Source organism: Camelus dromedarius, chromosome 7 (genome assembly GCF_036321535.1).
Source record: "Camelus dromedarius isolate mCamDro1 chromosome 7, mCamDro1.pat, whole genome shotgun sequence".
NCBI classification, from domain to species: domain Eukaryota; kingdom Metazoa; phylum Chordata; class Mammalia; order Artiodactyla; family Camelidae; genus Camelus; species Camelus dromedarius.
This window is the reverse complement of record NC_087442.1, coordinates 29945443-30089621: the sequence shown is the minus strand read 5'-3', so window position 1 is coordinate 30089621 and position 144179 is coordinate 29945443. Positions and strand designations below refer to the sequence as shown.

The 144179-nt window shown below is 36.2% G+C and overlaps 1 protein-coding gene and 1 long non-coding RNA gene across 2 annotated transcripts; both read left to right on the top strand.

The window, feature by feature from the left end:
* Positions 1 to 28095: 28095 nt before the first annotated feature.
* LOC135321739 (uncharacterized) lies at positions 28096 to 42231 on the top strand. The gene is made up of 3 exons (XR_010381772.1): positions 28096 to 28346; positions 36811 to 36925; positions 42073 to 42231. It is a non-coding gene; the product is annotated as an uncharacterized LOC135321739 (long non-coding RNA).
* Positions 42232 to 64982: 22751 nt separating this feature from the next.
* TES (testin LIM domain protein) lies at positions 64983 to 110586 on the top strand. The gene is made up of 7 exons (XM_010975565.3): positions 64983 to 65181; positions 90136 to 90221; positions 101022 to 101274; positions 102141 to 102476; positions 103412 to 103627; positions 104029 to 104187; positions 109353 to 110586. Exons 1-7 carry the CDS (start codon positions 65155 to 65157, stop codon positions 109539 to 109541), a joined length of 1266 nt encoding a protein of 421 aa, XP_010973867.1. The 5' UTR covers positions 64983 to 65154; the 3' UTR covers positions 109542 to 110586.
* The last annotated feature ends 33593 nt before the right edge of the window (positions 110587 to 144179 follow it).

The window sequence follows — 144179 nt, the reverse complement described above, 5'->3', positions numbered from 1 at the left end:
CAAAATGTGTTTTACACATACAATTGAATATTATTCAGCCATAAAAGGGAATGACGTACTGATATATGTTACAACATGGATGAACTTTGAAGTATTATGTCAAGTGAAAGAAGCCAGACACAAAAAAGACACATATTGCTTGATTCCATTTGTATGAAATGTCCAAAACAGGCCAATCCATAGGGAGAAAAAGCAGATCAATAATTGTCAGGGGCTAGAGGGAAGGAGGAATGGGGAGTGCCTGCTTAATGGGTATGGAGTTTCCTCTTAGGGCGACAAAAATGTTTTGAAATTAGATAGTGTTGGTGGTTGCACATCATTATGAATGTACAGTAAGTCACTAAATTGTACATTTTAGACTGGTTAAATGGTGAATTTTATGTTGTGGGAATTTTATAAATATATAAAAGTAAATCACTCTTTTAAAGTGTAGCAGCATAAATAAAATGGAATTTCTTGCTATCAAGAAACTTTGTGTTACAGACTCATTTATTTCAGGGTCAGGGTTCCAAATGATTAATATTATATGATGATTATCTCTGTCAAACAGAGATAAAGCAGGGAAATAAGGTAAAAGAAATGAGTCTGGGATTTGCCTAAGCCAGGACTCAGATTTCTTTGATTCTTGGCTAAAAGCCCTGATTGGCCCAAAAGGTCAAATGGGAAGGAAAAAGCAGTCAAGAATAAATCAGTAAAACAAAAAATTCATTAAAATTTAGCTAGTGGGAGGAAAGGAAATAACCTTCCTCTTCTTCTACTGAAGAGAAAATTGGCAGCCTAATTTTCAGAACAGGTAACAGACGTATGGCTGTAGCAAGGTGCTCAGAATTTCTCCTCTACAGGGAAATGTTGGAAATAAATTTAGGAGGAGCCTTCAGATTTACTGAAGCCACTGAAGCTGTAATTGTTGTTATAATTGCAAGGGTTTATTAAGAATCATCAGGAAGTTTGGCATTAAAAAGTGTTTGGATAGATAAGACCCCTGTTTGCACTTTAAGCCTTTACTGTTAATTACATGTTTCTGTGACTAAGCACTTCAAAAGTGACTTTTGTGAACTGTGTTATTATTTAATAATAACTTTGTATAAAGTCACAGGTTAACAAAAGTTCATTAATAAGTTAGATGTTTGGAGCTCAGAAAACATTTCCCTCACAGAACAATGTTAGTCATGGTGGTTAGGCTTTACATCCATGGGGTACAAAGAACCAGGTAATCCATATACACCTGCACCAATAGTACTAAAGAGCACAACACATGTGTGAAAAGATTTCCATGGCATTCATTCAGCATTCTGGGACCACCTCTTCCTCCACTGCATTACTGATGCTCATTCATCTTTCAGTCACTCATTTGATAAGCACTGGCAGTGCCCGCTATGAACCAGGCCCTTCGACAAGTTGTCTCCCTTTCTATCTGTCAGGTAGCAAACTTTCTTCAACTTGGAGTGAGTACCTTGTGGCATAGCTTATAAATTCCACCATGCTAGGGTCCCTATAGGGTCAAAGATGAGGCTCGAGGGCAAGCAGACATAAAGAGGGTTGGGAACAAGTAAAACAAGGTGATGGCATAGGAACCATCCATCAGTCAAGCTGCCTATGTCCCTCTCCCCATTCACCACACCATGGCCAACACTGTCTTTACAGCAAGAAACCCCTAAAGAGATGATACCAACAAAGGCCAGTAAGACAAAGGATGCTTTTTCCTGCTTCACTCTCTCATAGGGCAGTGACCAGGAGTGAGTGAGAAATGCCAGAAATAGTGTTGAAGCCAAACAGGTGTGAGGACTGAGATCTAAATATTTATTTCTTTCCCAATACCCTTACCTACCTGAGAGGACTGTCATAAAGGAATAAAGGAGAAAGGGAAATATTTATGGCTATAAACCATATGTTTGAATGTTTTATATCGGGTACCGTATGAAACAAAAACATGGGTTTTCTTGTAACTGTTGAACTCATATCGTGAAGGAATCACAAGTTACCAACTAACAAAGATCACCACCTAGTGGCCCCAGCAGGATAACTGCACTTGAACAAAGTGCACTGAAATTCAAAAATATTGGGGATTGTTATGAGAATGTAACATAACATTGAAGTTTCTTCTTTTGTCCCTTGGATTCCAACCTCCCCTTTTCCTTTCATTCTGGCGTTGCTCCCTCTTAGTTTATAATTCTAAATGTCTCTAAAGCATTCTATTTATAGTTATTTTTATTTTAATCTTTACAATTAGCTGTCTACTTTGTCATATTTTGAGTTCCTCTTCTTTCATTGTATGCCATAAGCCCCTATGAGTTTTACCTGAAGCCAGTTTCTTTAAACATTACTTTTGTCATACCACTCCCCTAAAAGCTTGAATGCTTAAGTAGATCCTGTTACGGTCTTTAACAGCCTGGTCTAACCCACAGAATCCCACACTCCAGTTAGCAAATGTATTGCCTGCTCCTTAGGCGACTTTCTTCACTGTTGCTTCACCACCCCCAAATCTCAGACACAACCACAGCTTTACCCATCTCTGAGTACTCCGCTCCAACTCAAATTCCACTTTTTCCATTAGTTTTATACTACTCCTGCCAAGCTCACTTCTTTCTTCTCTAACTTCTTACTTTCGAGGTGATTACCACAGAATTTACTATTAATTATTTTCTAATTGCCTTATGTGTATTACGTCTGCGAAGAAAGTTCCATACCTTAAATATGTCTGTGTTTCCCACAAGTCTCAGTGTGGTATTAAACATAATATAGAGTCAATAAATAAATGATTTATTTAGAAAGGGAAAGAGAAGAATCGCTGTAATTAAAGTACCTTTAGTAGTCTGGTGCTGGGGGACAAAGGAAGAGAGGGAGAGCACAGTGGGGAAAGACTGCCGTACTTACAGCCTATGAATTGAAAAATGTTAATTCTATTCCCTTGTATCATCTAAAACTGCAGTGACAAGTAAAATAGAAAAATATCCCTCCAAATGCCAGGATACAAGTAAACATATTTCAAAATATGTAATACAATTTAATTATAAAAGTTTGCAGTAGAATATAGTTGCTTTGGGTGCAGACAGTGAGGGAAGCTCACTTCACAGATTAAAAAGAGGAGAAACACAAGAGGAAAAAGAAATTGTTATTAAAAAGGGAGCAAAATGTTAATTTTCATTCTAAGGTAAGACAGAGTTTTAATTCTTGGACAGTAGCAGAAAATCTGCTCTGGGGATGTGAATTATAGACAGATCAGGCAGCTGCACACTTGGAAATAATACGACCAAGAAAAAGTTCTCTGCACTCAAACTCTGGCATACAATTCAACCAACTTTGAATATGAACAGAAATATTTTACCCCAAAAATGTGAATAATAAAACAAATAAAATATTTAAAAATCTACTCAAATGAAGAAGTCTGCAGAATAAGTAATGTGAACTTGAAAAATCTCATTAAGTGACACCAGAATTCTATTTCTAGTGCAACAGCAAGTAGTTTTATAACTAGGCCTCCAGTAAAATAATTAGACTATTTTAAGGGGTAGCAGCTGTTTCTAGCTTAAGGAGAGAGAGAAAAAAATGCTTCTCCTATGTAAATTCCCCCGCCCCATTCCTCAAATTGACATTTTCAAAGGGATCAAAGAAGGACAATTACTTATATGCTATAAATATATATACATATATATTTTTATTTTATCACAAAAGAGCAATATATATGCAAGGCATTGTGCAAGATACTGTAGAGGGAAGAAAAGAATATAAATGCCAGAGACCCTGGCCTCAAGTATCTTACTGGGGCTAGAAGACCTATTATAATTTAAAATTCAACAGGTAGTAAAAAATTTCCATGGTAACTTTTAAGTAAGTATGCTACATATTTTGCAGATAGTCTATATTTTCATACCTCAACAAATATTAAAGGTCCACAATTAACAAGATGCTAGGTATTTGGGAGTAAGAATTAAATCAGTTACTCAACTGACTCACGAGAGCAGTATGTCTAGCAAAAAATGTATGGCAGGTCTGTTAAATAGGAAAACAGAGTACTTGATAGAAGAGGAAAAATTTGTGATGCATCTTAAAGTACAGGTATAGTTTAAATATGCAGGGTTGAAGAGTATTAGAGAAAGCATTCCAGGCAGAGATTTTATCATGTGCAAAGGCATAGAGTTGGTAAAGCTAGGATGAATATGAAAACATTAGTTAATTTTTTTACTGAAATGTATGGGAAATGTGACATGAAACATTGAGAAATTATATTGGAAAGTTAGATTGGAACTAGAATATGGAAGACATTCAATTCCAGGCTTAGGAGTTTAGATTAAATCTAGCAAAGGCAGAGTTTGAAATTTGGAGCAGTTAAGTGAAACAATCACAGTTGTGCTTTAGGGCAGTTAATCAAATGACAATGCATGCAATGGTTTTGAATGTGGAGGCAAGAGGAATCCATTAGAAGGCTATGTTACAATAGTTTATAGAAGAAGTAAAGTTGATGGTATGTATGGTAGTAACCAGGACAAAACGGAAGAGACAATTCCAAGACATCCTAGAGGGATAAAACTGACTGAGACTTGGTTGGTTAGATTAAATATAACCAAAAGAATCAACTCAAAGATGATGCCATTTAGGGAAACTAAGAACAAAAGAGGGATAAGATAAATATCTATGGGGAGCTGATTACTTCATTCAGATCTATTTTTCAGCTTAAAGTGCCTTTCAGAATGAAATATTCAAATGAGAATTACAACATAAGACAGTTGAGATCAGAGATAAATTTGCAGATTTGGAAAACACCCAGAGTAAGTGTAAAAGAGCTGAACAAACTGAAATCTCAGCCCTTGTACAAAAGGGCAGCAAGAAGAGCCAATCTGATATCACAGAAACCTAGCAGTGAAAATAGGGTGAGAAAAGGTGAATAGAAGCAGTTAGCTCCCCAGGGCCCCGCTCTGCATTTAGCCCTCTTCCAATATGGTGGGAGGTGGGAAAGTTATACTTAAGAGAAATTAAACCAAGTAGTACAAAATTATTTCCCAATAAGAACATCACAGGAAAAAAAACCTTAAAGTAAATGATATGTGTGATATGTATATAGGTGGTAAAAGGAAAAAAAAAAAGCTTAAAATTAGCCTGAGAACGATTAAAGAATATAGCTTATGAAATAAAAATCAGGATGCACTAAAAAATGGAAAAAAATCAATCTTAACCAAATAAATGTAAGAGACTACTTCAAAATGCAACAATAAAAGAGTGGTGGAAATAGGAAAGGAAAAAAAACCAAGAAATACATTAAGTAAACAACTAGGAGTTCTGGAAAAGAAAAAAAAGGTAGGTAAAATTATCAAAGAATTAATAAATTAATAAATAAGATTTTCTAGAAATGAAGCTGATTAATTACCACATTGAAAAGGCTTTTGTGAACTTATCCCAAGGAATGACAAAAGTCACACTATCAAGAAATTTCAGTGAAAAAGAATCAAAACTCCAGATGGAATTGGTATCAGTAACCTACGAAACTAGAAAACAATGAAATAAGCCTTCAAAATCTCAGGGAAAAATGACTTTTGGTCTAGAATTCTTTACCAAACTAGTTATTAGGTATGTTGTCAGGGTAGAAAAAAATATCTTACAAACCTGTGAGATTTTGAAATTTCATTTCCCTTGTATACTCTTTTGAATAAGGTATGTTAGCCAATTGTAGAAGTAAAGCAAGAAAAAGAAGGAAGAGTGGGATTCAAAAATAAAAACAGGGACTCTAACAGAGGAGAGAACAAAGGATACCTTAAGGACCACTATGCTCTGAGCTTACACAACAACCAGTCCACAGTGGAGTAAGAGAATGGAGGACTCCTAAAAGGATAACTCTTAGAGGGGGAATGGAAAAAAAGAAGTGCTTCTATGTAGAGAACTAGTAATTTTAGGAGTCCAAGACAGTTCAGATGGAAACTTTTACCTAATTTAAATATTGCTATCAGATTTCTTTATGTTATGTTCCTAGATTGTTTTTTCTTTATTTTAATATCAACCTTTCTGAGTGGTCTTGTTTTAGATGGAGGTTTTGAAAACTGCTCATGTCTGGGCCTTGATTTTTTTTTTATCCAACACAATAATCTCTGCTTTTAGTAGGTTAGTAACCTTCCCGGTCAGTAATATTGAGGCAAATTCAAATATCTAAAAAGTTTCAAGTAATTACTCTCAATTTCTGTAATTACTACAGGTCAATAACAGGTAGTTTATGCATAAGCACAGATCTAATGACCATAATTTGAGTAGCACTGATCTAAAGTTTTAGTTTAGCTTTGATTTATAAAAATAAAAATTAGTAATTTTATACAGCCAATAGTTAAATAGATATATGAACATATTTTATCATTTCTGTGCTCATCACTTTTTCTTATAAACCACACATTCCCTTTGACATCAATTTTATTCTTAATGAAAAATTCTTTTAAGTAATTGTAATTCTAAAAATGGATTTATTACCCTAACTCTAGAATTATAATTTAGCTAGGTATGAAATTTTACATTATAATTATTTCCCTCTGCTACTCCATTATCATCTGGCCTCTATTGTTGTTGATGAGAAATCTCCAATTATGCTAAGTTACACCCCTTTTAAAGTAATCATTCTTTTCTCTCTACAAGCTTTAAATATTTCTGCTTCATATATGATGTTCTGCTGAGTAGGTATTCAAGTTGGTCTAGCTTCCTGAATAAGGGGAATGTGACTTCAAACTAGTATGTTCACAGCTTCAATTTCATTGACTATTTTGCATTTTACTTTAGATCATGTTTAGTTTGTGTTTTTAAAAGGTATATATCCTTTGAGTTACCTCTTTTTTAGTAGTTCATCTATTTATCCTGTCTTATGGTTTCTGGCTTTGGTTTTGTATTTAGAAAAACATTATAAACCCAAATACTATACAAATATTCAGATAGGTTGAAAAGACTGGTTTGACAAAAAATGTTATTTAACGGAAAGTGAGTAAAGAATAATACAGGAATGATATGTATACTTGGCTTGAGAAGGCAACCTAGATAAGCCATAACATGATATGGATCTATAATGTGGAGGAAGAATTATTACTGAGAGATATAAGGGAAACAAGCACAAATTTATATTTATAGAAAAACCTCATTAATTTGAAAGAAAATAATGGAAAACAATGCAGAAGCAATAATATATTTGAATTCCAGAACAGAATCCATCTAACATTCCATATGTTGGAAGGGGACTTAGAAGTTGTCCATCTTGTATTTCATACAATAAAAGATTTTCACAAAGTGCTTGAAAACTGTTATGCAACCCTAACCCTAATCCTAGCCTTAATTCTTGTGATAGGCAACCATATCTATCAGCTCTCAGACCAATCAAATCTTTACCATTTATCAATTCTTCATAATTATAAAACAACCACCAAGGCTTAGAGAAGTCTTCACTGCTTCGTGCAAAGTTATCTAGTTCCTTAAATAGCATAGTTTATCACTGTATCTCAACCTGGATTTAAATTTGGACTCTACCATTTACTAGTTTAGGTTAGTTAACCTTTTTTTCAACTTCTTTTTTTTCTCTCATTTTAGAATGTAAGCTTCAGAAAAGCAGGGATTTTTGCATGTTTTGTTAATTTTTGTATCCCAGCACTTAAAGCATTTATTGGCAGATTTGGCACTTAATAAATATTTGCTACATAAGTCAGTGAGTGAATGAATAAATTTATAAAATGAGAATGGTACCTGAGTCACAAGTTTTTTGTGAAGATCGAATGCAGTAATAGATGAAATAAATATTACATAATATAATTTCACACGGGTGATAACTACTACTCCATAGGCCATATTTGCAACCAACTAATGGACAGCTTCACCTATGTACCACAGGCACGTCAGACTTATCATTTGTAAAACTGTTCATTTAGAGCTAAACTATGTGCCTCCAGTCCTGCTGTTTCTACTCTGTACATAATTTCTCACAGATGTCACTTCGTTTTCTTTCCTTTTGTCAAGACTTTGCCCATATCAAAATTTCCCCAAAAGTATTATGAACATTAATTTAACTATATGGCGTGACTATATGGTTGAAATTTCCTTTTACTTTAATAGAATTTATATTAATATTTGTTAATAAAAAATCATACCCAGCACATTAAGATCCATGATCTCATTTATAGTATTGTTTATGTGTAGCAAATTTTTAAAGTAATTTCATTTATAAATAATTATGAAATATTCAATAGATGGTAAACAGATATGGCTGTGCTTTCAGACCATCAATAAGCTGAGTTAATATGCCATCAGTAAGTCATCCAAATCCTCATGCAAATAATAAATATCTTAGAGAGGATAAAAACAAAGGTGGAGCACAAAGATCAGCCACTACAGAGCTTCTTCTTGGATAATATGGACCCACTAATCAAGACTGGCTTGTGAATCAGTTAAGATTAATTAACATATCATCATTCAGATCACAGATCTTTACTTTGGCCACAAAGGTATCATGAAAATATATATGTGGAATAGATTTCCTCATTTACCAGTCTAACAACATTATATCTATTGTAAAAACAAATGTAATCATATTATTTTATATTACTTTTACTAAATGCAGACAAAATACTACCTCACAGAAAAAGAGTACTCTAAAATAAATAGGGAAAAAAATAATGATTTTAATTAGCAATATTTATTGTTTATATTTAAGCATACTTTTCCAGAGAACATGAGAGTACTTGAAACAAATTGTTTCCTCAAGTATTTTGTTTCCTCCAGCTTTTATATCATTTCCACTACTCATTAAAAAAAGAGATTTCTAAGCAATGATAAAAATTAAGATAAGCCTCTGCCCTAGAAGTACTCTCTGCCAGGGATGATTTGCAATATTTAGTGCCCTTGAGGTGTTAACAATACTAAAGTGGCTTGAGAAGAGCTTTTTCTACAAGGCACAATAAATGGTAGGATCCAGGTACTCAATTATAGTTTCCACTTTCTGCTCTCCTAAAAATGTTCCTTTGAAGTTTTATTCTTGTTTGTAATCATATTAGGTCATTATGCTTCACCTTATGCTCCAAAAATCTGCCCAGAGCATTTGATGGAGAGGTGGGAATGGTGACTTTTTAAAAAAGTAATAAACTAGTGCTCTTCCCTCTAGATCTAGACAACATTCCATCATCACATGCCCAGCAGGTGATGGGATGTACTGCAGAGCAGCCGCGGCATCCTTTTTTGGAGTTATTGCCTAAAGTTGACTCCATAAGTCCAAAAAAATATGTACACAGCCAAAATTATCCATGGAAATCCCTTCAGTCAACCATAAGCTGTATCCTTTACTGTTGTTTATACATCACTGTTCAAAAACATCATTTCTCAATGTTTTCTTAAGGATTTGAGTAAATTTCTGCTTTTTTGGGTATTAGATGAAATACTTGGCCGTTTAAGTCTATGCTTAGTGAAAAATACAAATGCAAAAAAGATCAAAGTTATTATCCATGAGTTACTTAGAATATCATCAATTAAGTACAGCTTTTGAAAAACTGAATGCTCAAGGGTCAAAATTTAATAGAGTTAATAATACTTACTGCTTCATTCAGGGCATTCTTAAGTAAAACTTGCAGTTTGTTTCTTTAATTGTGAATACATGGCAGTGAAGAACCCAGTGACTAGTAGCAGTTTGGTGCCACTGCCTTGATTCATGAAAAAGCACCAAAAAATTCACTCACCATTGCTTTTGCACCATTGATGCAAATATTAGAATTGTGAAAATGGCAAATAACAGCTTGCAATTAGTATGAAAATAATTTTGACATTATGGGCCTCCTGAAAGGGTCTTAGAGACTCCCTGGGGATCATAGAACACTCTTTGAGAACTATAGCATTTAATCAATGTTTAAACAAGCTATAGAATATCTATAGCCGAAAAAAGTGAGAATTCTTTTTTTAACAGCAAAACACCTTTACATTTTATTGTGAATGTTTGTATAATGAATATTTATATAAAAATTTAAGCAATACAATAGATACCACTTTCAAATCACTTTCATTTTTGTTTTTGATCTCATTTCTAATTTGTCCTTTTTCCAGAACAATGTCAATTGTAAAGCTTTGCCAGTTACTTTTAAATTTTTCTTCAAAATAGTTTTCTTCTAGATTAGGAGATGAAGAAAGTTACTATTACAGTAACTTAAGGAGAAATAAGTGTATGCAATAAAAGCTATCATAAATCTTTAAGGTGTTTATAATATTTTTAAGCTTCTGTTGATGTTCGAAAGTTACATAGTTATTTTTATAGTAATAAATAGTGATTTAATATTTGTATAAATCACAATGCTTTATATTGAGATTCCTGGCAACAAAGAGTGCAAACATTTCTTATTTAGCAAACAAAAAATAATTCCTTCCTTAATTAGAAAAGTTTCTTTACTGATAAATAGTTTTTGGAAAGTATAACATAATTTAATCATTCAAATTAAAGATTTTTCATGCTACCCTTGTTGATTTTCCAAAAATTCAGCCTTTTCTTTCTTGACTGAATTGTACTTTGAAATAATTGAAAGTAAATTTTAGATTTTTACCTCTTTCTGTATTTTTCGTTTTCTTGCATTATTTTTCCAGGCTTAACCTATGCTACTGTAATAAGCCCTAACTGAAGCCTCACGAATAGCAGCTTACTAGATGCCTAAGACATCTTTAAGATTTAAAAACAGTGTTTACGAAGCAGAATACTGTTGAAATCATAGAGCAGAAAAAAAAGAACAGACTATGAAAGATAAGAATGCAAAAAAAAAAACCCAACAAAAAATAGAGTGACACAAGCTCCAAACATGTAATCATTGACAGGAAAAGCCTGCAAATCAACCCAAAAGATAGCAGGCCAGGCAAACCAGACTAAAAGGTTAAGCTAAAAATAACTACCTCACTAGTCTTTATAGAAAAATTCTGCATGCTGAGGATGTCAACTTAAATGGGTCTAGTTTATGAATAAAAATATTTAAGAACAAAGGCTGCATACATTAAAAGAAATAAAATTAATATAAAAGGCTGAATCAAGTAAATGATCTATGTAAGTTCAGAAACTTCTCGATTAAAAAGTTGAAAAGCTGTGAAACTAGAATGACAGCTTTTATCCTTTATCACACGTTAAACAGGGAGTCTATGCCTGACTTCTGTTCTATGCTAAAAATAAAAAAGAAAATAGGATAAAAAAGAAAGAGGGAAGGAAAAGATGCTCCCTCTCAATCAATTAATTGTACACAAATTGAATCACCTTCTTACTTACAAGTTTATCAGAAATATTACTGCGTACAGAAATAACCTATCTTCCACCTCAGCTTCACTTCAAACTCTTCCCTTTAGGTCTCTGACATTATTTTCATGTACTTGACAATTAACTTTACACATCAAGAGGAAATGTGATTATTTGTGAACCCCTTATTTTGGAAGAAGAAATATTATGAGAAAACCTTGAGATTAATAAAATTGTAAGCATTACTATATGAAAAATTATAAGTCCTAGTCTCATGTCTTTTATTTTTGATATCTGAATTATGTGGACATAAATATTTTATCTATCTATATGAATCTTACAAATGTGGCCATATTAATGAAAAACAAAAGGCATGCTGCAGCCGCACGGTGGGGTGGCAAAAATGCACCAACCTATACTTGAAGTATTAAACAATGTTGTAACACTGGTCTTTGAAACCAAAATAAATGTCTTATTTATTAAGTGTCAGGCAAACCTCTTCAGCTTCAGCTTCAAATACGTTGCACATTTGAATAATGCCAGTCTCTGTAGGACTGATACTGGACTATGAATATTTGACCTAGAATGTCATTAACAACTTATACATTTTAAAATCACGTTTTGAAATGCGGCAAAACTAAGATTGTAGTGAATTTAATTTCAAAGTCATACTATCCCTCCTTTTATGCTGTATGTGGTAATCCTTGATTTTTTGCACTGATGCTAAATGTTAATGAACAGAGCCACCATGTACCATTTCACCTGGAGCAATGAAAACATTAAAATCTCTTTAGAAGCCTGAATAAAACTTTATTTTATAAATATAATCCATGTTAAAGCTCCACCGTTTCACTGTACTTTTGAAATAAGGGCACATGGAAAATATGGAAGCGTTTCCTTTGAGATGGCTAACTAAAGCTACAAAATGAGCACTGTACGGCATTTCCAAGGAACATGGTTCAAAAGTTGTACGATTACTACTAAGGTTGTTTTATTCTCTACCACATTTGGAACAGGAAGTCTGTGTTGTTCTTGAAGAATTCTGAAAAGCAATGTCACAGTCTGATGACCTCTTCTCCTCATTAAAACGTTCCCAAAGACAGCGCTCTGCATGATGTTTTGTAGCTTCAGCAGCCATGAACTAATTTGTACCTCTTATTTTGATCATGCACTAGTGAAAGCACCAAACAATATTTTTCTTTAAACACAGAGAGGTCTTTCAACAGCTCAGCATGCACTTCTACCCTCTTTTTAATCTTGGAGCACCTATTTATTTGCTCTTTTCACCACTAAATCTTCTTTGCTCCTTTCTGCCCCCTGCAAAGCGGCTAGTTAAAAATCTTCAGTGTTTTTTCTTCATAGGCTTAAACCACTAAAAGGGTATTACCATAAAAACAGAGATGAGGGCTTATAGATATAGTACAAGGAGAATTTGCATCTCTAATTTTTAATCCAATTAAACTAAAATAATATTTATTTAGTTACTACCTTTCTATAATGTGCACGATCACTAAAACCAATGTGAAAAAATATTGCTTTAGAAAATTAGTTTTTAGGGTTCTCTGCAGAGACTGGTTCCTCACCATGAATAAAAGATTTTACTTAAAATTTATTAGTATGTATTTAACTTATTTGTTTATTTTGCATACCCCTATAGTTTCTTCTGTTCAGTTATATGAATCCTTTCTATATATTCTCTATATTACCAGGAAGGTGTTAAGATTATTGTATGCATTGCATAAGAAACTGATTTTAAAGCTATGCATTTAATTCCTTCACAAAAAAAGGGGAGGCAGAAGGAATCATAATAAAATGCCATTGTTAATGGATATGACTTTTTAAGCAGTAATATTTTGAACTTGATTAATGAAAACAAATTCAAATAACTTAATAATTCAAAAGCACTGTTTTTAAATGTATGTTAATTGGAGTTACATAAAACTCACATATGGATAATGCTACCAACTGAATAAATTTTAGTAAATTTTATCAAACCAGTGGTATAGCTGTAAATAGGACATACTGTAAGGTTTACAGATCTAGGTAAGGAGAAATCTATAATTACATACTAATAAGTGGATTCTTTCTTCACTATGAAAGATTTATTCTTTCAAAATGTAATTACTGAACACATTGGACTTCTCTTAAAAGGATCAAAGATAATAATGTAAACATTTCACTGCTAATGAGTCATAGCATATTTTCAAACTCGACAGAAATTTAAATATTAATATTATTTAAAATAGTAACTTAGTGACTTTCAAGTTTTTAAAAATCAGTTGATTCTTGAGTACTGTTTTATAAAAATATGCAATTTATACAAAAAGTTTCTCAATTTATTTGTAAAAATAAACATTTGTATGAAAATAAATGAAATACCAAAAAAAGGTGTTGTTTTTAATGATATGACTAATATTTAACTTTAGTGACATTTAAAAAATATTTTTATCCGAGTAAAATTAATCAGATCAATATATCAAAATCAATTATGTGACTTTTTAAGTCACCACATCTACTTAATTGATCCTTCTCTCTATTCCAAATTGCTTCCTAATGAATATTTTTCATTCCATTTATCCATTTTGATGGCAAACTGGAATGTGTGAAAATTGTTCATTTCAAGTACTATTCCTTCAAATTTAATCAATTTTGCTGTTTAGAATTGTTTCTTCCATAAATTTGTCTTTGGCTAATTTAATTTTTAAATGTACTCACATGTCCTATTGTGTCTCTATCATATCTTAAACATCATTTTTTTGTTAGTATAGATCTCATAGTGACCAGCAATTGTCAAAAATTTTCTTGATCTCCCCACATCCAGTAAAAGACTTACTAAGCTGTTTTATATTGTATTTTAGAATAATTTTTTAAAGATCTTGTGAGACAGTCAACTCAGTTGTATTTTCATGCCTGTGTTTTTGTATCATAGGTCTAGTTTGAGACTTTGGGAACACCTATCCACAGGCTTCTAAATCCTCAGGGGAAATAAGCACATACAGCACCCGCTTCCTGTGGTTCCTGCTTTCTGGGCTTCCCGAGTTTGGTTAAAGTATACTTCTCAGCTTTATGTAACAAAGTTGGAGATCTGAATGTGAACATGGGCCCCATCACAGACCCTTTGGAGGACTTGAGTAAGTTATTTCACTTCTTTGAGTCTTAACTTTCCCAATTTTAAATTGAGTTTAAATGATCCTTTTCTGCAAGGTTATTAAGATGATTAGAAAGGATGTAGGTACAGGATATGGTAATTGTAGATGCTAGCTGGTAGTTACTAGCTGTTGACAGTTTAGCTGGGTTCCCCCAAACATTGAGAAACGTACTGGTACTGCATCAACAATGAGATCTCCTAGAAGGAGGTCAGAATGAGTGTCTAGAAATCTGGACTCTTTCTTCAGTTCGTAAGTCACCCTACCTTCTGAGCATCAATGAATGAAATTTTAAGTAAATAACTAGGACATTTTTATTAAAAATCTTTTTAGGTGATAGTTATGAAAAGCCTTTGAAAAGTATAAAATAGTATAGAAAACAAAAATAATATTATATGAATAGGATCCCAAATTTCCAAATCAGAAAAAAAAAAATTATTTAACCCCACACTGTAAACATGAAAGAAAAGAAATCCTGACAGGCTTTCCCAAGATTACATAACTAGCCAAATACAACATCCATTTGTCCTAGGTAGATCTGCCTCTCCAACAGCGATAGTGAAATATCTCCCTCTACATATAGGATGTGTTCATTTAAAATCTGACACTCCCATAATAAACTATACCAAGTTAATCAAGTGAGATAAGCCATTATATTCATAAAGAATTCAAAATAACAAGGTTAAAATCAGATTTAAGACGAACATGACATTTTATCTTCAGAGAAAGCATACAGATTTTGGTACAGTAGAGAATTTTTTTTCTGATTTTCCAGAAATATAATGTTATCTGAAAGTTAGGATACTGCTTCAGTGTCTGGTTTTATGTTCCATTCTGACTTTTGTCCACTAGATGTCCCCAGTACGTCATACAGAAGCTCTGATCTCAGATGGGGCCTTGTTAGAATCTGCATCTACTGTTTCTTTTTGAAGTGAGTTCCTAAGATACCGTGTCAAATAATTTTTATTCCTGAGTTCATTTCATCCTCAAAATTAACAAGCTACTAATCTACAGAGAAATGCAATCATTTAAAGATTTTTGTCTAAGAGACAGAATGTAACTTTGCCAATTTAAGAAGCAATTAAAGAACATGTATATCTTCTCTTCTAAAATGCATTAAAGAAATCAAAGACCTGAAACAAGTTCAAAATCCTTAGAGAAAAAGTTCATAGCCTTGAAAAGAATGACTTTTAACACAACTTTTAATTGTATTGATTTCAAAGGGGGAATAACATTTACACAAAATAGTTCAGAAAACTTTGGTAACAGCAGGAGCCTTGTTTAATTTGAACTTTAATAAATTAAAGAAAAAAAAGTAAAAGCCTGAATAGTCACCAAAAGCATCCCCTCCTAACTCACACAAAAACCGCTATGACAAAGGCTACAAGACTGAAATACAATAATAATTGCAACGTGGGGATGTTCAGTTAGAACTAGTCTAGCAAAATGCTGTCTTTCTTCCCCCAAAGCCCAGTGAGCCCATATTACAGGCAGCTTCTGCCTCTGACTGAAAAAATAACACCCTCTGGGGTTGCTGTGGCAGATGGCTGCACTAGAGGGCTGAGAATGTACTCTTCTAAAGCAATTCAATAAGGATTCCTACAAGGTGTCTCAAAATGGAAGCACTCAGGCAGCATGTTTCTGCCTCACAGGGCAAGAGGTAAAAAGTTCAGCCTGTGAAGTAGAGCAGTTTCTGCCCCAGAGCAAGAGAGAGAAAAAGTACAAGAGCGTTCTGATGAATTCTCTCTTCCTCGGAGCTAACGCAGTCTTCCGAGGAACAATGGCCAAGTCTAACCAGAGTTGACAGTTCCATTCACTGCCCAGCACTCTGTCCCGCACGGTGTCGGAACAATGGGCCATTCTCACCGCTTCCCAACCCGTCCCCAGCCTTTCAACAAATCTTTTCCATTCAAGAGCCACTTCTTGATCGTGTTTTCTTTCATTAAAGCTCACCTTTCATCTCTCTAGTACTTTATTGTTATTATTTATGGAGCATGCCAAGAATGGAGGTAATGTCAAAAAAAAAGGTTTAAACCGTGGAGCCTTGCATCTCTTTAGTTAATTAACAAGATTAGGAATGTCAATCAAATCATAAGGAACAATCAGAAAACAATTTAGCAATAAACTATGGGATCCTGGCAAGAATTACTATGGTAGCTCACAGGAGTTATATTTGTGTCTTGGAAAAGAATGTTTTATAAAGGAGTAGGGGCTTGAATTAAATCTTAAAGGATTCAGGGAACTAGGAGGAAAAAAAGAGGCAAAAGGAGAGACCAGATGAGAAATCATCAAGTGAAAGGACATAGATAGAAAAATGATCATTGCATAAGCAGAAGAAAGAGAGAAGCCAGCTGAACCAGGCATCCAGAGGCACTTGAACAAAAATGGACATAACTTCCAGTAGGCTGGATTGTAGCGATTCAAGAGAAAAGGGTCCACAGCTTTAAAGCGCAGAGGGTAGCCATTATAGGGTTTTAGGCCGGGACATGAGACAATAAAAGGAATATTCTAGAAATATAGTCACAGCAGATTTGGCTGTGGCAGGAGTGGAAGGTTACCAAGAGAGGTGAAGTACTGTCAGGAAATGCATCCAGTGGCTATTAACACAGTCTGAGGTTTTGGTAACAAGGATCAAGACCAGAGGATTGGTTGTGCAGTATAGAAAAAGGCAAGTCTGAGAGATCAAGCTTGGTGAAAAATGAGATAAATGAAAAAAAGATCTGGATTAGGCAAGGCAAAATCCTGCCCTTTGTTAAGATACTACAATTTAACATTCTTCACCCAAGTGTAGAGCCAATTTCATCTGTATTTTCTATTTAGTATTCCACAGAATGAATAAAACATTTCAATGAATGTGTTTTTTGTCTTTTTTTTTTCAAAAAATGACCCCATAGCAAAAGGAGATATTTTATGTCCCAAGATACTATCTCAGCATCTTTGAAAGAACATGTGAGGTAGTAATTTCACTCCAGGATGAAAAGCTGACTATCCACGTTACACCATGCTGAAGCAGTTAGTTAAATTCCTTCCAATAGTTTCTGGGAATTCAAATGATATTGCCCCAAAGATGACAATGTTTTAGGAGAATTATTTGTTGAGTGTGAGAATTTCAAAATGTGGTGTCTACTCTTTATGATAATCAAAGAAGTACAGCATAAAAGAGGAAACCAGTCCAGGGTTCCCAGCAGTACACAGATAGAGAAAATGTGTTTAACAAATTGAATTTGATGCAGTCTAAATCAAGAAACAAATAGACGTCTTGCCAAATTTAATCATGCACAACACTCCTGGATGTGTATATTATTGATGTTCTATTATGGAACTGTAAGATCCTGCCCGTTGATATGGGATCTTGGAAGAGTGAGAAAACTGTTCTGTCTCTACCCTTTCTATAAACATATCACAATGTCTCTAAATACCAAGTTTAGCACAGGATTATGAGGAGAAAGAAAGAGGCCCAGAAAAGACTAGAGATGAAGGTCTCCCAGACACTATTCCTCCATCTGATATATTGTAAATATTTCCTGATTCACTAATACTCAAGTATTAGGAAAGGGTAGTGTCTTAGCACAAAAACTCCATGAATAAGACTCATCTGGGTATTACTAAATTTGGATATGCACAAGGAATGACACAAAAGTTATGAGTATTCAGTGAATTGAATCATGTTAAAATTGGCAGGCAGTCCACTAAGTTTCCATAGGATTATGTGATGATTAATTTCTTATGCCAACTTGCCTAGGCTGTGGTGCTGTGGTGCACAGTCATTCGGTCAAACACCAGTCTAGATGTTGCTATAAAGGTATTTTTTAGATGTGATTAGTATTTAAATCAGTACACAATGAGTAAATCAGAGTGCCTTCATGAAGTAGGTGGATCTCATCTAATCAGCCAAAGGCCTTAAAAAGAAAAGATCTGTTTCACAAAGAAGCAATTCTGCCTCAGTATTGCAGCAAAGGAATCCTGCCTGAGTTTCCCATCTGCTGGCCTGCCTTGAAGTTTCCAGACTCAAGACTGCAACATCAACTCACGTAGACTCAAGACTGATACAAACACCAACACACACAATACAAGTTCTGCTTTTGTGGAGAACTGTTTTAACCAATACAAATTGCACTGCTGGGGGAAAAAATGCGCTCCTGGCTGACTGTGGCAAAAGAGTAAAAATAAATACGAATAAAACAGTATATTACTAATAATTACCCCTCTTCCCCTGATCTTAAGAAATTCTTGATGCTTATTCTTTCACAACAGTAAATTGTTCAAACAAGGTAAAACTGATTCCTCTTCTTTCCCTAGAAATTTACCTGTCCTAAATCTTTTCCCTCTGGGTTCTCAACCTTGGAAAGTGACATTTACCTTATCTTATAATTAAATCCATGCTAAGAAGAGAGCAGGCTAATATCTATAAATTCTGCCCTTTCCCAGGATGAGGATAGTGACTCCTGCTTTTGCTATATGGTGTGAAATGACTAAAACAGCCATCGCTGAGCCACAGCTAAATGGAAGAGGAAATCATTTGGTCAGGAGGGACCTGGCAGCACCCAAAAAATCACACCACAGAGGCCACTTCCTTTTCTGCTCACATGTAGAATATCATAATTGCTATTCTCACATCCAGCAAATACTCTGAGCTCAACAAATGACAGGCATTTCTTAGAGTATTTCCAACCAAATACCAAAACTCAGAAGTCAAAAATAAAGTTTTGATCTGTTAAGGGATGCAGGAGATATAATCAGGTCTTAAGTAGTTTCAGTTTCAGAAATACTCTCAGGAAACCAAATTTTTTGGATTAATTTTGGTTCATATTGAGTCCATACACAAATGGATCTGAATTTCTCATTTACATTGTCTCAGAAATACCCCTGACACCCACTAAAACAAGATAATTCTAGAACAAGCAAAACTTCTCAGGTTGCTTACAAATTGAAACACCATAAATTTTATGACACCCCAAAAATTGATATTTTAAGATTCAAGTACGTTACATGATAAAAATCAGTCATCATCAATTTCTTTACATTTTCAAACTCGGAGTAAAATGGAGAAAGACAAATTTTAAATTATAGACAAAGGTAAAACACTGACAGGGAATGAAAAAGTTTGAATTCTGTTTCCAGCAACTAAGAAGGACAAGAAATTAAGCGAAAAACCTACCAGTGTAGTATACCTAATACAGTTGAATAGCATTTTTAGAAATCACTTTAATGTCTGTCTGAGCAAGAGAAGACAGTCAAGAAATTCCTTAGCTACCAGAAATACAAAAAAACCCTGCAAATCCAGAAGGAGAAGTAAACCCCAGAGTCAGAGTATGTCAAGGACTGTTTTCCAATCCCTGACAAACTTGCAACCAAAATTTAAAAGGCTCGCAGTTGGGGCAAGAGAGACAAAGGTCTGGAACCTAAGTTGTTCAAAGAAAATCCACCAAAGCCAGAACCCTTGAAGAAAGGACACTACAGTCAGTGCCTGAAAGAAATTGCCTTGCTTTTAGAGCCTGTGGAGACACGTGCGTGTTGCAGCTTTACCCCTGAGTGGAGAGCAGAGAGAGGTCAGGGAAATTTAATGGTCTTTCCTTCCTAACCGCAAGTCTCAGTCCCAAATGTCTAAGGTAAGAATTCATGCTATCTCTATGGTCTAAAATACCCATGTCTGGAAATGTCAAATAAAGTGATCCAGGGTTGGTAGTACATATGGATTCCTCACAAACGCAAATGCAAGCCTTACATAAACAAACTCACTTTAACACGTCTCAAAAAAATCTCACGGTGAATGCTTCCTGACTGGCTCACAGTGAAAAGTCACCAAGCACTGAAGGATCAAACAACTATAAATAAGAGTCAAGATATAAATTAAGAAACTGCCAAGTAAGATCTCAAAGATGGTTGATCTTATAATGGTCAGCAGAAGCCTACAAAATGAGTTTACTTGCTTTCCTTAAATAAATTAAAGAGAACATTATCAAGTACAATTGAGGAAGAAAAGATTATGGAAACTGATTAGAGAGATTTGAAAAAGAACATAATTGTTGGAAATGAAGAAATGTATTAACTAGAACTAAGAACTTAGAGTTTGGGTTAAACAACAGATTAGGCACATAGTTGACAGGAGGAGAAAGAATGATCCATGTGTTGATGGAAGGAAAACCGAAAGAGGTATGGTGTGCCAAGTCTAGAGAATATATTAAAGAGTAGTGATTTTCTCTGTCAAACACTACTGATAGTATAGTATGATGGAAACTGGGAATTTAGCATTGGATTTAGACATGTAACCTTGAAATAAGCGATTTCGTGGTGGAGCACAAACCTGATTGGATAGTTGTATAATTGAGAGAAATGGAAATAAGCCTTGAACAGTAGTTATTTTAAGGACCTCTCTTGCAAAGGGAAGCAGAGAAGTAATTGTGGTAGCTATCCATGCAAATAAGGGCTAAAATTTTTTTTAGAAGTGTTAGGAAGAAACAAGAACATGCTGTATGCCGATCTGAATGTCCAGTAAAAAGACACAAGTGATTGTGCAGAAGAGAAAGGAAAAAATTGCTGGAGGAGTCAGTCAGCAAAAGAATATGGGGTTCAGTATACACTGGGTCATGGCAAGTTCATCTGAAGTTTCAGCCAGGACAGCAGAGTGTAGATGCAGATGGTGCTGGATAAGCAGGGTGGTATTGGAAATCTCTGCCTATTCTCTTCCAATTACTTCAACTGTTTCATTGAAGTAGCAAGGAAGATCATCAACTGAGATTAAAACTGCATCAAGCAGGAAACATCGGAGGAAAGAAGAAAAGGCCAAAAAAAAAAAAAAAAAAAAACAGATTTCAAGAATTTTTTCAAAATGAGGATGAAATAAAAACATTTTTCAGATAAATAAAAACTGAAGGAGTTTACTAGCAAAAGACCCTCACTGAAGGAATTAGGAGGAAAATGATCTGAGAAGGAAGGTCTGAGGGGTTAAAAAGAATGGTGAGCATAGAAGTAGTTAAAAAGCAGTTAAATTTAAATGTGTCTGAATAAATCATTAACAATAATATCTAACTTTAAGGATTACAAATAATCAATATTTAGCTATAATACTGTGTAATAATAACATATACGTAAGGAGAGGGTATGACTGGTATATGTATTGCCTCCAAGTAATGGGGCATCCATCCTGTAATTCCTTTACAACAGCCAATGTGCAACCAAACAGAAATCAGACTAAACCAAAAAACTTCATCCTCTCTATCTTGATTTCCCACCAAGTAAGTTAATTCTAGAATTTAGATGTTTGCTTCTGATGACTTTTAAAATCCAAATAATTACACGTTCCAAAAGACCAAAATATTTTTCACATTTAATTTAAAATTTCTTTTTTGTTATACCTTGTTTATTTTTGCAGTTTCTTACTAATCTTCTGTCTCTTACGTATAATTCCTTAATCTTTATCAGAAGACCCAACTTCTGTTAAAGCTCTCCTTCTTTGGGTAGTGGAACTATGACTTGCCAAATCCCAACTTCTGTTTTCAAGACTTTCAATGATATGCATGAATTATTTTTACAATAACAAGAATTAAATCTGTCTTTAAATTAGAAGTCAGGGAATAAATTGTATTATATCTTCTGGGGCCTCTATTACAATATTGAATACAATGATTCTGGGCTTCCTTACCTTTGAATTTTATTTAGGAGTCACTAGAACTATGATTCAATGGCCTAAAAAAAAAATCCTGAGCTCAACTTCCTGCTCAAGAACTGAACCACTACAGTCACACAGTGATATATTACGTGATTAAGGATATTAAAACAACAACAACAAAAACAGCTATCCTGGCATCTACATGTTTAGAAAATGTTTGCATTTTTATTGTTGTCACACTACTTTCCTGTAGAGTATATAGTTAGGGGAATACTATTTTAACACTGTGTTAACTGGAAGTGAAACTAACATTTACAAATTCATGAGAAGAGTTTTTGTGTTCTTATATTAGCATTCAGAGTTAGAGCAAGGATGATTGGAAGACATGTGAGTGTGACTCAAATTCGAATTGTATTTGTTCATATAGAAATAAAGCCCTTGTGATGTATGGTTTTGTCTTGGCTCAAACTTAATTTGTTAAACATTAATTTTGGTATGCATCATTTTTAAGTGATTATAATTAATAATATAAAAACAACATTTGATATTTTAAAATAAATTCTAAACATAATTTTATTCAAACTCCAGTATTTTCATTGATTTCTTTGGAAATAATGCAGTGGACCCTAGCAAGTTGTATGTAGCATTCCATATACTCCATAATTAGCATATGAAAATGAATAAATGTCTGACAAAGTCTGAATTTCTTTTGAAAGGTTAATTGATCAATCTTAGTTAAATTCAAAATAGATTTTTTTCTAACATTACCTGAACACAGAGAATGTTTTCACTTGATATTAGCTTTTGAAATTTTTACCCTACAATTAAAATTTTCTCCTAATCTTAATCTTTTTTCAACAAGAATGAAAACCTGTTACAATGGAATTTTCTTTCATCCAGCAAGACAAATATCCTTATCTCTTTATATCATTATATGAATTTTCATAACTGGAAGATTCACATTTTTGATAGTGTGATATAATTTTAAATGATCAATTTGGTTGGTTCATAGGATAATAATAATAAAATCTGAATTGATTTGTTTCACTGGATTTTAACATTTTTGTTCACTGAGACATCCTTGCTAATTCAGTAAGCACATTGGACTTTAGCAAAGATTAAATTTCTGGAAAAATTTTTATTCTATCCCAATGTAGGAAGTAGAATGATTTAAACGTAAATATAGATTCCTCTGGTTATTTTATCAAAAATGTTTATTAAAGACTTTTCAAATGATACTGTAGAGTAATACTCAGATCTCTCCAAATGTACCTAGATTAAACTTTGAATTTTAAAAAACAACATTTAGGAGTGAGCTTCAATTTGGTGGGGAAAAAAAAGTCAAGGACTTCCACTGCCAGCCAAGAAAGAGGAACAAGGACTAGATTTACACTCATACTTTAAACAACTAAAAAGTCAAGAAAAATATATGAGACAATGATTTTCAGACATTGAACAACTGGCAGCAGAGAGCAGTGGTCCCTGAGAAAAGGGAAATAAACTACTTAAGTTCTATGATTGCTTCACCTTACTTGCTAGAGAGAGTTTCCAAACCACAGCACAGGGAGAGAGAATACAAACAGAGCCCAGAGTTCTCTCTGAACTGAGACAGAGACGAGAATCTGGGGAGGCCAAGGCAGTTAGAATTTGCAGGGTGGAGCATGGCGCAGAGAGAGCTACAAAGAGGGAGCTCCTGAGATCCACAGAGGGTTCCCCTAACGACTTCAACTGAGTACTGATCAGAGCATGTGCATAAGCAAACTACCTTTTTGCTGGGCAACAAACTCTTGGAAAGGAGCAGCAAGAAAAATATCTAGAGAACATGCAGAGCTGGTTCATGTTCCCAAGAGCCAGGGGTAGAAACTTGTAATACACAGGGTGCATCGAGAAGAGTATTCAGAAGGGTATTGGGACAAATTAGCCTGAGACTAAAGACCGCTTTGATTCTACCTGATAAAGATTAAAGCTAGTTGTGAAAGAATTAAAATGTTTCTAAGCAACTTAACTTCATCCCAAAGCAAAGTAAAAAATGTTTCTAAAAAGTACTAAAAGTGCCAACACTCACAACACTTGGTTTCCAGTTGAAAATTACCAGGCATACAAAAGGTAGGAAATATGACCAATACTGTGGAAAAAATAAACAAAAACCAACTAATAAGTGACACAAATGACAGCAAATATAAAAACAACTACTATAAACATACTCCTTATGTTCAAGAAGGTAGAGGAAAGAATGAGCCTATTAAGGAGAGACATGAAAGATACTATAAAAGACCTAACTCTAAATTCTGGAAAAGGAAAATATAATGTCTAAAATAAAATTTATTCTAGATAATATAAATCCTAGCCTGGGAACTGGAAAAGCTTGCAACCAGGGAACACCAACAAGCTGGAAAAATAGCCCTGATAGTCCTTATCCTTTGAGCAAATTAAGGAACAATGGTAATAATCTGGTTATTTTCTATTTCTTTGATGTTATACTTACAGTTACTTGTTTTGTGCTTTGCATTTCCTCCTCTGATCATTCACTTTACCCACAGTGATTAGCAATAGTTAGGCAAAAGGGAAAGAAAAAGCTCTTTGTTCCTTCAATGTTTTAGTAAACCAAATAAAATTCATAATGAAGTAAAAAAAAAACAGATAGGATTAAAAGCAGAGTAAACACTACATAAGAAAAGATCAGTGAACTTAGAGACATAACAATAGAAACTATTCAAAATTAACCTAACAGAAAAAGGCTGAAAAAATTAAGCGGATGTGAGTGAGGTATGAACAACTTCAAGTGGGTTAACATACATGTAACTGGAGTCACAGAAGGAAAAGGGAAACAGAAAAGTGATCCTAGGTTTTGAAAGCTTACATTTTTGGGGCAAACCTTGAAGCAGAGGATTAGATGAAACCATAAGGGAACAAGAGTGATCCTGCCCCAGCATAACGGTAAAGAACACAGTGCTCACTAAGTACTGTCTTGCAGCAGACATTAATTTTAGTTGAGAGTATCGAGCTACCATGGCCGTTCTTCATATGACTGTCTTCCCACTTCTGACAAAAATCTTCCCAAGGTGATATATGTGCTAGAGTGGCCTATGAGCTGTGAGGGTGAGATGGATAAAGCAGTTAAGACTCAAGCTGAAGAAAAAAATTTAAGCTCTGAAACTCTGTCACTTATTAACATACTTCCTTTCCTTCCTATCTCTCGTCTCTATCCTCCACTTTCTTCAAATGGAAGCCTTATTATCTTGGTGTATCACAGAGCTCCTATTCACACTGGCACTGGAAGGAGCTCATAACCCTTAGTGGAGAGCATGACTGTAGAAAGTACAGTGAGAATGACAATATTCATTCATACATTATTTTTTCATTCATTCAAAATCTTCTATGGGCCAGACACTATGAAATGTTCTGGGAATACATTAGTGAATAAGGCAGGTACATGTTTGACCCATGGAAATTACAGACTGCCTGGAGAGATTGGAATTACCCTGATAATAGCATTAATTAATGTATACTTATTTAGTATACTAACATTAATTATCTGCCCAAGATCAATCACTTTCTTGCATGTTCTGTGTGTATCACAAGGGATCAGAAACCCCTGGAAAGTAATTTCCTAGAATTCCTTGCCAACCGACTTCCAGTTAGATTTGGCCAATGAGAGTTATTGATACAATATTAGAAGGTGACAGGAGGGGAGATGTCCTGGGTCTTCTTCTGTACTGGGCATTTATTCCTCTCTCTTTACACTTATAGTCTCTGAAAGTGGCTGTGAGCCTTCAGGGCCCCATCCTTGATTCTGATTTCCCTACTTCAGCCATAGTAGCCTATGCTGAGTTGTCCTCTTTGGGAGGTCTAGCACCCTACTAGGCACCCTAAGAAGTCATAAACACACTCCCAATCTGGATTAACCCACCCTGATTTTACATTTCCTGAGTGTAGCCCACAAATCCAACATCTTCCATATCAGTGTTAATAGGCTCCAGTTTAATTGGAAAAGTAACCAGAGTGTGGAATCAACCCCTTCACCACTTTTATAACTGATTCCTTCTATTAAGTTTACTTCCCTTGAAAGACCTAGTGTGATTTCTGTTTCCTGACTAAAACACATCATCTTGATTAATGCTAAATACATGGCCCAGTGAATATATGTAATGGGAGATCTACTCTATGCAGAGGAATCAGAGACAGTTTCCTTGAAGAAATAATATTTAAACCAAGAACTGGAGTATGAATAGAAGTTAGCCAGGTGAAAGGAAACAACCACAATCACATGGTCAAATACCACATTATTTAAGATATCAGAGAACGACTATTCTACAAAAGGCAGTTCCTTGCTATACAGTTAACATATGTCCATGTTGTACTTCTTCCTGTGCCACTGGACCTACAGCAAGCCTGCCACAGTCTACCTTAGAGGGCCAATGCAAAGAATTGTTTTGTTTTGGTCTGTTCTTTACTGTGATTCTATTAAACTCAATGATATTTTGCTTTTAGCAATTCTGATGTCTTCACAGTGCAGTAAAAACATTTCCAGGGAGAAACGTCCAGCTTATGAAAACTCTTATTCTGTGCCTTGATCAGCATCTCCCAAGCACATTTCTCACCTTGCCCCCTCGGGCCACACATTTAATCAGGAGCCTTGAAATGTCAAAAAGATTAGGTTGGCTGACTGAATAACTGCTTCTATCTTTCTATCTTTTCTATAACATTCCTTGTGATGTGGCTGCCTAAAATAAAATCTAGCTTATCAGTAAAATAAAATTCCCTATTCTTTCCCAATTCTTCTGTCTGTATTATCTTTTTTTTTTTTTTTTTTTGCTTTTTGTCTCAGGCTCTGATACAGCCTAACACTGCAAAGTTACTGATCCTTTGATATTTTTGTTCATTATGCAGTTTTTTGTATTTAAAAATTTCAGTTTTTAAAAAATATTGCATTAAAATATTATTTGTTATGATTTCTGACTTTTTTGGTGCCACTTAAATTTTGCACCTGAGGCAAGTGCCTCTTTCTCCTCACCCTAGTTCCAACCGTATATAGTTCTTGATACTCCCTGAAGGAATCTTAGCCCATGGTGGGAGCAGAGCGGGATATCTGTCTACACTGCCCCCGCAAGAGGCTCCTGGTCATGAGGGAGGAGAGGATTCATTCTCTTAAAGCACAAGTCATTGAGCACGTTTGCACAAACAAATTTGAATATTAGATGCCATCATTTCTGAAACTCATTATTTGCTTTAAAAAAAATATTGTGGAGGTCAAATACATTTTTTTAATCGAAGTATAGTCAATTTATTATAATGTATCAATTTCTGGTGCACAGCATAATGTTTCAGTCATAAATATACATACATATACTTATTTTCAGATTCTTTTTCATTGTAGGTTACTACAAGATATTGAATATAGTTCCCTGTGCTATACAGAAGAAATTTCTTGTTTATTTTGTATATAGTATTTAGTATCTGCAAATCTTGAACTCCCAATAAATACTTTTGAAGAGGAAAAATCTATTTGAAAAACTACTTAGAGTTTTTATCAGTTCTACTTCAAAGATTACAATCAACCGACAATTAGTAAAAAAGAATAAAAATTAAACATAGAAAAATAAGATATTACAAACCACAGAAATTTTTAATTTCATGTGGGCTTCCCCATAACTGTACCCATCCTCAGCCTTGAATCTTTCAAACAGTTCGGCCACATAGAAATGGGTCACATGTATTTGTAGCTCTCTCGTGATTTCTTTTTGTGATTCTCTAGAATTTCTGCTTGTTTTCTCAAGGGCTTACTTTTACATTTCCTGAGTGTAGCCCACAAATCTGATATCTTCCACATTCATATTAATAGGCCTCAATTTGATAGGAAAAGAACCTAGGCTATGGTACCTAGTTTCAAATTCTATGCCCACCATTTACTATTCACATAAACATACACTAGTTTTTAAGATTTTTCTGAGCCACAATCTCCTCATTTATAAAATTCGGAAAATACTATCTCGGGATTAAAATGAAACAGCTAGAGTTGAGCTTTCCTTAAGCACCGGGGACTTAATAAAACTTTTGTTTTTAAAAGCCTCAAATTTTTAACGATATTAAACTGGACTCTGTGAGAAGGAAACGCCTCTGAAGATTGATGAAGAAGCAAACTGTCTAATCCCTGGCAGCTGGACTCTTGAGGTTTGGTGGGACAAGAGGGCGGCAAGTTCTCAGTGTCGGAGCGCTGGCTCTCTGATGGGGCAGGCCTCCCACAGCTCCCGGAAACAGCAGAGCACTGAGCGCCAGGACCTTTGAATGGACCACTGCAGACTGACAAAGTCTCCTCAGTGTTTTCCCTGTACAGTGCAAATCCAAGAACAACCCAAAGAATGAAGAAGGAACCACAAAACAGCTAGATTTGGTGAGTGGGGAACTAAATTTTATTTTCCCCTACGGAGAGATATGACAGCCCTTGTCTTTCCATCATACTCAAGCAGTTCAAATGATCTTAGAAAATCTAATAACCTGAGGTTTCTGGTCAATGTGAGCTTAGGCACTACAGTACAGAGAGCCATTGGTTGTTTGGGGGAAGCTGATTGGGAGGTCCTTTTTCAGAAGAGCATCTTGTCCTAACTAGGAAAAAAGCTTTGCAATTTCAGCTCTGAGCTAGAGAGGAATACACTAATCTCACCAGAGGACGATCTAAGGAAGATTTTAATCAACAGCTTACATTTTGGAAATTATTTCCAAAGATTTTTAAAGCATATTTTCTGGAAGTAGCTGTCTCTGTGTTAGGCCATCCATAGCAGATCTCAGAAAATCCTTATTTTTCAATACGTAAATGAATTCAGTATTCCCAAATCCGACACTTCTCCACATACATTTAAAATCCTTCTCTATTTTCTACATTCATATTTATTTTCTATTAATGAGTGTGGTTCACACTTATTACTATTCTTCCTCAGTGTGTCTTATAAGATTCTTCTAAGGAATAACAATAGTGCTACTCAAATTTCACAGATTTAAGTATAAATATTAAAAAAAAATTCTATACAGTCTATGAATGGGTAAAGGTAATAAGCAAACCAACAGAAAATATTTCTAAAATTCAATCCTATATCTGTCTCCTAAGCTTCTCCAATATAAAGCTATGAAATGATATTTCTGGCTCATTTCACAGCCTGTAGAATATTTTTAAATGATTATTTCTTTACTTTCTCCTTCATTTTCAGTAAAATATCAAGTAAAACTCTTAGCTTTAAATGATCACTATGGGCAAGAAAAGAAATACTTAAATTGAGTAAGTCATACTAGTTGTGTGAAAAATTCTGTAAACCTCTGAAGTACGTATTCTCTCTTCTTGTTGGCCTCATGTAATTTAAGCAACTAAATATATCTCTATCCAAGTTTAACAGATTCACACCCTAAGTATGATCTCTAAGCAATTTATTTTCAATTTTTAAAAAATTCTAACAAAATTACCTCCAAAAGTGAAAGGAATGCTAAAGGAAATTTCAATGATACTCAAAGAAAAAAATTTTAAGTTGTGAGCTATAAAAATATTTTATGAAGTTCTGCATTGCTTTGATTAAAGTAAACAATAATGGATAAACATTTGTTTTTCTTTCTTTTATGACAGCATACAATTATAAAAATATAGTACTAATGTCATACTATAATAATATAACTAATATTTTATAGTATTTCACAAATCTTCATTAGTATTAGGAGTTAAAGAGAGCCTTTGCTTAATTATACTTACTTTTATTTTTGATATTTTCTCATATTAAAAGTAAGAAGTAGCAAAAAGTTACAAATATTCTCTGATTTTTACCTTAAAAGATTGTAAAATGTTGTGCTGATTCATTTATTACAGAATGTATCCTGCTTCAAACAACAATGAAAATCAACCTTACAAATATGAATATGATACAATTTGTATTTCATATCATTCATATTTAATTCAAGTAACTTATTTTAATAGTTTTTACTTTTAAATAACTAATTTCTCTCCATTCAAGGGCTAATTGAAATAGGATTCAATGCGTTAATTGAAATGAGCACTAAGTTACAAGTATATTTACTGCAGTGGACAATAAAAAATAAATGTCTCACGTTAAATGATGAAATACAAATTGATTTATCCCTCACTTTAAGGAAATACAATTTTCAAAATTTCAAATTTATAATGCATACATCTTTATCAAAAATATACTCTATAAGATAACTTTCTTATCTGATTCTCTTTCTTTAAATTAGATGATTGATAGATGATAGATAAATTATATTACCTACATTATTTAATAATTATATCTTCAACTAATTCTTTGTAATCACATGTATTACATAAAATGAGATAAACATACTCATGCCAATTGTCTATAAACTTTGACAAAATTGAAACTATTTTTGCACAGCCAAAAGAGAATACTATTTAGAAATTTCACATATCAGTTCTTCAATTCATCATTCCCTTTTTCTTCTATAGAGTTCATCACTGAAGCATTATAATCAAGTGTTACCAATAATTTAAAATTTTTGTTTATTTCTAATTTATAAAGCAAAATATAAGTTAAAATATAAATATTTTTAATACTTAAACATTTAAAATTAAGTTGAAATTTACCGTTGTGTGCTTTTAAAGCCCTAGATATAAGGAATATTATATTTTATAATTCTAATTAAATAGTTTAGAGGAAGAAAATTACCTTTGGTAATGCCTCAGGAGCATAATCTGTGAGAGTCAATCTTTCCATTTGCTTTTTAAGTACTGTAAGCATGATCTTTCTGTTTACTGTTACTTCTCTACTTATTCTACTTCTAAAGGAGGCCAAGCTATATAAACCATAATTTAGTTCCTCTTTTTGGCATTACATTCATTTCTCATATTCCTGACTATAATGTTGAAGAGAATGAGTAATATCTAACAGATCATCATTTGAATAATTTGCAGTTACAAAGAACAACCCAATTCTTTTCTTATTTTTCCCTCTATCAAATAGTTTATTATTTTATCAACAATGCTCTATATACAAATAAAAGTTAGAGGTGCTTAATATAAAAACTGAGACAAAAGCACAAATTTCAATGTATAATAAGAGGACAATGTTGCCACTGTTAGGTGAAGGCTCCTAAGAAATGATAAACTATTTCTTTGTCATTTTCATCTGGCTTTAGTTTCTCTCTATTTTACAAATCTCTTCTGGAAAAATCAACAAATAAACCCAAGTAGGAAACACTGGGCTTGCTTCAGTCAAAGATTTGAGAGAACAAGTGAATTATCTTCCCAGAAAAAAAAAAAAGAAAGAAAAAAAGAAAAGTAACATACATACAGCTGTGTGTCTATGTATGTATTTGTCAATAGGTGGGTGTGATAATCACTACCAATGTTCACTATTTCATCCATATTCCATACTCTGGCTCACTCGAAGTTAGAAGTGGCCATGGAACTAACTTCTGGCCAGTGAAATGGGGGGGCTTAAAATATTTAGGTGCTGGTGCTTGGCTTTATAGCCCTCCTTTCTGGCTGTCTTGGTGATAATGGAAGCAAGTGTCCAAAAGGAGCTTCAATCAACCGAGGGCCCCAAGTAACACTGAGAGACAAAACCCTCCTACAACTTACATTGGGCTTGTGGCATAAATGAAAATTAAACTATCTTATTAACTACTGAGCTCTGGAGGTTATGTGTTTAACCTACCCCAATTCTAACTAGCTCAGGAGATGAAATTATAATTACCCTATTTTCAAAAGTGGTGTACTTTTAACAACTCATATCTAGAAGAACAGGCTTCTGCTCTCTCCTGTGAGCTATCTTGCCCCTATGGTGATTGTACAGAATAGCAGTGTGCAAAGAGGACAAGACTTGGAGATCTGGATAGTTAGACATCCAAAGTAACAGAAACTAATTAGTGGCAAAGCTTGGACCTCTCACTAATGTGTTGCATTACTTTGGGCAAGTCATTTAAGTACTTAAAACTGAAGTTTCCTGTTTGTAAAATGGGTACAATAATAGCATCTCTGTTTACATAACAAGGTTGAGTATAAAATAAAATAATATACAAGTTTTATGTATTGCCCTTACTAGAGGATAGAAATGTATTCTATTCTTCTCTAAATCCCCAATCACTTAGTAAAGTATTCTATATCACAATGGATACTAAATAAATATTACTAACTATAGGCAAATTCTATTGCAACAATTATTTAAGCCTTAATTAATGTCTAATGTTGGTTTATAGATTAATTGAGAGTATCTCTTTCAGGAAATACTAGCAAAGTGCTTAATTATTTTTAATGTGCTAAATATTTATTAATCCTTTATCACATGTCAGGTACTGTTCAATGCACTGGAGGAGTGGATAATTGAGCAAATTAGGCAAATTCTCTGCTGTGATAGAGGAAAACAGACAGTGACAAGCAGAGGCTCTATATAGGAAAAGAAGGAGGGGAGGGTGATTTTAATAAGTGGTAAAGAAAGCCCTCCCTATTAAGCTGACATGTGAGCAGATAATTCAGTGAAAGAATGTGACGCATGTAGATACTTGAGGGAACAGCATTCCAGGCAGTGAGTGCAGCATGTGCAAGGGCCCTGAGGCAGGAGTGTTCTTAGTGTGTTTGAAGAAAAGTGTAAAAACCTTTTAGATTGAGGCACCTTAAGAAGAGACAGGATGAATATAAGGGATGAGATCAAAGAAGTAGAGCAGGAACCAAGTCTCTTGTGGGCTAGGAGGAAGGCAATGAGGTTTTTTCTAATGAAATAAAAAGCATTAGAAAGTTTTAAGCAGAGAAGAGATAAGATTTGACTTACAAAGGATTACCAAAGCTGTTTTGTGGAGAATGGATTGTAGGAGGCCAACTATGGAAGCAAGAAGGTAAACTGGATGGTTATTGAAATAGTGCAGATAAGACATTTGGCACCAAGTAGTTTTATAGACATATATATTTATATTAATATCAATTTTTATATTTATATTTATATACCTATATCATTATATCTCATCCAGAAAAGATCGGACCTCCTTTCTGCAGCCATTCTCAGAGCTATGTTATTATAGCAAGCGTCAAACTAGAAAGCCAAAGAATTTGTTGCATATGTAGTAAGGAATAGTCTCCTGATATGGGGAGGGAAGAGAGGAGGGCTTTGCCTTAAGAGATGCACAAGGACAGTCTGTGTAGAAGAAGAAAGAGAAGCAGAGAAGGAGGTGGAGAGATTTTATTTGCTAAAAAAAAAAAAAAAAAAAAAGTGGTCTTCAATGGGAGGTTTGAGAATCAAGATAATCTCACAGAAAAACATGGAGGCAACACGTATGACTTTAAAAAATGACTTGTGGACCTATTTACTGGAAGAATCAGAAGAGTTATTTAGAAAGAACAGCCGGCAACAGGCAATGTAGGCTTATGAAGTTCAACAGGCTCATCAGCCGAGAAGACTAAGATGAGCCTCTGAATCAATTAAATCTTCTATAACACAACTAACAAGGGGCAAACAGACCACGAGATAGCATGGAATTACAGTGACATCATTTTGCAAAATATTCAATAGTTGTTGGTTTCTATTATTGCAAGAAGATTTCCCTGTGTTACATATGATCAGCAGGATTAGTGTCTGGGTTTACAAATCTCAAACTCTCTACAGAAGGCATTTTCATAAACTTCAGTGAAATATGAGTCAAACAAAAAGTGACCCCCTTAAAATATAGCTCAGTGTTTAATGCCAGGGAATCAAGACAAGGGACTCACATTCCCAGGCAGTTCCAAAGGACAATTACAAGGTCAGTTGTTCAGGTTGTTTGGGCAAAGAGGCATAATCTGGGTGGTATATGCCAAAGGAGCCACAGGGCAGTCAGGAAGTAAAGAAGAAGTTAAGGCTGATGTGAGTCTACATCTTGAAGTCAAGGTAGTCAGCAGGCATCTCCAAGAGTTGTTGAGAACTTCTGAGACCATTAATGTTTGCACAGCTCAGAACCATAAATCACTACTCAGTAAAAATCTCTGGAATTTTTTAAAGAACTCTGACATTTCTGACTGCCACTACCAGTTTATCTGGAGTGTCCACTCATCTGGTATAGACATCACAACAATGTTTATCTAGAAACTGCCTATTTTTTCTCTAGGACAATGTTGTGTTGCTCAGACGGGTTGAATTAGGAGGGCATAAGCTAAGCTGCTACAACAGAGACCTAAAATACAGTACCTTAAATGAAGTAGTTTATTTTGTGCTCATATAATCATACAGAGTTAGGAGGTCTCGTGTAAGGGACTGGTGTAAGGAATCTGCCAATCTCAGTGGGGGCTTCCACCTCTGGGCCAGTGTGCCCATCCCAGTCCCACCATCTTCTATTGGCCCACATCACTGTCTGTCCCATCTCTTTGGTCAGAACTAAGTTTGTGAAGGAAACTGGGAAACATAATGGTTAGCCAGGCAGCCATGCCCCCTGCAGAAACTCAGGATTTCTTTTAATAAAGAAGGGAGAATGCATCTTGGTGACATCTAGACTTCACCATAGTGAACTTGACAAAGTGCTGCAAAAGTGACACTTGAGAGGAAGAAATGTATGGGTTTTCCCCCCATTTTATAGATGAATAAACTAAAATATATTTCTATGACATCTTTTAACTTATTCAGAAAAATTGGGAAAATCAGTGAGTGACTTTCCTTGCTATCGTGCATTATAAAAATTCCATGTTCATGTACTTGTTTTCCTTAAGTATTTATATCTTTTGTATTTACACAAAATATTGCTGGAAATAGTTTTATTCTTCCACCTTGTACTGTAGAAAATCAGTGGTCCAGGAGTTTGAAGACTAAGAATTATAGAACATACCATGCAAAACTTAGCTATAATTGAGCTCTCCATTTCTTCTACTAATGAAGAGACATTCTAATAAACATCTGCAGACCATATCCTCAAAGGAAAACCCCTTTGACTGAGGAAGATTGAGACAGATGTATGCTATCTATTTCCTCCCAAATTATCACTCGCATTAAAAACAAATGCATCTAATTCCCTAGCTAGAGATTACTTTTAAAGCTTGAATCTTATTTAAAAGTAAATATACAAGAAAAGAATTACATAACATAATTATGAACTTCTATGCAATAGGTAATATTAGTAATATGGCACCATAATTGCCTGTGGTGGTGATAGTCATTTTACACATATTATTTGTAATTCTTACAGCACTTTATGGAAGATAATATGATCCCCATCTTAAATCTTAAAAATGTGCGCCATGGACTGTTTAAGTCAGACAGAGAGCTTCTGGAAGGTGGCAGCACTTGAAATTATCATTACTTTCCCTGAGTTTCCTTTGATTTTTACTCCATTGCTAACCATTTCCTTTCATATTATAAGTATTTGGAGAAAAAAAAAGTCTGAGAAATGTTCACTACACAGTTAGAAGTTTCTCTTTTTAAGGTATTAATATCAAGTAAAGACCTTGGCTGATAGATACAAGAAGTTGAACCCACACCTAACATCATTATGGGTATTTGTAACTTGCTCATTCAAAGGACCTAAACTGAGAAAAGAACATTAGCCAGAATGTCCATCATAAGGTTATATATTGCTAACCTCTTCAGTCTACAAGTACAATTAATTCTCTTACATTTTCTATATTCAGTGCAATTCCTATTTGGAAGGTTGGTTCAATTATGGCAATCAGAAAACTCACTTCACTTGCAGACATAAAACAAATAAACCAAGCAAATACCCTGAAAGCACAATTTTCTTTGGGAAGTAGATCTATTTTCATAAAATAAAATCTACAGTGGAGTTTTTTTTTTTTTTCCTTCTAAGACATGGGCAATTGGTATTCTTCACTTCTCTATATTCTTGTTAATGTAGTTCCTCTTTATTCTACTTGGGTAATAATAAAACTAATAACTGTCTTGGTTCTTGTTAGAAAGTCCCTGGGCAGTGGTGAGACAGATATTGAAATTAAACAGCTGATTCACTCTCATATGACTGCGCTGTAAAGTCCTAAAACTTAGGGGATCTAGAAGAAAAATTCTGTGTCAAGTCCACTACACAGTCAAAAGAAAGAAGCAAATTTAGAATTGAATAGACTATGGCTAAATGGAATTTCCAAAGGCACCACAATAAGCATGAACTTCTAATTATAAAAATCTAAGGTTCAGTTGTACCTTCTGTGGATTGAGTGAACAACCTGTTACAGATCATGTGAGGGGACGACTGGACGGAATTATGCCAATGAAATCTACACTGCCTTAAAAGGCTAAAGAACAGTATTGAGTAGGAATACACCATCTCAAATAGCATTACTACACATTTACATGAAAGCAGTAAGAGGAAAAAGTGGCTTCTATGAAGGCATGGAGTAAATCAATTTCACTAAGCTGTTGGCCATCTCTCATGCTATCCTGATAAACAAAATGATTAAATATCAGTGGATTTATGGCTGGTTGAAGAAGACTGATATCACTCTGAAGTAGAGGCACTAGTGGAATGCCAGCAGATTCTACACATATCAAACTTTTAATCAACTACTTGGAGGAATTTATAAGGCATGCTGTTTTGATTTTTGCCCATTTGCCCTACTCCCACCCCAGATTGTTCCCTGCCCTGCTTTGCCCTGATCTTTGCTCAGGATCAGAGGCTGATTTGCTGTTGAGCTACTGAAGCTTCAGCCTCAGGGCCGCTCAGATGTTGTCCCTTCCAAGCACCATGCTTAAGATAATTTTGAATTATTTTTCTTTTAGAGCGCCTCCTAACTGCATAGCTTCCTCTGCACGTAACAGGGATCCAACCCTGCCCAGAAGGCTTAATCCTAAAGACTCTGATACTGTAGGCAGGAGAATGGCTCCTCTGAAAGACATCCACATCGTAACCCCTGAATATTGTGAATATTTTTCCTTACATAGCAAAAGAAGTCAGAGTGATGCTATGTTAGGATTCAATCTGCCATTGCTGGCTTTGAAGATGGAGGAAGAAAGCCATGAGCTAAGGAATGTGGATGGCATCTAGAAGCTGGAAAAGGTAAGGAAATGGATTCTCCCCCAGAGCCTCCAGAAAGGAGCAAGCCCTGCTGACCCCTTGATTACAACCCAGTGAAACCTCTGTATGATTTCTGACCTATAGAACTGTAAGATGATAAATTTGAATTGCTGTAAGTCACAGAGTTTGTGGCCATTTTTACAGCAGTAATAGGAAGCTTATGCACTGGCTTATGGTTGGATTTGGCTAATGGGAACGATCTGAAGAAGAGCAGAGACTGAGAGGAGAAAGTACTTGGGGTGTTTCTTTGCGGCTCTCTACCTACTCTGAGCCCAGTGTCCTGGCAGGGGTTTATCTCTCTACAGCTACAGTTCCTCCTTTGAGCCCCTCCTTCACTGGTCCAGCTCAATAGGATCCTAGGGCACAATTCCTCTTCTTGCCCCTTCAAACCTAGGGTTGGTAAGAACTTCTTACTCTTGCTTGTTTCCTATTCACCGTAATTTCATAAATGGTACCTGTAGTGGTTTTGTTAGGCAATTAGAAATGAGCATTGGGCAAGGGGAGAGGAAAGGGAAGGGAGCAATCAAGAAGATAACAGTACACCTGTGCTCAGGATAAGGCACGTCAAAGAGTTTTACTTTCTCTAAATGAGTGTCAACAAAGAAGCCAGTTAGAATTGGACACTGGGGCTGTGCAGTAGAGAGAAGGACCTGACTTAACATAACTGAATGCTCATTATAATGTAATTAGCATTGCGGTTTGGGCCCCCTCACGAAGGTTTTTCTGTGTGCATCATGGGTAAGAGCATGCACAAAGGAGACGAGCATGCCTCAGTACTCAAGGGATGTCAATCATGAAAACACCCCTAAAGCCAGGATGTAAGACAGGAGAAACAAAAGAGCGGCATGACTTTTCCTCTCTTGGGTTGGCCTGCCTTCAGTTCTCTTGAAGGTATACTTTACTGACTTTGGCTCTACTAATAAAACCCTTTGTTTACATAACTTTTTTAGTCTTCCATTTGAATTCTTTCTTTTGGGTAAGACAAAAGAACTGAGGCTTTTATTCCCCCTCCTCATAGTAACAGGTTGAATAGTGTTGCTCAAAAATTCATGTCCACCCAGAACCTCAGAATGTGACCTTATTTGGAAATAGGGTCTTTGTAGATATATTTAAAGATCTTGAGATGAAATCATCCTGGATTCAGAGTGAGCCTTAAATCCAATGACTGATAACCTTATATAAAGAGGAGAGGACACAGAAAGATAAAGAAGAAGGTTATGTGAAGTCGCCTTCAAGCCAATAAATGCTAGGATTGCTGGCAAACACTAGAAGCAGGGAGAGAAGCATGGATAGTTTTCTCTTTCAGAACCTCTAGAAGGAACCAACTCTGCCAACACCTTGATTTTGGACATCTGGCCTCCTTAAATGTGAGAGATGAACTTTTTTGTTTGTTTGTTTGTTTTAAGCCACTGAGATCATGGTTATTTGTTACGGCAGCCGTAGGAAACTAATGCAATTTCTTTGTTGAAGTCTTTTGAACCATCTGAGACAGCTTCTGTTTTCTGCTAGAACCCTGGCTGACAGAGACCTATGCTTATTATGCTTGTAAAAGACAGGAAGATGGGAAGGATAGTTAAAACTCTGGATTACAGAGCCAAATTTAAAATTATGTCACAGTCTAATATAAACGGCCATAACCAAAAAAAAAAAAAACAAAACCATAAACTATAACAGTCTTACACTTAGGTTCAAAAAAATCAGCTGTCATTATTGCCCACATAATCTTAGCAAATCACTTGGTATTCTTGACTCTAAATTTCATCATTTTAAATGGAGTTAATATAACTTGCTCTTCCTATTTCATGGTGTTCTAAGAGTAAGAGGAAATAATAGAATATGGGAAAATGATAGAATTAAGAGCCATAAGATTGGGCTTAGACCTGACTTTGTCATTAACAAGCTGTGTAATCTTATTTAAATTAACTAACCTCTGTGATCTCTGGCTCCCTCATCTCTAAAATGAGAAGTGTGGGCTAGATGATCTACAAGTAGATCATTTAATGATAACATTCTGTAGTTTGGTTGATTAGGACAGGAAAGACATGTAAAAACAGCCATCCTTACAAAAAAGACCAATGGGATATTTGGTAGTTGATCACAAGCTCAAAAGTAACCAATTGTGTCATGTGGGTGCTAAAAAATAATTCATTAATTAAAAAGAAAGAAAAGTAAAACAATGTAGACTTAGTCTATGTTAGAAATATCTATTAAAGAAGATGGGAGTTCTACTGAGCTGTGTTATGTGGTCAGTTATAAACATGTAAATATGTAAAGGAACATTAACAATAAAAATGATTACCAAGGCAGGGTTATCAGAATGGTTTGGCATGTGAAATATGTCATATAAATATATATATATTAATATAGTTACCAAATAACATGTATCCTGAAGAAGAGAAGGCTTAAAATGGTAGTGAACAGAGAGAACTAAGGCCAGTGAGTCTAAGTGGAACAAAGGTAATTTTAGAAGCACGATCAGGAAAATAATAATAATTAGAGCTATCAAACAGTGGAATGGTAATGTTGGACACTAGGATTGTTCAGAGCTAAGGCTAGAGAGCATTTTAGGGTTGCAATCATCCTATCAATGATTTGTTAAAGCTGGCTTGGAGTAGCTCACAAGAGATAAATGCTAACATCTCTTCCAAACTCCATGCTCATTAACATCATTTCAGTAGGCTGAAACTGGCCATCATGGGAGTACGTACACCACAAAACTCTGCAAACACTAAAAACAAGGGCCTTTGTTTTCCCCTAAGAATGGGTGGTTAAACATTTACCATCACATTACTGGGTATTATAAAATTCCAATATTGAGTATTTCGACATTTACAATTGTACTCCCAATTTCATGAGTCTAAGATTCTATTTGATTTGATCTAGTGGAGGGAAAAATCAAGAGAGATGATCATCAGTGAAGTTAAAATGCTTTCAAAGTGGGACTTCTGGACTCAGCCTCCTGGTTGTACACACTCCTATTCTTCCATCTGCTTCGGTTATCCCCTCCCTACCAGTTTTCCTTTCCTTACATCCTTTCTTATCAAAACTAAGCCAGATCTGAGAGAAGATCCAGAAAAGACAGACACATAATAAGCACCTGCAAACAGATGAAGGGTTGTCATGCAGAAAAGAGATAAGACTATCATCATCACCATCATTAATTATATCATTTATTAGCAAAGGTATTATGGTATGATTTAAACAACATCAACAACTATTACAGATTAATGCTATTCATTAGCTAGCATTGATTATCTACAAGTTGGAGGGTTACTTAATATCCCCTGGGTTCTGTTTCTCATCCCTGAAGCAGGGCTTATAACCCCTAACTCAAAGGTTTTGAAGGTTCTATATGACATAATAAAATGAAAATATTTTGTCAAGTACCATAAAAATAAAAAAATTATTATTGTAAATATATTATCATTAAATTTTACTTACATCACAATTTCAAATTATATTTATTCTATGATTTTAACAGGAGCAAGAAGAATTAGCTGCACATCATACTCCTTTAGCCTCCATCCACATCTTCAATCTGAATGTGATTAAAAGCAAAGCAATGAAATCCAGGCCTTGCCATTCCCTATGCAACAGCTGTGGAAATCACTGCAAATAGACATTCTGTGATTTTGCCCATCTCCTCAGCACAGTAGCAGGGACCTATAATACCAAGGGTATCTCAGAGCTTTGTTCACATGGGGCATCTCCTTCCTCAATATGGTTTATTCTATGCTCTAAGAAAGAAAGACATTTTTGAAAATGAAAGCATTTTCCCTTGTATAGACTTTATTTTTCTCCTTCTTTTAAGAGGCCATTCCTTCTACCATCAAGGGCTAAGACATAAGGCTCAATGTCCTACAAAAAGGAAGTAGGAAGAGCCCAGAACAAAGAGGTTGTTATTCTTTGAAGCTCAAAGTTTTCATTTTTTGAGTCCACAGCAAGGGAATAATTCTTGAAAGTCAGATTTTGTTGATAGAGTAAAGAATGTTTGAAAATTCAGTTTGCCTTTGCATATCAAGCTTAGAGGTCTGAATGTAAAATTTTTCTATGAGGTATAAGCAGAGAAGATTCAGGATATCACATAATATCCTGAAGCTCATGTCTGCCTATCTGTTTCAAATGGATGATTTAGCAAGAGAATGTTGGGATGGGGATTGGCAGTGTGATTTAGGTGGGATGAGAGATGCAGGGAGAAAGGAGAGAAATTCAGATGAGACAATTCCAGGGTAAGGAAGCTGCAGGTACCTGAAAAGGGCCTCAATTCCAATTAAGTTGAGAATGAATCTGAGAGGAACTGAGCTGGTGCTCCAGTTCACACTGTGGAGAACAGTACAGCAGCAAAGAGCCTACATCTGTGGGACTGGACATTCCTGCATCTTCCCCTTACCTCCTGAGTAACAGAAAAAGTGATCTCGAAGTTCGCATGTGGGGTGGAAGGTAGATGAAGTGAGCTTACCTGAGGTGTCTGGATGAGCAGGACATTATCTTACACCACAGAGCATTGAGGCCATATTCCCATGAAGGGATTGAATTGGAGTCATAGCTGGACTTTCAGGGGTACATATAGTGGGAAGGAATTGTAGCAGAATTCACCACTCCAAATGACTCTTTGGATGCAGATTATTTTGAGATGAAAAAAAATCAAGGCCCAAAAGACTCAGGAAGAAACTTTAATCTTCCCGCTAACTGCCTACAGAATGTAGATAAAAGACCCATTCCAAGAAGGGAGCTATCACCATAGAAAACTATAGTATGAACTAGGCTTGTAAACAGGAGGGACCTAGCAAAGCCTATTTGTTAAAATTTCTCTCTGTGTCTCTGCATGGCCTATCAAACATTTGTTTATCAAACATTTGTTTTTCCATCTCCACAGCAATTGCTTTCTTTCTCTTTGAGGTACCAAACCACTACCCCCAACATCCTCTATTGTCTTTAGCTGAAGGTAGTATCTAAGGTGAGAGTTACAGCATTTTTCGGTGAGTTAGATTATCTGGATCTCTCTCATGAATGCAAGTTATTAAACTTTTGTGTGATTTTCTCCTGTTAATCTGTCTCATGTCAATTTAATTCTTAGACCAGCCAGAAGAACTTAGAAGGGTAAAGGAAAATTTCTTTCTCCCCGACAGAGTCAGGACAGGACTTGGCCAGATAAGAAAGGTGACCAAGTTTCCCTGGAGCAACCTCGAACCGTATCAGTGCCAAGAGAACAAAACACAAGTTACACCTCCTGAGGACACATTAGAAGAGGCAGCAGTGGACCTGGAGTCCACAATGAAGGTGCTAGTGAGCCGTAAGTTGCATACTTCTATGTCATCAAAAGACTAATGTGATTTAAGTTATGAGAGTGGAATTTGATGTCCAAAGAACTCAACCCAAGGTCCATGGGAGCCACAGATAGGAAGGAAGTGCAAAGTTCCTCCTTGGCTCTGATGTAAGTTTTGTAAAACAAAGGAGAAGAGAATATATGAAAGACTAAGCTTAACAAAAGAAACACTGAAATTATCCAAAAGAGACCATTGTAAAACAGAAGAGCACGAGCTATTTAGTTGATATTTCCCCAAGTCTCTCAGTAGCAAAACTGAGAGCTTGGAAGCAAGACAATATCAAAATAAAGAAAATAAAGGAAGGGTACTTTGTTTTTCTTGCACATCAGAATGGTAAAGTATTTTTTTTCTAACCTCCCTCCTAGCCACTTACTTTGAGAAAAGGTACTTTGGGTAATAAGTCAGCTAATAAATAGACCAGTAAACCCACAGTTCTTGCTGTGAAAGGATTAAAAGGGAAATTCTAATTGAAAGACCTGCATTCATTGTCTCTGATGAGACTGAAGCCTGTCCCCCTGGAGTCTGGGCAGTGATGAAGGTTAATATCCAATCAGACTGAAGCCCAGAGTATCAGACCCAAGTGGATTCAGGGAATGATGGCCCTTCCTATGGGAAGCAGTGGTTCTTCCAAAGGAAGATAGTAGAATTTTGAATGGAGAGTGTCAAGGAGGGAGTGTGTGTAGCTGGAAGGGAGACACAACTGACCGGTCATTTTTATACGGTGGAATCGAGTTCATTTATAAAATCCCATCTTTGTGAAGCCCTAAGAATTTAGGTTCCTTAACATGTGGGATTCAAAAGAAACTTCAAGTTAGTTAAGACTTTAACCTTGATCCTTTCAATCTTGTAACTCCTTTCTAAAACTGCCTTTTCCCTAAAGCAAAGAAGTAACATACTCTTAGAAAACTGAATGTGATGGATTTGTGGAAGACGAAGGATTTGGATGGCCATGAGATCCCATGGATGTAATGGAAAAAGGGTGTTAATATATTGGGGCAAATATACCTCAGAATCCCAGAGGGTGAATAGAAATACGAGCCCAAAGGGAAACTGGCAATGGGGGAGGATTCTTGGGATTTGAAAAATACTCCAGAAGAGAGCTTTTTCAGTCAAATATTCTAGCAACCCTCACAGGTTACTGAAGGGGCAGAAGGGGCCTAGCAAACTGCAAGCCATACAGCTTTGTGTTATCAAAGACTAATGTGGGTTATTTATGAATGGGATTGTGCATGATTTTGTTTTCTTTCCTAAACTTTACATACTCATGAAAATACTATTTATCCAACAAATATTTATTAACACTTAGAATGTACCAGGCATTCTTCATCAGTGAGCAAAAGAGGCAAAAATCAATTCCTGCCTGTATTTTAAATAAATAGAATGTAAAATTACATTATAAATAGAAAAAAAGCAACATTGAATATTTTCAGTAGACAGTCCTCTCTTTCTCTCTCTCTGTCTCTCTCTCTCTCTCTGTTTCCATATTTATATATATGTATAATATGCTTTTCCTGTTTATTTCCCCAGCATCCTGTCACATTATGGCTAATTCTTCATTTCACTCAGGTTTATCTAAATTGCTTAAAGTTCACTGAGTAAAAATGATCAGTATTCATAACCCATATATTAGATCCTTAAATATTTAGCAAATTTAACTGAAACAAAGTAACAGAAAACAAATCATGATGCTTAGATTAAAACCTGGGTAATCAAACTGATTTTCACATTCTACCATACCCATTGCAATACCAACACCATAACACACATACACACAATACATACACCAATGATGTTATAATTAATATAAATTTTTAAAATTATTTATAATTCAAGTTTATTGTTAAAATAATTATTAGACTTTTATATGAATGTTCAGTGAGGTAAAAGGGAAATTGTCTGCTGCGGAATAATGAAAATATTCCACTTGTCCATTAGATGGCAGCAAAACACTTCCAAAGTATTTGTCTTTAGTACCTTCCTACCAGGTTTGATAGGTTATACGTCACGCTGAGAAATAAAAATGTTCAACAGTTACCTCCCTGAGGAAGTGGCTCCAAAAAAAAAAAAAAAAAAAAATCAAGATTCACAGTGTATTGAATTTAAAGGCTTAATGATTACAGTAAATTATCTTTCAAATTTTAAAAAAGCTAACAGATTTATTTTATTTTTCAATTTAACCCAAAGAATTTGTCAATTATATGTGCCAAAAATATTCTAGAATTTTTCTATTTTTATGAAGTTGGCTCCAATGGGTAGAAGTCGACATGGGAGCAATAAATCCCATCAAAATAGAAGCATCAAAAACATTAGACTACAACCTTCATCAGTCTCCTGTCATCTGAGTGAAATCACCCTCTTTCTAAAAAGTTACTTCTTAACTAGAAACTCAAGCTTGAAAACCACCATAACAGCCATGATCAAAATTACTTGTCTAAGATTTCCGAAATAAAACAAAGATATCCACTTCCTTTATCCTCAGTTCAGCTGTTCTACAGGGCACAAGTCCATCCCCAAAGTTCTGGTATAGAATGCCTATCTTGCCCCTGCTTTCATTAATATCTTTGGGCACAGCAGAAAAAGGTCCAAACAGGAACAGAAATATTTCAAGCACAAGGATTTAAAGTACCTATAGAGTGAAAGGCTTAACTCTTTAAGGAACTGCCAAACTGTTTTCCAAGAAGTTACATATTTTTACAGACCAATAAGCAATCTGTGAGAGTACCAGTTGTTCGACATCTTCACCACCACTTGGTATTGTCAGTGTTTTTAATTTTAGCCATTCTAACATGTATAAAGTGATATTTCCCTAAGGCTTATTATGCTACTATTTTTAAGCCTCCTCTTAGTTCTCCATATAACTTTAAGAAGAACTTCTACACAGGTGATCTGGGGCATGGTGGTTGTACCACGTAAGTATAACAGATGTATAGATACCTCTATTTCCATGGACCTTAGGGTCTCTAGACCTAGGACAGCCAGATATCCAAGGCTGCTCACTTCCAGATCAAAGGGCCTCGTCCATTTACCTCAAAGTGCTACACAAACAGCATTTTCAGTGTATGCCATGTGAAACAGCCTGTGAAGCCTTTTTAAACGTATACTTAAGCTGCTACTTCTGGTCCTGTTGTGTCAACTTTAGTCAGAATCTCTTGGCATCTAGTTAGTAACTAGCGTCGCCTCATTTGTATAGCTCCTCTTCTCTCTCTTTATTCCGGGAGCAAGGGAGGGGGTTGAAGGCCCTGGTGGAGCAAGCAGTTTCAGAGAAGATTCAGTAGTGGACTCAGAAAACACTCCCAAAATGGGTCTACCACATCTGGAGATCCTGTCGTTAAGCATAGGACTTACCAGTAGTATAAAATATGAAATCTGGCAAAAGTTATATAACTTTCCATCAGAATAAATCAGTCCAAAATCTGTTCACAAGAAGGTCTACAAAATGATCAGTTTAAAGAAAATTGTTCCTTCCGTTTCTATTTTATAAATTTTATGCTATGAAACGTACATTTAGAGAAGGTGTGCCCCTGTGGCTTCCTCAGCTCATTCACATACACTTCAAAACCTCCCTCCACCATGTGTTGTCACCTGCCAGTTACAGAATCGTTGTGTCATGGAAAGAGATTGACTTTATGCTCACTGTGTTTAAGGGGAAGCTTCTTTGGAAACATTTCATGCCAAGTCCTTTTCTTATCTTTGAGGCTTATAAACCCATTTTGGTAACCCGGGATCAACAATTCCCTTCTGACAACATGCCTCATACTCCCTGTGGCATTGCTGGAGACCATGCTTGCTGTAAAGTGATTAGAACAAGTGATGCATTTTTTTTCCTGGAGAAAGACATTTCATTATCACGAAACATCAGAAGAGAATAGATTGTATGTTCCTATGGAATTGTCTGATGAGATACAGCTTCTTGAGATGAGAAATTTTGCCTAAAGCTAGTCTGAACTTTTTCCTGGATTTGTGTGCTTGTTTTCTTAATACTTTTTTGAAATAAAATGTTTAACTTTTTGAGAATTCCTAAACTGCTTTCTACAATGACCTAACCAGTTTACATTCCCACCAGCAGTGTAAGAGAGTTCCACTTCCTCCATATCCCTGACAACATTTGGTTCTCATTTTTAAATTTTTATTATTATTATTATTATTATTATTATTATTATTATTATTATTATTATTATTATTATTATTATTACCACCCCAGGAGATGTGAAGTGGTACCTCATTGTGGTTGTGGTTTATATTCCCCTGATGACTAACGATGTTGAGCACTTTTTCATGTGCTTTTTGATATATCTTCTTTGGAGAAATATCTATTCATACTTAGTGCTCATTTTTAAATTGGATTGTTTGTCTTTTTATTGTCGAGTTCTAACAGTTCTCTCTATGTTCTGGATACTAGTTTCTTGTCAGATATATGATTTGAAAAACTTTTTGGCCATTCTGTAGGTTATCTTTTCACTTTTTTGGACAATACTTTTTGTTGCATGAAAGTTTTTCATGAGATGAATTCAAATGTATCCATTTTTTCTTCTGTCACTTTTTTTTTTTTGGAGTCGTAGCTAAGAATCTGTTGACAAATCCAAAGTCACAATGGTTTAACTCTATGTTTTCCTCTCATAATTTTATGGTTTTAGCTCTTATATTTAGGTCATTGACCCATGTTTAGTTAATTTGTTCTTATAGTGTGAGGTAGGGGGTTCAGCTTCTTTTTTTTTTTTTTTTTTGGAATGTGAATATGCACTTGTCTGCATACCATATATTGAAAAGATGAGTCTTCACCCACTGAATGGTCTTGGCATCTTTGTTGAAAATCTGTTGGCCATAGATGTATGGGTTTACTTCTAAACACTCAGTTCTATTCCATTAGTCTATATGTCTAGCCTTATGCTAACACCACACTGTTTTGGTCATTGTAACTTTGTAGGAAGTTTTAAAATTAGGAAATGTGAGTTGCCCAACTTTTCTCCTTTTTAAGATTGTTTTGGCTATTCAGGACCACTTACAAATCTAAATGAATACAAAATATTCCATTTCTCTGTGTTGTCACTGAAGTCTTTGTTCCTTTAACTTGTGTTCAGCTAGTATTTTGATAGCAATTTCCTTGTACACTAGGAGTTAAAATAAAATCCTCTGTCAGTTTTTACAGATTAGCCCTGTATTGAGGCACTCTGTCAGCACTTAGTCAGGCTGTTTACAACTCTGACTTAGACTTCACTTCCTGTTTGCACTGAGACTAGAGATCAGCCAGAGGTAAAAGCTTAGGGCATTCTACAGTATTTTCTAAGCATCTGACCTGCCCCAGACATGTGTATGGTTTTCTAAATTCCCCAATGTACATGGATGCTTCTTCATACTCTAACTTCTCAAAATAAAATTCTCCACAGCGTTTCTTCCCAGGTTTTAGGCAATCTGTTGTGTCTCAGCTGTCATCTTTAGCCCCAGGTGGCTGTGAGTTGTTCATCACCTTACCATGTTTCTGAGCAATGCTGGCCACTTTTCCACCTTGAGTGAGATCCAAGTTAGGCAAACCAGAGACCTTTCATTAGTGTCTCAGGCAATCCATAGACAGCTTAAAACAGACAAACATGGTATTTTGCCAATTAGCTCTGCTCTGCTCCCTATGGGATCAGTGGCGAGGGTCCTACACTGTGTAGACAGGCTACCATCTTCAAAAACACCACCAAGCTGGGGAAGGGGTGGGACAAGGGAAAGTAAAAATGCCACAAAGCTTTCCTATCATTGTTAGGTTGTCTTTTTTGTTTTTGTTTTTGGTTGAGCATTCACTTGGTTGCTATAAACGTTTGACTGTTTTCCACAGTTCTGACAAAGTTGGTTCTGACAGTTTCTTCTTATTTTCAGTCTTTCTGTAAAGAGACAGGCGCTTGGAGCTGCCTACTCTGCCATTTTGCTAATATCCTCGGATTTGTTTTTAAGGGCATGCAAAGCTAGTCAATGTGTATTTATAGGTTACTGTGCTGGTCTGCTTCAATGGGGTAATTGAAACCTGGTAGAAAGCTACTCATAAATTCAGCTTCCCAGAATATACCCTATCTGCCAATATATAATTTTTTGGTCAAATTTGAAATACAGAAATGACTAGAATTTTATTTTAGATGCTTTTGGGTGTTTTATAAGTATTTATCATTTTTAAATAGCATAAATAAAAATAATTCAGTTAAAATATATTATATACCTTGTCAGTATATCTCCTTATTACATAGAAAAATGCCGCATGCTGCTATTAAATGTAAAACTGCTACAATACAAGGATAATTTGTGGTTTGAGAGATAATCCACTTTATGTGGTCAAAATTCCAGCTTTGTGTTTTGTTAACATGTTTATACATGTTAGTAAAGTGTAAATTTATATAAATAAAGGTATATTTGCTCACATAGCTAAAAAAATAACAAAAAAGGATATTTTGAAGGTCCTATCAAATATTTAACCTTGCTTGAGCCTTGCAGGGAGCCGTGAAGGAAGGATTCCTAGGGCAGTTATCCTGAGGCATCAGGAGTGTGACTCTCAGATGTCATTAATATCATTCTGATCTTGTATCTAAGAGAGACGAGCTGTGAGAAACAGAATATGACTGATAGAAGACTATCTTAATTGGAACTTGAAAAAATGGAACTAGCCACTAGGGAGGGGAATGAAAACCAAGGAAGATTTATAAATATTTTAGAGAACTTCTTGACCAACTAGCAAAGGGACTTCCTTCTCTTTACTGGGCTCTTAATTAATCTTTTTTTTTTTTTTTTTTGTAGGACACTGTGCAGAAAGATCTTCAACTCTAAGAGAGAAATATTAGTCAAAGGGTTTGTTTTTTTTCCGATGAAGTCCTATTTATTTTCTTTGATGGTGAGGGTCTATCTTTTTGCTTCAATTATGGAAAATGAAAAGCACCCCACATCCCACATCCTTTATGACTGGTTTTAGGAGAGGCACACAAAGACACAGAAGTTCATCTATTCCATTATAGAGAAGCAAGCATAAACAATTTTACCAGTGGACATTTTCAGGCACTGCCCAGTACCATCTGGGATCCTGGAGTAGGTGTCCCAATAGGCTGACACTCTTTCTACATTGGATCCTAAGAGACCATTCCCTTCATCCTTCATAAGAATTCACAGCCCATCAGCCAACATGAATGGCTGGTTCACTGGCAGAATGAAATTACACAATTAAATTCTAGTAGCTTCCCTTGAATGTCACAAAGAAAGGAATTCCTATGGGTGCCTTGACTCCAACCTCTAACCAAGCTTACCTACCTTCATGTTTGTAATCATAAGGGGAAAATGAATGAGAAAACATACTCTAAAAGGCAAACTGTTATTGTGCTAAGATGATAGGGATATGAAAGACTGTATTTTCTTTTCCCCATTTTCCAGTATTTGAGTAAAATACTCATATTAATTTTAAAATAAACAAAAATTCAAAGTAAATTTTAAAATAAAAACGTAAAGCATATTAGTGTTTATAGCTTGATAGCCAAATATTCAAAACTATATATGTCCTCCTTGCTTTTTATGTATCAATTTCTGTGTCCTTCTGCCATATTCCATATTTTAAATAGAAGTCATCATTGCAAAACACCCCAATCATGTAGAATATTGGCCAAAGCAATCTACAGATTTAATGTGAGCCCTATCAAGTTACTCAGGACATTTTTCAAAGAACTAGAACAAGTAGTCCTAAAATTTATACAAAATCACAAAAGATCCAGAATTGCCAAAGCAATACAGAAGAAAAAGAATGAAGCTGGAAGAATAACTCTCCCCAACTTCAGACAATACTACATAGCTGTAGTAATCAAAACAGCATGGTATTGACACAAAAACAGACATATGGATCCATGGATCAGAATAGAGAGCCCAGAAATACACCCACACACTTACCAGTCAATTAATCTTCAAGAAAGGAGGCAAGAATATACAACGGAGAAAAGACAGCCTCTCAGCAAGTGGTGTTGGGAAAGCTAGACAGCCATATGTAAATCAATGAAGTTAGAACACTCCCTTATACCATACACAAAGATAAATTCAAAATGGCTTAAAGACTTAAATATAAGACAAGACACAATAAACTTCCTAGGAAAAAACATAGACAAAACATTGTCTGACATAAATCTCAGCAGTGTTCTTCTAGAGCAGTCTATCAAAGCAATAGAAATAAAAGCAAAAATAGATAAATAATACCTAATTAAACTTATAAGCTTAAGAAAACTATAAACAAAACAAAACAGAACAAAAAAACCTATGGAATGGGAGAAAATATTTGCAAACAATGCAACTGACAAGGGCTTAATTTCCAGAATATACAAAGAGCTCATACAACTCAATAACAAAAAAAGCAAACAACCCAATCCAGAAATGGGCAGAAGACCTAAACAAGCAGTTGGCCAATAGGTCAATAGGCACAAGGAAAAATGCTCAATGTTGCTAATTATCAGAAGTGGAAATCAAAACTATAATAAGGTATCACTTCACATCAGTCTGAATGGCTATCATTAAAAAGTCCACAAATGATAACTGCTGGAGAGGGTGTAGAGAAAAGGGAACCCTCCTACACTGTTGGTAGGAATGTAGTTTGGTGCAGCCATTATGAAAAACAGGATGGAGATTCCTCAAAAAACTAAAAATAGACCTACCACATGATCCAGCAATCCCACTTCAGGGTATATATCCAGAGGGAACTCTAATTTGAAAAGATACATACACCCCAATGTTCATAGCAGCACTATATACAACAGCCAAGACATGGAACCAACGCAACAGATAATTGGATAAAGAAGTTGTGGTATATATAAACAATGGAATACTACTCAGCCGTAAAAATAATAAAATAATGCTATTTACAGCAACATGGATGGACCTGGAGATTATCATACTAAGTGAAGTAAGCCAGAAAGAGAAAGAAAAATACCACATGATATCACTTATATGTGGAATCTTTAAAAATGGCACAAATGAACTTATCTACAAAACAGAAACAGACTCACAGACCTAGAGAACAAGTTTATGATTACCAAGAGGGATGGGGGTGTGGGGAGGGGAGGAACGTAGTGGTAGAGAGATAAATTGGGAATTCAGGATTTGCAGATACTAACTACTATAGATTGACAACATGGTCACTATATTCAATACCTTGTAATAGCTCATAATGAAAAAGAATATGAAAATATCTGAACCACTAAGCTCTATGCCAGAAACAAACACAACATTGTAAACTGACTATACATCAATAAAAATAAAAATAAATTTAAAAAATAAAATCAAATCACTAAACAAACAAATAAATAAATACTGCTTTCTTTAACTTTATAATGTCTTCACCCTCAGTTTCCACTATTTTAATTTGGTACATGAAGCCTCTCATAATCTGGCCTCCCCCTCTCTTTCTAGCCTCATTCCCCCAAATTCCCCACATCTCTTCCCCACTGCATGTCCAGTCATCTGGTCATGCTGAACCACTATAGCTTCACAAGTAAGCTATGATCTTCCATGGTTACTTGTTTTGCATATTCTCTTCCCTCTGCTTAGAAAGTTTTTTCCTTTATTTTGAAAAATCAGAATATGTTGGTTTGCTAGGACTAAAATAACGAAGTAACATGGACTAGATGAATTAAACAACACAAATTTACTTCCTCACAGTTCTGAAGGCTGGAAATCCAAGATCAAAGTGTTGACAGGGTTGATGGCTTGTAGATGGCTGTCTTCTCCCTGTGTCTGCACATTGTCTTCCATTTGTATCCAACTGTGTCCAAATTTGCTCTTTTACAAGGACACCAGTCATATTGGATTAGGGATCACCCTACTTATATCATTTTAACTGAAGTATCTCTTTAAAGACTATCTCCAAATACAATCACTTTCTGAAGTACTGGAGGTTAGGACTTCAATTTTTGAGTGTCAAAGGGGGCAGGGGGTACAATTCAGCCCATAATACCAATTCTTGCTGTGTAAAATATATACCTTGATAGTAATTTCTTCCAGGAATCCTTCATCTTGAATCTTTCCATCTAGGCTGGTTTAGATTTCCTTCTTCAGAACTCCCAAAGCAGGATATACATTCCTCTGTCACATTAAAGGGTCTGTTTTCTTCACTCTACTCTAAGATACGTTTTTATTTTCCTCATCCCAGCACCTGTCCCTTTGTCTGGTACATGGTAAGTGTGCAAGACTCTTTGTACCTTGATGCTTCATTGAAGTATAAAACTTCTGGCTTAGTTATATTGCGACACGATTTCCTGAGATAGGAAATAAAGGATTAGCATGTTTGCACAAGGAGCTTTCTTTTGGCATTCAGAATTAAGAGCTATCTACATGGAAATATCTAGTATGGAGTTGGAAGGACGGGCATGGGCTTAACAGAGAAAACCATGCTAAAATTATGATGGTGAATGGATATGATCATTTAAGGAGAACATATAAATGAGAAGAGTGACATGGGAAAACCTTTAAAGAATGACAAGGTTTTTAAAGAGGGAGAGAAAGAAAAATGAAATGGAAAGGTCAGAGAGTAAAGGAGACTTCAGGGGGTTTCAGTTTCCATTTACTCTGGTTTCCAGACTAGAAAGACCAGAATTTTGCGGTGAACTGTTTTTCCTTTATGTTGCCACCAGGGGTCTCCAACCACTCCTGCAATGTCTGTCAGGCAAGCCCTCAACAAGTATCTTTTAGCTGTCATTACATCATTACCAGGGCTTTTCCAGGAGTAGCATCCACTGAGCAAGAAGACCAGTTGCTTCAGGACAGTAGCGATTCATTGGATGCCTGACCCTCTTAATTGAGCTGAAGTTCAGATGAGTCCTTCAAGTGATTCAATGGTCTGTGGTTTATTGACCCTCCATGTAGTTTCTTGTACTGGCAGCTTTATCGCATGATAGATAAATGAGACAAATGCTCTCTGTTTCAAGAACTGGAACTGGTTTTCTGCCTAGGACACACTGGAGCCCAATATATATCTTGAATAAGGTTTGGTGAGCCCCCCAATCATAATAAAAAAACTTGGCTGTTCTAAGAAAAAATTCATCATGTTATAGTGACTCTAGAAACTGTCTTTCTTTCTTTTAAGAAAAGATGAAAAATGTCTCTCTCCTAAAATGAAAAAAAGTGAGACTAGATAAAGCTGACAAATGCTTATTTCTTAAACTTTTCTTATTTCTAATTATTCCTGCAGACAACATTATTCAGTAATGACGACCTCATTATCTCCAACAAGTTATAATGCAATTAAGTTATGTGTATGTGTAATTTTATTTTGGATATTTAAAGTTTTACTAACATGAAAATGTTTAATACAGAAAAGTAGAAATAGCAAAATATGACCCAGACTCTCCATATCATTAACATTTTACTATATTTGTTTCTTCTATATATGTTTTTTCTGAACATTATAAAATAAATTGTAAATGTTCTGATGCTTCAGCCTAACTACTTTAGCATGCATTTCTAGAAAACAAGAGCATTCTCCTACCTACTGTCCTCACATCTAACAGACTAGAAAATTTCTTAATGTCATCTATTTCCCAGTCTATAATTAAATATTGCCACTTGTCTCCAAAACATATTTTATAAATGTTTTTATTTTCAAACCAAGAGCTAATCAAGAACCATGCATTGTCTTTAGTTGTTATGTCTCCCTTAATCTAAATCAATTACAACTGCCTCTTCTTTTTCTTCTACAATACAGACTTGAGACAAGTTGTCTTCTAGAATATTACATATTCTTGATTTGTCTGTCCATTTACTTGTGGCATCCTTTAAATTAAACCTCTATCTCTTGTATTTCCTGTATACCAGCAGTTAAACAGAACCTCTTGAATTATGTTCATGTTATACATTCTTAACAAGAATTCTTCCTAGGTGATACTGTATACAAACAACATTGTGCATCACGTTGAGAGACACATCATGCCTGATGTCCCATTATTAGTGACAGTAAGTATGATTACTGGGTTAAAGTGGGAGACGAGCTAATCTTTCTGTTTCCAAGTTAATTGTTTTTCATTTGGGAATTGCATATCATCTGTGTTCCCCATCAATCATTTACTTAAAAGTTTAGAATTCATTAATTATCCCTTCTGTGATAGGCAAAATGATATACTACAAAATACTGAGCCTTACTTCCTCCTCTGTCACAGCCAGCCTGTGTCCGCTCTACCTTCTTCCCATAGATAATCACTCCTTATTAGTTTCTTCTGACTGTTTCCAATTTAAGCAAACACAACTGTATTCCTACTCCTCCTGCCTTTTTAATTTAAAAAGTACCTACCTTAACACATATAGATCTTTCCAAATATACCTTACACAGATCACTTTCTCATTCTTTCTTATAACTGCTTAGCATTCTGTGGTGTGCATTGACCATAGTTTTATAACTAGTCCTTTATTAATGGACACTTGGATATTCTCTAATCTTTTACTAATACAATGTTGCAGATAATAACATATGCCTTTTTTCTTTTCTGTGTTCATGTATCTCTATAGAGTAAATTCCTGTGAGTAGGACTCCTAGGTCAAAGAGGAAATACATTCATAATTTTGATAAGCATTACCAAATTGCCCTTCAGAAGGGGTGTACTATGTTATATTCATACCAGTGATATCCAACTGCCTGTTTCCCCTCTGTCTCATTAAACTTAGATTTTTGCTCATCTAATAGGTGAAAAAAGGCGTTTGTTGTAGTTTGGTTTTTTTTTTTCTCCCACAATTTTACAATCAGTCTTGAAATTTCTCTGATTGTCTTTACTTTTGTACTTTTTTTGGTTGATTCTAACACGGCCCACACATAGATTTGAATGATATATGTCTTCAGTCCCTTTTTTTTTTTTTTTTGGTTTAATTTGCAACTGTCTTACTATAAATGGTTTGTTGTATTTTTCTTATGCTTAAGGCCATTTGCACATCTATTCTGTGAGCTAGATTTTCATGTCTTTTGCATATTTTTCTCTTAAATTTTTAATACTTTTTCAATTTAATTTCTAGCATATTAATTATTAGAATTACATGAGTAGCAATTTTCTCTGATTTGTTATTTGCCTTTTCACTTTGCATATTGGTAGTTGTGCCACAAAGACGTTTTTAATGTAATTAGTTTGATTAGTTTTAAAATAGCACTGGATTTTCTTTTTATTGACGTACAGCCAGTTACAATGTGTCAATTTCTGGTGTACAGCACAATGTCCCAGTCATGCATATACATACATATATTTGTTTTCATATTCTTTTTCATTAAAGGTTATTACAAGGTATTGAATATAGTTCCCTGAAAATAGCACTGAAATTTTAATCAAAGGTGGAAAGTACTTTCCTAATCTACTTTTACCAAGACATTCTCCTGTTTCCTGAAATAATAAAATTATTTCATTTATTTATTTATTTATTTTCCCTTAACAGAGGCACTAGGGATTAAATCCAGGACCTCCTGCATGCCAAGCACGTGCTCTACCACTGAGCTATACCCCCACCCACTAAATGATTTCATGTAAATCTTTGAGTTTATATCAATGTGTAGTATAAGAACTAGCTCTGTTTCTTTTCCTAAATGGAGCTACCTAGTTGTTTCAACCCAACATTATGTATAAGGTTCACCAGTGTGGATGCACATAGTTGAAGTTCATTCATTCTAAAGGTTGAATTCCATTGTGTGAATATAAACAACTTATCTTCTCCAATGATAATGAGCATTTTGGTTATTTCCAGAGTTTTGCAGTTATAAGCAGAGCTCTTGTAAATGTGCTTATAATATCTGGTTTCTAAAGTCTGTAACAATTGATGTTTATCACTTACAACTTGCATTAATTGGATAAATGAATTGATATTTAACTATTTCCTACTATTCACTCTTTTCACACTGGAGTTGAGAGAAAAAGGATAATCTTACATCTTTGGGTTACACACCATACTGACTAGGAGAGGAGCTTTCAATAGGAAGTAAGGAAGTAAATTGAACTGAGTTGAATTAAATTGAATGGAATTAGTAGCCAGCTATGGGCAGTGAAATATAATACTATTTCCTATTATTCACTAAAAGCAGAAGTAACAGGATAAAATTAACTGTATATGTATTTTGAATATACATAGGTGTTTATTTTCTAAGGTTTTGGAGAAGTTGAATATCAAGAAGCATACAAGTCAATTCATTCACCTCTGATACTCTTGGAATTTCTCGTATGCATATGAATACTGATTCAATTTCTATGGCCTATCAAAAACAGATGAGATATGAAAATTTTATTGCACAATTTCCTTTTCATGCATCCAAAAAGAACATGTTGGCCTTATTTGGCATATCTCTCACATTATTATTTTGACTAATCCATTTGTTTAAATGATAGGCTTCTAAGAGTTACTACATCCTCTCATGGTGGAAACAAATGCCTTTTAGAGTGCATTCCATCTAGGTTTTTATCCAGGGATTAAGAGCCTGACTTTTAAGTGAATAAAATCTATATCTCTTTCAGAACTGTAATTGATTTTCCTCCCTACCCAGCTATTATAGTGAGCACTACACTAAAATAGTCACCAATAGGCTGGTCTCATCCCTTTTTAGGACTAAGTCAACTTAGGAAAAATAAATTAGTAGCTAGTGTTCACACTGAAGCTTACCAGAGACATATTTGTATTACAGTTAAGAAGCAATTTTAAAAGTACAACATTTCCATTAAGCATACCATGTTAAGCTCTCAGGAAATGGTATATCCAAAGAAAAACAGTTTAAAAAAATGAAATCTTGTGTAAATTTTTAAAGAAAATTTATTAATGACAATACAATAAAGAGAAGAATGTTTCCCTATAAAATAAAAGTATGAGTTTCCTATCAAGTAATAATACTCCATTAAGGCAAGGTGTTGTGTTATAATTAATGTAGAATTAAAATGTCTGTAAGCTTTGAGCCTTAAAGGAATTGCACATAGCACTGTATCTCATGTACAAGCAATTTGCTCTTATCTGTACTAAACCACTGTGCTGGTTCACCTATTAGAAGAATTGTAATTGCATTGTTTAGAAGACAAATGCTAAAATAGCTAGAAGAATGTAAGACAACTATATTTGTTTAATTTTGCATGGTGCTTGTCTTAGTCCTTCAGGCTGGTATAATGAAAATACCACAGACTGGGTGGCTTAGACAAAAAATATTTATGTCTCAAATTTCTGGAGACTGGGAAGTCTCCAATCAAGGCACTAGCAGATTAGGTGTTTCTGGTGACAGCCTGTTTCTCCCTGTGTCCGTTCTCACATTGCTGAAGAGGCAAGGGAGCTCCCTGGGGTCTCTCTTATAAAAAGGGCATTAATCCCATTCAGACGGTTTTGCCCTCATGACCTAATCACCTCCCAAAGTCCCCACCTCCTGACATTGGGGATTAGGTTTCAACATGAATTTTAGGGGGGACACAAATATTTGTTCTATGGCAGTGCTCATGGTTCTTTATTTACAGAATGCTTCCACAGCTGTTTTGGTTACTGAGCAAAACTAAAAAAGCCCTTATTGCTTATTCCTAAAAGGTATCATTCTACCCAGGGAGCATGCTGCCATAGGCAATAATTCCATAAATACCACTCAGCACTCACTGTATTTGCCCACAAGGAAATATTTATTTTGAAAATCTTCCATTCCAAGACACACAGGGATTCCTAGCTAATTACCTTAATAGACTCCAATGCTATAATGTCTCATACTTTTATTTTACAATCCTAGTTTTTACATCACATTTTCCTTGTTTGCCTAGGAAAGCAGTGAGCATATACTTAGCATTATTTGTTAACATTTAACACTGACTTATGGGAGAAACAGATAGTATCTTTCCTTTCTGCTTTTTACGTCATTTCTAAATTCATCCAGTGATTCAAAAGGAATTATTCAGTGCTCTATAGTTAGGTTAAAAATAAATCTTACTACATTTTGGTGCAACAGTAGCGAGTTTTCTCAATCAAAATAACAAAAGAAAATATTTTTTTCCTAGAGTAGAAAAATGTGTATTTTCTGCCAGTATTTGCCTTAAGATTATAAGGGACTTAAATAGATAATAACAACTTGTGACTCTGTACTTTAACAAGAAGAGAAAGCATGACTGGTCATAGATTACCCCTAAAATTTTTCAAAATTGAACTTGTAAAGAAAAGCCTTATTTCATTTGGTTATGAAAGATGTGAGCTGGAACTACCTGTAGTCTTGTCCCCCATGACATGGAGAAGCTGATCTGAGAGAATGTTGCTACAAAGAAGAGGGAGGGAGAGAGAGCGAGAAGAGAATTCTAATAAAGTCAATAAACCTAACTAACTGGCTTAAAGCAATCCAAAATATGTTTCCGCCCCATGCAACCAGATAATGGCATGACACTGAGAAATTACTATCAGAAAATGAAGTATTGCAAAGGAAAGACCTTAATATGTGATTGTGTTGGTGGGGGGAAGCTATGATGAGATATAATCCTTTGAAAATGATATTAAAAGAGTTGGTTATCATACCCTCCCCATCCCACCCCAATGCCCTGAGGGGCCTGCAAATGTCAGAGTATTAGAGGGTGTGAATGATGTCTTGAAGTCTTCATAAGTTATAAGACAGAGAAAAGCTAGGATTCAAGCTGGTTCATCAAGAAGAAGAAAGGATCCCTTGGGATTAATCAATAGTGTTGTTAAGAGAAACCCTTTTCACCTTTCGCCAGAAATCCAAAATAGCAGAAGGTCAAAAAATCATGTGTTCTGCTGATTACAAAAATTGAACACTTCGCCCTATACTAAATGCAATGTGTTGTCTTAGAGTGGTGCTTTAAGAAACAATCAGAGAAATGGGGAAGATTAATCTCCCATGATCCACCAAATTATCTCCTGTGTACTCCCTGCTAGACTATTCTCCAAAACCCTTATTTCAAAATACAGTAAACTAGGATCAGCCCTGTGGCAAGGTGAAGCTTTTTATTATCTCTGGCTTTTTTGGGACAGTGGCCTAGAGCAGGCAATTAAATTGAGGTTAGAGGGGATAGATAAAAATCCAAATGTGTTGCTGAGAGATCAAATCTATGGCTACAGGCTAGAGATACAAGGGTGACAGATTGTGTTTTCCAAAGACAGCCACAAAAATTTCTTCCAGACCACATTCTTACTATGTGATTTTGACATTCTTTCTATTGCACAGTAAAGCCTAGGTCCTCTTGATCCTGAGTGGACCTTTGTGACTATCTTGATCAACAGAATTTAGTAAATGCGATGCCATGAGACTTATGAGGCTAGTTCAGAAGAATGTCAGTCACGTCCACCTTGCTCTCTAAGGATGTTTATTCTTGGAACCCAGCTATCATATGTGAAGAAGTTCAGACTAGCTCCTGCTGAAAGAACTCACAGAAAGGCCATTTGTTGATGTTCTTGCTGATAGTCCTCATCACCAGCCATCACCCACTAGACACATGAAGTGCTTTCAGATAATTCTAACCCTCACCATTTAGCCAAACCCAGGTTTCAAGTCTTCCAGCAAAAGCTTCAGACATGATGGCACAGAAACACGCCTTTCCTATGTCTATGGTCCCCAAGACCATTCTCAGGTTCAATGATTCAATAGATTGACAGAACTCAGAAAAACTATTATACTCATGACTATGTTTTATTACAGTGAAAAGATACAGATTAATTTCAGCAAAGAAAAAGACTCCCATCATCCATATGTTGGATTTCTTTAGCCAATATTTTGTTACTTTCTCTAGAATACTTTATATTTCTATCTTTATTTCTTTTTGATTTTAAAGAAAATTTTTTTTTACCATTCCTTGTTTTTTTCCCTAGTGCTCTTTCTGGTTTAGTCTTCATTTATGTAATATTGTTTTCTTCATTTCTAATTCTTTCCTGAGTTCTATCATCTCACTGCTCAGTTTTTCTAATTCTACTTTGTGTGGTTCTTCCATGACATACCTTAACTTTTTAATGTTTTTTTTAGCTTGTTTTAAAATAATAGCTTACAGTTTTGCTCTGTTTTGTGGACACATCTTTCTGATGTTCTTTTGTTATCTGTAGGGAAGTTATTCTGCTCTGTTTTCTCTCTTTTCTTATGATAACTTTATATTGAATTTGACCTTGATAATTTATTGTTACTCATTTTTTTTGTCATACTAATTTTCCTGAACCTTTGCAGTGAGGCAGGACTCAGAAAACTGTTTCCAATTTCAGAGAGCTCCACCTTCCCTTATTTTTATGAAATGCTAAAAAATGCAGTAGGACTTTCGGGATTTCCTGATTCTGTTACTCTCTCTGACTGTTGAGCACTTGAAATATTGCTAGTATGACTAAGAAGTCAAATTTTAAATTTTAATTAATTTTAGTCAATCTAATTAAGTATAAATAACTACATGTGATTACTGGCTACCATATGGGAGAGAGCTCCTCTAGCCTTTCACTTTCCACTGTCTCTTCTTCCTCACCCTACTTGATTTTGATTTCCCTTGACAAACTTTCTTATTGTGGGACCCCTTCCTAGTCCTTGTGGGTTAGTTTTGAGATATCACAGAGTGAAATTGCTTCAGCACCTTCAGTCACTTTTCACTGTTTCAATAGGTATTAGAAATTTGTCAGTGTTTTAAAATGAACAACTGGACATCATGAATAACATCTTGAGTTTTCCTGTCCATCAGACACCGACTTATTGCTTCCCTTCCTCTCCCAACAGAATTTTTACTACACTCATGTCTTGGTGGTTTATCCTTATCTCGTGTGTTTTGGGATTTATGGAGATACCATGTCACCCAGTTTTATTGTAAAGTCTATGCACTTTTACTTATGCTAACCAGTTGATATGTTTTTTGCTTTGTTTTGTTTTTTAATGTAGGTTTTCAGGGAGATTGAAAATTATACTGCCACTACACCATCTCTCTGGAATGCTTTGAATAATATATTTTTAAATAAGGTTTTTCCATTAAGAAATATGTCATGATCATCATGGAATATTTTTTAGAGGAAGGAAGGAATCCCCATGGACCCACCAATCACAGACAAACCACCTCTGAGATTTTAGTGAATTTTCCTCATGTTTCTTTTCTTTGCATGGCATTTTGCACAGTTGTGAGCACAATCTATATACAGTTCTATATTCTGTTTTGTTCCTATAACATCATAATTGTTTACTATTACAAAAATCTTAAGGTAAACCTATCATATAAATCATCTATTATTTACTTAGCCAATCCCCAATGTTTGGTCAATTAAAAACTTATTACAGGTAATTGTTTGCTCTGAAAAATGTTGGTATATCCCTAAGGAACAGTAAGTAATCCTATACCAGCTGTTAATGAGCAATAATAGCTATGCCAGTAGCACAAGAGTTCCTCTAACCGGTGTTTATAAGTGATTAACATCTCTAAAGAGGTCTCCTGGGACCACATTAATAATTGAGGAAAAAGGTGTAGTCATTTTTATCTTGAAAATTTACCTTACATGCTATAGAAAACTTTCCTATTGGTGTTTTCTTTCCCTGGTGTTTACAGCCTGTTGACTGTGTGTGTTTATGTACACATGCATATATGTGTATATGAATGTGTATGTCCCTTTGTATTTATAATCAGTCTTCTGTATCTCCAGCCCAGATGTTTCTTTTCACTGACAAACTCAGATCCAATTGGCCTTGCAAAATCATTACACACTATGAAACCCCTTATGTTTCTCAAACTTCCTCCTTCTCTGTTTCCCACCTTAAAGAGTGATTTACATCCATCATACCAGTCACCAAAATCAATTTCTCTAAGTCCTCCCTCCTTCCAAGCCAATCACTCAATTCCATTATTTTCTACCTCCTTGATATCACTGGTTACTTCTTCTATCTCTCCATATCTGTTGCTGATTCACATGACAGCTAGCACTTCCCAAGTTTACCAATGACTTCCTTTCTGTTAAATCCAGTGGGAATTTGACCCTTCTCTACAATTTGACATTGTTGACTGATTCCTTCTTGAATTTCTTCTCTTGGTTTTTGGGACTCTATTTTTTTTTCCCTTACCCTCTGACTAACCCTCATCTCCTTTCTGTGCTTCTTTTGCTCAGCTTTGCTCAACTGTAGTCTTTGATATTCTCTTTTATTTTGCAATCTCCCATGTTGATCTTATTCCACTCACGGCTTTCAGTTATTTAATCTATGTAAGATGTTGACTCCTAAAACACTATTCCAGCCCAGGTGTCATCTCTAAGATTTATATCTGGATACTTCACTTCAATATCCCAATCTCAAACCCAGTATATTCAAAACTGTACCCTTTGTCTCCACCTCCCCAAAGAAAGCACAACTAAACAAAACTCTGCCCATCATTGTATATTTTCCCTTTTCCTAAATCATCTACATAAGTGATCAATTCAGAAATGTGTCATTTTCTATTCATTTTTCTGGTATCAACTATATCTTATCAAACAGTGCCAGTTCTAACTCCTTACTATCCCTTTAGCTTAACACTTGAATAGCTAAATAAGAACTTGAAATCTAATCCTCCTAACTTAACACTTACCTACCTAAATGTTATCATCTATATAATTGGCATAGTAATGATTCTAAGTAGAAATCACTGAATTTCAACTTCCATCCTTCCCAATGATATACAAAGTGATGCTGGGAGGGTTGGCAGGGGAGACAGGGAGAAGGGCAAAATATTATGGTGAAAAAAATGTTTCCAGATCTTTTTCTTAGTGTTGTCTCTGAAATCTCACCAAATAAGCCCAAAATTCATATTACAACATTTGCTTGATGCCTTATTTAAACTTTCACTGGACATTTTCCATCTGTTAAGCTCCCTGAAAGAGAACAAACTGCTTTTTCATAACTAAACTTCATGTTCTCTGAAGCTTACACTGGGTAAACTTTGCAAGGGTCCAAACGTTTTAGGATGGTTTTGGAAAATGGGATAGAAAAGTTTTACTTTAACTGAGTGAAAAGAAAAATGTATGAACATTTTGATCATTCTGTTTTTAGTTTATTAATAGAAAAAGGAAAACATTTACATTATAAATCAATGCTCTGTTTGTTACCAAATTGAACTTAGGTCTGTTCGTCCAATGCATAGCAAAGCCAATCTACTGACACCAGGTTGTGGTGAGGTAAATCATAGCCTTTATTGCAAGGAACCAAGCAAGGAGAACCGGCAGCTAATGCTCAAAAGACCAGAACTCCCTGATGGCTTTTAGAGGAGGGTTTTTAAAGGCAACATTAGGGGTATGGGTTACAGGGTGCCTGATCAACTTGTGCATAATTTTCTAATTGGTTGATGGTGAGGTAACAGGGTGCTATTTCAATCATCAACTTTCTGGTTCCAATTGGTTTGGGGTCTATGTGCCGGTAGCCAGCAGTTTTCATCTGGTGGGGGCCTGGTTTTTATAAAAACAACTCAAGGATATGGCTCAGAAATATTGTCTATAGCCCTTAAGAAGGAACTTAAGGCCCCTAACTTTATTTTATGGCTAACCTATTATTATTTTGTTTTGCTTGACTGTTTTCCTTTGTTTCTCTATTTTCTCATTTCTTTGATTAAATTTGCTCTTTGGAACTCAGGAAAGGCCTAGGAGGCAAAAGCTCTTCTATAAACAAGAGGCTGGGGACACCATGGGTCTTTCCCTGGGAAGGTTCTGCAGGGTCTTGCTTGGTTTCATGTTAAACAACAGTAACAAATAACCAAGTAAGCAAAAGGTTACAACTGTTGGCTAAAATGAATTTGGGGTGTTTTCAGTTACCAAATTTCCAACGGTAAAGAGGAGGGAAATCTGAACGTAAATATCTACATGACTTGGGACTTTTTTCCTTTTTGAAAGTAGATGTCAGTTTAGAAGGTCACCTGCTATATGACCATTATAATTTTTTTTTTTTTGGTCATTACCATGAACCTAAAAACAGGACACTTCTAATAGTCAAAATGCTGTGTTTACAGTCCCAAATATACTGGAGACATTGCTTAAAGACTCATGAGCACTAGCTCTGCCTCCAAGAGACTAAGAAATTGGGCAGGACCCTCTGTCTCTGGAGTTCACAGTTGCTGAAAAATGAGGAACCTAAATGCACTGATCCCTAGGATCCTTCCAGACCCACCATGCTAATGGTACTTATTGCAACTGCTCCTGAATGAGGCCATGACATGGATCCAGCTCTGGTGCTCCAGTGCTGCTCCTTATGGCTAGGAGACTGCTTCATCAAAGCATAAGGCACATGAGCAGCTTCACACCATTTCACATAGCAGGGACAAAGGGCCAAAGGACACGCAAAGGTTATCAAATAAGAAAGTTTTGCAGAGAGAAAAGAGGGGAAAAAATAGAGAGGACCTACTTTTCTTCTCCTGCCCACTATGCTATTGCCAACATTGCTATTATTTCATCTTCTAAAAACAAAGTTTCTGACCTGCGTATTAATTCGGTTTAATGCCCGGAATTGGACTTTTGAAAATGTATGCAAATGAAAAATATTAGGTTAGGAGGGCTCTTCCTCATCTGCAGCTTGAGGCAGGCTGGTCGCCAATTCCTTAGGTGCTGGTCCGCAGACACCCGGTGCTTCTGCAGACACCCGGTGCTTCCACAGACACCAGGTCAAGGTTACCGCTTTGCGCCCCTCAGGGCGCCGCCCCGGACGCGGCCCCGCCCCTCACCTTGCCTGCGCTGCGCTAGTGCCGCGAAGGTGCGTGCGGCGCTCGGTGATTGGCGGCTGCCCTGAGGGGCCCGGCTGCCATTGGTTGCCTGGAACTCTTTGTTCCTGGTCCCCGCCGCAGGCCGGCTGCAGCGGACTAGGCGGCGGAAGTTTGACGGCGGCGAGCGAGTGGCTGCGGCGGCAGCGCTGGAGTTCCCGTAGATCCCCCCAGTAGCCGCACCGGTGCCGGAGGCCCGGCGAGCTTGGGCGTGAGATCCCGGACGGGAGGACGAACCCCTCTGATACACGACATGGACCTGGAGGCCAAAGTGAAGAAGGTAGGGCGGCGCGGGCGGCGGGCAGTGGCCGCTTCACCTGCGCGGGGCGCCGCCCCCTGGCTGCGGGTGGTGGGTGCGGCGCATGGGCCGCAGGTCGCGAGCTGGCTCCGGGTCTCCTAGGAGTCCCGCGCCCGGGTACCCGACCCTCCCAGTAGAGGGGTTGCCTGGCGGCCCCGCCAACTCCTAAAACCCAGGAGCGTCGGAGAGTCGCGTGCGCCAGGAAGGGCGGGCGCGGGACATTTCTCCCAGTCTAACCAAGTTCAACGGTTGGAGGTGTTTGAAACTTAAGATGTTTCGCCTGTGCCTCCCTAAAAGAAAAGGATGAGGTTAGGGCGAGTTCAGGCGAGACCGTGACACTACTTCTTCCTGTCTCAGGAAGTTCAACTTTATTAAGTCTTTGTGGTTTGGGGTCACTGATGTGACTTTGACAGCTCAGTGTCTTCTCCCCTCCTAGCTTGTCTGTCCATTATAGCGGGAGCATTAATTTAATGAACTTCTTCGCACCCGCGGCTGGTGATACCGTCAGAGGTGATGAGTTTTTTTCTTTATTCTTCTTCTCCTTTTTTTTTTTTTTCCAGTCATTCATTACTTGCGTCCCTCTTAGAAGAGGATTATCTTCCAGAGAAAACGTTCTCTCTCTTTGAAAGCTAGCCCCAAAGGACGATTGTCACCAGTGGTTTAGCTCCAGGAGACTTTCCTGCCTGGCTGTCCTCTGGACGTCAGAACCCTCAGACCTACCTGAGCCTCTCTCTGGTTATGGGAATCTCCCGTTTCCTTGGAAAAGGGGTGGGGAACCAAACTATGACTCAAAAGGAATGCTGATGTCACATTCCAGTGTACGTTCTTTGTGAAAGGCCTCATTCCAAGGAATTGCTCATATTTACTTTGCGGTAAATTTAAGCTAGCTGCTCCTTATCAAATAAGGAAGGAAGTTTTGCAGAGAGAAAAAGGGGAAAAATAGAGAGGACCTACTTTTCTTCTCTTACCCACTATGCTATTGCCAACATTGCTATTATTTCATCTTCTAAAAACAAAGTTTCTGACCTGAGCATTAATTCTATTTCATACCCAGAATTGGATTTTTGAAAATGTATGCAAATGGGAAATATTAGGTTAGGAGGCTGTCGAAAAATAAAAATTTTCAGTGGGGAAAAAAAGTTCGTTCCTTATGGCTAGAACTGGCACTCAAAGGTGAGAAAACAATGTAAATTCTGAGAGTAGTATGATTGCATTCTATTCTCTTCTTGTTTGATTTCTTACTCTTTCTTTGCTTTAGATGTCACTAACTTTTTTGCTAATCTTGCTTACCACTAGGAGTGCATTTTGTTTGCTGGTTAATTAGCTTTCTGTTAATGAACATTGCTTATTTTGTTTTTCAAGTGGGTAAGAGCTGGTTAATTTAGTACTTGTGTAAAATTTGGGTAGTCTCGTCTATGTTTATAAATATTGATTCAAAAATTACTTTTTAGATGTCAACAACCTTTGGGGGAGAGGGAGAAATGAATAGGCGAAGCACAGAGGATTTTTTAGGGCAGTGAAACTATTCTGTATGCTACTGTAGTGGTGGATACATATCATACATTTGTCAAAACCCATAGAATGAACACCACCAAGAGTGGACCCTAAAATAAACTATGGACATTGGGGGATGATGATGTGGCAATAGAGGTTCATCCGTTGTAACAAATGTACTACTCTAGTATGGGATATTGATACTTTGTAGGGAGGAGGGAGGTATGTGGGAATGTTGTACCTTCTGCTGAATTTTTGTTTGTGTGAACCTAAAACTGCTCCGAAAAATAACATCTACTTAAAAGGACAAAAAAAAAAAAAAAAAAAGAGTCAATATCTAAAAGTGATTTTGAGATTATTTGAGACAAAGAAGTAATTCTGAGGGAGAAAGTCCAAGGTTAAGAATTATATGTACTGGCAAGGGAAAAATCCAGACGTTATTTATAGACAATTTCCTTAGTTTCAGAATGTGAATTATGATAAATAATGGTCTTGATATATGGTGTAACTTTTCTCCTCCATCTCCTCTTTACTTTAAAAGGTTATCTTTTCAGCCAGGGATCTTATCCTTCTCTCTAATCCTCCTCTCCTTCCCCCACCTCCAAGAAAAAGGATTCCATAAATTTAAAGCTTTTACAGACAGTACTATGACAGTAACAAATCCTTGTTTCACTACCTTGTCATCACTGGTTATTCTCAGGACAGGGTCCTCAGCCAATAAATTGGAAAGTACTGAAAGATCCCAAAGATGTCTAATTTGACTGCCAAGCTTACTCTTTCTGTGCCTTTGTAGGACCCTTGACAGACTTAATGTTCTGTGGATTCAACAAAAAGTTTCCCAGTACAAAGAATTTAGAAGTCCCAGGAAAACACTTCATAATCTCAAAAAGAAACTTGCATTCCCTTTGGAAATTGTTTTCTAACACACCAGAAGAAGAAAACATTGCAAGGTCATCTCTGATCTATGAGCAGAGCCTTGTTACCCTATTTTGGTACCTAGATAGTTTTCAGGTCTCCGGTCTTTTTGACCAGGGTATATAAGAAAAGTGATGGTTTGAATGTACCTTTAAAAAGCCTGGTTGGAAGTTGGAACAAAGAAACAACCATTACTTCTGTTTTAAGATATGTTACATTTTTTCCTTCTATAACCCTGTACTGTTGTTTTCATAAGAATTTTTCCCCAGGCAGATGACACATGTTACTTTCCTTTCCTGTTAACATTTCATATAAAAAGAATTAAAGAGGGTTGTGTTTACTTCACAACCACTTAGGTGGATGATACTTTTATAGGATTCTTGGTCTATAAAAGGAGAACTTGGTTGTCCATATCATTTGCACAAATTTGGATTAATTATCAGTTAAACACATCATCATAAAGAGAAGGCATTTTTATAATTAGATTTTGCTATATTTTGTTTGAAGTAAGTGAGCTGTTGCTAGGATGTGGGAGCTATTTCGGTTATACAGAGTTTTTGTTTTAGTAATATTTTAAGAGTAGAATTTGACTTTTATGTCTTTGCCCTGTCTTCTGAGTTATTTGTCTAGATCTCTTCCTTATGTCTTATGTCTCTTCATTATAATTGACATTGTGTTAAGTAGAGCCTATGTCTGCTTGGAAAAAACAATGGCCTTTGAGAAGCAGAAACAGAGTCTCATTTTGTGGTGAATGGTAAATCATGGCCCACAGCCAGCTGTTTTCCTCTTTCCTTTCTGTGTTACTCTCCCTTGAGAATCACTTTTTTTTTCTCCTTTAAAAACATACCAGAAAGAAAGAGAACTCCAGTAACTCCCTTATGCTTCCTGGAATTGCTGCAGGGCTTTTAATTTTACACCTTGTTCATTGTTAGCCTCTTTTCCAACCTCCATCTTTTGATCCCTCCTAATGTCTTGCATATTTTTTTTTCCTTAGGACTCTTTTGTTTCTTTAATTTTGTTTTAAAAAGATGAGGTATATTTTAAAGATTACATGTCACTAAAAATCCCCTTTCTCAACATCCAAAAATGTTTTGAAAGCTTCTGTCATTTGCCAGAAAAACAAAGTGAAACCAAGTGATTGCAATTGAAAGAGTACTGAACTGCACAGCTAAGGATACCATCAACAAAACGAAAAGACAACCTACAGAATGGGAGAAAATATTTGAAAATGATGTGACTGACAAGGGACTAATTTCCAAAATATACAAATAGCTCATACACCTTAATATCAAAGAAACAAGCAACCCAATCCAAAAATGGGCAGAAGACCAAAACAAGCAATTCTCCAGTGAAGACATACAGATGGCCAATAGGCACGTGAAAAATGCTCAGCATCGCTAATTGTCAGAGAAATGCAGATCAAAACTACAATGAGTTATCACTTCACACCAGCCAGAATGGCCATCATTGAAAAGTCTACAAATGATAGATGCTGGAGAGGGTGTAGAGAAAAGGGAACCCTCCCACACTGTTGGTGGGAGTGTAGATTGGTGCAGCCGCTATGGAGGACAGTATGGAGGTTCCTTAAAAAAACTGAAAATAGACTTACCACGTGATCCAGCAATCCCACTCCTGGGCATATATCCAAAGAAAAATAAAATTCAAAAAGACACATGCACCCAATGTTCATAGAGCACTAATTACGATAGCCAAGACATAGAAACAACACAAATGTCCATCAACAGATGATTGGATAAAGAAGATGTGCTACATATGTACAATGGAACACTACTCAGCCATAAAAAAGAGTAACATAATGCCATTTGCAACAATATGGATGGACCTGATGATCGTCATTCTAAGTGGGCTGGAAAGAGAAAGAAAAATGCCATATAACATCATTTATATGAAGAATCTAAAAAATAATAACAATAATAAGAAGGACACAAATGAACTAATTATTATTTTGATTTCTTGAATATGTGTAAGCACATTTGACTGTCCTTTGTGATTGGATTACCACATTCTGTTGATTCTTATTTTGTAGTTTGCTTTATTCATTTGATAACTATGTAAGTTTAAAAAGCTAAAGATCTAATCTGTTCTTAGAAACAATAATTAGTACATATATGAAAACTAAAAAAAATATGCAGTATACTGTATATATGTATTTACATGCAGTATAATGTGTATATGCAGTTGAACTGTAATAATTCTACATAATAAAACTGAAAAAGGGAAAAAATAATACATTTAATTTAGCCTAATATATCTAAACTGCTATCATTTCAACATGTAATCAACATTAAAAATTATTCATGAAAATTAAAAAAAAAAAAAAGAAAGAGTACTGAGCCACAAAGATTATTTCCATTAGAAATTAGAATGAGCCTTTTCTCTTGGGTGGCCCTGACTGAAGTGGAAAAGGCAACTAAATAGTGACCTAGATGCTCAAATCTACAGTTGAATTCTCTGCTTGAAGCCATTCTTGCTGTGAGAATCCTTGGCAAGGCTTGGGGTAATGGGGGGGGGGGCATGGTACTTCCAGGGCTTTACATCAGAGACAGTTACGTTCTGAGAAGAAGTCAGAATAAAGTAAAGTGGTCCTCAGTGGGGCTTTTATCTCTTTGAACCCATGGGTGAGTCGTTACATTAATTAGATATGAAAAGTTACTTTCTCTAACTTGCTCAGAATATTGGTTTGAATAGAACTGTCAAGTTTTCTTTTGATTTTGCTCCATTATGCTATCCTATGAAGTAGAATTAGGGATTTGTGTCCCTACTGGCAATTAGCTGTGTACCATCACCTCACTCCTTGACTTCGATTGCTCATCTGCAATACTAAATATTACTCATCCTTCGAGACACACTCTTCACATCACCCTCCAGGAAATCTTTCTTCTTGTTCCTATTTAGATGCAAAATCTCTTTCTTCTGAAGTCCCAAAGCATGTTATCATAACTCTTAGGACACTCCATCACTTTCTTACTCTAGATAATAGTTTTCTTCTTACCTAGATTGCAAGCTTCTTGAGAGATAAATTCATATCCTATTTAGACTTGCATAGTTATTTTGTTTGCTGTTCAAAGCAATTTATGAAGTATACCTTACCCTTATTTTAAGGATAAACTAAGGCTTAGATAGGTTCTGCCAATTTCAGAATAATCTGTGATCTTGAACCATAGACTTCAGAATGCATGCTTCTTCTATCACGCTGCCTAGCCTCTCAGTCCTGATATCCTTGTCTTGATCACTACATATATGTTGAATGAATTATCCTAATATAAAAAGAGAAATAATCTAAGGTACATTTCAACATTTTTGTTTGTTTAGAAGGAATTATGTTGGAGGAAGTGTTTTTTCCCCCAACCCTGCTGGTTTTATATAATTTATTTATACTTTATCCATTTTATATATGCCTTTTAGTGTAAGTTGCCTTTGACCTTTGCACAGACAAAGTCTTAACAAGTAAAAGTATCATGAAAAGGAACTTCTGGGAGACTTTTACAGGCAAAGAGATTCCATAAGCTCCAATAATATTCTGGGCCATATCTTCTAGGATTCTTCCAACTTCCCAACTTTTGTTGGGAGCAGTGATAATGCTGCCTCCTAGCAATTAATATGGTCCTGAACAATAATGACCCTACTTTTGGCTTTCTGCTTTGGGATTTCAACCCGTGACATCTGTAACTGTATAGAGGCACTTACGGTTGGGCTGTAGGAGAGTTTTTGCTACCTGCTGAACCTTGGAGAAAGGCTTTGACAGAAGGCCTTACACATAGCATAGTAGGCTAAATCTCTCTTTCTTCTAGCAGCAAAGTGCTCAAAGTGCCACTGGAATGGCAGACCTAAATGGCAGCTCGAAGTGCCACTGGAATGGCTAAGAATAGAGAGTTAAAAAAACAACAACAACAAAAAGTAAACTCAGTGCTAGAAGAACTATTTTGTTGTATGAAATTCACCATTCCTCATACAAGAAGATCTATTGAGAAGCAATAGGAAACACCCAAATGATGAGGTATTTCATGAGGCTCTCACCGAGCTCCAGAATGGCATCAGCATTGTAAGCATGGAATTAACATCATGGACTATCAGGGTTACTCTGAGGGACCTATATAGTAGGAAGAGGATAATGAACTGGTAGGAGTACGACTTCCTATGTTCTTTTTCTGAGAACCAGAAGTAGGAATATAGTTTGGCCCTATGCTAATTTGAATATAAGTTTTTTAACAAACCAAATCACCACAATGTGTTCAGAAATTAGAAAAATTAGTAAGTACCCAGTATAGATAAAGAACTGTAGTATACAGAAAGATGTCCTGTAAGCTTTCTCACTTCTATTTATCAGTGTGATGTCATTAAAATCACTCTGGATTGAGAGTAGATCTGGGTCCCCTCTAGTTTTTGTGATCTTGGCCACTTTGGATCTCAGTTTTGGGATTTGCAGATACTAACTCCTATATATAAAATAGATAAACAACAAGGTCCTGCTGTATAGCACAGGGAACTATATTCAATACCTTGTAATAGCCTATAATGAAAAAGAATATGAAAGGAAACACACACACTCACATAACTAAATCACTATACTGAACACCAGAAATTAATGCATTGTAAACCAACTATACTATATATATATATATATAAAATCAATAGAGGAACCAAGTGATTTCTAAGATTTCTTCAAATCCTGTTACTCTTTTTGACTGTGGAAAATATTATCAATAGTTTATCAAGTATAATAATGTTCCACAATGCTTAAGAATCACACAAGCCAAGAATATATAAATATGTGTGATTTTAATGAAATGGCATAGTGTATAAATGTTATACACTTCTGTGAATTCCATGAGGGAACTTATAATTGCAACTTTTTTCCATAGATCTTAGATATTTTTCAGCTTCTTTTTACTTAGTTTACCTTTTTAATATTGTGGGATGTTTGAACACATTAAGTTTAATTCATTTAAATCTGTAGTATAAAGCTTCGAAGGCATGTAAACTGCTCTATTGACATGAGTCAAATAAGCCTAGGCATCATGCATCACTTTCCCTGGTATTTAATTACAGGAAAATGAAAAATAATGGAGCTTTTATTGTCTTTAAAAATTCTCTCTCCTAAAATGAGATGATTCATTTAAAAACTATGTGAGTAGTTTATGTGGAAAGCACTCTGGGTGTATAATATGAACAAAAAGACAAGGTGCCTTGTATTACAGAACTTATACTGTTGAGAGGAATGACAGAGCAAAAAAAAAATGTAAATGAAAGTAAATGACAAAATAAATGATAAAAGTAAGCATGACTGATAACTGAGGAAGCTTGATTATACCCATTAGTGAACTCTTTAAAGGTGAGGGGTACACTAGATTTCTAATACAGAACAGGCTGTTTTAGTGGTGATTCTTGGCATTGGTTCCTGGTTTTGCAAACTTTGTAATTAGGACTTATTATTTATCTTAAGTAATGGCAAGTGGAAAATAAATGCAAAAGCAGCTTTTATGTATTAGAATGTGAAAAAGCTCATGAATGGATAAGGCTATAATGGTTATAATCTTACACCTATAAAATCTATAGACAAAGTGTTTTTCCTGATTATAAATGCCTTATAAGAGTCATTCCTGTATTGTGTTTACTGTTTTTAGTCATTACTAATTTTTGTTTGGTAACTGCTGTCGTGGTAACTGAATGTATGGCTTTCAAAAATCTGTTTATTAGATCATTGATACTTAGTACATACAGGAAATTATTTTGCTTTTTACAAAGTGATGTTTAGGGACCATCATAAAAATTATGAATTATGAAATCAACTTTTTCAAGGAGAGGAAAATAAAGAAAAGATGAACCAAATTGAAAACAGGTTTTACAACCTCATAGATATTCAGGATTTTAAGGAAAAATAATTTGCTATTTGATAAATGCACCCCTGGTCTTTGGGTAAAATCATGTATTGAAACTTGCGTTAAGCACTATTAGAGAATTAAATTAGAGTTATGCTTTTCAGCTCTCCAGCTCCAGTCTTTGATTCTCCTTTAAAAGAATTCCAGTTATGTTTAATTAGTTTTACGTTTTTTTTCTAAGTACCTGATCTACCTAACTCCCTGCTTAAATAATGGGAAATTAGATGAACGTATACATGACTGTAATTTTCTAATACAAGTTTATGCTATGAGCCTAAAATGACTTTTCAATTACTTTTCTCTTTCTTTCTTCTCAATCAACCACTATAATCACTATTCTTTGCCAGTGACAAAAACATTAAGAAAGAACAGAAAGTGACAGAAGACAAAAAAGAAATTAGGTGTAATTTGGGAACAGTGCTGTGGACATATTTTCATGTTTCTGTCACAGTGAGTATATAGCTATAAGAACTAGTTGATTCTAGGTATCACTACTTTTATTTTGGTCATATTCAACAAAGGAGAAGAGCTTAGTTTAGCATTACCAAATTCTCTGATCCTTGGTAGGTGATCTGCCAAGAATGCAGGACTCCTTGGATTTGAGCACAGCTTAAGTGGGGAAATATAGGAGAAGCCAGGCAGTGAGGACAGCTGAGAGCTTATCTACCAAGTGACAGCCAGGCTACTACTAGATAAATACAGTATCTCTGAAATGGTGTATCACCCTGAAATATGAGTGACTCAGCCTGTGCTTATTACACTGGCATTCTGACCACCATGCAAATTGTAAAAGGGGGTTTCAGGGTGTCTGCTGCATAGCTTCTTATCAGAACAATGAGCCCAGCAAAAATGAGGCTGAAAGCCTAGCATTGATACCTTGGTGCTGAGTCCATTAATAAGTCTGTAGGCACCATGAGCTTGCCCTTGCTTTATTTGAAGATAAAGTCATGTCATATTTCATTGCAAAATGATCACACAAATGTTAGGTGGATTTTTATTCCTATGAGTGTGATATCATGGAAGTCTTGATAGAATGAGTGATAAAGTAAAGGTAAAGAATCTATTTTCTTTATGGGGTATTGGCTATATAATAAAAATAACTGAGGGTTAAACAAAACAAAGTCACTCTTTGTTTTTCATAGAGAATGTTAAAAAGTCAGTTTAAATGTAAGATTACAGAATCTAAACTCCATTTCTATCAATATCACCTGTTGAGCTTTTCCCCCCTCAAACACTGTGATATCAGCATTAGCGGATAAAGGAAGAAAGGCAGGCAGGCTAGCTAGTGGGCAAGAACAGATACCTAAATTAACTACAATGCTGGATAGAATGAAATAAGTGCTATAATACGGTGTTGCTCAAAGTATCTATGGTGAGGAACCATTTTTTTCAAAACTCTGAATCTGTCTTGGGCTGATATTTTTAAGAACACAGTAAAAATGAATTACTAAAAGGAAAAAAAGACACACACAAGGCCCATTTTTAAAAACCTAAGTGCATCAGACAGAATTACTGTCCAATTGCTTAACAATTCCTAATTGCTTTCTCTCAGTTTCTGTTATGTCTCATCACAGACTGGTAACCAAATGTCTGCAGACTGCCACACTTTGAGTAGCACTGCAATAATAGGAATACAGGCAACTCTAGTATTCCCCACATTGTTGGTGGGGGTATGTTCCAGGACCCCCAGTGGATGCCTGAAACCCCAGATAGTGCCAAACACTTATGTCTACTGTTTTTTCCTCTACATATATACCTTTGGTAACGTTTAGTTTATAAACTAGGCACAGGAAGTAAGTAACTAATAATGAAACAGAACAATTGTAACAACAATTGTAACAATATACTGTGCTAGAAGTTTTGTGGATGTGGCCTCTCTCCTTATTCAATTTTTTCAACTTTGCCGGAAATGCGGCAGTGGCTTGTTAACTGGAAGACGCAGCCTCTCCAGTAATTATTGTATTTTTCAGTCCAAACCTGTTCCTGAATGGTGTAACTCATTTTAGGGGATCCCTTGCTGAAGTCTTCATATGGGCCCTGTGCTTTCTGGCACCACATACTGCCATCAATTGGAACCCGTTTTCTGTTCTTATCTCCCATGCACAAATTTAATGTCTTTTCCATCTTAACTAAGCAATTAGCATGCACTGTGTGGCCATAACTTCTGCAGTTTGAAGTGTGACAGCAACGCTAACATGGATTCCTTTTCCTTCACAATTTCACGGATAGAGGATTCCTAGATCTTAGCAACGTCAGCATATGATTTTTTTTCCCATGTGAAATGGAGAACTTCCGCATTTTCACTTAAAGGAAGCACTTTACACCTTCTCTTTGGCATATCTGAATTGCCTGCGCCTCTACTCTTGTGCTTTGGAACCGTTATTAAGTAAAATAAGGGTTACTTGAGAACAAGCCCTGCGATATCTCAACAGTCAATCTGATAATCAAGTTGGCTACTAAGTGACTAACTAACTAGGTAGATAATCTGGACAAAGGGGTAATTCATGTCCAGGGCAGGACACAGTAAAGGCTCCAGATTTCATCATGCTACTCAGAACAAACTTATGAATTGTTTATTTCTGGAATTTTCTGTTTGATATTTTTGGTTGACCATGGGTAACTGAAACTGCAGTAAGTGAAACTATGGATAAGGGGTTACTACTGTGTTATGAAGTCTCAGAGGCAGAAGTAATTAACTTTAATTGAGTGGACTGGGAACAACAACATGGAGGAAACAACATTCAAACTAACCTCCTATAGGATAGATAAAGTTTCAGTAGGCAAAGAAGGCGTTCCAGGAAGAATACATAGCATGAACCAAGAAACATGGCTTGCAAACAGTCAGTAAGCCCTTGGTATTCTGGGCTTGGCTCCAAGCTCTGGGTTGGAAGCACGTTGGCGCCACATATTTTTCATCTTCCTTAGTTCACTGGACACCTTAAGCAAAAGTCTGGAGCAGCAGAGTGCATGAACCACTGCAGGAGCACATTTTAAGCCTCACCTTGTGCCACAGCAGTCACATGTCCAAGCTCAAAGTCAAGAGGCGGAAAAGTCCAGTCTAATGACTATGAGGCAAGGGTGTGGATGTTTAATACTGCAACTGGAAAACGAAGAATTGGGATCATTACTTCAGTCTACCGTGTATTCTATAGTATATATGTATTTTTTTTTAATTTGGGGGTTTAAGTGTACTTTTCTGAAGATCTCTCACGTGTCAAGAATCTTTTCTGAGAAGATATTCTGCATAGTTTCACAGATAACTGATATTTCAAAGCAGGGTAGTCTCTGACCCTTGTGGAAAACTCTGAAGGAAAATTAGCTTTGTAGTATCCCTTACTTGATTTTTAGAGGGTCCTTTTTAAATCCAGTCACTCTTTTGTTAATTTTGAGACCTTCCCAGATTCATCCCAGCCAGGTCAAATGATCTCCTGGTGAAGAAATATAGAACTTATTTCTCAGGAAAATGTCAAGTTGCCAAAGGTTTTTAAGAGGAGTTACAAAATCTGACATTTTAAGTACTGCAACAAATTGAAAATAGAGTCTACAAATATTCAAATGATGCTGTGTGTTCGACTCTGCCAGTGATAGCAGAACAGAAAATTATCCCAAGAGAAATAGGCAGAAATTAATGGTAGAGGGAGGCAAGACAGATTTGTGTGGCCTTAATATCCATATTGCTTTTAAGATGTCACAGGTAAAAACAACAGAGATGTTATTTTTTGGCACTTTTCTCATGGAACAGCTGAAATCAAGCCAGAGGATAGAATCATCCAGTGGACCACTGTTGCCCACTCCCCTGGAAAACAGGGAGTTGAGAAGTGAGCAGAACAGAACTTTCATGGGCTTGAATCCCAGTTTGATACTCCCCTAGAAATTTGGACAAGTTTCTTAGCCTCCTTGGCTTCAGGGAGCTTATCTGTAAAACATGGATAGTACCTCCTTATTGGGTTATTGTGAGATTAAATAAAGTAATGCATGTAAACACTTAGAACAGTGCCTGACATATAGCAAGTACTTGATCAATGTTATTATTAATGTTCTCTGATTGGTTTTGTTTAGCTAGACCTTAGTATCAATAAGTAAATGTTTGAAGCACCCAAACTGCAGAAAGTTTGATTATCAGCTTTGGAATTCTGGGTTCAGTTCGTAGTCCTGGCACTTACCAGCTGTGTGAATTTGGCAAAATTACTTAACCCTTTAAACCTCAGGATCTTTATCTGAAAATAAGTTACAACTATCTATCTCACAGGGGTATAAGGATAATTGAGGTGAACATTTTAAAGCACAAAGTATGGTGCCTGCACATATAGTAAACAGATGTATCACAATCATTAGCAAGAAATCCAATTTAGAGGGAAGAAAATCCTTTATAGATCTTCAAACCATTTAATGGGCACTTGAACATATCATCAAGAATTTTATGACAGCACACGTTCAGAAAATTATTGATACTTGATGCTTTGTTGGACACAAAGGAATATTTGAAGTTTAATAATTGGGATGTATAAAATTACTGGATTTAATTTTTCCTTTTTGTAGTTTGCAGGTTACTGTGATTTTAATTTTTATGGTAAAAATACAAATGTATAAGTACTTGTTTCTAGTACTTAATTTGAGTATGTGTCATGCTAGTCACTGTGGGAATGATTCAAAGCTATACTGATTAGCTTCTCTAAAGGGGGCACTTGATTTAACATTACCAGTTACTCTGGTCCAGTATAGGAAACAGGTATGTTTTCTATAACGGACTCTTCTTCACAGTTTTTTTGGTAAATTGCAAAAATGCCCACAATCTTTGCAGCACCCTCCATTAAGAAATGGAATCTATTTTGCTTCCCTTTGAATCTGGGCTGCCAGTAAACTATGGTAGAAGGGATATGTATGTGTTCCTCTTGAGGCTTGGATCTCAAGAGGGCTTGTTTGCGTCTAACTACTTTCGTGGAACCCTGTCACTGCCGTGTGAACTAGCCTAGCCCAGCCTGCTGGAGGATGAAAGACCACATGGAACAGATGAAACATCTCAGCAGAGGCTTTCCCACACCAGCTGTCCCTAGCTGACCTGAAAAGTGACTGCAGATACAGTGAGCCCAACTCAGACCAGAACCATCCAGCTGAACCCAGCCCAAGGTGCTAAACTGCAGAAGCATGAGCAGAATATCATGATCAGAAACTAGAGATAAATGGTTGTTATTTTAAGCCACTATGAACACTAGACAAATCTAAAATAACGTCTGTATACCTTTTGTAGTGAGGAAGTCCTTGGGCTATAGTTTAAATATAGAATAAAAAGCATGTGAATCCAAACCACTTTTTAAATAGATCAAAAATCAAAGGATGAGTCAAGAATTAGTTAAAGCTCTTATGTTTACAGAGCACACCATGAAAACATAATTCATTTTTTCCAGAGTAACGGAAGATATGAAGAGGCTAGATGGTAAGTAAATAAGCATAAAGCATCTGGCAGTAGAATTCCTGCATCTCTCCCCTCCTTTCTCAGTTTCCAAGACCCCTATCTGTGCTATAAGACTTTGGTTTTGTTCTAAGAGCACCTGAATCCCAATTGTGGGCACAAGTGGAAAATGAGAAGATTGTCTTTCTGCACCTTTTACCCCTCAATTTTCTGTGCCTTTTCTCCACAGGGCTTTCTCTCCAGGTTCTCTTGGATGTTCCTGCTTCCCTGGGTGCCTCCTCTTAACAGCTCTGTCAACCATTGCCACAGGCCTTTCCCTCATTCTGGCTCTGAAAGCACCTCCCCTGTCCTCTTTTCCTGCATATGCCCTGATTAGGTAGGCAGTTAGTGGCAGTAAATCACTTAATTGTACAGTCACCCTCCCCGTGCCCTCACCCATCTGTCATAACAGGTTACTCCTACAGAAATACTACTGTGGCCCTTAGGCATGGCAAAAAATGATGGCAATATTCAAATTTGGGGATATACAGTCAATAAAAGCTTCTCAGCACACAGTACTCTCTGTGGGATCCACTCTTTAGAGCTAGCTATGGCGGTAGTGACACAAGACCAAATTAGAATTGTTTGTCATGATCTAAATTCTTTTAAGAGACTCCTACAGATGCCTTTTGGAATAGTTTAAAAAATCCCTTTTATAGCTAATAATTGAGAGACTTTGAGGGCTGTGTATAAAAAGCACATGCATTACGGAGTCTTTGCACTGAGCCAAAGCTCAGCCAGTCCTAATTAACAGGCCATTTCCTCAGCAGTCCGAGCTGTTAACTGTGACATTTTTATAGCCTGCATTGTCTTTCTCAAAATACCAGATTTAGGAGGAGGCCCTTTTTGAGTAGAATTCACAGAAGAGGTATTTTATTGGTGATCATCTCAAGTGACTGCCTTTATGTAATTGTTTAAAAATAATTTGACAGTAGTCAGTTGGGAAAATGTTTACAAGGAACCAGCAAACTGAACAGACACAATACACTTCTTTTTATAATTTGCTTACCTAAAATAAGGGCAATCTTTAAAAAAAAAAACCTAAATTATTTTATCCCTAATAATATTGTGAGGATACATTAGGTTTTGAGTAAGTAAGCAGTACTGAATAGGTAGTTATGAACTGCTAACTGTAAATACTACCTAATTTGAATCAAGTAATTTACACTTTGATATCACAAGGAAATGTTATATATTTTTTTCCTTTACTTTCCACCACCGGGAGTTATGTAATAGAATAAGGTTTATATGAATCTTTTTCCCTTTTTATTCTTTGTTTATTAAGGAGGACTATGGCATATTATTTAAATTGTGAAAAACTTCTATTAAATATACTTCTAGAAATTTCTTGCTAATCAAACCTGATATTTTATAACTCTGGTTTGTGACTGTGTTCTAAAACACAAGTATGTATGTGTATATGTGTGTACACAAGTGTGTATATTTGTTGAGATGGTTATAGAATAAAACTTAAGAGACTAAAAATCATATTCCAACCTGTCTTCTAGAAGACTGTTCCCTGGTCCTGACTGAGGAATAGTTAACAAATTAAGGGGAATAAGAGCATTTATAAGGAAGGAGCAAAGTTTTGTTTTCCTATGCACATTTGGGTGGGAGACATTTAAATATTTGAAATGGAAAAAAAATAAAGGCAAGGGTGGTAGATAAGCATACCCTGTATCGCCTCCCTTTGTAAAGTCTGTCTCATCACAAATCAGTCTTAGCATTTAAAATCAAAATAGAATAGAGATTGTGATGGACAGCCTCTAAGATGGTCTCCATTGATTCCCACTTCCGACAAAGAATACAAACTTGTGGTTGTCAAGGGATGGGGGTGGGAAGGGATAGACTGGGAGTTCCATCTATCTGTCTGTAGATACTGACAGGCATATGTAGAATAGATAAACGAGATTACACGGTATAGCACAGGGAAATATATACAAGATCCCCTTCTCTTGAGTGTGGCCTGGACCTGGTCAGTTGCTGCCAAGGAATGTAACATGGCAGAAGTGGTGATACTCACTTCCAAGATTAAAGACTGCAGCTTCTGCCTTTGGTGCTCTCTGTTGGGATCACTTGCACTGGGAAAAACCAGCTGCCATGTCATAAGGAGCCAGAGACAACTGCAGTCCTGGCTGACCCTAGATTGCAACCTTGTAGGAGGCCTTGAGCCAGCCCACCTAGGTATGGCGCTCTCAGCTGCCTGACCCACAGAAACTATGTGATGATAAATGTTTGTTATTTTCAGTCCCTAAGTTTTAGGGTAATTTGCAACTAATACAGAGGTTTTCCATTATAAGTCTAGAAATTTAGTGATTCGAAATAAAATTGAAAAGGATTATTGCAGTTTTTGCCTTATTGTATCTCCCCTGGCTACTGCATAAATGTATGGAATCTTCTATATAATATAGTCAATAATTTTCAGTACTAGTGATAAGTCTACATGTTTCAAATAAAGATCTTTCAACTTTGAGATTTAATTTGCTCATTTGTATTTGTATTGTTTCTTTAACAACATTTTTCCTCTTGCTATAACAGAGCTGTTTTGCATCAGGCCCCTTGATATTTACCTTGACCCATGCCCCATTCTTCTGAGGGTCGTCTTGTGTGTGTAAATAACTACTCAGGGCCTTCAGTGCTAATGCAGCTGGTGTGCAGACACTCAGGTTTCTTATAATCAGTCTCAGACTTGTCTAGGAAGGAGGAGCTCCTGACTGGTGATGGATAGGCAGTCTTTCAGAGCAAAATCTATAGTCCTGCCGAAGTTACAGATGAGGAATATTGCACATTTAAAATATTACTTGTCTTCAAAGTCTCATTTTGGAGAGAAAAAAATGGTGACTTTGTAGTTAAGAGCTCAGGATTTGGAGTCAGAAATGCCAAGTTTCAGATCTCAGCTCTGCACTTGGCAGATTGCCTACAAGATAGCTGGTCAGTGTTAGATAAATAACTCAATCTCTCCAAATCTCAGTGTCCTTATTTGTGAAATAGGAGTGATAACACTTGCCCATGGGCATTAAATGAGATGGTATATGTATTGTGCCTGGCAGGTAGTAATGTCTTAACAAATGGTGGTTGAAGTATTTTTGCTACCACTTCCACCATAGCAGCCACTGGTGCTCATTAAAAAAAAAAAAGCATAATTAGAATTGCTTCAAGGTATCCTACCAAAACTGAAATTCATTATTGTTTCTTAGGAAAAAAGCAGCAGGATCTACTTTCGAGCTTCGTCAAAAATGTTACCTTATTTATTGAGGTTGTGTAGATGTTTTAGGTATTCTGCCTGCAATTTGATTATATCCCAGACCAAAGTAGACAAATTGCCTTGGTGATTGTCCCTTTGTCACTTACCTAATACTGGTACTGTCTTAAGAAATGTAGGGGAAGATTGGGTGGGAGTTATCTGTTTAATTCATTAAAGTTCCAGGAAGATTGATTGAGTATCTCCAGAATAGAATTTATTATAAACTGCATAGACTGAAAGATCACTTGTTTCCTTTTCTTTCCCAACACAATGATTTGTTAATGATGATTTACTACTATGTGTGAACAAAAAGGTGTCAGTCCATTTGTCTTACAGTAGGTTTTATGATATAGATTCACGCAGGGCCTTGGCTTTGTACCTCGCGCACTGAAAAGCTGAAGGGATGTGGAAATGAATCCTAGAATCTGTGAGTTTTCTTCCCACTTGCTTCTGGGTAAGTGGTCTTGACAACTAAAGGCCCTTAATTGATTAGTTTATTCTTGGCTGTAATCCTTTGTTCTCAAGTTAAAAATTTTGTTTCTTTCTATTTTAAAAAATTAATTTACTAAATATTTATCTAAACCAGGATCTTTCCATGACCTATGTTTAGTGGTTAAGAAACAGGCATTCTGCAGTGCACCTGACCTTGGGCCACTTAATAGTTTTCTGCCTTAGTTTCTTCATCTGGATGAAAATTCAGATAATAATCAATGGCTTTCATAGGATTGTTATGAAGATAAGGTGAGATGATCCATATAAAAATCTCATAACCATGCCTGACAATATAATTGCTCATAAATACTTGCTGCTGTTATTATCATCATCACCACCCCTACCATCAATTTTTGTTGTTGTTGTTGTTGTTGTTGAAAAACAGTGGGAGTTCCCTGGAGTAAAGGTGCTATGTCATAGATCATTTGATAATTAAAACAAGTATTAAATAGACAAAACTTGTGGCATTTCTATAAATCGCAGGCTCTGCGGCAGGCATCAGGATTTCAAATATGAAGGAAAAACTCAGTCTAGTGGGTAAACTGATGTATAAACAGTTACAGTATAGAAAAAGACTAAATAATAGAATTTGGAGCAAGACCAATTAGAATTCAGAGGAACTCTGCTGAGAATAGTTCAGGAAATGTATCATGGGGTAACTGATACTTGAATTGGGTCTATAGAGTAGGATTTTACCAGACAGAGGAGAGAGGAAGTGAGATCCAGGCAAGAGAAAAGCTCCTTTAGAAGGAGAGCAAGGCTGGAGGGGAGGGGTGAGAAGAAGGGAGTCGTAGGAATGAGGGTGGTGCCAGGTCGAAGGGTGCCAGGCCCTTCTCTGCCTGGCTAAGAGCTGTGAAATTCATTGAACTCATTAAAAGCACCTATTGAGGGGGATGCTGTGATCATCCTTGGGTTTTATTAAAATAATTTGGGGAGCAGGACTATGATGTCATACAAAGGGAGTGATCAGTTTGGAGGGTGCGGTGATAAAAGTTTGAACATGAAGAGTGGAGGGATGAGGGAACAAACTGTGTAGTTTCTAGAGAAGAGACCAACAAGACTTAGAATAAAAAGCATGGCATAGACAAGGATAAAGGGGCCTCCTGGTCCTGGTTTGGGTGACTATGTGGGCGGTGATGAATTTTTCTTCATTCTTCCTCATGTATTTCAGACTTAAGTGAGAGATGGAAAGTTTTTGTTCTTATGAGCAAGGAAAAAGATACAGCAATTTTACTAGGAATGATTATAGTAGCTCTTAATCACAATAAATTATTTCTTTGTATTCTTACCTAAAAAACTTGGCAAACTGTGTAAAAGTTGAAGGGTACCTCTGTTTTTATATTTAAGACTCGTTTTCTGTGTAACCTAACCTTTTTTGTGGGGATGGTTACTAAAAATTTTAGTAGATACTGAGAAACAAGCAATGGGCTAAAAATCTAAAACAGTTTAAAATCTTATGTCAGGGATTAATCAAAATATATCATTTTGAGGTAGGGAATACTTCACAGATTTTACCAGGTTTCTAAAAGAGCCTTGTGCTGAGAGGAATTTTTTATTTAGAAATATAGTTCCTTTGTCCAGAATATTCATTTGTGTGAAAAGGATCTAAATGCTTCTTTAAGAGTGTAAAGTGAAGTTATGTGTGTATACATATATGTGTACAGTTAGATGAATAGATGTGCACATGTACAGAGAGAGAGAATATATGTGTATTTCATATCATCTACCTTGGTCAGCTTCATTCCAAGATGATTAAAGAAGTCTTAGTAACACTTGCTTATTTAGTAACCACATATGATTTTTTGCTCCAGAGGGAAATTTGGTCATGAAAACAGCATGAATCAGATGATCTCACCGTGAATACTGAATAATATCTTCCAGACCCAAATTGTCTTGAAATCAACTTAGACTGTGTTTGAAATACCAGATGTTTCCTACTCTTCTTTCCTTTTTCTTTAAGTTATCTGTAATGCAATACCCTTTCCTGTGTCAGAAGGGTCACCTGAAATGTTGCCAACCTATCTGGTTGCCTGAAATTATGAATATGGAGAAATTGATCCCATTCCCATTGCTTACCCTAAAGCAAGCAGGAGATGAAGGATGTTTGAAGGCACAGATCATAGTGCTATAAGTTTAGTATCTGGATCCTATAGTTTTAAAGATACTTAAAAAGTCTTATTTGTCTATGACTAGTATTTCAGGATAAATATTGTACAGTCATTTTAAGTTTTTCAAAGGACCTTGATAGGTATTCCTAAAGCGTGACTGTAGTTTTTCCGAATATAGTCAATCCAAAGGGCCTGTTTTCTTGGACACTGAAGAAGAAAAATTAATCTGTCATATCCTTGTATTGATGCTGGCCAGAATGTGTTACTAAAATTATATGAAGTAGATAGCTTTGGGACTTGTGTGCTTATGAAAAACATGTGTTTTTAGGCACCAAGTGTTGACTCTGCAGGGAATACTGTATCACATTTGCTGTTGAAATAATTATGTGCAACAGAACTGTGTCTTATCCCTCAGAACTTAAATATTTTGTTTCCTGTGTGTACTTTATAAACTACTCTTCCAAACTGAATTCCAAATGATTGTGACCTGTAAGAGCCAATAATATATTAGTTTTCTCAAAAAGTTATTTTCTGTGTTTAAATGTTGAGCAGATGACCATGCTGGATAACAGCTAAGATGAAGTTAATCTGAAATATGATTTTCAGTCATAATTTTAGAATTAAAAGGTGTCTTAGAATTGAACTAGTTCAGTGCCTTCATTATCTGGAAGAAGCCCAGAGAAGAAAAATGACTTCTAAAATCACTGGACTTGGCAGTGACACTTTGGGACCAGATCACAGTTTCCTGACTCTCTTCAAGTGCTCATTCTACATTTTTACCATTCTCTGTTTAGCCATATAATTCTTGATCATTTCCTTAGTACCTGATGTAGCTAATTCTCATGACATGTTATACATAAGAATACATATCTTGGTGTTTATATTAGTCCTGGGATATGAACTTGACTTTCTAAACAGCCAGGCTGCCTTAGCTAAGGAGCTAACACTTTCTGGGTTCCACTTCCTCTCTATCACCCCTTCCCACACACCCTGGGTATCATTAAATAACACCTTCCCTGTTCTTACCCCTCACCAACAATTCTCCAGTCCAGAAACCTGGGCAGAAACTAACCTATAAGGTCTGGATGTCTAAGAAGTAACAGCCATGGCTCTTGAAGAAAGGAGAAGGACCCTGACCATAGGATGCAGTCTGTGCTGCGGTAAAAGGGAAAAGGAGAAGAATTCTGGGTCCTGGACTTAAGGGAATCCTGAACACAGAGTAAGGAGGAAGATAAATTGGTTGAGCCTTTCAGACGGATGGGGTCCCAGACCCTTGAACTGAGACCAGGAAGGGTTGGGAAATCCCAGCTCCTGTGACCTCTGCCCAAAAGGGTATGGAAATAGGTCCTGAGAAACTGTGCCGGGGGCAGCTCTGGCTCTGAAACTTACTTTACTACAGAGTAGAACTTTCACTTCATTTGATATATATTTAACTTGTGAAACAGGATAGCAAGTACTTAGATGCCTAAATTGGAGTGGGAAGTTGCCTCACACCAGTAGAGATGTCTGCTGGGGTGCAGTTTTACCATATAAATTGAACTGAACAGGGTTAGAGAACACATTGCATTCTGGATCATAACTCGGTCTGAAACTAGGCATATCTACAAAACAGGGAAAACGCTGGAGTGAATCACAGATCTCTGTTGTTTGAGTGGTTTTGTGCTTTTATATCTAACAGAGGTTGATAAAAGAAGGTAAGATTATGGAAGAAGTTCCCATCCAGTAAGTGGCATAAGTTAAAGTTCTTCAATGCTAGGTGTCAGGGAGGTTGAGTTTTTATAGCTTCATTTCTAGCTACAAAATCATTTCTCTTAATGAAATTCCCCTAAGGAAAATAGGTTCATTGCCAGTCTGAAACTCTCTAATCACTTTAGCTGCTAACGGTAGTTTTGAAAACTAGGTTCTTTGTTTCTCATGTGTTTATTTTTAATTAGAACTGCTTCTATTGGGTTATAGCAGGAAAGAGTGTATCATATTGCCATGACCTCATTGCACTCTCATTTACTTGTCTCTTTGTGATGTTTTCAGAGTCCCCTCACTCCTTATGTTTGAGCACTTGGGGAGAGGAAAGTGTGTGTGTTTGGAAAGGTGGGAAGGGACATGTTCTTCAGCAGTCATAAACCCAAACTGCTGGAAAGGGCCTGTATGGAGATTAAATTGATCTTCCAGGCAGGCTGACGGGGTGGAAGAACATTGGAGCAGTGCTTCCCGAGCTTTCCAGGGGGGACTGCAGAGCCATTTTCTCAAATTACTGCTGTTCTCAGAGTCGGGTCTCCTAGTCTCCCTGAGTCTCCCCCTGAGGTTTGGCTAGCAGAATTTGAGAGGAGCTCTTGCCCCCCCCACCCCCTCCACCCCACTCATTGCTTGCATGGCTTTTCTGTAGAGCTTCCTCCTTACAGTCTCATCTACTCTGGGAACACCTTCTCTGTTAAATCTGGTGGCCTAAGACATAGTGCCAAATGCTTTCGGAGATTTATTTCTTCCTTAGGAAAAGGAAAGAAGAGGACCAGCCTTGTAGAAGACCAAGTGGGTTTTCTCTTCTGTCACCTCTCAAGTGCTCTAAGATGTCCTCAGCTCTAACCATCCCTCTTCTGCCATGGGCTTCAAATATGTTGTCCTCTCTGCCTGAATGTACTGCCGCCTCCTCTATACTGAGTTAGATGCTGCTCATCCTTTCTAGCTCAGTTCAAGTATCACTTGTTCAAAAGAGCTTTCACAACCTCCCTGCCTGATTCAAGGCATCTCTTAATAAAGCTTTCAAAGTCATCTCCATTGAGAGGTGTTGCAGGAGGCTTGAGGCTTGTATTCCTTTTCCTTGAGGCAAAAATGAGCCAGGGAATCTATTTGGAAGACTGAGGGGCTCCTGCTGGACACTCTACAGAGTCTGCCCCAGCAGTACAGTGGAGCACAAAGTCAGACACTCAGTTTAGGTTAGCTTGCTGTTGACTAGCTGTGCAACCAGGAGCAAAATCATCTCTCCTCTGGATTTTAGTTTTCTGATCTCTTAAACCAGGGGTATCCCTAGGCCTGTCTAGCACTAAGAATATGTGGTATACTTTAAAAGAGTTAATGTCCAGGAAACATAACTAGTTTTAATAATTCTAATAAATAAACTGATAACTATTTTAAGAAGATAAAAAGCAGGTAGGAAAGAACTTGTCTCTTTCCAAGGCTGACTTTGTAAATCAGCAGTGAGCTACACTGAGGCCTTAGTGTAAACTCTGTGCTAACTGAGGTTCTAATTATATTAGCTGAGCTTCCAAGTTTCATTCAGAAATAGAGAATGAAATGGTATTGTTCCAGTATGTTCCTGGTATTTTATTAAGGCCACTGTTGCTCAGACCAGGTAATTCAGATTTGAAGGCAGGCAAGAATTTGTTTAGGTGTCCATTTAACTTAGAGGCAAAAGCATAGTTCTCCAAATTACATAAGCCAGTAGTAAATCTTTGCTTCAGGACTTTATACAGACTTACACACACACAAGTTTATGTATGTGTGTACATGTTCTTTGTCATGTGATAAAGTGTATTTCTTACTGTGAATTATATGCAAGAGTGTTTAGAAGCAGCTGACTTAAGCTAAGCTATATGATTAAATCTTAATGTAATCTTAATTTTCATTTGGGATCAGATTTTAGCAGTAGGTGCATGGAACACAGTAGCAAATCTATATACCAGGCAGATTCAGGATTGTTAATTCTCCTGTAATGAAAAACTAGAAAGGGCCTGAAAAAGAATTCACCTTTTTAGATTTGCTGTTCATTTTACTATGTATATCATAATGGAGGAAACTCTTTAATTATGTTCCTTGCAAAAGACAAAGAAACTAAATAGACTGCCTGTCTTCTGCATAACCCACTTTGTTTCCATACTGTGAAATATAATAATCAGTGATTAAGAAATAACTTGATTTTTATAAAAAATTGCATCTAATGTTAAAGTTATACTATTTAGAGAATTTAAATCTTTTGAAAATTGATAATGAAGACATGGCAAATGTGACAAAGTTTAATTAATGCTGGACAGGTTTTTATCACCTTTTGAAAGTATGCTTGAAACAGTCTGACTTAAAAATATTATCGGTTCTCCTAAGGAGCTGGGTGGACCAGCTGGTTTTGAATATGCCCTTAATTATGGTTAGAGTATGTGGTAATTTTCTTCAGAAAAAAAGGAAGGGCTTAATTTAAACTTTAGGGCATGGTCAGGCTGATCTTTCAGGGAACAAGTTACAATGTGGTTTTGATTGTATAGTGACCAACACAACTTGGTAAAGTTACAAAAGGGAACCATTGAAAGAAAAAACAAAAACAAAAACAAAAAACTTTTGACTGGCTTGAACTTTACTCCAGGCGCTAAGCAGTAATAAATTTGTCAGCAGTCACTGATGTGATAATTAAAATACAGAATAACTGAGTCACTGGTGATTTGGCGATACGCTGATACAAAGCCAGTTGATTCTTTTTTACTCTAATATCAGTAGTTGGGTAAAAGAGCTTACATTGCCTTCTTATGTCCTTCCCTCATCTGCACCCCTTCCTATTCTTATTGTCATGTCTGAGCAGTTCCCAAGGATTATTGTTTAATATGGTAAAGGAAAAGAATGGTTTTCTATAATAAGGGCAGTAGTACAACCTCTCCACCCCAAACCCTGGGCATAAGAGCACAGGCCTTGGAGTCAGATCTCTTCTCTACCGCTTATTAACACTTTACTTTTAAGCAAGTTCTGTAACCTCTCTGAATTTCATTTGTCATCTCTAAAATGGAGAATAATATTGCCTACTTTATAAGCATTTTATGAGGTTCTATAAGATTTCAATAAGTGCTTATTTCTATTCCTGGCATTCAGTATGTTTGTTGTTGCTATTATTATTATATTTATCAAAAAATAAAATAATATTTAAATTACATTTCCTGGAATCGTTGGCATATTCCTTGTTTGCCCAAAAATATGTCATTTGGGGCCACGCTTGCTTTTCAAGCTCTGCCTCCTCTGACTGACTGCTCCCTGTGCCGATTGTATACAAGGTATTGTGGCCAAAGAGATAAATTCATGACTTTTTGTGACTTGCAATATTTGTAGTTTTCTATATAGTTGTGTTCTGATGCTTTTCTATTTGTGAAAAAAATATAAATATAAAGTGTGCTGTGTGTGTACTTGGAATCACCATATAGTATACCTGGATGTCATCATTGACTGAAAAAATGTGATACTCATAAAAGATTTGTTTGGAAGTTATATCAACAGGAGTGGTAAATGGAATTTAAGGTGTAATTTATTGAATTTTTTAGATTAAAAAAATGTAATAATAGATCCATGTTGTTTTCTCTTTAACAGATGGGCTTAGGTCATGAGCAAGGATTTGGAGCCCCCTGTTTAAAATGCAAAGAAAAATGTGAGGGATTTGAACTGCACTTCTGGAGGTAATGTTTTGAAAACTACAACCACATTAGTAATTTCTACTTTTTGGCCCTGCTTCCTCAGACAGTAGAGATTGCTTATAAGTTATCCAGCATGGTTGCTAAGTGATGGATCTTTTCTATTCTTTTCTAAGAAATAAATAAAAAAATAAAGGTATTCTGACTTCATATCATTATTTTAGCTAATTGAGCCATAGTATCTATATTTAGAATTGTTTGATTTATTTGCCATCCTTCAGGTTTACTGTGAGACTAAAATACTGAATGTCTCTTTTCTGAGTGGCAGATAAGTTTGTGGTAATCTTGAAGGACTGTTTATTAATCTCTTATTCCTTTCTTAAAAATTGATAACTTTGCAATCTCATCCGTATACTTGTGATAATAAATATGAATTGAGCATTCGTGTCCTTGTTGTCAGGACACGGACTTGAATCTAGGTCTTTCCAAATTTTCAGCTGTAAATTTACTACTGAAAAACTTTGAAACATTTGAATTTAAAGAAATAATAACTCGGAGGTTAGAGTATAGCTCAGTGGCACGAGGTCCTGGGTTCAATCCCCAGTACCTTTATTAAAATAAATAAATAAACGTAATTACCTCCCTCCCGCAAATAAATAAATAGAAGACAAAGCTAAATAGCTTTCATTAAAAAAAAAGAAATAGTAACTCATGGCCATTGTCTTGGTTTGAATCAAGTGCCTATATATGGAGGATGAAGGTTAATGGATCAAAAATGTGAATATTGTAGAGCTTTTATTTGCATGTTTTTAAAAAAGTAATATCATATGTCATATAAACCTAAAATCAGTATTTTAAGCATGTTCTTTTGAAGAACATAAATGTTGTTCATCAGTGGTTGTCAAACCATAATGTTAGTTTATAAGTCTGTTCAAAGTTAGAATTAGCACATTCTTTTTAGAAGGAAAAAAAATGATCAGCTATACATTATTAGGATGGCAGCTGCCTCGTTAGAATCAGTCTCACTTGGGAATCACTTCCGTATCGCATACTTCCATAGGAAGTGCTCTAGAATAACAAATGTCATCAGCTATTGGAGTTGTATACAGTGTAAGTTAAAGGAGAATGCAAACAAAATTTGGGGTATTAGTCTCTTTTAAAGTCTTATTTATTTAGTAAGTTTTAGGGAACAAAGAAAGTTGTTTTAAATACTGAAGGCAACAGAAACCTTAGTCCTTCCCAAATGATGATAGAGTTGTTTATCTGTAGGGAGCTAAAATGTTCCAGGGAATTTTAAAATTACAAGACTTTAATAACTTCCTTGTGCTACTCTTCAAGGGATATAGCAATTTGTCAATATGTCTGTTATGTTTTAGAAAGGGAAAGTCACTGGATACAAGATAGTTTTCATGGATTAGAATATTTCAGCTCTTTTTAAAAGTTTTATTTATTTATTTATTTTTTGAACATATGTATTTCAGCTCTTAACGTTAGCACCACTTTCTCTATTGTACTCAGTGGGCTTTGTGGAGAGCTGCACTGCCCTCTGCTGGGCACAGTTCTTACTTTACAGTCTTAAAATGTACTCTTTAGTTTGACTGCGACATTAGCCAGAAACTGCGAATGAGATTTTTAAAGCCCATTCCTAAGTGATCTTTTGTCTAAAACTGAAGGTTAGTTTATAGTAGTTTTTTTTTTTTGCTCTGTATTATCTTTATATTGCAGATAACTATCATCTTATACTTTCAGATAAAAATGTTAGATAAGAGCAGATCTCTATGGTATGAAAACTACTTATTTATTTTAATTTTTCTACAGAGTCTCATCTGTTTACCTGGGTATGATCTGAGACTCTATTAAGAACGATAAAAACCTAGGGTTTTGCCACAGCCTCCAATCTAGCTTGGGTTTATACAGTCTGTCCAGATGATGTTACTTAGTAGTTCTTCCCGACGTGAGTCCAGACACATTTCTCAGAATTTTTGATAATTCCCTGCCCTTTTCACCAGAGCTGGAAGGCTTGAGGCTTGGGGCCTTTGACCTCCATATGAGCCATTTTCAGTACAGTCTTTGAAGTAAAATATTCTAAGCCTGATTGTCCTGAATGTAACGAAGTTTCCAGGTCTGGTCCAGGGCCATAGAACTGCTGATTGAAGTGGATGTGGGGTCCCAGGACCCCTCCTCTTCCATCTTCATGATGACTCTGGACTTCTGAGATCCTGAGGGCTTCATGGATCATACTATGGAAATCAGAGCCTAATTCTTCTTCACTTTTACCAGTCTGGCCTTCTTTGCAGCCCCAAGAATGGTCTTTTGAAAATGGATACTATTATGCAAACTTCCCAATAGCTTAAGAACCTTCAGTGCTTTCCCTCTGGACTTGATGTTAAACCTCAGCATCTGGCTTCTGCTTACTCTTCCAGCCTCCCCTCCCATTTCAAGTACCCTGTGCGTTGACTACTTGGACATATGCTGTTTCCTGAAATTTCTGTGCCTTGTTTCATGTTCCCTTTGCCTGGAAAGACCCTACATCTCACACCTGAAAAAAAGTCCTTCCCATTCTCTTCAAGTCTCTGCTCAAGCACTATCTCTGAGAAGTCTCCTTTGCTCTCTGTGTCAGTCAGCTTGGGCTTCCATGGCAAAATACCATAGACTGGGTGGCTTAAACAACAGAAGTTTATTGTCTTACAGTTCTGGAGGCTAGAAGTCCAAGAAGTCCAGGATCTAAGCATCAGCATGGTTGGCTTCTGGTGAGGACCTGCTTCCTGGTTTGCAGATGGCCCCCTTCTAGTGTCTTCACATGTCTTTTCACTGTGTGTGCACATGGAGAGAGAGATCTCTCTCTTCCTCTTCTTATATGGCCACTAGTCCTATCAGATAGGACCCCATCCTTATGATCTCATTTAGCTTTAGCTCCTAAAAGCTCTGTCTCCAAATACAGTCACATTGAGGGTTAGAGCTTCAACATATGAATTTGGGAAGGGACACAATTCAGTCCATAGCACTCACTTTCCCTGCTTCCATACACCCCAGGTAAAGTGATTCCCCTTAACACCTCATACACTTGTAAGGAGCCAGGAAATACTCAGACCTCATTTTCTTCATCACCTGGACCTCTTGCTGGTGCCTTCCATTGCTGGGAATTACGTAGAGCACTGCTGCAGTCCTCAGGGGTCAGTCTCCTAGGACACAGCACAGGGTACTGTGCAGAAGGGTGCACAATGGGTCTAGAGAGTGGAAGAGATCCAACAGGCACGACTGCCTGTTCAAGGTGTGTCTCAGCAATTGTAAAAAGCTGAAGGTGAACTCTTAGACATACGGAAGTTTAGAGTGGAACTCATAAATTAGCTAGCCAAACCTCATTTTACAGATCAAGGGACTAAGACCTGAGGAAGTTAAAAAATGACTTTGAGCGTATTATTTATTAATAAGAAATATAATTTATGAACATCTCCTATGTGTCATACACCGATAAACATTTGTGCTAGTTTGCTGTTGCCACATAACAAATTACTACAAATATAGCGGGTTAAAACAACACCTTTAATTATCTCAACATCCATTTGTGCTTTAGGTGGCCAGGCTTAGCTGGATTCTCTTTTTCAGGTCCCAAAAGACTGAAATTAGAGTTTGACCAGGTGGAGCTCTAATCTGGACACTCATGGGGAAGAGCCTGCTTCCAGGCTCACTTATGTTGGTAGAATTCATTTCCTTGTGGTTGTAGGCCTGAGGTCCCTGTTTCCTTGCTGGCTGTCAGCCAGGTGCTGCTCTCAGCTTCTAGAAGCCACTCACTTTCCTTAGCACACGGTAACCTCTATCTTCTAAGTCAGCAACAGTGTTTAGAATCCTTTCTGCACTTCACATATCTCCGAATTCCTCTTATGCTCCCAACCAGATAAAACTTACTGTTTTTTAAGGGCTCTTGTGATTAGATTGGGCACACGTTAATAATCTCCCTTTTTCCACATAAAGAAACGTAATAGAAATAACATCAGGAGTGAAGGTCATAAGGACCACCTTAAAATTCTGCTTACCACAGCACTTTATCTACCTGATTGCACCTAATCCTCAAAATACCTTTTGAGGTAAGTGGTAGTATTCCTATTTTATATATGAGATGTCAAAGACTTAGGAAAGTGAGATAACTTACTAAGGCATGGCTTATAGACGGCAGAGCTGGAATTTGGACCCAAAGCTTGCTAAAACCTTGCTTATCACCTTTCTACAGGACAGAACAGAAACTAGAACCCATGTTTACACTCTCCTGCCCAGTGAACTGTGACCTGCACCAGGCTGTCTACCCTACAGTGTGGCACTTTTATGGCACTTTTGTGGCATAGACATCTTTGTGGATAATGATATTTTAACTGTGAGCTCTCCTTTTCTTTAAAGCACCAGTGATTGCAAGACTAGAAGAGAATAAAAGGTCAAGGATGCCTGATACCATAGAAGAACTACTATCTTCTGGGCACACTATAAAGTAATATTTATAGATAACAAATATTTATAAAATGCAAGACACAAACCCAAGGTATCAAGGAGTTTACAGACAATTATTCATATTGGAAATAAAACTGGAACCATAGAACATTTATCATATAAGTAGTAGAATTACTCTTTTGTCTTATCTGTGATAAATCCTTCCAATAAAACAGTTGCTTTTTACAAGAAATATGTTACCTGAATATAGCATACATCTGTCCAGAGAATTTCTGATTAGTTTAGAGCTAGCTGAAAACTGAAAATTCCCCACCATAAATGGATTAACGCTTGTGTTGCATTCTATAACAGAGGCCCATGCTTAAGTCCATATATGTATATCCCTATTGTAAAAGGGCAGTTTCCAACCCTTTTAAGCTATTGGTTTGTAGCAGTGCCATGACCATTCCTTTAAATCACTGTGAATGCTGGCGGCATGTCAGAGCACTCCAGTTGCTATTACTTGCCTTGGAAAATTAATAATTTTTACAAATAGTGATGTAAAAATAATTTCTCTTTAGAGGGGATGAGGGGTAGTTTCTTGACTGCTTTCAGCTTGAAACTAAATCTGTCTTCTTTTCTGAGGCAGTGCTTTTGGTAAATTTTGGCACTCTCTTAGACTTAACTCAAGAACTCTGAATTGTAATGTAAAATTTTGAGTATACAGTTCTGATTTGTCATGCATATTAATCTTTGCATGTGTATGTGTTAGCAGCGTTAAACTTTTTTGTACAAAGAGCTTTTAGTACAAATAATCCTGCTTTCCCCACATCTTGGAACTTCCCAGTCCACCAGCCTACCCTTGAATCTTTTTTAAAAAGTCATTAAAAGACTATTTTAAACTAACTTAATTCAGAACCCCTCCACCCTGTCTTTTTTTTACCCAATACAGCTTTTATTAACATCCCACGGAGAGTTTGGAGAGAATTGCTCTAGGGCAGTTTAGAAGATTTAGGAATATGACAACTGTGCTAAGTATGGGAACTGATTTCCTCTAAAACTGCTATCAAATTGGTATAGCTCAAATATATTTAATAAAAATAAACTATTAAGTCTCCACATATTATCAAAAGTTATGTGTGAATCATCTGAGGAAAGACACTGTACAAACATTACAACACAGCCCCTAGCACTTGGGTCACTGTGCTCCCCTATGCCCTGTTTTTATTTTGTTTCAGGTTGGTATAAAACCAGTTTTTAAAAGTTCCTTGTTTTCTTAAGAATGATGGAATCTGGGTTATTTTAGGGTGAAATTAAGTATGTGGTAAATGTTCCATTCATTCTCATGCCTTCTCTCAGATACCAAGATAATGGTATCCCTTTCTTCCCAATTCTTCAACAAAATTTCCCTTTTAATAAATTTAAAAATTCTTAAAAGATATTTCTAAAAATAAAAAATGTTGGTATAAATATGGGAGATTCAAATACAAAACACTGCAGACAAAAACCCCCAAAAGAGGATTTTAAACATTTTTTAAAAAACCTAGATAAGTAGTAAATAGGACAGATTGACACAGTGGATAGCTCTTGATTTTATAGGTTTCTTTCTTGCCTAGTGGTTTGCAGCTGTCCCTTTTTATTGTAGAAATGCACCACTAGTGTTAGGGGTCTGGAAGGGATGTGGTCATTCCAGCTGCTTCAGTGATGACAACTCTAACTAAAAGAACCACCCTACCCTTCTTGAGTCACATTCCTGCCAAGTACTCTCTTATTGCAGGTCACCGTGTTGAAGTGAGGATGCAGATGAGGCTTATAATATATTTGTGATTTTAAAGACTGTCATGAATCAATCATAGGTTTTCTCCAATTAGAAAACAGATAATCAGGCATCATCTGACTTCTTTAGTTACTTCTATTTCCCTCATCACTGCTGCTGTTGGTTTTACTTGCTTAATAAAGGTATGCAGGGTGGGTGAAGAGATGGAGAATGTAGATTTTTTCAGAATGTAAATCTTCTAAGAATAGCCAAGACAAATAATAAGAAAAGGTATAGAGATGGCTCTTATGTCATTGGTTAATATACCTTTTAATATATAACATTTTCTAACTATATTTAACCATGCTATAGCTTGTCATAGTTCATGCTTTAGAAAACCAGCAGGCTTTAATCCACTTAATCTTTTACTATTTGTCTTTCAAATTCTAGAGTCTCACTCCCCTCATTTCATGGTGTGCATGTTGTACTGCTCTAGAATTGGATAATAATTTCCAAAGGAAGTTGAGTATTCATCACACCCTTGTAACATTATTACTTCCTTTTTTAGTCAATCACTTTCCTAATTATTAGGATGCATACCATAGTTTACAGCCATATAAGTATCTGTTTATCTATTTTAAGAACTAAGTTCCCACACCACCTCTTTCCCCTCAGGAAGATGTGATTTTAAACTTGATGCAAAAGCAATGTGATCGTTTTATGAATAATCACATTGTTTTTGTTAACTGAAGAACAAGAATGAAGAACATACTGTAGTAGGATAGTACGCTCCTTTCCACTAGATGGAAGTATGAGATAACCAGATGTCTTTTATAGTTGAACATGCAAACTATTCAGTGAATTCTTACCAAATAAAGAATTCTGACCAGTGTGTGCGCAAGGAAAGTCGTTTGCCTCCCCACGCCTCCTGTCTCTGATTGTCTGTCTCTTTCTCTAACTCTTTCAGGGACTGTACAAGTCAGATCTAATGTTTTCAGTTTGCATACCTTGCCTTAAGAAAACAGGACACAAAAAAACTATAATTACTTAATAATTTGTTATTTGACAAAGAGATTTATTTAAGAGTTTTTCCTGATTTTGTATGTAGAGAAATCCAGTGATTTATATTAATTTTAAATCCAGAAAACTTAATAAACTCATATTGATGCTAATACATTTTTAAATGATCAGTCATAGCATTTGTGATTAACAGCAGTTTAGTTTCTTCCTTTCTGATGAATCCTTACAACTTCTATTTCTTTGATCTTACTGCTCTGCCTAGTACCCACAAGACAAAATGAATGAAGTGGTGATGGCAAAGTTGCTTTCTGGCTTCAGATCCTAAAATGAATGCACTACGTATGATGGATGCTGAGTACTTGTGGGATTTTTTCCCCCAGGAAACCCTTCCCTAAAATCCTAATTTCCTTCTACAGCTAAAATTACTTTAATAATGAAAACAGAATAGATGTTGAAATTCATTGAATGCTTTTTGTGGATCTGATGAGAAGCAAACCTTTACTTTATCAGTTTCTGCTATTATCTTTATTTTTCTTCTTTTTACTTTATACTTAGTCTGAATTTTTCCTAGCTTTCTGAGTTAAACACTTAGCTTATTAAAAATCTTTATTCCTTCTAATTTGAGCATACTTTAACTGTAAATTTCCTCCTCAGCATCTTGTTAGTTGTGTTCTACAGGTTTTCAGGAAGTAATAATTTTGTTTTCTTTTTTCTCTAAAGTGCTTTTTGTTTTAATTTCTGTTGCAATTTTTTTCTTTCAACATTGAATTTTTTAGGAGTCTTTTCTTTTTTAAGTACTTTATAGTTACTTTTTAGCTGGTGATTTCTAACATAATTGCATTCTGTTCTGATAATGTGGTTGATGATCAGCCCTTGGGCATTTCTTGAGTCTTGCTCTGTGGCATAGGAGGTGTTCGGTTTCCCAGAGTGTTTCAAATACTCACAAAAAGAATGTATGTTCAGTCACTGGATATGATATTTTTATGTGTCTGTTAGGTCAAGCTTGACAATTGTATTATTCAAATCCTTATTCTAATTTTTTGGTCTCACTATAATGATGGGTTTGTCCATTTATTTCTTATAGTTCTGTTACTTTTGCTTATATATGTTGAAGTTAGGTTATTTGACTGTACTAAGTTCAGAATTGTTAAATCATAGAGGTGTTTTTAAATGTTTGTTACTATATAATGACTCTCTTTAATAGACATTAAGGGAAAAAGCATTAAATGTGTGATAGTAACATAGGTATTTAACTTAATACCTTACTGGTTTGCCTGGTTTATCTTTTTGCATCCTTACACTTTCATCCTTTCTATGTGCTTAAAATGTAAGCATTTCTTACAAATAGCATATACTTTAACTTTGTTGTATTACCTTTCTGAAAGCCTTTATCTTTTAACAGGAGGATTGAGTCAATTTATTGTGACTGTTGATATGTTTGGGTAATACCAACTGTCTAGTTTGTGCTTTCTGCATGTCCTGATTTCCTAGGTTTCTTTTTCCTCCTCTTTCATTGCCTTCTGTTTGACTAACTACGTTTCTATATTTTCATTCCTTTTTCTATTACTTTAGAAATTATATTTCTTTCTTTAGTTATCTAGATATTTTAAAATAGATGCTTAACAACGTCTAATGTTAGTCTATATTTTCAATATCTTCCTGAACAGTGTAAGGATATTAGAATATTTTAAAAACTCTCAGATTCCTCCATCTAACTTATATAAGTATATATGTCATTCCCTGACTTTCGAATTTATCCTTTTTACCAGGCTACAGTTTTTAACACTGGATCTGTATATCCTGTAATCTACTTGATATCTTTACGCTGTCTCATAGGTATTTCAAACTTAACAGTAGTTCAGTTTTGGATACCTTTCACCAACATTTTCCCTCCATACCTTAAATCTGTTCCTCTTTTGCATTTGCACTCTGATAAATCACATTCCCTCTACCAACATACTCATCCCTGAAACCTGGGTTCATTTTTTAGCAGACTGGGTCTTCCCTTCACCATCACTACATCCACAAAGTTTAGTCAGTTTCACATTCAGGGATATCTTAAATCTGTTCCTTTCTTTTTATCTCCACTGTCAAATAGTCTAGTCCAAGCTATTACATATCTTACCTAGGACAAAACAGTAACCATCCAAGATGTAAATTCGACTCTTGAAGTAGCAGTAGAATCCCTGTTACTTAAAACTTTGCCATTGCAAACTGGATGCACCATTGACATGTTAATTGGTCTCTCTACTTCCATCTACCTCTAATCCATTCTCCACATGGCAGGTATTGCAATTTTTGAAAACGATAGGTCTAATCATGTTATTCCATTACTGAAAAGCCTTCAGTGCCTCCTGATTCCTCTTATACCTAAGCCAAATTTCTTAATGTGCCCTACATACCCTTGCATGGTCTCATGCTTGCCTGCCTCTCCAGCCTTGTCACCACCCCCTGACTTACCTCACTGCAGTTGTACAGACTTCTCCGATCATGGGACCTAAGGGCACAATCTCTTCCCTAATTCAGGACCACCACAGACACTCTTTCTACCCAGGATGTTTGGAAGCTTTTCTTCTCCTTTCTTTACCCCTTCTCAAATACACAAACACAATTCACACCTGTTGTACACATCTTTCAGATTCAACCTAAATGTCATTTTCTTATGGAGTAATGTTCTTAAGGAGTCCTTTCTTCACCAGTTCCAAGTTAAAATTATATCCTGGCAAAGTATCCTTTGAGATACTTTCTTATCACAAATGCAGTTATACATGTGTGTGTATATATGCTTGTGTTTTTATTTGTTTAATGTCTGTCTCCCCAGCAGGTGGTAAGTTCTAGAATGTCAGAAACTGGGCCTAATTTTTTTCACCATTATGTCCTAGTATCAAGTACATTGCTTGGCACATGGACACTCATATATTTTGCAGGAATGAAAGATTACATGCCAGATCAAATTGGAGAAAGGGGATGGTGTCCCTCAACTATAAGAAGGCCAGAGACGTTCATTTATCTGTCGTCTTATGTATAAGGGAGCATGTGATAGGTAATCACTAAATATTTGAAGAAATAAAAGGAGGAAGGAAAGGGAGAGAAAGAAGAAAGGAAATGGGAAATGAGAAAGGAGAGGAAAGAAAATTGGAAAGGAGACAGGAAAGGAAAGGAGAAAAGCTAAACCTCAATCTAGGATTACCATCCTTGATCAGAGAAGTTGTATCAACCTCCTTATCTCACTTAAAAAGAAACAAAAAAAAAGAAAACGGTGAGTAATGGCTATGAACTGTTATCATACAGTAAAATAGAAACCACTTGCTGTGATAGTTTTTTGGTGATTTTGTTTTATTTATCTGGTTGAGCAAATGAAGACTACCAGGTCAGGTTATCCTCAGGCATGCCCCCTTGAGCATGCACTTTTTAATCAAAACCCAACTTTTTCAAAGTCTTATAAAACTAAGGTACACTATGTTTCCTTGCTTAAGTTTATGGATAGCTACTTGTAATTCCCTCGCCCCCCACACCTCCCCGCAATACTTGCCTTTGCATACCATTATATAGAATATGTGTAAAAGTATATTATGAACTGTGTATGTATGATTGATTAGGTATAATTAATCATATAATTAATCATTGCCTACTTATCTCCAAAATTATAGAAAAATATGTCGTAACTGCAAGTGTGGCCAAGAAGAGCATGACGTCCTCTTGAGCAACGAAGAGGATCGAAAAGTGGGGAAACTTTTTGAAGACACCAAGTATACCACCCTGATTGCAAAGCTAAAGTCAGATGGAATTCCCATGTATAAACGCAATGTTATGATACTGACCAATCCAGTTGCTGCCAAGAAGAATGTCTCCATCAATACAGTTACCTATGAATGGGCTCCTCCTGTCCAGAATCAGGCATTGGTAAATAATAAGGGGGAGGGAAGTCCCTTAATTAAAGTTCCTGGGCTACTTATTTAGGGCTATTCCCTTCAGTGACCTAACTGACCTCAGATCTGATATTTTTCTGGGGTTCCCATTACTCTGACTTCTAACTCCTATTAGCCTTTTGAAAGTAAGATTAGATACCTCCTAGAATTTTTCTGACTACCTATATCTGTTAACCTTTTGGAAGAAATGGCCTGACATTTTTAATTAGATGAAAAACAGATGTTTTATATAAATCTAGTAACTTCTATCTTAGTCTAAAGTTTTCTCGTAAGATGATAAAGAATATCTAAAGAATAGAATTTGTCATCTTTTTAGAACTCAAAAATATTCAACATTAAAGTTCTTTTACTATGTAAGGCAAAAACAATGCAATTTTGTGTCAAGTTCCTTCCACTATTATTAAACAACTAGATGAAACATTTGGAAATCTTCTAAGAAAGTTAAATCATTGAAGTGAATCTTGTGATGATATCATTTTCTTATAATGATGAAAATACTAATGATCCTTAGGCCGTTCTAAACATGCTGTCTAAAAAATTGTGTTCTCTTGCCATTGTATACTTAGAACAAGTAAACATTAGTAACCCAAGTCTTTTTGCAAATTGAAAAAAAAAAAGCTTTAATTTCATGAAGAAAAATGTGTTCATTTTTACTGACCTAAGCCTATTTAGTACCACTTAATGTGTCAACATCCCAAGATATTTATATTATGAAGATCAGCTGTTATTAATGGATAAAACAGGCTTCTTAAGTTATTTGATTCTGATGAGTGTTATAAAATATTGTTTATCTGATGGCCAAGGCATCTCCCAGTTAACACTAGTCTCCCTGTGGTCCAGGCCAGGCAGTACATGCAGATGCTGCCCAAGGAGAAGCAGCCAGTGGCAGGCTCAGAGGGTGCTCAGTACCGGAAGAAGCAGCTGGCAAAGCAGCTCCCTGCACACGACCAGGACCCTTCAAAGTGCCATGAATTGTCTCCCAGAGAGGTGAAGGAGATGGAGCAGTTTGTGAAGAAATATAAGAGTGAGGCTCTGGGAGTAGGAGATGTTAAACTTCCCCGTGAGATGAATGCTCAGGGCTCCAATAGAATGCACCTTCCTGGCGGGGATAGAAGCACCATGACAGCGGCAGGGGCCATGGAGGACAAATCGACCGAACAAAAAAGAACTCAGTATGTAAGTGAAGTGGTCATGATATTGGTCCAATTGGTGTATATTATGGGGTCATTCCATTCAAATTTCGGGAGGGGGTGTATCCCTCTGTTTCCAAAAGGGAGTAGATGAAGAAAATGAATTATAATTCAGTTTAGGCTTATTTTAGAGAATCATCATGTTTGAAACCTTAGTCTAAAGCCAAGTTTTCTCATTATCTGTTGTCAAAGATAATTGAGTTTTATGTATATATAGTAGTTAGCATTGGTGTCATGCTGCAATACAACATACAATCTAGAATCTGTTTCTAAATGTAATTTTGGTGTTAATTTTTGATCCATTCCCATAAATAAGAATAATATATACTTAGGTTAATTCAGTTTTGCTTGTGAGAATGTGCCTAAAATTCAAACTTAAATTTATGTGGATAAAAGGTCAATCATATTTTTTAAAATCTCTCCTAGAGAGGGAAATTAAATCTTTTTTTATGCCTTGAAAGTAGAAGAAAATTGTGACACAGATGAACAACAACAACAAAAAGAACTAAACTTACTGTAATGTATTTCTCATAGATCCAGTTAGCATATCAACCACCAAGGTTTAGTCCTGTTAAAAAAAAAAAAGTACTGATCAGTTCTAAGATAATCATTTTTGCGAGAACTACTTAAAATTGAGGTGAAAATTACTATTAGCCTTTTTCCATAAGCAGCTTTAATTCAGTAAACAATGCTCTGTTACACATTAGGTACAAGAATTAGTTTTGGAGAGCCTGGAGAAAGCCAAGAGATTCCCTTTCACAGAAATACTAACACCGTATTGCCTACAAGAACAAATTACTAACTTCAGTAGAGTTTGTTTGTTTGTTTGTTTAAGTGGTTTCTTTGAATTCCTACTAAAACTGTTGATGAGAAATGCCAGCCTTAGGGTGACTAGATTGTTTTGGCTGGTTTCCCTTTCAGTTCTGCTACTGCTGCAAACTGAGTATGAAGGAAGGAGACCCGGCCATCTATGCTGAAAGGGCCGGCTATGATAAACTGTGGCACCCAGCTTGTTTCGTCTGCAGTACCTGCCATGAACTCCTGGTCGACATGATTTATTTCTGGAAGAATGGCAAGCTGTACTGTGGCAGACATTACTGTGACAGTGAGAAACCCCGGTGTGCTGGCTGTGATGAGGTATGTTTTCTGGGGCCGCCTGCAGGCAGACTCCTTTTTGTACCCTTATATGGTCTCACCATGCTACCCAGGCCACCCATAGAGAGATGGCAACATGAGTTAACCAAGCATCAGTTGCTTACTTACATCCAAAGAAGCTGAATTAAAAAACCTTTTAATTTCAGTCATTCTGAGTATCCATGTTAATTGTGCTGACCAATGAAAGACAGTCCAGAAGCAAAAGATTGATTTGAACTAATAACTTCAGTTCGAACTTCAGGTTATTTTCAGACTTCAGACCCAAGAAAGTAGGCTGATTCTCCTTGTGGATCTAAATTCCTTATTGATCTAAAAAACCTGGCTTGGTCATTTGTAGCAAAAAGGAAAAAACCTGATTCATCTTATTTTTATCCTCTTTCCAGCTGATATTCAGCAATGAGTATACCCAGGCAGAAAACCAAAACTGGCATCTGAAACACTTCTGCTGCTTTGATTGTGACAACATCCTAGCTGGGGAAATATACGTGATGGTCAATGACAAGCCCGTGTGCAAGCCCTGCTATGTGAAGAACCACGCTGTGGTAAGGGACATCCTTGGGATGTGGTAGCTTTGACCTGCTTTATGTAAGCCTCTTACGAAGGAGAAACAGAAAGTAATACTGTCAGGTAGGAAACATGTGATTCCAACCATAGGATGTTAAAATCCAGGTAATTTAAAAATAATGCATGCACTGATGATGATAAACAACCTCAGGGTTCTGTCTGCTCAGCTTACACTATAAAGTGTAATTAAAATGAAACAAATTAAGGTTTTTGGGGGGTATCTTCATGTTCTTTAGCTCTGTTTGAGTGTTTATGTTTCTGTTCATGTTACCAGATCACCCACTAGGGCTTTGTTTTTGTTACCTAGAAATTATACAGTGCCTATTTCTTAAACCCTCATTGAATCAATATATATCAACAAAATTTTATAACAAAATTTGACTTCCATATTTAGATTTATTTGCATGAGTCAAACATTAAAACATTTAATGTGAGAGTATATATGTGTGTGTGTGTGTGTGTGTGTGTGTGTGTTTATATATATATATAGGATCTACCCTGTTCATACAGAGCTTCTGCTGCATGATGGCCCAGAGACAGATGAATTAGATAAAGAAAGAGTTGACCATATATGGTAAAGCTTATACTACAGGGGGTATTAAAAGGGTAGATGTTTACTTTATATGCAGAAAAATAAGTTCTAATTAAAGATCCCCCTGATCTTTCAAGTAGAGGAGACTCCTGGCTAAGGGATAAAATGGCATATTTATATAGTTCTAGGAGTATGATGCTATGAAAATAAGGAAAAAAATTTTGATGTCAGTGCCAATTTTCAACCTTTAGCCATTGCCCCCCAATATAATCTACCAGGTATCATTTTCTATCAACTCTGCATCATCAATATATCTCAGATACTCACAATTACAACTACTCTACCTCGGATTTTTTTTATTTATCCCTTGAATTGTGGTAGTGACCTCAAATTTGATCTCCCCACTTCCATTATTTTTATTCAAAGCCATCTTCCATGATGATGGAAGACAGTCTTTCTAAAATGTAAAACTGATCATTAAGCCTTTGTTTATTAGATCCAGCCACTTCTACTCGTTATCTAACCCAAATCATACACTTTCACAAGTTACCTGCATTTTCTACTTTATACACTGTTCTTTGTCTTTGCTCACACTAACTCCTTTGTCTGGTACACCCTCCTATTCCCTGTTTTACCTAACCATGCCTGCACATTCCCCCAGACTCACTTGAGGCCTAACCTTTTTCAGAACACCTGTCCTGCTGCCCCAGGCTCTACCCCTTTCACTCTGGCTAGGCTGGATGCCTCTCTGTTCTCATGGGGCTCTGTGTATGTGTGCTTGCCCACATGAGTGTAATTGTTACTATCACTCATCTGTGTCTTCCACCACACTATAAACAGCTGGAGGATAGAGCTTTCCTCTTTATTTCCATACCCTCAGTGTCTGCACTTATCAAGTGTTTGAGTAACTGACTTGTGTTTTACATTTCTCACTTGCTTTGGGGTCAGCGTGGACCCTCCCTATATCTGGGGAAAAGACGTTGAATCACCATGTGACTTGATATATAATTTACCTAAAAACGGTTCTCTGAATACTGTTGCAACAGTTTCTCTACAAAAAAGGGTTATCATAATGTCCATTTTACTGTAGGGCGTGTGACCTTGATCTCAAGGACTAGAATGTAAACTCCATGAAGGCAGGGTTTCTGTCTGTTTTGTTTTTTTCTATTCTATTTCCAACACTAGAACAACACAGAGGATACTCAAATATTTATTGAATAAAGCTTTAAGCAGACAAAGCTATTTTATTTAATTGTTATAAGCTTCTCTCCATTACATTGCAATAATCAGTGGGGAGAAATACCCTCAGATAAGGTTAGAAAGAGAATGAGAGAATCTCTTAATTATTTAGCTTTATAGTAAGGCATGATTTTTTTTTAGAAGGTTTACTTTCTCAGTAGGATTCACTGTTGCCCTTTGCCTAACATTAAAATGAACATATCTTTCCGTCACCTGAATAAACCTTAGCTGATGGCAAAGAGAGCTACCCATGCAATATGTTAAATGATAGAAAAATTTGAGGATTATCTAGTTCAGGGCATTGATCTGCAGTGATCTTTAAAAAAAAAAAAAAGGAGTGAGAATATGAATTTTTTTCAGACCTAGACCCGAAGCCAAGAACTCAACTCAAAATAGGGCATTTCCAAGGAAAAAAATTAACCTGGGAGGAGGATAATGGGAAATACACTTAGTTTGTCTCTGAATGGGCTCTGGAATTCCAATGTCAAATGGCTCCTTTCCCCACCCTGCCAGAATTCACATCTCTGAGATTTCATAGGACTCTCCTGCCAACCCATACTACAAGTGTCATTAACAATTTTGTTATATATACAGATAAAATAAGAGAAGTAGGAGGGATTGAAGGAAATAACTCATTGAATTATTAGCAGTTTAAGAACCCGGGAAAATTGAATGCCAGGCAGAAAGTGGTGAAGCACATATCTCCCTGACCAGTCCTGGAGTCTCTAGACCCTCAGTTGAGGCCTGGCCAGCTTTAAGATTTATGAAGAATTAGGAATCAGTAGTTTTTACCTGGGGCCATGTGTCAGACTTTGGGATCAATGGCAATCAAATTATTAATAAAACTAAATTTTATGAAACCCACAAACCCTAAATTCCTGTATCATTCAGTATGTTAATTATTTTTTTTACCAAAACAATTTCCTTAATTTTATGTAGAATTGAACAGTAGTTACCACTTTTTTAAAATTGCAAATGAAAATGTGGATTTTAAAATATTATAAAAAGATCCACAAATATTATTAGAGGGCTGAGATAATGAAGCAATTGAATAAAAAATTGAGTGTGAAACACTTCTATTTTACACAAAGAGGTTTTAAAATATTGAAAAATTAATATGAAATATAGAAAACTACAAAAAACAACATTCTAAATGAATTACAAAGCTATAAAAAATGAGTATATATAATAGCAATTGCTTGCATGGTGCAGCTAAAAATTAGAAGTATGTTTGTGATCAGAACACTCCTTTTTGTTGTATTCAGGAATATTGAGAACACGAAGATAGTATCTCCCTTGCTCCTCAGGGAAGACTGGGTTGATGTAATGTCTGAATTAAGGAGCTACAATCTCTAATTAAAAGCCCTGTGGTTCTAAAAAATACGGGAATTATATTGCAGGTCTGAAATGGATATTTGTAGCAAGGCCTCACTTCACACCCTAAACCAGTTCATCCACTGAGTGGCAGCCACATTTTGAGATCTTTTCAAGTGAGAAGGCTCAGGCTAAATGACTCCCTCAACCCACCCACACAACCCACCCACTCTCATCTCAGGTAATTCCTGACAATCACATTAAGAGACCAAGGGTAAAGAAGATAAGTCACTTTGATGTAATGCTGGACAGTCTTTTTGGTTTCTTCACTTGTTATAAAATATTTAAAATGAAAACTTCAGGCACATTCATTCATAACATGTACAAACAAGAAGGCATATGGACTGTCTAGTGTTTTGTAGCTCTCAACTGGGTGGTTTATTTTCTGCTATAATATAAGGGTTATTCATTTATTTTCTTCCTATACATGTCCAGCTAAAGAAGCAAATATGTGTGTGTGTGTGGATGCGTGTATGTCATATATTTATTTGTATATAACATGCATATACACTAAATGGTATATGGAATGTAAGTGGTAGTATTCCATGATACTAGACTACACATAAATTATGACTTATGACAGAACAGAAGCCAATTAACTGCAAGTTATAGTTTTAGTGCAAACTAATTATTCTCAGACACTGTAAGTATTTTTGATTAAGTCCTTAATTACTTTGAACATGACTTTCATTTACTACTGTCTAGAAATTAGTGGTGTTAATAATCTCATGTGTCATAAGTAAGTCTGATAAAATTATCACTGCAAAGCTTTAATGAATGAGGAAAAATCTTTAAGACTGTTTTTTAGAGCAGTTTCAGGCTTTCAACAAAATTGAGGAGATAGAGATTTCCCATATCCTCCCTCCCCCTACACATGCATAGCCTTGCACATTATCAGCATTACTCACTGGAAGGGTAAGCGTTTGTTTTTTAACCAAGGATGAATCTACATGGACATAATCATAATCACTCAAAGTCCACAGTTTATCTTAGGATTCATTCTTGATGTTGTGTATTCTATGGGCTTGGACAAATGTATAGAATGGACAAATGACATAAATCTATCATTGTAATATCATACAGAATATTTTCATTGGCCTGTATAAGCCCTCTGTGCTCTGCCTATTCATCTGTCTCACTGCCCCCAACTCCTTACTCCTTGCAACCACTGATCTTTTTATTTTCTCCATAGTTTTGCCTTTGCTAGAATGCCATATAGTCATATAGTACATAGCTTTTTCATATTGGCTACTTTCACAGTGTTTAAGGGCCCTACATGACTTGATAGCTCATTTCTTTCTAGCTCTGAATAGTAGTCCTTGGTCTGAATGTACCATAGTTTATTTATCCATTTACCCACTAATAGACATCTTGGTTGCTTCCAAGTTTTGGCAGTTAAAAATAAAGCATCCACATGCAGGTTTTTTTGTGGACATACATTTTCAACTCATTTAGGTAGATACCAAGGAGCATGATTGTTGGATTATATGATCAGAGTATGTTTAATTTTATTATAAGAAACTGCCAAACTGTCTTCCAAATTGGCTGTACCATTCCCACCAGCAATGAATGAGAGTTCTTATTTGTTCCACATCCTTACCAGCATTTGGTGGTATAGAAAAAAATCATAAAACTTTTCTTTTTTAAAACTACTAATGTGAGATCCAGTAGAATATGCTGGAACTAAACACACTGCTTTAGAACTCATCATCAAGACCTTCTGCCTTTAACACCATGGGGATATCTTATAAGCATCAAATCACCTGTTTGGACTTCAACTGTTATTTCTCACAGTGCTTCACATATAGACCCCCATTAATAGCTGTTAGCTATGAAGGTTAGCTAGAAGGTCATTCTCAGTTGTGTATCTTTGAGGTTGTCATTCTTAGTTTAATTTACCATCTGAAGAGATACTCTGAGTTTGCTCTAACATAGAAATGCTGCCGTCACAATTTGATCTCTCATCCTTTTCTCTTCTTTGTATAATTGACTTAACAGGTATGTCAAGGATGCCACAATGCCATTGATCCCGAAGTGCAGCGGGTGACCTATAACAACTTCAGCTGGCATGCGTCCACAGAGTGCTTTCTGTGCTCCTGCTGCAGCAAGTGTCTCATTGGGCAGAAGTTCATGCCAGTAGAAGGGATGGTTTTCTGTTCAGTGGAGTGCAAAAAGATGATGTCTTAAGAGGAGAGCACCAAGCATTATTGAGCCAGAGCTATCCAGAGTGGTCTGCATTTCTACTGTAAAATGCAATTTGGAAAAAATAAATGGAAAAAAAGAAACTATAAAGGAAACAAGGAAATTTTGTTCAGTATCTTTCTTTGCTGTGTTTTTCCGTATCAGTCTTTTTTCGTCTCAATTTTTCAAACCTGCTTTAAGCATTTGATTTTTAAAACGGTAAAGAATTATACCTTTCCTTAGCTTTCCAGACAAAATATTTTGAGTTGAAAGCTTGGGTTTAATCAGTCTACATATCCCTATCCCCTTTCTGCTAAACACAGTATATATGAAACACTTAAAAGTTAATGTTTGAATGGAAAAATGAACATTTCATGTTGTGTATTCTTTATCTCTTCTTGTATAAAATGAAAAGGAAATTAAACTTGCCCTAATGCCAAGGCTGTACACTATTGCCTCATCTTATTCACTGAATTTTGTAGGGATACACAGTGAATTCTTTTGACAGAGAAAATAGAAATGCAGCATAGTAAGCGCTATTATCATTTTAATGCCTGTGCATTTGCTATTCCCTAACCTAGGTGGAGGTGGCTTCATTGCATATCTCTATTTTTTTAGTTTGCCCTACCTCTCAGTATTCTCTTTGTAAGCTGGTGACCTCCATCTGTGGCCTTGAATATTTTATTGCCACCTGTGGCATCCACACTTTTTACTTCTATAGATGATAATATACTCATTTATATTGTTTTCAATCCAAAGAACATGTATACTTTTGTATCCAAGAAACTATAAATTGTACTATTTGCACTTGCCTGCTATGGTTTGGATAGACTTTTTGCATGGTTTTCATTTTCTAATGGATACTGTCCTATGATGCCTGTTCATGGGTATATATCAAATGTCTTCTTTGCCTGTATACTTCCATCCTTAGGTATTTCTAATGTTTGTTTTTCCCTGTATACTTCCATACATAGCTGTGCACTATGAAAGTTAAATTGAATGAATGATATGTATATTATTATTCAAAATAAAGTCTCTTTCACGTTAATAATTGTACCTTTATTCTTCATATCCTTTTCATTTCAGAGCAAAAAAAAAAAAAAAAATCCTTCTGCAATTAAACATTTGTTACAGCAGGGGGCGGTGTTTCCAAGGATAAAAACTACCCCCCAAAATAAAAGCTACTTATGACAAAACAGGACAGGACAGAAACTAGGCTTTTCATTATGGTGAAGGGATAAGTTTTATGAAACTTTATACTAAATCAGTGCATTTAAATTGTTGGTTTTCAAGTCATGCAGGAGTTTTTTTTCTTTCAGTAAAAAAAGGAAAAGTGTCATCTTAATTGAAGTTTGGGAAAGCTATATTCTCTTGAGGTGAATCTAACAAGTATTACACTCAAATTGCAACTCTATTTGGTTTTCTAAGAAATTTTTTCATGGAAATCTGTTGTGAAAAAATGAAGCAAACGTGGAATAGTAGTAGCTTCATTCTTCCTAATATTGGCAGGTCATGAGATTTTTTTTTTCAGTCTGAAGTATTTCTGTCAGTGAGAGTAACATTTTTCTCTGACACTTACCCAGAATAATTTTATTTTTTTTTTAAGTTCATGTTTGTTTGACTAGTAGTGCTCCTAAATTCCATACTCCACTCCCCCTCATATTCCCCCCAATACACACTAACATACAGATATACACATTTATTCCCTCTGCACTGTGCCTTCCCCAGCCATGAAAAAGTGTCTTTTGGAGCTTGAACACGTCACCTTATCTAAATAAGTAATCTAACCCTGCAAACAATTTTAAATGCTAATATCACAAATACCCATCATTGTCTATAAATATCACTTTGTGCTTGCTTTTTTTTTTAAACCTTTATCTCAAATGACAACAGATATATTTTCCACTGCATTTTTTCCACAAAGTTGAACAACTTAACTTTTCCAGACATGGTTAAGTGAAGACCAGTTGAACTAATTTCTCTGCATGCTAACATGACCATTGTTCACATGTCTGCCTGCGCTGCCTCCATTGTTCTGAGACTGAGATTGAATCAGGCTGTTTTGGGGATGTAGAGGCTCAAGAAATTTGACTAAATCCATCATTCACTACCCAAGATACTGATTGCATGGATATTAGGCATGTCCTAGATGAATAAACTTATCTTGCCTGGGAAATAGAGAGCCACTTGGTTTGTCTCTTTACCCTGACTTATTTTCAGTTTGGCCTTGCAATACAACAGAACAAAGTGTAATGAAATGTAAGAAAAGAGAATGTATGCCATTTTTGTTAATCAGGTTAAAAAAGGGGGTCTTTCAAATACTTTGTCCTATAAATCTCAACAAGAGAGTAAGATGGTTACTAGATTTGATAAGATTTATTTTTCCTCTAGCAGCTATGATATGCCCCCCACCCCCAATCATTTTATATTTTGCATTGACCTCAATTCTAAATAATGGCTTACTTGGTACAGGAACCAAAGTTAAATCCTTCCCTTGCAATGAGGAAAAGGTGGGGAAGTAATATTTCTACCTGTACGTGTGCATTTTGTTTTCTTCAAAAGTTGATAATGAAGAATAATCGTCGGGTCTACTTATTTCCTATGGGGTTAATAGATGGAAATTTCTATCATCCAAATCTCATTTAAATTCTATTTTTCAGCGATATACCTCATCGTTTTTGTATTCAATGTAGCAAGCATTTAACTACCACATCTATGCAGTTAGCAGTAGAGAGACCTTTACCCTGGAAGGGGCTAGATTGGGAGGGAAAGAATACCAGAATATGAGCCATGATAAAGGCACCATAGACAGTAAGAAAAGAAATGCCTTTTTCCTTTCTGCAGGAGCCAACATCTTGGATTTTAAAAGGTATAGTGGGGGGAGGGTATAGTTGAGCAGTAGAGTGTATACCTAGAATGCACGAGGTCCTGAGTTCAATCCCCAGTACTGAATTAAAAATAAATAAATAAACCTAATTATTCCCCCATCAAAACAAAACAACAAAAATAAAGTTATAATGATGACTTCTGATTCCCTTATCCCCTGTTCAGAAGTAAGTACTTGAGAACAGAGAGGTTGGATTAGGAAAGAGAAGGGAGATATTTCTTTCCTGAGACCTAGGAAATTCAAAAGATTTTGACACATCAGTTGCTGGGGTATACTGAGGTAATGCACTTACCATCCTTATTGGAAGAATCAGACATACTAGAGTGACTAATCATGAACTCATTCCCAGAATCTGCACATATCCAGTTCATCTCTAAGCAGAAGGATTTTGCTCTTAACCGTTGGATACAGTTTTAATTTTGAGAAATCAGTGGATTTTGATTATTCAATCCCATTAAGAAATACATGTTGCTCAAGAGACTCACTAGTCATATTTTTTTGAATGGTGTCTTTTTTTATATTTAAAAGAATTTTTTTGGAATGAGGGGCTAGGGATTTTTCTTTAATCAATGCTAGCTGAAATTTCTGTGACTCTGAAGTCTTTAAGTATAGATTTCTAAATCTGACTCTGAAGTATTTCAGCCCAATTTCACCAAAGGCAAGACTCATTCTTAAGGAATTTCCAACATGCAGTCTTTAAGCTCATCCAACTTCACCATGGTTACCAAAGAGACACCACAGCTCAAGATCAGCATTAAGCCTTTGTCTCAAGATGCCCTGGCATATCTGAACTTGTCTTCTGGCTGTTCACTTAATTCCTTGGGAAAGTTATGACTCCATCAATGTCTCCATAAAATAACACTTTACCACAAATTCTTACCAGATATGCCCTGCCCTCCTTGACCTCTCCTTATTTAACTGCTCAATGACAACTCTGATGATGGTACTGAATACTTACATATATGAAAAGGACCCACTGGGGTATATGGGTGTGTTTTGAGCCAACAACCTGAAACACATTCTTGCTTGATTAATAGATTTTATTCATATATTTACTAAATGTTTAAATAGCTTTAGCTAATTAGTTAGTCTCTTCATGGGGGATAACATGTCACTGTAGCTTTTATTTAATCTGATAATTATTTTGAAACACTCAAAACAAGATATCATTAACCTTTTATACTTGCTTTGAATGGCATTTTGTGCTGACATTTATGAAGGGTGCTATTGATTTTTCTTTAATGATACTTCTCCCCAGGATATCTTGACCTTCAGACAATAACAAAAACAACTTGCATCCAGTTATCTTTACTAGAGTAATCCATTATTGAATGCAGAATCATTCAAGTTGACATCCTTGTAAATAGTGACTGACTGTGAAGGCATTGTGGCATAGTTCAAAGGAGGGCTGGGGTTAGGAGTCTAGAGACCTTCTGGCTGAGTCCCATTGATCCTCTCTTTCTTCCTCACAGTTACACTGAGTAGGACAGAGGACAACATTGTTGGATTTGAAGAGTCGAGGAAATAACAGGACAAAGACAGTGGATATCTATGAATATGTGGAAGTCACCAAGAATAACAACAGGGAAACTGGCAGAGAGAAGTGTGAGCCAGAGGCTAAAGTCAGCAAAAAACATGAAAGAGTGTCCTGGAGTTTGACAGAAGATGGCAACTAAGAGTAGAAAGGCGTGGTAAAGTCTGAGGCCATGTACTAGATATACTTCAAAGAGCTGTGACTGAAGAAATAAAAAGGAATTCATAGAAGTAACAATGGAAAATGAGGAAGATACCTACCCCATTGGCACTGTGGAATGCCCACATGGGAGAAAAAGTAGCTGGCCTCTGCTTGAAAGACCTGGAGGGATAACCATGAATCAGTTGGAGCAAAGAGATGAAGCTGTTGAGAGTACAAGGGAGTTTGCAGTTTACAGAAGTTGAATTTCAGAGGGCACAGAGTAAAGTTAGGGAGTGTAGGAAGGCATAGAGTCAGATTAAGGGCTTTACAAAGAAGTATGGATATCAGGTTTCCAAATGAGGACAAAAAAAAAAATCTAGATGCCTGGGGTAAACAGGACTGAGAAGCAAGGTTAGTTTGCTAGAGAAGGATGAGTAATCAATTGGGAATGCTTTTGGCAGTAAGTAACTAAAAACACAGCTAAGAGTGGCTTAAAGACAAGAGATAGGCTAGCCCAAATCTGACTCAGAACAAGCTCTTTTTAATCTCTATGCTCTGCTATCCTCTATGTATTGCATTCCATTCTCAGGTTTGTCCTTTCATTCAAGCACCACTCCTTCACATAACAGCATCCAAGACACAAAACAGAGAAGGGGCAAAAGGTTATTTTACTCTCTTAACAAGGAGAAAAATCCTTCCCAGGAGGCCCAGCAGACCTACATACCCTTCCATTTCATTGGTTAGAACTAGTTCACATGCTCATCCCCATCAGAGGAGAAGGAAAACAATAGCTATGGGTTGACTTATCAGATCATAATTTATACTCTGAGAGCTGGGCACATGGCAACCCAGAACAGAATTAATGTTCTGCTGTAGGAAAAGAAGAAATGGCTGTTGAGTTGGTAAATGACAAAGACCACTAAGGTAAATAACTGTTTAGAGTGTAAAGTCTTTAGCTAGAAGGTATGGGATGGCCAGACAGCTCTTTAGTTCTGAAGTTTAGGGCTTCTGTTGGCTTATGAGATGAGACCAGGGCATCAGTTAGGGGCATCTTTCTTAGGCAGGATGCCACTTACATGGCCAGAGATGATGTAGAGTAAGAGACACTGTGAAGTCTTTGAAGTGACATTAATGGATTTTGCTTGGTTTGCTCCCCCCACCAACTCATTCTATTTATTCAATCCATGGGACATAGTTACTTCCTCTGTCAAGCGCTTTCTCTCTCTCTCTCAACCTATAACATTCCTTGGTGCCCCTGCCATGCTGACTTATCCAGCCATCTGAAATACTCATTTGAATCTGCCTGTGCCTGTCCCTCCAATACCATAATCTAATCAACACTTTAGTTGATAACCTCATCGTTTTTCACTGGGGATATTATAAGTTCCTATCAGCTCCTCCTGTTGATAGTCTCATCCTCTCATCCTCATTCTAACTCAGTGGTTCACAAATTTTAGTATGCAATAAAATCACCTGGAGGGCTTGTTAGACACAGATTACCGGATCCCACTCCCCAGAGTTTCTGAGTCAGTAGGTCTTGGGTGGGGCTCTGATTATTTGCATTCCTAACAAGTTCCCAGGTGATGCTAATGCTGATGTCTAGGTCCACACTTTAAGAAACATTGTACTGATCCATTCTCTATTCTTCTGCCAGAGTGCAATACAAAGGTGACATTTCTATTCTCCTACTTAAAAATCTAACAATGATCTGGCCTCTTTTTCTAACCCTCTATACATGCACATTATTATCCAGCCACTCCTAAATGCTTGCAGTTTCTTGAAGTTAGTATCTTCTTTCATTCCTCCATGACTTTGCAAAGGTAGCTATCTCTAAGAAGCTGACCCATGACACCCTTGAACCCCACCAAGTTTGTGACCCATGCTCTGTGCTTACAAAAGTCTTGACCTTTATTACTAGTTTACTTATATCATTGCCCTACATGAATGCAAAAACAATTTTATTCATGTTTGTTTCCCTGGAACCCAATAGAGTGCTTAACACATAATATGTGTCTCCAAAATGGTGAATAACAAAATGAATTAAGTGACATCTGAGTAAGTCATGAAGATTAGGTAAGAAATTTACCCGTCTGGATGGAATTCATCTGGTCAAGTTTCTAAAGAATGAAGCAGTAGAAGAAACATAGCTCAGTAACTGCAAGTAAAATAAAAAATAAAATCAAAGTTTATTTAAACTTTTAAGAAGTATTGCTACAAGGATCAAAGTACATTACCCTCAGCAATACTTACTCCCTTTTCTCTCCTGCCTGTTTTCCTCAGACCTCCAGCTGCTCTCTCTACAAGTCCCCCAAACCTCAATCTTGCCCATCTTCTCTTCTCCTGAACTCAGCCATCTCCACTTCTCTCCATTGCTTCATTCATTCATTCACTCACTCACTCACTCAGTCAATTAATATTTATTAAGCACCTACTATATGTCTGGAGTGGTTGCAATTTACAAAGTGGTGAATGTGACAAACAAGATCCCTGTCATGGTACTTTATGTTCTAGAGAGAATAGAATTAAAGAATTTTAACACACAAAATGAAATGTGACCAAATAGGGAAAATAAGATTCAACATCAGAAAATATACAAATAACAAGTGGAGGTCAAAGCCATTAAAAATATTAGATAATAAGGGCCTAAACATAATAGAGGTTCAAATTGTCCCAAGATTCCAAGCATTGCCCTTTATCTTTACCTGTGAGAATTGGGATCCTCTTTGACAGTTTGAGTGGATTGAGGGAAGGCTGTGAACTCTCTCACATGAATCATTTACCCTACTGTCAAAGAAAATGCTATTAGATCTCAGTGCTAACAGAGCTTCACTGTCCAAAGGAAAGCATGCATTTCCTCATTTCTGAAATTGAGAGTGACATAAATAACTATATCTCCCTTTCATTTTTACTTTCAGGAAGATTTAAGCAAATTCTGACCCTCCACTAACATAGTAACTATGACATAAATATTTCTGTTATTTTTCCAGACTGCATTATTGTATGAGTTCTCCTTTTGACCTTTTTCAAATTCTTTGTGGAACTAGATACAGTGTCTTTTTGGTTAGCATTATTTTGGAGGCTTTTCCAAATAACCAGTAGGGTTACTTATCATAAGGGTAAAGGCAGGAAGTCATCAGCCTAAGGAAAGAACAGAAACTGTCTGGGCAACCATCTAATCTCTTCCCATCTTCCCATATTGTTCTCATTCAAGGTCCTCCCTGAATATCTGCTCCATTTTTTTCTTTTCTTTTCTTTTTTTTTTTTTTTTTTTGCTGTGGATGTGTTCTCTCTGGTCCTCAGTCCACATGGTTAGTGAAAGATGACTGACTGCCCTAACATTTCTGGGTTCATGTTTATAAATCCAGTCATAATGAGAAACCAATGGACTGTCTCTAGGTTCTGACTTCAAATTCACCCAAAAGAAAATCTGGCTGACCCCAATTGTTTCATACTGGATAAAATATTTTAACAATTTATGCTCAGGGGACAGAGTCATGCAACCTAAATGAAACAGTTAAAAACCTCCCCAAATGAGGTTTGTGGGAGAAACTGGGAATAAGGGGGATGGGGTCAGCAGTTTAGGGAGTCATTGTGAGCAGAAAGATGTTCTACAGAATGACAATTATAATTGCAAATATGTAGATAGTTAGAACGATAGTGCAATGGATACTAGCTACATAATCACCAAACTTATTTCCAGTGGGACTATATTTCCCAGAATCCATTACAGTTGTGTAGGGCTTTGTGATTGAGTTTTTTCCAATAAAACATGAACAAAAATATTACAGTCTCCTTCTAGGGTTGGCCATTAAAACTCAAAATTCCCTAGAAGGTGGTGGAAACAAGAGATAAAGGAGGCCCAATCCCCCACACTGCTGCACATTGGAACATGACGTGAGCAAGAAACAAGCTCTTATTGTTTTAAGTCACTGAGGTTAGGTTTGTTTGTCATAGGACTTAGCCTTTCTTAACTAGTACAGATAAATAAAGCAGACCATTTATTCATTCTACAAACATCCCTTGACTAGGTCATGTGTTACATTGGGATGCTAGGGAACTGGGGGTGAACAAGGCAATTCTAAATTCTCCATGGTCTCAGGGAGGAGACAGACAAGTACACGGGAAATTAAAGAAGACCTGTCACTGAGAGAAGACAATGGACATGATCCCAGAGTGACCATGATACTGAAATGTTTTCTCTGACAGTGGAAGTTATTTTCACTATATTCTTAAGTAAGTAAATGGATAAATAGAAATACTGCAAAAACAGTCTAAAAGACCTGTCACAGTTGGGCAGAAGGACAGGGAGGAGTCAAGCACAAACCCGAAGACCCCGTCCTGCCAGTTGGAAGAATGATGGTTAACATCCACAGAAATGGGAAATCTGCTTATGGAGGAGCTGGGTTGAGAGAAAAATGATGAGCTTGCTTTGGAAGATGTTGAGGTGGAAGGGTATAGTTTAGAACTTCAAATCTGATGCTCAAGAAAAACCTCTGGCTGCAGATGTAGATAAAGAAGTCACTGGATAAAAGTTACATTAACATCTCATGTTAACGTACAAAAAGGGACCCTAGTCTCCTTATGAAATGTGACTATATGTCAAAGATACTTTTGAAATGCTTTTCATGTTACTCTATTTTTTTCTGAGGTAAAATTAAGACATGTTTAGTATATTTTCTCTTTTTTGAGGAAATAAAAATTATACTAACAGTTTTGTTACTTACACAATAGACACTGAAAGTTCTGAACAACCACTTAAACTCTCTGTGTCTCAGTTTCTCATCTATAAAATGGGAACATCAATCCCTATGTGGAAAATTGCATTTTTAAAAATAGCGATAGTAATAGTTCTGGTCCCATATTCTCTTCCAGAACCTTGCCACTCACTATCTGGAGTCTATCTTCCCTTCCCTTGAACCTGAGTAGGACTTGGCACTATCTGGGTGAATAGAACGTGGCTTGCGTGCTTTCCTAGGCTAAGTCATAACAGCGATATGACCTCTGAAGACTCTCTGTTTCAAGGGTTGTACCCAGTCATCATATTGTGAGGAAGCCCAAAACAGCCCACTTAGTCCATGCGGAGAGGAACTAAGACTCCCAGCCCAGTAGTAGCATCAATTACCAGAAATGTAAATGAATGATTGTTAAAATAATTCCAGTCCCCAGCCTTGAGTTTTCCAGCTGAAATCCTGACATCAGCACTGAGTCCTGTCCAAATTCTGGAACCATAGACTACATGAATATAATTAATGGTTTTTTGACACCATAAAATTTTGGGGTAATTTAACATGCAGCCAGGATATCTATAACACCTATTGAACAGAATTATTATATATATGTTTTGTAGGAATTCTTCTTTATGTATTTTTAAATGTATTTTATATGTATTCTTCTTCTGTATGTATCATGAATATATATTATGATAATACATATATGCATATATATCTTATGCATAATAATACAGAAAGGAACATGTGAATTTGCACCATACACTACAGAATGTTATTTATACAAATGCATTACTTAGGAAATTAACTTTCATCCTTTTATCCACCTTTCCTCTTTTGCTTAAGAGTTTCTACAGATGTGCAGTCTTAATACATGTAAACCCATAAACTCCATCTGTAGAGTTTATAAACATCATAAATATTTATACTAATCTAGACTCGGAAAACCTGGTGAGCACTATTTCAAGACTGTACATTCCATGGTTAGGATCATGGGCCTGGAGCCAGCGGAAGGCTTATATTCCAATGAGGAGTCTTCATTTCTTGATCCCTATGCTGGACAAATGGAATCCTCAGCATTCCAGTTGCCAAGCTGAGAAACATCTCCAGTGCTGCCGAAGATTCAGCAGGAAAGAAATGAGAATACCAGCGTTGTTTATTCTCCAAATTCTATGAAATAAAAGTCACTTACTTAAGGAAGATTGAGGGGGAAGTCTATTAATCACGCACAAGTTCCCAAGTCCTGTAGGTATAAGACTATATACAATATGGGCCTGGCCCTAAAGAAGTACACAATCTCATAAAGGAGACAGGTATTTAAACAAACTGGCAATCCATTAGATAGACAGAAGAGTTCAGATAAAATCTGTTGATTAGCTCAGAAGTTTGTCAAAACTTACAGTTTATCAAAGAATAACGGTGTGTGATACTACTTTACAATCAGTGATTTACTCAATTTCTTAACAATTTTTTCCTTAAGTTTAAGATGCATTACAGTAAGAATGTAAGAATGACTTGTAAGAGAGTATGTGAGTATTGATAGTCCTGCTTGACAAAGGCATATAGTAGATTATTTTTTTTTCCCACACACATTTTCTCTCTCTTCCCTTTTCCAAACTAAGCTTTGCTAATGGACTTGAAATAGGAAGGTGAAGGAACAGAGGGAAAAAGCTGGAGGACAACATGGGACCATACCAACATACAGGGCTTTCATTCTCAATTGATTTTCCATGCCTCACTCTATTTTCCATCAAATGGCACTGCAGTCAACATTTTCCAATATCAGGAAATACTCTTTGCAGTTTTGCAAAATCTGTGAAGTAACCGTAGGACACTATTGTGAAATCATCATCATCAACATTTAATATTTATTAAGGATCCCTCCCTGCTCATTCCTATCTATGGCATCACAAAGCAGAGGAAGCAGGGCAGGCAAAGCCCTGACATAAAGGGTTTTATCCTGGGGGAAGGGTTCAGTATTCCCATCGAAGGCTAAGAATAATTCTTGCTTCTTCACTTATAAAATGAACATAGGAATTTCCATTACTTATCTCCAGCCCAAAAGTCTTTGGGGGATAATCACAGAGCCTTTTTCAGATAATTTAATATGGGTTTTACCAAAGGGAGAGTCAATAGCTTTAGAATGACCTTTCTTACTTGTGTGTGTTGGGGCAAGCATTATTAAGTGAGAGCAAATTTGGGCTGGAACTTTTTTTTTAAAACAAAGTTCATTCTTAGTCACTCTCTCCTTTTAAAAATTGCCTTAACATTCTTTTGAACAACTGAACAGTGGCTACACTGGTCTAAATGCTTTATACATATACACTCACTTAATCGTCACAACATTTTCTTCACTTACTTTAAAAAGTAGGTACTTTTATTATATCATTTAACAGATGAGGAAACTGAGGACAGTGGAATGAGGAAATTTGGCCCAAACCACAGAACTAGGAAGGGGAAGAACTGGAATTCAAACTCCGGCAGTCTGGCCTCACAGTCTGACTTCTCATTCACCTCACCATACTGCCATAGTGAGCACATGTCTCTTCCCTTTCATATAAACTCTGTCAGGACCACATGAAAAAATAGTTTTCTTTGGCTTGTTCACTCTTGTACAGGGATTTCTCCCATGCACTTTTGCAACTCCCAAAAGCTTTAGCTCATCCTTTAAAGAAAGTTCTTGTCTCCTTAAGGAATTGCTCCGCATCACATTGATTCTGGGTCATGCAGCCAGCAACAGCCCCATGTCAGCCTGCTAAAGACAAAACCCTTTCTGTTTCTGTACCAAATTCCTCATATTTTGAGCTGAAAACAAGAACTGCCCTGCTGAGGTGCCAAGGGAAACATACGTACGTTACGAACTGTTTCTAACAAACGTTTTGGAGATTTTAAAGGGACAGCTTTCTAAATATCCGAGACATTTGCAAACAACCCAGAAACAAAGGCCAGATTTGCAGCTCGAGCATTGCTTCTGGGTTGTATAATCTTCTTTCTGAAAACAGCTGCTGTGATCATTCCTGATTATCAATTGTACAGTGATAACAACAAATGTTTTCTAGGGTTGAAGTAATCAAAATAATCCAGGTCTTTGATTTTGAAATGTGTATTGTTAATATAATTTTGGCATTCTTTAACGGAATTCAAAGTGGAATCAAAGGTTTATGTTCATAAAGTTTATAATCATTCCACAAAGTTCAACGTTTGGCAGTGCTAAGGAAACTTAAAAAGAGTAATAAAAGATCACCATGAGGAATTCAAAGCTGCCTTGTATGGTAATGCCGATTCAAATCACCACATAGCTCAGAACTGTAAGTTTCGCTGTAACTTTAGGGATGGATCAATGTGTAGCTGCATAGATTGCTAAGTATAACACAGAGGCTTGTCTGTTAACAATGAATAAGGGACTACGGAAAATTTACAATCAATGCCTCAGTTTTGAAAAATATTGGAGAAACGAGAGAGAGAGTAAAACAGAGAGACAGAAAGACAGAGACAGAGAGAACCGTTCAATTTTTGGCTTCATTTGCTAAGTATTTATTAGCCTCTTTGACTGTTCTTCAGCACCAGCAGCTCCGCTTTGCCTTGTGATCGTAAACTGTACACTTTTGCCAACCTGGAATGCACACTGTGTTCCTGCCCAGCCCAAGTTCACTCTGAATCCAAGTGCTCTCAAACCCTGCTCTCCCAAGCTCTTGATTTGTTGGCAGCCAGTAAAAGGGGTTTCCTTATGAATCATAGTGTGTGGGGAGGCTGAGTGGTATACCCTACACTTGTGCCATAATCTGTATGGAATGCATTTGAAACAGAAGACAGAAATCTAGAGTTAAGTTCAACATCTGACTTCAAGCACAATCTAAAAAATTGGAGTGTAATACGGAAAAATCACTGTGTCTCTACTGCTGTGGAAAAGTTTACTCCCATTAAGATTGTCTCCAAAGGAACAGGAACTAAGTTGCACACTTCAGGACTCTGAGATCTCCGATTAGGAAGGAGTCCATCTCTTGACCCTTTTAGAGGACACAGCTTTCTGTGCAGTTAATATACTTCTATTCTGTCCTGTGGTGAGCTAAAGTGGGAAAGCTTATGGTTACACAGTTGCCATGGACAAATGTTTTCATCAATTCTATGGAACAAATGTAAAGTCTAATGGATCACATCTTTAACTGCAAGAAGAAGGCTAAAGAATATTACAAGATAGGTGTGTTTATAAAAGTCAGAAGAGATGTGAGAACAATGTTTCCCACCACCTGTCATCACCTGTTTGTAACACTGAAGAAGATGGGTTTACTTACCAGCTTTATGCATGTACTTGGCAAAATGAATTATAAACAGCTATCAAGCTCGAAACTTCATTTCAAAGAAACGAGATACACTGTACTAACCAAATCTTTTTTTCTTATTAAACTGGCTAAATATCCAAATATTTTATATTAAAAAAATAGACTGGTGAAGGCACTTTCAATGAACAGAAAAACTGGAAAATCTGTAACTATAAACTTAGAATTTGTCCTAAAAGCTAAATATATCAAAACACATATTCTTCCAAACTGTAGAGAGTAAGTCATGTTTCAGAAATGTAGAATGCACAAATGTCACAAAGTTTTCTCTGGTTACTAGGCAATAAAATGATCACATCTTCTTAATTCACAAATCTTAGAAATAAGTCTGATACCTGCTGATTTTGATTAATGTTTTTAAAAATGAGTCAAAAAATTATTTTACTCATATACCTTGTAACGTATATTTCCAAATATAGATGGGTAATGTGAGAAAAGGGGAATGAATAATAAATAATCTATTTTGGATACATATAATTTTGGCTTGGTAGAAAAGTCCCTTCACTATCAGTCGTCTGATACGGTCACTGGGCTTGGCTGTCAGCATTTTCATCAGTATGCAGAAAATATCAAGGCTGTGTTCACTCATTTATTCAACAATCAATCTCTCAGGGCTTACCAAATTCTGTGATGGTTACAAAGTATACAAGGAACCCATAAGCTCAAGAAGCTCACCATGTGGGGAGAGAGGCAGGCATGCCAACAAATAATTAGCAAAGAATGTGTTAAGCCCTCAATAGAGGGGATCATGAAGGGAGCAGAGAGGAGACTAGCAGGGCAGACTTTGGGGAGAAAGGCAATATTTGAACTGGGTCATTAACAAGAGTGTAAGTGACCCCAGGAGGAGAAGGGGTGGGAGGTTGTGACATTGTGATTTATAATAAGAAATACATATTTGATCTTTGTCCAGTTCTTAGCACAGGGCTCCAAAAACCCTTGGAATTCTCTAAGTGATAACAGAGATAAAGATGCCTATTGTTATTCACAACAAGCCCCTCTTGACCACATTTGAGTCTTTCAGGTGAACCAACCACGTGATTAGAGGGTTGGAACTCTCAGCTCCGCTCCTTGACCTCTGGGGATTGCAGAGGGGCTGGAGATGAGATCAATCACCAATGGCCAATGATTTAATCAATCATACCTAGGTAATTAAGCCTCTGTAAAAAAAGGATTGATTCTGATTGCTTCCAAGTTGGGGAACATGTGGAGATGCTAGGAGGGTGGTGTGCCGAGAGAGAACACCGAAGCTCCATATTCCTTCCCACATACCTTGCCCCATTCATCTCTTCCATCTGGCTATTCCTGAGTTCTATCCTTTTATAATAAACCAGTTATCCAGTAATTAAACTCCTTCCCAAGTTCCATGAGCCTTCCTAGCAAATTAATTAACCCAAGGAGTAGGTTGTAGCCAGTGGTCAGGGCACAGATAACAACCTGGACTTGTGACTGACATCTGAATTGGAGGGGAGGCAGTCTTGGACTAGGCCTTTAAGTTGTGGGATCTGGTACTCTCTCCAGGTAGACAGTATTAGAATTGAATTAAATTGTAGGATACCCAACTGGTGTCACACAATTGTTTGGTGTGGGAAAAACTACTGCACATTTGGTGACAGAAATGCCAGAAGTGAAGTAGTGCCATGTGAGAGTGAGGAAACACACATCTGACCACTGAAATGTTCTCTGTAAGCATGAAAAGGAACATTGGAATGTGTTGTTTTTTTTTTTTTTTCTGTAAGAGAGATGGAGCAGTAAAGGGCATTTCACATAGAAGACATTGTTTGTGTAGTAACAAGACATGTGAGTACGGGGTGAGAAGAAATAATAGTAGTAGTTTGGTTAATTAAAGAGAGGGAATATTGGTGGAGAGAGTGATAGACTTTGGGCAGGCAAAGAAGAGAGGCAAGGTGTGAGTTTCACTGGAAGGCTTGCTAAGGAGTGTGGACTACACAGCAATATTTTCCCAAAGGTGTTTTAATTTCATAGACCACTTATTTCTTGAGTTATTTCTAATGAACTGAGTTAAACAAAAGTTAAACAATAAGAATTCAAATAAGTTTGAGAAAGGCTGGATTTCTTTTCTGCAGAAGTTCTCACAGTCTTCAGTATGCTAATCCATATGTCTGTACAAGACAGGGTAATCAAGATAGAATTTCCTACACTTTTTTGACCAAGGAATCCTCTTTTGCACAGGTTATTTTGAAGAACCAGTGCTCCACATATGGTAATTTGGAAATGCTACTATAAGCAACTGAGTGGAAATGAAAGTCTTAATTGTTAAAAGCCAGGAAATCCATGGCCAAATGTCTATTTCAGAAATGCAACTTTGGCAAGATTAGGGCAGAGGGATTGGAAGCGAGACAGAGTTGGAAGATGAATAGGGAAGCTAAGGCAAAAATCTAAGCAAAGGCCATGGGAATGGAGGAAAAAGTCTGAATTGGATTCAAATATAGGCAAAGTGTAAGCAGTGACCACAGTCACTTCTAGAAGCTTCTTGGGGTGATGACAGAAGTGACAACAGTCACAGCAGCAGCACAGAGGGCATTTGTTTCTGGAATTGCCAGTGTATAAACAGTTTTGGTGGAATTCTCTTGTCCCAAGAAATCCTGCCTGAATTGTAGTTGCAAAAAAAGGGGAATCGCCCTTTGGAGATAAGGAAGCACCTCTATAGCTTCTTGATGATACTAGGGATGGGCCCCTGGAGGAAGCTGGAACCCCTATTCATCTAGGCAGGTGGAATTAATTTTTACTTTGGCAAATTGATATGGCACATGGTGTGACCAAAGCTCTAAGGACAGTCATTGCTCCATTTTACAGACAGGAAAACAAGGCACAAAGAGATTCAACTTGTCCAAGATCACAGTTAATAAGCGACAAAGACAGTGATGGATGGAGCATACAGGCTAGGGAAGAGCAGATTGAGAGAAGATAGTAGTTCTGTTTGGGGCATGTTTCTCTAAAATACCAATATTATGTCTCAAGGGACACAGCTGGTAAGATGTGCGGGAAGATCTGGAAAGAGGGGACAATAGCGCCTAAGATTTTGAAGACATCTTTACCTATGATAGTCTCACCTGCTGGTGTTTTATATTACATAACAGTTTCTCTCTTCATTCAAACAACTTCAGTTGAGCCAGAGCAAATTTATAACTTTAGCTTAGGCTTAATCTTTAATCTCTAAATATGACATATGAAATTTTACCACATTTTGATGAGCCAGACTCTCCCAAAAAGGATACTGACATAAATGGCTTACTTATAATCAAGTTTAGAAGAAAAATTCAGGCATATTATCATAAATAATAGATTCTCAATGGATATTAGAGATCAATAGTCACAACCTGGCATCTAGACATTAACAACAACGAAGATTTTGTATATGTTCTCCAAAAGCTGACTGAAAATAATAACATACTAGTTGAGATTGAGATGAATTGACTCAAAAATACCAGTCATGTGTTTTTAACCTTCCTAAACTTCATGATCTACAGAGCTTGTGTTCCAGGAGCAACTTGGATATTGGTTTGGTTAAGTTAAACAGCATTACAGTGAAAACATTTGCTTTAATAAAGACTTTCCTTTAACCTAAACCTCTGATTTCATTAGAAAATGGAGAACACTAGTGCTAAAGTAGATGAAACTAGCCAGGCTAAGAAAATGTCTGGTTTTCCAAACCTCGGGGTATAAAAATGAACAGGCTCAGAATATTTTTCATAAATAAATATTATCTCAATTTTGTGTACGTAAGGCAGTTTCAACTTTTCCAAGACCAAATGCAAGATATTCTTGATGACTCTTGCCTGTTGTAACATGACAGAGATACCTTCCTGTCATGCTGGGACACCAACTCACCCTAACACATAAATAGCTCACGCATGGTTTCTTTCATTTCTTGAAGCAATTATTTGAATAACAGCAGAGTAATTCTCTCAGTCTCTTTACTGGATCTAAAAGCTACTCAAATCATATCAAACAAAATATCTAGCCAGACAGTCTAGGTTTAATTCTGTCTTTGTCCCTTATTAACTGTCATCTTGGACAAGATGTTGAATCTCTTTGTGCCTTGTTTTCCTGTCTGTAAAATGGAGCAATGACTGTCCTTAGAGCTTTGGTCACACCATGTGCCATATCAACTTGCCAAAGTAAAAATTAATTCCACCTGCCTAGATGAATAGGGGTTCCAGCTTCCTCCAGGGGCCCATCCCTAGTAACATCAAGAAGCTATAGAGGTGCTTCCTTATCTCCAAAGGGTGATTCCCCTTATTTTTTTTTTTTAACATTTTTTATTGATTTATAATCATTTTACAATGTTGTGTCAAATTCCAGTGTTCAGCACAATTTTTCAGTCATTCATGGACATATACACACTCATTGTCACATTTTTTTCTCTGTGAGTTATCATAACATTTTGTGTATATTTCCCTGTGCTATACAGTGTAATCTTGTTTATCTATTCTACAATGATTCCCCTTATTTTGCAACTACAATTCAGGCAGAATTTCTTGGGACAAGAGAACTCTACCAATACTGTTTATATGCTGGCAAGGAACTGCAAAGAGCAAACTGTGACCTGAAGTGAGCGGAAGAAAATCTCTCAAAATGTTTGTGACCTCTAAAAAAGTAGTGTGTTAGAGAGTTAATAAAAATGAAGCTCAAATAGACAAACACAGGAACTTAGGATAATCCTAAACCCAAATATAGAAAGCAGCAAAGCATTTCTACCTCCATCTACCACCTTGTCAGGGTCTTTTATATTGTGATCAAGGAATGCCTAAATGGAAACCAAAATGAAAGCTGGTAATATTTTCTTATGGGTGATTTCCCTGATACTCATATTTTCTCCTAAAAAATGATTCAACATGAATTCATATTTTTCCCCAGAAAACTATGGATTTTTTTTAATAGAAAATGATTTGCTTTTTCACCACGAAGAGTCAGTAACCCAGTGAGAAGAAACTGCATCATAACCAGAACATGAGTTAAATACTACTAGCAGCCCTATGTGACAGTCTCCAGGACAGTGTGTCCAGAGGCACTAAGTGGGCGTGCTACAGTATACCCTGTCCACCTGGACCCTGAACCCTGGAGCATCTCTCAAGGCCAGGACTGACTCTCATGGCTCATCTGGAGCTTCTCAGAAGGCAGCTAGAATCCTGCTATGGTCCATGCAGGGAGCATATACAGCATCCATTCCTGACACTCTGCACAGATGGGATGCAGCAGCTAGTGCACCCCTTCACTTTAGCAGGCAGCTACCAGGTGCCTGTTGCTCACCAGGGATAGGGACAAAGGCCCTGAATTAGTTTCCTGTGGCTACTGTATGCATTACCACAAATATGGCAGCTTAAAATAGCAGAAATTTATTCTCTTGTGGTTCTGGAGGCAAGAAGTCTGAAATCGAGGTGTCATTTGGGTTACATTCCCTCTGGAGACTCTAGGGGAGACTGTTCCTTTGCCTCTTCCGTGTCTTTTGCCTCTGCTGTTGACATGTATTCCTTGACTTGTGGCCTTGTGGCTGCATCACTCCAATATCTGCCTCTGTGGCCATATCATCTCTTCCTCTTCTTTCTGTCAAATCTCCCCTGTGTGTTTCTTATAAAGACACTTGTCATTGGGTTTAGTGACCATCTGGATATTCCAGGATGATCTCGTCATCTCAAGATCCTTAACTTAATTACATCTGTAAAAACACTTTTCCTAAATAAGGTAACAATTACAGGTTCTAGGAATTAGGATATGGTCATATTTTTTTGGAGGTCATTATTCAACCTACCATGGGACGCATGAGGCTGCTGAAGGAATTGATGCTAGAAATGCCAAACAGCTTAAGGTGAACCTGGTAGAGGGTCAGGAGAGAGGCAGGAAGAGGAAGGAAGCCTAAGTGGGATTTGGGGAAGGGGTAGCTCCAGGCAGTGGCCCCCCATTTCTTCACATATATTGAGTGTTTCTTTCTGTTTTCAGTTGATGTGCTGGCTGCCTGGTAGCTTTTCTGACTTGTATATCTGGCCCTAAATAGAGCTTTGCCATTATCTCAAGATACTTGATACGAAAAAAATTCTATTGGATTAAAAAATCTGTCTTCTTTAACAAAGAGAATTTCAGTGTTACAGTTGTGAGTAGAGAAAGAAGAGGTTGCTAAAATTTTCAAATATAATTTTAACTTGCAGTATTTTGATGGTTTTAATTTTTCATCATCTATGCAAAAAAAAAGTGTCTAACCCATAGAATACAAACTTGTGGTTGCCAAGGGGGCGGAGGGTGGGAAGGGATAGACGGGATTTCAAAATTGTAGAATAGATAAACAAGATTATACTGTATAGCACAGGGAAATATACACAAAATCTTATAGTAGCTCACAGAGAAAAAAAATGTGACAATGAATATATATATGTTCATGTATAACTGAAAAATTGTGCTGAACACTGGAATTTGACACAACATTGTAAAATTATTATAAATCAATAAAATATGTTTTTTAAAAAAGTGTCTAACCAATGATGATTATCAAGAGTTTGCAGCGTTCATCATTCAAAAGGCTCAAACAGAAAGTGTGTAGCCACTTTAGGTATAAAAAAATGATCCAAAAAATTCAGGCTCACCAAAGCAAACTTAAGTTTCTCATTTTAGAAACAGCAAAGGTTTACCAGCTTTATATGATGGCAATAGTCAACTTCTTTATTAACACTTTGTGTTTTTACCATAACTACATAAATAAAGAATATAATCAGTTTTTTCAACAAATTATCTCCCTAAAGATGCCTCCAAATTACCTCCAGTTTAGCTCAATGTGAAAAAGTTGGGAAAACTAATACATGAGTTAAGCATAAAAAAAAAGTGTGCTATATAAAAGATATAGGTAGCTCATATTATATATATATATATCTCTTTTATATAACACATACATAGATACATACACACACCTATATATGCTTTTATATGTCTATATAACAATCTATCTATCTATCTATCTATCTATCTATCTATATCAGCAATAGCAGAAAAGTTCGGGAAAGAAGGAGTAAAGAAAACAAGAAGATTACTATGATTAGATTTGCCTCATATCCAGCAAAGCCCTTGCGGAAATTTGATGACTGAAAACCACAAAAAGGAAGCAGTCAGAAGTGAATATAAGGAGTGAGAAGTAATAGAAAACTGATCGAAAGAAACAGAACAGCAATTACATTAAGAAAACATTTTCTATCTCTCAAGGCAATAGGGATTAGTGGTCAAAAATGAACCCAAACCTAAAACACTATTAATATTCACATAAAAAAACTAATAGTGTGACTAGACTATTCACACAGTGGAATATTATAGGAATTACAGTGAACAACATAATAGCATAACATAATAATATAAAACTCCATATAATGCTGAGCAAAAAATTTATGGCGTAAAAGAATATATACTGTGTGATTCCATTTATATAAAATACAATGCATTTATGGCATTGATGGGCAGGGTAGTGGTGGTCTTTAGGAGGTTATAGACTAGAAATGGATTCTGAGTTGCTGGCAATATTTTATTTCTTGATCTGAGGGTTTGGTTACCTAGGTATGGTCAGTTTGCGAAAATTCATTGAACTTCACACTACTGATCTGTGACATTTCTATCAAATTAAAACAGAGCAGGACAAACTGTAAAATAAATGCCTCTTTTACTTTTCTTACTGAGGCTTCCTTTTTTTGGGAAGTGTTATTTATTGGAATAAAACACCACTGCTCTCGATGAAAATAAAAACAATAAACCAAGGGCTTATATATTCTTCAGTAACAAGTGTCTATTTAAAGGTTAGGTGTAGGTAGGAGCATGATAGTAAATGTGACTGGGACTATGGGGAAGTAGAGCATGATTTTTGATCAAAGACGAACAGTGCTGTTTCCTCTGTTGAGTTTGAGGTAGATTGGAATCCAGATTTTCTGGACTCAAAGACCTATTTAGCTACCCCAAGTGTGGCAGGGGCTGTTGATGCTCCCTTCATCTCCCAGCCTCTCTTAGAGTTATGGCAGGGCCATGTGACCACTTATCTCTGGTGAGTTGGGAGTGGGAATGGCACATGTCACTTTGAGACTAGCCTTATTCTCCTACATCTCTTCCTAACATGTTAGGAAACAAGATTTTATGTAGCAGAAATTGAGAATGGGGTGGGAATAAATTTAAGGAAATCACTTATTCACATTAAAATGTGAAAGATTAGTAGAAACAAAAGAATCATTGTTATATACAATAATTGCATGATTTAAAAATTGTTTTCTTTATCTTCTGCTACTTTCTTCAAACTTCACTAAAAGTAGCTTTGATAGCTTTGATCTTATTATTGTCCCTTGGGTTTTATTGTGTTTTGAATATGGTCAAATAAAAAAAATAACATTCATTTGAAACCTCTCTCTGTCTCTGACCCTTTCTGTCCCTGTCTCTCTATCTCTCTGTCTCTGTCTCTCTCACAAACAAACACACAAATATACCCATTCTTTTTCTACGTTTATTCTTAATATTTCAAAATCTTCTACCACCATGAAGAAATTTGAGCAAAAAGTCAAAAAAATTTAGACCTAAATGTTGCTTATGGATTGCTAACTGAGAGCAACCCAGCATCCAGTATGATTCAATAATTAACATTGCTCTTCCATTTAATGGTTAAAGAAGAAAATGTGGGCAATGGGGAGAGGGAAGAAGGAAGGGTGAGAAAGAACAGGAAGTGATTGGGTTTAAGAGGAGGTGGGAGTCTTAGAAATACAGAAGTACAAGTGCTTAGGAAAAGAAAAAGGCTATTTTTAGAGAAAGTTATATGGCAGAAAGGAGTCCACTATCGAAGCACTGGGTTTATAGTTTAATGCTTATTCTTCTATATACTTCTTTGTTAATTTCTTCAATTTATTTAGCTGGCTCACAAAATTGCACCACTCTCTTCAAACAGTCAGACAAAGTACAGTCAAGAAAGATAACTAGGAAACTGTCCAAGACTTTATATTGCTCGTTACAGCAGGGTCCCTTGTAACATTTTTTTTTTAAATAGAAATATGTAGGCCAGTGGTTTCTTAGGAAGAAAGCAGCCTTCATGCTCCAGAAACTTATGGTGAGGTTGCTGAAAAGAACAAGCCATGCACACAGAAACATGCCCAGAAGAAACAGTCATTCCCTGGATTGAAATGTTAGATCTGCTTTGAAATAGCTGAGGTGATGCCAATCTCCCTGGGAAAAAGTGGGAGTAAAACCCAGCAAGGTCATTCACCTTGGGAGCTCAGGTAGGAGTGGGTTTGGCCAATCAGTTTACAGCCATACTCTTATTCAATCTAGTTGATTCCTCAGTGGGGGGACTTAGGATTCCATACCTAAGAAATTAACAGGTGAAGAAACCAATTTAAGAAGAGGAAAAAAATAAAAATTAAAAAAAAAAAAACCTGACTACTAGGAGCAAATAGAAGACTTGGTTTTGGGCAAACAGAATGCTAGAGGTTGGCGTGACATGAGGTGGTGAAAGTTGACCAGATTTGGAGACCAGAATCCTAGACTCTATCTAGTTTGCACCTTGTGTGAGTCACTTTTTATGTCTGATCTTCATTTTCCTCATCTGTTAAAATGAGTAGATTTTTATTAGATGAGCCATGAGACTTCCTGTCATCTAATACAATAAACACTCTATGCCCAGTTTTCTGATTGGGTCAAAAGTCTGACTCAATATGACTCATAGAGTGTGGCTTTGTTCTGGCTTATCCTTGGCCCTGGAACATCCAGAAGCCTAGTTAATTCCTCCTCTGGGCTCTCTACTGCTTGTATAGTGGTAAGACTTCTCACAACACAGTGCTTGTGCCCCAAGCCCCATCCTTACTGCTGGGAATTTGGCTCTAACTTTGGCCATCTCTCTGGTGATCCAAACCTCTAGAGATTTGCCTAACCACGTTTGCTGTAGAAAGCTGAACCCTCATGCTGAATTGGGATTTAGATGGTCAATGCTGTTTTCTCTTCCTTAAAAACTGAGTGCAAAATATTTCTGAATTGAAATGATTGATATAATGTGTTAACATTTATTTCTGAGGCATTATTCTAGCACTTAATGAGTCACATGGGAGCTCCAAAATAGCAATCCAGGAATGAATGTTGGACAAGCTATAAAAGAAATGTCAGAGTTTTAACAAGTGGTGGCCTCGAGTAAATCACACCAGCCTAGGAAATAGCAATGCTTATCATACAACTGAACTAACTATATACAGCCCCCCCTACAATTCAAGATGTACATCTTTTGAAAACAACTGAATTTAGTAAATATAAGAAACAATAGATCAGTGGATCTTCACTCTGGGTACATATTCACTCAGGGAAATTTTTTAAAGTATACTTTTGCCCCCAACCAATTAAGTTAGGTTCTCTGCGATGAGGCCAAGGTGTTGGTGTAAGTGTTAAGTTTCCCAGGTGACAATGCTTCTTCAGCAGACACGGCTGGCAAACGTGCATTTTATGGCCTCTTCCAGGGCAGCTTCCATAGAGTGGGTAGTAGTAGGAATTGAAATGAAGAGGTTTAGGGTTCAAATTATGACTCTCATTTACAAGCTGTGTGTCCTTAGGCAAATCATCTAACCTTTCTTAGACTCAATTTCCCCAAATAATAAGGAGACAAATTGTTGAGAAAGCATAGTTAGGCATATTTGAAAATATTTGATACATAATAGATGTTCAAAAGGTATTCGTCAAATGTTGGATTTGTTTTCTTCTACTTTGTTAGTTTAATTTTAAATGGCAGGAAGTAGCTAGTTATTTCAAGTGGCGACAATCTCAGTATTGAGCATGGTCACTATAGTGAATAAGCTGCCTGTAAAATATATGTGAAAAATGAATGTAGATGTTGATTTTGTTCTCATTTCCCTCCAGCTGAGATATCTAGTTGCAGATCTGCGGTCAGACTAATTCAAGTGGGCATTCTGGTAAACAAGGAGGTTAGAGCCTAGTTCTGAGTGGGTGATGGAGATGCATGAGGCTGACCTCCAATGTGTGGATGTGGTGGCAGCGTTGAGGTCAAATGGAGAGGCAGATGCCTCCTCGGCCTCTTAGGCCCATCTCCATCACTGTTGAGATCTACAGAGTCAAGAATCCACGGTAATGAAAGCATGAACTGTGCTTTTTCTTTTTTTATATAAGAGTTGTCCTGGCTGTGATCTTTGAGGGAGGTGAATAAAAAAGGAAAATAAAAATGTAGGGAAAAGGGAAATAATTACATAAATACTTAAGAAAATTGCAGACAAAATTGTCTGAGAACCATTTTCCCAAATGACTGCTTTGTATTTTCCAGGTTGTTGTTATTTTAGTTTATCTTTTTTATTTTTAAGTTTCCTTAGTATGTGTATTTTAGAAATTTAGAAAGTAAGAGCTGTCCAAATGAAAATTAAAATGTAGTAATCCTGCTTTATAGTGAATGCTCCCCCACCTTAAATCTAGATGGTTTTTCAAAACTTGGTTCCACAAACAGTGTGGAAAACTCCTCAGAGTTAGTACAACCAGTTTTTTGTTGTTGTTTTGGAGGGGAGGTATTTAGGTTTATTTATTTATTTTTAATAGCAGTACTGAGGACTGAACCCAGTATGCATGCTTGGCATGCACTCTACCACTGAGCCACATCCTCCCCACTTAGCACAACCTGTTTTCAGTCTGCTACATTAGCGATATGTTGCTGCAATATACAAAACAACAAGCTTTCTGGTTATTCCACAGAAATTTAAATCTTAAAGATATCTGTAGAAATCAGCTAACTAATCTCTCTTGTTGAGTCACATAAAAGCTAAACAACCTTCCAACTTATCAATAGCAGTGCTAATAAGAACAGAATCTAGGTATTTTAATTTCACTGATGCTGTAATTACAGCTACCTGGCATCTGGGTTTGAAGCAGGCTTCTATGTGGGCTTTATTTTTTGAGAAACAGATTATATTGCTTCAAAAGAAATAACTTCCAGCTGTATTAAAAGTTGGTATCAATGAATACAGTCTAAGGATCTAATGTGTAACATTGGAACTATAGTTGATAATAATGAATTATATAATTGGAATTTTCTAAGAAAGTAAAACTAAAATGCTCTTAGCCCCACATACACAAAGATAAATATGTGAGATGATAGATTTGTTAATTAACTAGATAGGAGGAATCCTTTCACAATGTATACATATGTCAAATCATCATGACATATTATTTAAATATTTTATTTTATTTGTCAATTGTACCTTGATAAAGTCAAAAACAAGTTGCTTTCAGTTTTCTTCCAGAAGGATACCTGGATTCTGTATTCCCTGAATCCTCTTATATTTGAAAATTTGCCTGTGACTTTTATAAATGAATAATATTTTGGCAGCATGTAATATTTCTTTAAAACCTCTGACCTCAGAATTCTGTAGATATTATTTGTCTGTCTCCTGGCATTGACTGCTACTAGAGACAAGTCAGAAGCTGTCTTAATTCCTGTTCTCATCAGTAACTTCCTTTGTTTTCCAGGTATGTGAAGAATTATTTTCTTCTTGAAGTTCAAATACTTCAATAACATATCTCAAAGTATTAATTATTCTTTATTATTTTTTCAGAGGAAAGTTCCTATTATATATTTTGAATAACTTTCTATTCCTTTTGTTGGCATTTCTATTTTAGGGACATCTAGAATGCTTATATTGAATTTTATCTGTTCATCTTCTATATTTATCATCATTTCTCTAATTCTTTTAATCTCTATGGGCACTGTGGTCATCTAAAATTTTCCACTGTACCAGAATTTAGATCTCCAGTCATATATATTTTTTCCATTTTATTTATTGTACAGTAGTGTTCTGGTTAACAATATGCTTACTTGGCTAAAGGCACCACCAAAAAGACTACTAGAGTTCATCAATGAATTCAGTAAAGTTGCAGGATACAAAATTAACATACAAATATTTGTTGTATTATTATACACTAACAATAAACTATCAGAAAGAGACACTAAGGGAAGAATCCCATTTATAATAACAGCAAAAAGAATAAAATACCCAGGAATAAATCTAATAAGGAGGTAAAAGACCTGTACTAAGAAAACTATGAGACGCTGATGAAAGAAATTTAAGATGACACAAACAGATGGAAAGATATACTGTGTTCATGGATTGGAAGAAGTAATATTGTTAAAATGACCTTACTACCCAAGGCAATCTACAGATTGAATGTAATCCCTATCAAAAATACTAAGGGCATTTTTCACAGAACTAGAACAAATAATTTTAAAATTTATATGGAAACACAAAAGACCCCTAATAGCCAAAACAATCTTAAGAAAGAAAAACAGAATGGTGGTATCATGCTCCCTGACTTCAGAATATACTACAGTAATCAAAATAGCATGGTACTGGCACAAAAATAGATACATAGATCAATGGAACAGGATAGAAAGTCCAGAAATAAACCCATGGACTTATGGTCAATTTATGACAAAGAAGGCAAGAATATACAATGAGAAAGACACAGTCTCATCAGTAAGTGGTGCTGGGAAACTTGGACAGCTACATGTAAAAGAATGAAATTAGAACATTTTCTCACAACATATACAAAAATAAACTCAAAAGAGATGAAAAGCCTAAAAGCAAGACCTGAAACAATAAAACTCCTAGAAGAAAACATGGAGAACACACTTTGACATAAACCATAGCAATATTTTTTGGATCTGTCTCCTAAGGCAAAGGAAACAGAAGTAAAAATAAGCAAATGGGACCTAATTAAACTTGAAAGCTTTTGCACAGCAAAGGAAACCAGTGACAAAATAAAAAGACAACCTACTGAATGGGAAAAAAATACTTGCAAATGATATGACTGATAAGGGGTTAATATCCAAAATATAAAAGCAACTCATACAACTCAATATCAAAAAAGCAAACTGCCCAGTTAAGAAATGGGCAGATCTAAATAGACATTTTCCCAAAGAAGACTTACAAGTGACTGACAGGGACATGAAGAGATGCTCAACATCGATAATCATCAGGCAAATGCAGTCATAAAAAGAATGAAATTTTGCCATTTGCAACAACATGGATGGACCTGGAGTATTTATCCTTAGTGTGATAAGTGAGACAGAGAAAGACAAATACTGTATGTTATCACTTATATGTGGAATCTAAAAAATAAAACAAAGGATTAAATATAACAAAACAGAGACAGACTCACCAATATAGAGAACAAACCAATGTTTACCAGTGTGGAAAGGGAAGGAGAGAAGGAGGGGCAAGAGAGGGGTAGGAACAAACAACTATGTAAATAAACAAGCTACAAAGATAATGTACAGCGCAGGGAATACAGCTAGTACTTTATAATACCTTTAAATGGAGTATACTCTACAAAAATTTTGAATCACTATGTTGTACACCTGAAACTAATATAATACTGTTAATCAAATATATCATAATTAAAAATAATTTAAAAATTAGAAGTTACCCAAATAAAGTTAGCAAGAAGCAAAAACAAACAAAATGTTAATTGATAAGTGAGTGGATGAAAAAAATGTGGTTTATACATATATTTTCAATGAAAAATAAAAACTATTGATACATGAGGAATATTAAGGATATTCTAAACTTTTTTTTTGCTATTCATCAGTATGTCAGAATTAATATATTATAGTTTTGCTCAAGATAGATTAAATCACTACTTTGATATCAGCTCACTAACACTTCATGCATTCTTGTTAAGATACTGCTGCCTGAGGCACTTAGGAAAAGTAAGGCTTGCTAAATTATGTGACATAATTCTTTTTCTCTATTGTGTATAACCTCTGGTTTTCTAAATGCCTATTTAGAAATATGTTCTTCTCACACTTTGCCTTGTCAGCTGATTTTAGATAAAATCTTGTAAGATTCTTTTACATTAAAAAAAAAAGAGTAGGTAACCCAGTTTGGTTAAAATTTTGAGATTTATATTCCCTGACTCCTTCAAATTCTGCAGGCATATGATAAAAAATTCACTAGATGAGGAAAACCAATCTTGTTGCCAATAAACACAATAAATGAAAGGCTACACTAAATAAAATCAACAAATAAGGCCTATAATAAAACTAATACATAAATTTACTTAATAAATTATTTTTTATCCTGATGGGGTTTCGATGGGAAATTTAATCCACTTGGATCATCTAAAATGGTTCTTTTCATGGCCTTAAACCAATCATTGGGCTGATGAGGTAACAGGAAGAGAGGCAGGAATTTCACCAGCTCTATATAAATAGGGATATTTCAGCTTAAGGCACAGTTTGAGATCCAGTACCAGACTTGAGGAGGCTGAAGGCAAGAGGACTCAAAGGAGACTTCTGAATAAACAGTGAATCTACTACTAATGAAAGCCAGAGTGAATTCCTTTCTATAGTCACCAGTTCTAGAAGATTTTGCTCAGAATCACATTCAAAAATTCTCCAGTAAATATGGCCACAGGCCAGATATTTTCATGGGGTCATGGAAAATCCCAAGACAGCCCTGGATCAGAGCCACCACAGTGTCTGTACCATCCCAAGGAACACTTACTGAAAAGTAAGTCTATAACTCAGATTTGGTGTATTAGCCTCAAAGCTGTTACTAGCTTGAAAGAATCCAACCCTATCAAGGAGTCTGAGGACACTCTAAACTCTGCCTTCTGTGGCTGAGGCCAGATCTTCACAGATCAGATTGTAGATAAGCTGGTGAATGGAGCAGTTTATGATCTCCATGCAGCAAGAGTTCCAGGTCTTAGTTAAGGAAAGTGGTGTGGAGAGTTGCAAAGACCTGGAGGGCATGCTAAGAAATAATAAGAAACCCAAGAAATAGACCATAGTCAGCTTACAAGGAGATAATTTTCTTCTATGAAATTTGAATGTTTTACATGGTAAAATTAGTGATGAAGGTGATGGAAGAGACTTATTCAGGAAGCCCAAATCCTCCATAAGATACATCCAGAGAACAGCCAGAAGGAACAGAACATTCTCCTGCCAGAGACCATTCCTGAAAAATGTGAACTGGAGGGTCTGAGGTTTAAGTAGAAATTGGAGAAGAGCCTGATGGAAGTCAGGGAAGAGGCAAAGATACTTACATGTCAAGAGCCTCAGCTTCCCAAGGGTCCTGAGAGAGAAGACTAGACTCAGAGTGAACACAGAAGAGATTCTCAGAAGAGTCTAAGAAGTTCCAAAAGAAAACAGGACAACAGTTCCATTTCCCAAGAAGTGCCTCAAGAAAGAGCTACATATTTGGACAAAGGAGAATTCTCAGGACGACTTGAATCAAATTTATTTCCTTCACAGAGTACAGTGGGACCAACTGGTCATCCTATTGGGAAAAAAAGCTAAGGGACATACACTGTATGAATGTACGTTATGTTAAAAAAAAAAATTTCATTAGAAATCTCAGTTTGACATTCACCAGAGAACACATACCAGGAAAGAGACCCTTTAAATGCAGTATCTGCCCCAAAGATTTCATGAAGCCTCCAGATGTCCGAGTTCATTAGCGAATCCACACAAGCAGAAAGTGAACTCTGCACCAAGGAGTTCATTCACGACTCCACAAGAGGATCCACACAAAGGAGAAGGCTTACCAAAGTGAAGACTACAAGAAAGCTTTCAGCCATAAAGGGAACCTCAAAATTCACATGAACCCACTCTGGACTAAAACCTTATGTGTATCCTCAAGGTAACAGCACCTTCTATCGGCTGGGAACTTTCAAACACCATGAAAAAAACACAATTAAAAATGACTTCCCAGTGATTCCACTATCAGGTCCAAGACCCTTTTGCTCCAAGTTGGAAATTAACCTATGTTATAAAAATGATGTATGACATGTTGAGTGCTTAATGAGGTGTCTGGAACATAATGTGGGTTCCATAAATATTAAGTATGAGGATCTTTGAATAATTACTTATCTTCTCTATTTTTGTTTTCTGCTTCATTATATCCTGTTGTTCTGTTGTTCTCTTATAAGTTTTTCGGTTTATGCTGCTATTGTTCTTCCAGTGAGTGCAAGGCTCATGAGTTTTCAATATTTCATAATTAAACTAAGGCTGCTGAAAATAAATAAAATAAAATAAAATAAAATAAAATAAAATAAAATAAAATAAAATAAAATATTTCACTGTACCAGAATTTAGATTTCCAGCTATATGTATTGTTTTTTCCATTTTATTTGTTGTACAGTAGGGTTCTGGTTAACAATTTGCTTACTTAGCTTAGTAATCTCCCTCTTAATGTCATTTTATTGTTTTATTTAATATTTGTTTCTGAATTCATAGTTTTACAAGTTTTTTTTTTTTTTTAATAAACTCAAGGCACCCACATAAGTTGTCTTCCATTCTTTGGTATTTTCCTTCAGACTGTTGATCATTTTGTCTTTTGCATGTCATGTTCCTCATCTAAATGTAGATTTATCCAGCTCTTGATTGATGATCACATTTCTACATCATGTTCCTTTGCAACATGACAATGTGGATATTGTATGGTAAAATCTATTTAATAGCCACTCTCCTTTTTTCTTGGTATGACACTTGGCGATCTGAATTTTGAGATTTGAATCTCTCTATTTTCTGAGTACTGAGGCTACTAAGGAGGGAATGCTTGAATGAAGTCACATATTTTATTTCCCTTCTGAAATACTGTTGCTAAATATACTTTAGCAGGGCCTCTGCACCCAGCCAGGGGTGCATTTACTCCTGCAACCTTCTCCTGGAAATCCCTGGAAATGTGCAAATCCCTGGAATCTCTTTGCTGAAATCCTACTGTGAGAGTTTATGCACTCTAAAGTGATTCCTGTATTTCTCTCTTGACTTTCCAAAGATGCCTGCTTAACCCACTTCTTCCCTGTGGAAGATGTTGGTGAAAATGTCATGTTGTGGATTCACAATATTAACGGAGTACTGTTTCTGTAGAATGAAAACAGGGTTAGAACTCTGTGCCACACCAGAATTCACTCACTCATTCAACACATATTTTTTGCATCAGTTCTGTGCCAAGCACCATATTAGGTTTATATCAGTGAAAAAGGAAAAACAGACAAAGTTCTTGCCTCATGAAGATTACCTTCTAGTAGGAATGAGGCAACAGTAAATAGATAATAAAACATAAGTCAGGTGGTATAAATGTGATGAAAAATGAAGCACAAAAGAGAGCGACAGGGCTTGCTGTTTTGGATAGGTGGCCTAAAAGGACCTCTGATATTCTGACTTTTGAGCACAGACCAGAAGAAAGTAAGTGAGCCAGGTAGCTATTAGGGGAAGAACTCTCCAGGCAAAGAAAATCTAAATGCAAAAGTCTCGCCTTAGGAAAGTGATTAGCATATTTGAGGCATAGTGAGGAGGCCAAGGTGACTGGCAGACTGAGGTCAGGCAAGTGGTAAGAGCCCAGGAAGACACTAAGAACTTGAGCTTTTTTACTTTGAGGAAGATGGGAAACTTTGGAAGGTTTTGCATGAAGGAATGATACATTTGGAAAGGATCCCTCCACCCTCTCTCTCAGTTTGCCTCTTTCCAAATTTATGGAAAGAAGTTTGTTTTTCTCCTTTTCTTGTTAAGCTGCTTATGTATGTATGTATGTATGTATGTATGTATGTATGTATGTATTTATGTTTAATAAATTGAAGTTGAAGCTGTGAACCCTCTTCATTGGGCCATCTCTACCTCTGCCATTGAGATGGAGGAAGTTTCATTCCCACCTTGTTTGATGGCTTGTAGGCAGGGTCTCACTCACACTAACCCTCCAGGCCATGTCAGGAGGACTGCACACCGAAGCTCACCTGTAACAGCACAGCGAGCACATTCACCCACCCCAGCCTCAAATCAGCCTCAGCAGCAATCCAGGAAGTATGTGCCTGTGCAGTAGTGATTTATAGTTCCTTTTTTATAAATATGTGACTCAAAACAGTATTGTTCTTTGTTTAGATTTCATTTTTGTCAGTTTGAAGTGTTTTTAAGAAACAGTTGTAAATTTATTTTTTAAGATTGCCAACTTAAACAAAAATTTTTTAAAATATAGGTATGTTCCCAAATTTCTTTTTCTTATGAAAGAAAAGATGCTAAATTTATAAAAAAAAATGTTATATTTGCTTTAAGAAAGGGTTAGCAGCAAACTAAAATAATCAATAAATTATCTCTGATACTAAATATATATAGATTTCTTGACTATCTGAAAAAGAGGGTGTCTGATAAAAATTTACCATACTCTGCTTCTTTTTTTTTTAATGGAGTTCTTCAAATTTAGTTGTGTTAAGTGCGCTCTAAATGTTCTTCATGAAAAATCTAGGTCTTGGGTCTAATATTTACTTCCTTTGAGGTAAGTGCAAATAACCATTTAAGCACAGTAGAAACAATGGCGCTAGATTTATTAAAATCTGGTTTAAAATATAAAGAATGTAATTTTTATGAAGTATTTATAGACCAATATGCAAAATTAATTAAGTGTTAAGAGAATAAGAAATGAATCTTGAATTTATAGATATTTGAAATAAAACTTTTCACTATGATAAAGGCAATCTGAATTTTTGAAGGATAAATATTAAAAGAAGTCTAAATTTAAGGTTATATATAAGATATATTGGCTATCATGTCAACAAGTTTCTCATGTCATGTATTGTGTGTTGTTCTTGTGTTTATTTTTGTCAAAGGATTCTAATCAAATGTGTACTATATTTTGGTGGAGAAACCCTGGCAACAACACAGGGTTGTACAACTTTTCACTTCCACCAACTATGTATGAGAACTTTTCAAAACCCATGAATCACTATTCTCTAGTTTGGCTGAATTTAGGGGGCTATTGTTAAATACTCTAATATTTATATAACACTTTTTCAAAACACAATTATTTCAGTGGTTTCACAGTGTGTCTAAATGTAAAAGAAAATATCATTGTAACTGAAAACATTTTTGGAGAACAAAGTTCTCCAAATTTAAATAAATCATGCATACTATTGAGAGAACTACATTTGACATACTTTTTCCTCTGAGCAAGCAAACCCTTCCAAGACCTTTGTGTAAGATTATAAAACAATAAGAAAACATTAAAAATACATGCAAAGCAAAAATACAAAAACAAAATATAGCCAATATGTTTGCTCTATCTTATCTCTATTTTAAATTAAAACACAGAATGGAAAGGCATCATAACCATAGGAAATCAATATTCTTATAACTTAATATAACTTGAAGTTTCTCTCAAGAAGTAAACAATTTCATGGGAAGTTTTATGTCATGTTTCCAAAGGCCCACACATTTCCTTCTCTAACTATAAACTCCCCAATCCCATAAACACTTAAGTAAGCCAAGCATAATGAAGTTATAAATCTACTATATTAGCTATAGATACACAAGTGTGTGCCAGGCTCACCAAGTCATGAACAAGAATGTCCAATAAAATAAGCTCAGAATACAAACATTTCCAGATAGTTTCTCCTTTCAAAAGGTTCAGCCTTCTTATCTAAACCAGGTTTTCCACATAAATAGGTGAATGTATGCTTGATTACATTTTTTCTTGAAGTGCCTAGATATCAAAACTTAAGTGTATTTAGAAAACAAAGCAAATCCTCATGAGAGGGAGTCGCTACTGATTAATTCATTCACTAATGTATAGTTTATTTATTTTGATCCCTTCTTATTTAATAACAAACATACTTTCAATTTGCTTTTAGTTACAATAGATTTTTATATGTGATTATTATATTAATACTATTTTCTAATTACAAGTTTTTATTTCCTTTATGGCCCTACAGTTATTGGGAAAAATAGTTTTCAGTTTTTGAGTGGCTGACTTTTTCTAATATCCTTATATAATGAATTTCTAAGTTTATTGCATTGTTTTCAGAGACTATGACCCTTACAATGTTTTATAAATTCCATGTTTGAAAGGTGGGATATTTATTCTCTGTCTAAAGGGTACAGAATTTAATTTAGTCTTTTAAAATAACATAATCCTCTTATTCAAATGCCATATATTATTATGTAATACCACCTAAAGTCTGTTTCAGTTGAGGTCCTAAAGTCCAGGAACAATAGATCAGGTGCTGAGAGCAAGTCAAGGGATT

What these genes read in the sequence shown, in the direction of transcription:
- TES (XM_010975565.3), top strand. Translation starts at nt 65,155, where the DNA reads ATGGACCTGGAGGCCAAAGTGAAGAAG. An exon ending in TTTGAACTGCACTTCTGGAG is followed by an intron (nt 90,222 to 101,021) that starts GTAATGTTTTGA and finishes CCAAAATTATAG; the next exon opens with AAAAATATGTCGTAACTGCA. An exon ending in ATGTGAAGAACCACGCTGTG is followed by an intron (nt 104,188 to 109,352) that starts GTAAGGGACATC and finishes TTGACTTAACAG; the next exon opens with GTATGTCAAGGATGCCACAA.